This window comes from Coptis chinensis, chromosome 3 (assembly GCF_015680905.1).
Source record: "Coptis chinensis isolate HL-2020 chromosome 3, ASM1568090v1, whole genome shotgun sequence".
In the NCBI taxonomy this organism is placed as follows: Eukaryota; Viridiplantae; Streptophyta; class Magnoliopsida; order Ranunculales; family Ranunculaceae; genus Coptis; species Coptis chinensis.
The window spans coordinates 31,405,325-31,549,503 of record NC_141458.1 but is presented as its reverse complement, the minus strand read 5'-3'; the positions used below and the strand labels follow the sequence as shown (position 1 = coordinate 31,549,503).

General features: G+C 35.7%; 7 protein-coding genes, 4 long non-coding RNA genes and 1 pseudogene across 22 annotated transcripts; 6 read left to right on the top strand and 6 right to left on the bottom strand.

The window, feature by feature from the left end:
• Nucleotides 1–6,548: 6,548 nt before the first annotated feature.
• Nucleotides 6,549–12,760, bottom strand: LOC147509178 (uncharacterized). The gene is made up of 3 exons (XR_015218412.1): nt 12,701–12,760; nt 12,300–12,412; nt 6,549–10,202 (listed from the first exon to the last, which is right to left on the bottom strand). It is a non-coding gene; the product is annotated as an uncharacterized LOC147509178 (long non-coding RNA).
• A 1,521-nt stretch (nt 12,761–14,281) lies between these two features.
• LOC147509177 (uncharacterized) lies at nt 14,282–17,757 on the bottom strand. 2 transcript variants are annotated; one of them, XR_015216513.1, is made up of 4 exons: nt 17,056–17,757; nt 16,635–16,869; nt 14,759–15,187; nt 14,282–14,440 (listed from the first exon to the last, which is right to left on the bottom strand). It is a non-coding gene; the product is annotated as an uncharacterized LOC147509177 (long non-coding RNA). The 2 variants fall into 2 exon arrangements; XR_015216512.1 differs by having other exon boundaries at nt 14,282–15,187; nt 17,056–17,743.
• A 5,559-nt stretch (nt 17,758–23,316) lies between these two features.
• On the top strand, nt 23,317–26,576 carry LOC147509176 (uncharacterized; annotated as a pseudogene).
• A 2,604-nt stretch (nt 26,577–29,180) lies between these two features.
• On the top strand, nt 29,181–30,077 carry LOC147509175 (EIN3-binding F-box protein 2-like; the record flags this gene model as incomplete). The annotated part of the gene is made up of 1 exon (XM_086597729.1): nt 29,181–30,077. A coding segment is annotated over one exon (897 nt), but the record flags the coding sequence as incomplete, so codon positions are not given.
• A 25,459-nt stretch (nt 30,078–55,536) lies between these two features.
• Nucleotides 55,537–56,614, top strand: LOC147509174 (uncharacterized). The gene is made up of 2 exons (XR_015218410.1): nt 55,537–55,916; nt 56,375–56,614. It is a non-coding gene; the product is annotated as an uncharacterized LOC147509174 (long non-coding RNA).
• Nucleotides 56,615–57,151: 537 nt separating this feature from the next.
• Nucleotides 57,152–62,139, bottom strand: LOC147509173 (putative clathrin assembly protein At5g57200). Its single transcript, XM_086601481.1, has 15 exons — nt 61,869–62,139; nt 61,701–61,770; nt 61,335–61,432; nt 60,673–60,811; nt 60,432–60,559; nt 60,236–60,328; nt 60,030–60,080; nt 59,353–59,418; nt 59,205–59,270; nt 59,021–59,101; nt 58,847–58,927; nt 58,545–58,715; nt 58,394–58,469; nt 57,938–58,053; nt 57,152–57,747 (listed from the first exon to the last, which is right to left on the bottom strand). The coding sequence occupies exons 1-15, from the start codon at nt 61,956–61,958 to the stop codon at nt 57,352–57,354; spliced, it is 1,722 nt and encodes a 573-aa protein (XP_086457607.1). The 5' UTR covers nt 61,959–62,139; the 3' UTR covers nt 57,152–57,351.
• A 366-nt stretch (nt 62,140–62,505) lies between these two features.
• On the top strand, nt 62,506–67,343 carry LOC147509172 (ATP-dependent RNA helicase). Its single transcript, XM_086601482.1, has 2 exons — nt 62,506–62,819; nt 67,104–67,343. The coding sequence occupies exon 1, from the start codon at nt 62,549–62,551 to the stop codon at nt 62,810–62,812; it is 264 nt and encodes an 87-aa protein (XP_086457608.1). The 5' UTR covers nt 62,506–62,548; the 3' UTR covers nt 62,813–62,819; nt 67,104–67,343.
• A 305-nt stretch (nt 67,344–67,648) lies between these two features.
• LOC147509171 (uncharacterized) lies at nt 67,649–69,436 on the top strand. The gene is made up of 2 exons (XR_015218411.1): nt 67,649–67,862; nt 68,248–69,436. It is a non-coding gene; the product is annotated as an uncharacterized LOC147509171 (long non-coding RNA).
• Nucleotides 69,437–71,182: 1,746 nt separating this feature from the next.
• On the top strand, nt 71,183–79,538 carry PRHA (pathogenesis related homeodomain protein A). Of its 2 annotated transcripts, none has more exons than XM_086601479.1 (11): nt 71,183–71,323; nt 71,841–72,441; nt 73,197–73,362; nt 73,992–74,115; nt 74,267–74,361; nt 74,989–75,390; nt 76,509–76,742; nt 76,917–77,006; nt 77,594–77,644; nt 78,190–78,387; nt 79,039–79,538. In XM_086601479.1, exons 2-11 carry the CDS (start codon nt 71,927–71,929, stop codon nt 79,324–79,326), a joined length of 2,163 nt encoding a protein of 720 aa, XP_086457605.1. In that variant the 5' UTR covers nt 71,183–71,323; nt 71,841–71,926; the 3' UTR covers nt 79,327–79,538. The 2 variants fall into 2 exon arrangements, with proteins under 2 accessions (XP_086457605.1, XP_086457604.1); XM_086601478.1 differs by having other exon boundaries at nt 74,249–74,361.
• A 1,970-nt stretch (nt 79,539–81,508) lies between these two features.
• LOC147509169 (RING/FYVE/PHD zinc finger superfamily protein) lies at nt 81,509–93,226 on the bottom strand. Of its 5 annotated transcripts, none has more exons than XM_086601475.1 (8): nt 92,709–93,215; nt 89,839–91,253; nt 89,547–89,607; nt 89,334–89,455; nt 86,214–86,304; nt 84,820–84,867; nt 82,622–82,653; nt 81,509–81,953 (listed from the first exon to the last, which is right to left on the bottom strand). In XM_086601475.1, exons 2-8 carry the CDS (start codon nt 91,113–91,115, stop codon nt 81,938–81,940), a joined length of 1,647 nt encoding a protein of 548 aa, XP_086457601.1. In that variant the 5' UTR covers nt 91,116–91,253; nt 92,709–93,215; the 3' UTR covers nt 81,509–81,937. The 5 variants fall into 5 exon arrangements, with proteins under 5 accessions (XP_086457601.1, XP_086457599.1, XP_086457602.1 ...); XM_086601473.1 differs by lacking the exon at nt 82,622–82,653 and adding an exon at nt 91,633–91,661 and having other exon boundaries at nt 92,709–93,209; XM_086601476.1 differs by lacking the exon at nt 82,622–82,653 and having other exon boundaries at nt 84,820–84,880.
• Nucleotides 93,227–94,400: 1,174 nt separating this feature from the next.
• On the bottom strand, nt 94,401–113,356 carry EMB1997 (para-aminobenzoate (PABA) synthase family protein). Of its 5 annotated transcripts, XR_015218409.1 has the most exons (16): nt 113,009–113,356; nt 111,373–111,754; nt 110,247–110,378; nt 109,266–109,333; nt 107,093–107,157; nt 106,745–106,811; nt 104,235–104,465; nt 104,030–104,150; nt 102,835–103,106; nt 101,328–101,407; nt 100,849–100,951; nt 99,637–99,719; nt 96,087–96,737; nt 95,745–95,807; nt 95,349–95,638; nt 95,119–95,258 (listed from the first exon to the last, which is right to left on the bottom strand). XR_015218409.1 is itself a non-coding variant. In XM_086601470.1 (15 exons), the coding sequence occupies exons 3-15, from the start codon at nt 111,695–111,697 to the stop codon at nt 94,766–94,768; spliced, it is 2,691 nt and encodes an 896-aa protein (XP_086457596.1). In that variant the 5' UTR covers nt 111,698–111,754; nt 111,863–111,999; nt 112,100–112,993; the 3' UTR covers nt 94,401–94,765. The 5 variants fall into 5 exon arrangements, 3 of the variants coding, with proteins under 3 accessions (XP_086457596.1, XP_086457597.1, XP_086457595.1); XM_086601470.1 differs by lacking the exons at nt 95,349–95,638; nt 95,745–95,807; nt 113,009–113,356 and adding exons at nt 111,863–111,999; nt 112,100–112,993 and having other exon boundaries at nt 94,401–95,258; XR_015218408.1 differs by having other exon boundaries at nt 95,349–95,807.
• Nucleotides 113,357–138,978: 25,622 nt separating this feature from the next.
• Nucleotides 138,979–142,159, bottom strand: LOC147509167 (protein CHLOROPLAST IMPORT APPARATUS 2-like). 2 transcript variants are annotated; one of them, XM_086601468.1, is made up of 3 exons: nt 140,564–142,159; nt 139,855–140,017; nt 138,979–139,283 (listed from the first exon to the last, which is right to left on the bottom strand). In XM_086601468.1, exons 1-3 carry the CDS (start codon nt 141,554–141,556, stop codon nt 139,243–139,245), a joined length of 1,197 nt encoding a protein of 398 aa, XP_086457594.1. In that variant the 5' UTR covers nt 141,557–142,159; the 3' UTR covers nt 138,979–139,242. The 2 variants fall into 2 exon arrangements, with proteins under 2 accessions (XP_086457594.1, XP_086457593.1); XM_086601467.1 differs by having other exon boundaries at nt 139,859–140,017.
• Between the last annotated feature and the right edge of the window lie 2,020 nt (nt 142,160–144,179).

The following is a 144,179-nucleotide window of genomic DNA, read 5'->3' as shown; positions in this document are numbered from 1 at the left end:
ATAGAATCAACGTAGCATTCCCTTAGTTGTCCTAATAGTTGACTAGTGCATCTTGTGGGTAGTTGCATCGTAGTCTAGTTGCCTTTTCAATCGTAAATCTCTCATTAGACCTTAAGTAGAGTAATTACACGTGATAACAAGCGTGCAGAAGGACTAGGAGTGGAACGAATCACTCTACTCCACTATACCTCATAGGATTGAGAGTAGAAATCTTTGATAAATTAGACACATAAGATTAGTTTTAGTTTACTTACGTTTTGAGTTTCATCGTTCATTTCGTAGGTAAGCTATTCAATTTTATCTTTTATCAACTACGTTTTATGTTATAAATTGTATGGATAAAACAAATGCTAAAATGGTGCGGAAGTTTGTATAAATTTGGTTGTCATTATCTAAGAAAGATTTGACGTTGATATTGTGTATTTTTGACACGTGACGAGATAGAAATTTTAGGAGACCTAATATTTCTAAAACGATATAAAAATGTTATGCTATACGTTCGGATAAATGGGGACATTATGTGGTATGTGGAAATTGTTTTTATATTAAATGATATCATATGATAGGATATCTATTAAATGCAATACCTTTGAGAAATTGATATAAACGCTCCATTATTATATATGTGAGATACTACTATAAGGTAGTATAGTATTTGTGGATATTTCCCACGAGATTGTGGCTTAGTGCAATAATATATTGGCACGTGAAAGAATGAAAGTTGTTATGAGATGTATTGAGATATTTTTAAATATGGTGGCTTAATGCAATAATTAATTGGCATGCACGTGATAGAGTGAAATGGTTATGAGACATGAATGTATGACACCTGAATAAATTACGTAACGAAAATTCTAAAACCTAGCTACCACAACTCATGTGATTTGACCCTTATGATTGGCGTATGTGATATGATTGGCCCTTCTGGCGTTTCAGTGAATCTAAATGGCCCTTCGGGCGTAAGCAATTTGATTGGCCCTTCTGGCGTTTCAGTGAATCTGAATGGCCCTTCTGGCGTAGTTGAATAGTGGCTTGATTATTCCGTTCGCAAAATTAGAACGAGACGCGTGATATTTTATGCCGAATAGTGGTAGTACTTACATAATGGCTTTCGTGTGAGGGTTACCTGGTGTACAGCATCCCGCTCAGGGTAGCTACGTACGGAGTGGTTCATTATGTGAGGGGAGGCATGTGGATGTACATATTCGGCGTTGGGCAGCGATTGTGGTAGCCAGGAAAACTAGGTAAGACATAGATACGACGTGATTTTAGGGACACACAAAGAAAGCCTTAAATAATATAATTATGGTAATATATTGGTTAATGATATATCTTTAAATATATTATTGTATATGGTGTTGCAGAAGGGTGGGTCAAACTAATGACTTGTGCAGAGACGACCCACTCTGTAATTGAGCATGAAATGCGGTAAGTATAGAATATGCTTGGCTAGTTAGTAGTTTAGTTAGAACCTAAGGCGCCTCGGTGGAGGAACTAAATGCCTTTGTATTATTGTTGGGAAGCTAAGGCGCCTCAGTAGAGGAACTACCTGCCTTAATTATTGTACTTAAAGATGTTGTATTATTCGTTGGATGTTAAGGCACCTCGGTGGAGGAACTAACTGCCTTATTTAGTGTGTAAATATATGTATAAGTATATATTGTATTTTATAGCTACTCACACTAGTATTTTTATAATGCTGACCCGATTTGTATGTTTGCTTATCGGGTGTGTTCATTAAATGAACATAGTTGATAAGTCTTGACAGGTTTAGTGTTGAAGAAGGTTGGTTGCTGCTTGTGGTTTGCGTTAGCGTCACATTTCAAAATAGGTTTTGTTTTCCCTTAAGGTGATATAGATTTTCAGTTGAGACAATGTTATTGGTATTTTCATTTGTATTTTTAAATAAAGAGTTATTAAAAAGAGATTTGTAACCTAATCTTATTTGTGAATTTTTGTAATGAAGAGGACTTTCGTTTAAGTTAAAAAATTTATTGGTTTTTAATTATCCGCATATTTAAACTGTTTATGGGTTTTTGGAAGTTGAGAGTGCATCACACCTCGAAAATCGAAGAGTCGGGAACAAATATTATTTTTCTAAATTCTGTCGAAATTCGGGATGTGACAAGACTACTCCACCATACTCTCCTGAGTCAAATGGAGTAGCCGAACGGAAAAATAGAACACTAAAAAGATGATGAATGTTATGCTTGTAAGTTCTGGAGCTTCCTTGAACTTGTGGGGGGAAGCAATCCTATCTGCTTGCCATATACAGAATAGGATACCCAACAAGAAAACAGGGAATAAGACACCATATGAATTATGGAAAGGTCATGTACCTAACCTGAAATACTTCAAAATGTGGGGGTGTCTTGCTAAGGTTCTTGTGAACGAACCTAAAAAGAGAAAATTGGGACCTAGAACTGTTGATTGTATGTTCATTGGTTATGCTCATAATAGTGCTGCATATAGATTTTTAGTAGTAAAATCTGATAATAACCTTGTCGATGCTAACACTATTATAGAGAGTAAAAATGTTGATTTCTTTGAGAATTTGTTTCCTTTGAAAATTGGCATTGAGAGGTTGGTTGCTCCTAGTGAACAACAATCAACAGATCCTGAAATTTCTGAACAAGAAATTCAGAAGAGTAAAAGAGACAGAAAATCCACCAATTTTGATAATGACTTTTACACATTTCCTCTTGATGATGATCCTGTGACGAATAATGAGGCAATCAGTTCTCGAGATGCACCTTTCTGGAAAGATGCTATAAACTCAAAACTAGATTCAATTATAGCTAATCACACATGGGAGATAGTTGATCTACCTCCTGAGGCGAAACCTATACATTACAAGTGGATCTTTAAAAGGAAACTGAAGCTAGATGGTTCCATTGAGAAATACAAGGCTAGACTAGTAGTCAAGGGATTCTCCCAAAAAAAAAAGGTACTGACTATTTTGATACTTATGCTCCTGTAACTAGGATTTCTTCTATAAGAGTTCTAATGGCTCTAGCTGCTATTCATAATTTATTTATTCATCAAATGGATGTAAAACCTGCATTTTTGAATGGTGATTTTGATGAAGAAATATATATGATCTCGACCTGGTGGTGCTATAGTACCAGGGAATGAGCAAAAAGTATGCAAATTGGTTAAGTCTTTATATGGGTTGAAACAAGCGCCAAAACAATGGTATGAAAAGTTTGACAGTGTCATAATGTCTAATGGATATTACATAAATGATGCTGATAAATGTATTTACTTTAAATCTTTTGATGTGAATACATATGTGATTATCTGTCTATATGTGGATGACATGTTAATCATGAATCCTAGCCTTGATGTTGTGAGAAACACTAAGATGTTCTTATCCTCCCAATTTCAAATGAAGGATTTGGGAGAAGCTGATGTGATTCTTGGAATCAAAATTATCAGAAATAGTGATGGCTATACGCTTTCACAAGAGCATTATGTTGAGAAGTTTTTGAAGAAGTTTAATTTTTATGATAGTAAGCCTGTGTCGACACCTTATGAGGCAACTAGTGAACTTCAGAAAAATGATCAACATAGTGTCCTCCAGTCTAGATATGCCCAAATTATTGGTAGTCTCATGTACTTGATGAATTGCACTAGACCTGACATTGCTTATGCAGTTAGCAGGTTGAGCAGATACACTCATTGTCCTAGCAAAGAACATTGGAGTGCATTAGAGAGACTAGCCAAGTACTTGAGAGGAACAATGAATTACGGCATACGTTTTAGATGAACTCGACTTGTGATAGAGGGTTATTGTGATGCAAAATGGATATCTGATTCTCATGATATCAAGTCCACCAGTGGTTATATTTTCACTCTTGGTGGAGGTGCAGTCGCTTGGAAATCTTCTAAGCAGACCTTGATAGCTCGTTCAACCATGGAGTCTGAGCTTATTGCTTTAGATAAAGCAAGTGCTGAGGCTGAGTGGCTTAGAAACCTCTTGGTAGATTTTCCTATTGGTACAAAACCGCCTCCAGCTGTACCTATGCATTGTGACTGTGAGGCTGCAATAGCAAAGGCAAAGAGCAAATTGTATAATGGGAAAAGCAGGAATATCTGTCTGAGACTACAATCTATAAAGCAGCTGCTGGAATCTGGAGTTGTGGCTCTAGATTATGTGAGGTCAGAGTTAAATTTGGTCAATCCTTTGACAAAACCGCTTAACAGGAGACAAGTGGTTGAAACGTCGAGGGGGATGGGACTTTTGCCTTAGATAGAGGGCGACACTGACGGCAACCCCACCTATGTGATTGGAGATCCCATGAAGTAGGTTCAAAAGAAAAAACAAGTCACCTCGTCACTCTGGTATGCTATTGTCTTTCTTTGAGACGTCCCACCCTATGACTAAATAGCATTTTTTGTATACTTTGTATAACTTGAATTGCAATGAGAAAAGGATGAGTTATTTTACTCTTATTGGAATCCATAGTCCATTTTTTTATGAGATAGTGTATTTTAACTGCAATGTACACTTGATGGATATCCACCTACGTGAATGTAGAACTGGGTCGGTTCTTATGAGTATTCGGGCAAGTACTCTAGAGCATTCATGGAACACAGCGTATGAGGGCCAAAAAGCCGCCTTAGCCTTGAGCAATCGCATATAATGAAAGAGCAATGTGGGTGCATGTGATCTATTTTACTACAAGGGAATGTTGGTTCAAAGATTTTTTAATCCACCACTTTCACGTAGTATAAGACATGTTACCCTATGACTGGTTCAAGCCCACAAAGCACCAGTATCTTATGCATTGTTTTTTTTATTCTCTCTGGCATTTCGTTAACCCATTTCTTTTGTAATATCCTATTCCAAAATAGTGGGGGACTATTAGTATTTTGAAATAGTGGGGGATTGTTGGAATCTCTAAGAGTATTTCGAAATACTTGTGAGTGTGTGCAAAGTGGAGGAGATGAACTATGTGTGTTCTCTCCACTTTAGTGCATTGTGTTTAGTCCCACATTGGTTAACCACCACTAGCAAGTGAGGTATATGAGGACGCCCTTATGGTACAAATGCTTTTGTGTTAGGAGGGAGGACTCACCCAAAGCCACACGCGCCCGTACCGAGCCGAGTCGGGTTCGGGCTTAGGCTTAGGCTTAGTGGATAGTGGCTAACTAAAAGCCTAAATTTGTGCTGTTAACCATTAAATCCTGTGAGGAAGACGCGCCTTGGTTATTACTTTTTATTCTGTCCTTATCTCTTTAATTGTTTTCTTTATCCGGATACAACAAATAAGACATAATCAGAAGATACATATAGACCAATGCATACCGTATAAGATAGTTGGTGAAAGCTGCTCGTTTAGGTTGCAAAATGTAGATAAAATTAGAGATTCCAATATAAGAGGAAAATCCAGTAAGGGACTACGTCAATGATAACAAGTTTTTCGTCCACATCATTGGTGTTTCGTACTTGGCTCTGAAGGGTAAAAAAATTACAATTCCAATGAGGGTTTAACAAGATACCTGGCAACCGATGAGGTGATATAGCAGTTGTTGTAGTGCTCCAGCAATTCTTCCCAACCCATAACCCTTGTCCTACTATGACCCTGTAGCATCAGGAAAAGTTAAAGGAAGTCGAAATTATTAAACCATGATACATAGACCACTCTGGTCACGCTTCTTCGAAGCATAGCACACTTAAGACACACCTTGGCCTGTCGATTTGAAGGTTTGGTCCACCTACACTAATTTGCATCATGCCTAGTGCCTTTCAAGCCAATGGAAACTTTTGGAAAAATTGACAGATGATTTTTTCGTGCCAGAGCCACACTAGTTGTGTGCGGCTTTAATTTATGTTTTTTTTGCAAAGAAGGGATATAATTGCAAGAGAACGGTGTGCCTAATGCAACTTTATCTAAAGAGTTGATGTACGGATATCCTAATGCAGCTTCATTCAAAGTGTTGATGAACGTATATCCTAATGAATTTACATTCAATGTGCTGATGGACTCATATTGTTTTCAAGCCTTCAAGGTCGAGTGGAAGAAGCAAAGAGAGTTTTTTTTTTTTTTTTGTTTTAATCAAATGTTTGTCTGGCACTTCTAGCTATGAAATTTTAATTCATGGCTACAACAGGGCTGGGAGGACCTCATCCAACTCTTTAAGGAGATACGCTCCAAGGGATTGACAATTTGACACCCGACACTTCTACAAAGTCGTGAATAGATCTACCTAGACCGATTCAAATCAATCGCTTTAGTTTTTTCGTTTGCTAGCTAGTTTTCCACTTGAATATTTTAAATAGGCTATTGTAATGAAACCAAAGCTATTTAAAAGTTGTGGCTTCAGTTATTCTCTAAAGTCAAGTGTGTCACATTTCAATTCCCATAGTGGCTGGACTTAAAAGATCGGACAAGTCTCCGATCCTGAAGTCTAGTACACGTTTGAACTTTGAACTCATGCGTCTCAAGAGGGTATGCATCGAAGTCCTCCGTATCCTCCAAAGTCTGACTTAAGTCCCTAGATATTCTGCTATTAATAGTTGTTGAGGAACTGAGTGGTGAGAAGAGAACTGAGGAGTGCTTAGATTTTTCAATTACGAATATCAAATATTTCGCCATGAAGATTCCTTCACATGTGACAGATTTTCGACAGGGTTTCTTCAATCGATCTTTCTGCAGATTGTTTTGTGTCTTCTTACTTTTTATACTCTTGAGCTCAATACTAGCAGATGCTGCTGTCGATAGACCAGGTGGACCAATTTGTAATGCCCTTTATTTCCATCCTCTTACCTCGTAAATTTATTTATATGTCAATTTATATTTCGAGATTGATTAATTGCACATAAGTAATCAGACATATGTATTTTCAGCGGAGACAATAACTTCGTTAGATTGAAACATATGTAACATGCCTTTCAGTAACTATCGTACACATTACTAATCAAGAAAAACTATATGTAATACTTGCCTCGAAAGGGTCAGAAAAGTGGATAGGTTTTTGTCCAGCAGATGATATAGAAATCCATATGCTTTCATAAGAAGCTCGGGCTTATACTTGGCAATGATGAGCCAGAGATGTCCATGTCATGCCCAATTTTGCCCACAATTCGTTGCATTATATACGTACAGATTACAACTGGCTGTGTGAGCATTCACTTGTACAAGCACATCAAAATTGTACCTTACTTCGTATATAATTTGCAGGGTGTCGATTTTGGCCTCCTAGATGTCGCTGAGCAGTAGAGACTTCAAGTCGACTTTGATGTTGGAGTTTTCTTTTGCAGTGCCAAAGTAGATTGTCTTGTGTTATTTAGCAATTCAGCTTTTGCTTTAGTTTTATGGACTCATATGTTTTACTTTGAAATAATGGAAGTACAATTCTTCCTTCTGTTTGTTATCCTGTCAGTTCTGATGGTCTTATAACTAAATTATTTCTACGTGGATGTATGGAAAAAGCAAATGATAAGGAGAGATCATTCTCTCTAAATTTTGGAGAGATCAAGGCAAATAGCCGTTGGATGGAGAAATTTCTTCTCGAGATCGAGGTTGTTGCATGGCCCACAACTGGCAAACCACACCAAACTGTATGATCATGTCATCCAACGGCCGATATGAAGTGCGCACTATATTTAGAGAGAATGATCTCTCCTTATCGGATCTCTTCCATATATGCTTTCTGCCCACAATCTCTAGGTGATTAGACTATCAGAGTGACAGTTGATGCATAGGGATTCTGGGACATTATCGACCCTGTTCATGTGATTAATCCACTAATAAATTGGCAAGATATATAATTAAGACTTGGATAGCATAACAATCACCATCTTGAAATTATGATCTGAAAAGCTTGCCATTCTCACTCCATGCATGCTTATTTAGTACACTAGCCATTTGGCCCGGCCTATGGCTAGTGTACTAAATAAGCATGGAGTGAGAATGGCCGGACTTGCTACATATATAGCTTAATGACTCAAAAACCTAAAGTCCACTTGAATAAATAATATAAGTATATTGATAGATAATAATTCATTGCTTATAATATATATATACTTTGATTGATGGGTTTATGTTTTTCTAATTTTTTTTTTAAGTATTATTGTCCTAAATAACAATTCTTATCATCCTCACCTAGGCTTTTATTGTCCTAAATAACAATTCACTATCAAAATATAATGCAATGTCAATACCTATTAGGCGAGTTTTGTTTTCAACTTGACTTGAAATAGTGTCGAAGTGAAAGAAGGTGAATTTGTGTCTTGCAATGTCAATACCTTCTTCATTCATTGGCGTGACTAATGTGCCAGTTTTGAAAAAGATCTTGTGATCATTCTCAATTGGCCGGCCTATAACTTTTCGCAAACCACACGTTGAATTTATCTAATGTGTAGATATTGCCTTCATTTAACACATTTCCTTTAAGTATATCTCCAAAATCCTTAAAGTTCAATAATACATGAGCCTTTGTTAACCATTAATTCAATTGTTTGCCATTAATTTATATAAAATGGGTATTGACCATTGATATAATTTTTTTAATTATTGGTAATGTTTGATAATAAAAGTTTATGAATTAGTATGTATCAAAAATCTTACTTCCAAAATATATTGAAACTCAGTAGCAACGCCAATAATTGATGAGGCTAAAAGGCTCTATTTTTGTATTAATGGGCCTTAGAGTGTATTATTATTAAGAAGTCCAATTTTTTATGGGTTTCATGATAAAGGTTGGCTTAATTTTTAAGCCCATTAGTATACTTAACACGTGGGTGCCACATTCACCATTTGTATCTCTAATTTCCACACGTGTATTCTTACTCTGATATTTTTTTAAGAAAGCAAATGGTTAACCTCTCTAGTCTCTTGAGTATCTATTTTCAATTTACTTTAGCAAAAAAGTAATTTCAGGCGCTCTCAAAGGTATTTCTCTTTTTCGCATAATCCCTTGAACTCGCTATCGTTATTTATAGTTTTGTAATTTGCTATATTCATTCTTATTGGAATTGAGTCAGAGTGCTTCTGGTTCCATCTCTTAAACGTTTAATTATCAGATTTGTTGAATTGCAACACTTTGAGAAACAATTAAAACATTTTTATGGAACCTACATTTAAATCATATCATATTGTTAGTGTATTAGAGATATCTTTACATTTGAAGAATGGTTTGTTTGATGGTCTTGTTGTCAAATTCCAGTAAAGTTTTTTTTCGTGACTTGTGAGATACATTGCCCTTAATCCGTTATAAAGACCTACAAAGAAACACGATAAAACCTCACTGAAGTTGGCAAAATACACAAAAGAAAGATTTAGATAGGCTGCATTCATTTCTTGTGTATATGTGCATGGGTATCGTGGTGAACAAATATTACAAATTCAAAAGGAAGCGGCACTTGGCACTTGGAGAGGGTCTGAATCTGAGTATCCTGACAATTTCCACTGAAAAGCTTTCAAAATTTCTCTGAAACAAAGACAGGAAAAACAAAGAAAACTTTAAAGCCCACCACTATTGCATATCAGCCTTTTAGTTTAGTTTTATTCTTTTTCTGATCATCATCATTTGTCATACAAACAACATTTGTCATACAAACTCATGGGTGTATGATGCATATACAGTACTTCCTTATCTCTGCATTTCTTGACTTCTCTCTCTTTCTTATCTATAGAGATCTAACAGACCCAAAAGGAGAAAATTTCTTAAGAACAAAAAGAAGATTGGGAGAGAAGAAATGGGTACATCATACTTCTCTCTATCTATCGTTCTAGTGTTAGTGATTACAGTTTCAGAACTGTTCATAAAAGGAGATTCAAGAACTCATTGGGGAGATATAGAAGTCTTAAAACAGCTGAAAAAGAGATTTGATCCTTCTTCAATGACTCCTAGATCTTGTGTGAGCTCATGGGACTTCAAACTGGATCCATGTGACCACATCTATAGTGAACAATTCACTTGTGGATTCAGATGTGACATTGTTGTGTCTGAGAAAAGCCGAGTCACATAAATCATTCTAGACCGAGCTGGCTATACACTGGTTCACTCTCTTCAGTATTTTGGAACTTACCTTACCTTGAAACTATTGATCTTTCTGAGAACGAAAAAAAGAGAATAGATTTGGTGAAAACATACCGATAAATTTCATCAGATCAAGTAATCCCAAGAAGAGGAGCACACGATGCAATGAGCTTCATTAGCCAATGCGAACATTCCAGATAGTCAATATCCATCTGCACCAATACAAAATATTTGAGAAATTTGTTAATTAACACCAACAAAACAATGGGTTAAACTGTTAAAGGAGGTAGTAAAATCATCACTTGTCATCGACTTGGTTTGAAAGCAAATAACATATTACTAAAAAAATAGAGAAGCAATTATACCCTAAAATTAGAATTGAACTTTCCTAACAACCACTCAATGCAAGGTAAATAAATTATTTTTTGTCGAGTCCAACGCCCCAAAACTCGAACAATTATATATCTAAAGTACGTGACTTTTCTAAAAAAATTCGACAGAGTCTTCTCTGTATTTTCGACATTTCATAAATATAAAACCTGTCATAACCTGAAAATTTAAAACAATATACTTCTCATTGATTAACCCAACTACTTAACCGTCTCGATGAATGCCAGAGCAGTTAAATAACTGGTTAAAAAAATGAGAGCACTGCAACATTAGGACTTTTTACAGCAAAGAACTTGAATGTCTCGATTGATAATAACCTCAGTACTGCATAAGCAGTAATTACGCATCGCCATCCTTGTTCAAACCACCATATTGAATTGGTACTTGCTTAGGAGAAATATATCTATCTATAAACACCCAAATAGATGGATATCAATCAAAATATTCATATAGATGGCCGGGTTCTGAACCAGCTCCCTAAGTTCAGTCATAACCATCATTGGGTAATTGATTCAAGATTCTCACAATAATACATGATTTTAAAATTCTTGAGTGAATCATGGAGCATCTTGATATTAGGCATGCTCTTGCACCTCAAGCAACTCTTTTCCATTCAAATTTCAAAATAGCCAATTAGAATTAGTAAGATGTACAACTAACCAAGTTACACTATGACCAATCAAATAAATCCACTTATAAAAAAAGGCGAGCTATTTAAATTAATCATGCACCTTAGAGTTCGAAGTAAAGGAGATTGAAGTCTTACATAGTTCAAAAATAATTTACAGGTAAAGGAGATTGAAGTTCAATAAGGCTGCTTTGGAGAACACCAATGCTAACTGATAGAAATACTAATTCTCCGTCTTAACTGTGAATCTATTTCCTAAACATTGAACTTCCTTAACAACTTGCATATAGTAATACTACCCATTTTATATTTAAGCACAAATAATGGGTCATAAACTTAGAAAAGAATTACATGTAAAGGAGATTGAAATTCAATGAGGTTAATAATTTTTTAGGTGGTGAAATGTTGTATTATTCAAACTACCCATTTTTTTTTGTGGCAGTCCTAACTAATAGTTTCGTTGCATTACCTATTGCAAGTTTACACTCAAGCTCCACCATTCAACCAAACTCCATTTGAAATTTTCTTTAAGGCATATCATTGACCCACACCAAGTAATGAAGAACAAAAGCATTCATAAGCAAGACAACTCAATTGAGATTTAACATTCGAAAAAATCATTACATTTATTCGTTTGTTATGGAATCACTATAGCCATTAACAGTAATAAAGAATGGACTGAAATTTTTCAATTTTGAATTTTACCTTGGTGCCAAGTATCACCTTGCAGGCTTAAAGTGGGAGAAGAGGAGATATAAAAGCAAATAATAAGTAACTTGTTATTTGCTTTAGAAGGTCCTAATAAGATTAACCGATAAAGATGATCCAAAATTGGAAGGAGTGTAGCCTTCACTTGATGACAATAAATTTTGACTTAGCTTGATGTTTTATAAATGTTCAGAAAATCAATATATTAAGTGGTGTATATTCACGAATAGAAATAAGGCAAATCAACAATAGAATTGTTGTTTCATAGTAGAATACAGTGACCAATCCAATGAATATTATCGATTTTTTTTTTTTTTTTTTTTATGCAGCTTGAAACAAAAAAGAAAATAAATCCTCATTCAAAAACAATTCCAAATAATATAAAATATTCAAAAACAAAATGAAATGATATACTTGAATGAGTTTAAGACTACCGTCTTTGATGATAACAATGACGGAAGTTGAAGAAGCATCTAGACCATTCTTGATGAATTCTTTGAATCGCTTGTAAAGAATACAATGCTTTTTAGACATCAATAAAAGTTTATACAGTGATACTAATTAATGAAAAAGAAAAACTAACCCAACAGAGCCACCACCATATCCAACTAAGAACTGGTGCTTGTAGTGAAAACGGTTGAGATCATTAAGCATCGACTTCATTACTTGTGTTGTCAGTCCACCTGGGTATTCTTGCTGACAAAATCAAAATTTAATGAGAAATTAAAAATTCGAATTTCCTTTGTCGACAAGCATAAAGAAAAAGTTACATTTGTTGACAAAAAAATGGTGATAGAAAAAGCAGCACTATAGGATGTATGAAATCTAACATTTTAAAACATTCAAATTTCTAATTATGTAGTGAAATGGCTACCAAAAGCTAATGCAAGACTGTCAGTTGCATTCGCTTTCTTCTAATAAAAGAATTTCTTCACTTCATCATGATGTTAGAAAAGTAAGTGGGAATCCAATAAATATACACACCAGTTCCAATAGCAGATACACCCCAGCCAACACCTTTCACTGTTTTCGTTTTACTCATTAAGCCCTTCATTACATTACCTGCACACTGTATAGCATAAAATTGCTTTGCTGGCATTCCGAAAATACAAAAGGCATATACTCAATGAGTTAAACCCAGCTTATTCAACCAAAGAAGGAAGCGCTTTTATAAGCATTTTGCAACTTACCTGTAACGTAGCAGTATCCTCGTATTTTGGGAGCTTCCTATGATTGAAAATGACGTCAGGACCTTCTCATATTTATAGTTGTGTCTATGTTAAATATGTGTGTGTGCATGTGGGTTTGTGTGTATTTAAGTATATATCATTTTATTCAGGCGTCTTAATAGCTCATATCCACTGAAAATCAAGATAATATTATTGTCTGAATTTTCAGTGAAATGAAGCATCTACTCTTGAAGTAATATGATGGATGTACATGTCTAATGTACCATAGAAAATTTGAGATGTAATGGTGTTCCTAGCATGGACATTCCACTCCATATTCTTATGTTAGTGAAGTGCCACCAACCCACCTCTCAACATGCCCCCTACCAAATCCTTTTTATTAATTATTGGAAATACACCGTAATTCTGTCACACACTATGCTAGCCCAATGAAGCTCTACATCCAATTGGTGCCTCTTACATGATATTATTGAACTAATAACCTTTTGAACTACATATCTTAATAATACCAGTGAGTAAATGAATGATAGATTAATATCTTGTTTACTCAAATTAAAGGAAAACCCGCTATACAACCCTCTCGATTGTCATTAAGGTGTATATCGATATGTCTTAACCAAATTATCAATCTAAGTGACTGAATTCACATAGTGCATTTTTGGAAGCACCTAATTAACAAATATATAAAATAGATTGGGAACTGTGAATGAAGAAAGGGCTATTGTACGTTATGGCATTGTTTCAATTGAAGAAATCGGTAATGGATAGCAATTGAAGAACTCAACTATTGATTATAAGTCAATAGCAAACAATGACTTGACACAGAGTCCTTGGAGTAGGATCAAGCTTATATTGGACAAATTTAAGTTCATCAAGCAGGTCATCCTTTTAGAAGAATGTCATAGTTCCAAAACATTTGGTTTGTGTGAAAGAGTGATATATAAAACGGGTACATATTAAAGACTAAGAAGGCGACAATCAAATTAAGAATTTAAATATTTCAAAGACTTTTTCTATGAAAAACATTAGTGGCGTAACCCCATTGCATGAAATTTATCTCTTAAAATTAGCAGAGAATCAAGCCGATAACCAAGATATGGCCGAAAATTTAGGAGGGGGGCAAGAGGTAGGGCTTAAAACGTGTTGGATTATTCATGAACAATCATATTTTTTTTTATGGATAAAACCATTGAGCTAGAGCAACACCAAAGTAAAAATAGCTTAGGTAGCCATTGATCACAGACATGCATAGTCTGAATAGAGATCAATGTCGATACTTGGTAACTAAAAATATAAACAAATATAAAAACAAACTGATGATCTAATATTGATAATTAAAAACCAAAATACAGTTGTTAAACATTGTGTACCTGAACAGTAGTTGATTGAAAGTGAAACACAGCTGATTTCAAGCTTGGGAGATCAATGTCGATACTCAGTAATCAGTACTATGATGGAAAGGCGACAATCTACCGTTTCGTTTTGTTAGAAACCAATTTAAGAATTAAAAGAGAGAATTGGGTTTTAACACCTACTGCACAGGAAAAAAAATATTAGTAAACTAAGAAGTTAGTGAGAATAGTGAGAAAAAATTGGCAATGCAAGAGTAACTCATTGGTGGTTGCGTTGGAAAGTTTAAAATCCTTGCAAAGCATCCTTGACTAAAAGTACGACTAATAAAATCACTATCCCATTGACTAAAATAGTGGGATACTTTTGGTCCTTCCAACTTGGGTTCAGGAGTTGCCACAACATTTGACGTTCAAACGGCATGAATTATGACATCAATATATGACTCCAAAAACAATGAGCCCAAATAAGAAAAATTAGAAACCAGGCCCTCGAAGCTCACCTCATTCGATTGGGCTTTTCACCACAGTTGAATGGTTCATCTTCGACTACAGATCTTACAGAGTCCAATGTTACCAACATCATCATTACTTCATGGTTCCTATAAAGTTTTAGAAGGCTAATCTGTTTGCACTGCTTGCAACTTGGTTTATAAGTTTCGATAAAACGATAACCAAAACAAAACAAAACCAAAAACATAAAAATTAAATAAGCAATTAGAGCCTACATGCAGGCGACCTCTATTGCTTTTGGAGATCTTAAACAAAATGGTTTGCCCATAGTGTTGTTGTAAGCAGTTAAATGCAAATCCAAACTATATTCTCAATGCACAACCAACAGGAGTTCTTCATACCGGAGTTGTCATTGTATCCAAACTCCAATTGCTAGCTAACTCTCGTTCTTACTTAAATTTCCAGCTTATATATTGAACCTAAAAAACCACATCCAGATTTCATTTAGGAGACGTACAATGCAAATCTCTATTGTCTATATATTAAGCAACTATATGTAAACAATAAATTTGATTATATGCAAAAAGTTCAATTATATGTATGCTAAAAAAAACAAACTTGATTACATGCAAGTATACATGTAAAAAAAGATCAATGTACCTTTGTTCGAAACAATTTCAAATCAACATATGCTCAAATTCTAGAGGAGAAAGAACGTTTGTATCTTAAGAACGTTTGTATCTTTCTCTTGATCGATATGACCAATATGCTTTGATCGGGAACTTGGGCCAATCCTTTGTAGGCTGTAGCTGGACACACTGGATGCTTGTTACATTATTTCACAAATCAAGTGATGTGAGGAAGGTAGGCCTATATTTCCACTAATGTGACACACCACAAAGTTAGCTTTCTCTTTAGGTGGGGGAAAGTTAATTAGTATGGAACGAAAAAGTAATCACTAACTACTTTAGAACCATGAACCATGAAACACATAATAAAACAATTGCATAGAATCAAAGGAAATAAAGATTATAGATAAACTAAATGAAACCCGATAACTAAAAGAACTACCATGTGAATTGCATTTTTCTGAGAAAAACACAAATGAAAAATCAATGAAGGGTGAGAATCCAATATCAGACAAAGACGCAGAAAGAAGACATAGTTGAACTATGCGTGCAATCTATCAAGCTGAACTTTATAATAAAAATATAAAGCATAGTATGTACAACATATCGATGATTCATTGTACTCATATAAATGCGCCGACAACAAATTGATGATGGTATGCATCAATGAAGAAAGAATGAGCTATTTTGTAATGAAGATAAATAAGACTAATATACTCATCTCTCAACAAACCTCAAGAAGCTTCATGTGTACCCTAGAAATCTCTAGACGCTCCATTCATTATTATTATTGAATTCTCCTAGAATACAAAAGCATATTGAAGTAAAACACGTGTACATTCAAGCACTTCTTAGTGATAATGTGTACCCGTATACACATTTGTGAGGCCTCTATTAAGACTTTGTAGCCAAGGATTGGAGGAGCAGAAATGTATCCATTTGCCTCAGAGTCTCATACTACTAAGGACTTGAGACTTAGAAAGCATTCATAAACCACATAAGGCAACGGCAAAAGCCATGGTGATACAACACAGAGTGAAGGCACAGTTTTTATTGTTTGGCCAGAGGTCAAAATTTTAAGATAAGTTCTACCAATTTAAAAAATTGCCAAAAAAAACAAAAGGGATTAAAAAACAAACTGTCCTGTCAAAACATATTAATGGAGTTATAGAGCCTATCAAAGGTGTTAACATATATTAGTTGGTCAGAATTGCAGATAATAAATAGGGGAAAATTAATTCACAATTGAGACAAAAATAAGAGATTAGGAAAAAAACAATAAAAACCAAAAAGGTACCTTTTTTCTTGGACCCGCAGAGGAGTTCGGTTCAGCAGATGGATTGATTGGACTGTGATTTGCATGAAATTCCACCAAAGCAATCCACCTTGAACTCCAAATAAATGATGCACAAAGATGGTCATTTCCAACAAACACCCTACACATATAGGAAGTCTGGAATCATCTGTTGCAAGCTTATAACACTATCAATCAAATCCTTCAACTCCTCCAATCATATTTCAATTTTGTCAAACTGCAATACATAGACTAAGCAAAGTACTAAAATCTATTCAAAAATATATATAAGTTAAACAGTTGTTCTTTTAAGTTAAGATAAACATAATAAATTCTTTAGCTACCCATCAATTACAATATACCAACCAAGGATTAAATACCAATCAATTCTTATAAGAACCATATTACCAAATTAAACACTTACCCTTACACTAATAGAATCAGCATCATCCCAACCATTTATCCGCTACCCACGGACCTGAGCTCCTCTAATGCTAGCTTAATCTGATCTTGAACCAATTCCACCTGCTTTGAATAAACCTCCAACTCTAAAATCTGCTGCTTCCTCCATTTCTCATCCATCACCTCCTCTCCACCACTCAAAAAACTCAACATCGATGAAGAATCACCCCCGCCACCAAAATTCATCCCAAACGGATTCAACCCCATTCCTCCAAACCCCCTAAAATTCCCAGGTCCATTAATAGCAGAAGCCATCAACTCCTTAAACAAAGGCAACAAACAACTCCTCACTGTTTGTTTTTCTTTTTAGTGAGAAGAAAAAGACCATTCGTCTGAAGACGTTTTCTACCATTAACACCGGCAAAGTCTAATGTTCTATTTTTCTTTGTAGTAGAAAATCTTATCCGATATTCTATGTAAGTGTGGAGTTAGCCTCCCCTTCAAACCTTGTAAGAAATTGTTGCTGAATGCCACTAACGCATTAGCATACCAAATTCGAAACTCAAACCAGTGTTTTAAGAAAATATGTATGTATGCCCTGGTTGGTCGCATTTGGTGGAGTAGTGGGGGCAGGCTTGCACACATTAATATATCTTGAAATGAGTAATAACCAATGCCGTGTACTCTCAAAAAATTGACGTCTCTACTTTATATTCTCTCCATAGATAGAGTAAGTCCTTGGTGGGTCTTTGTCCATCAACTTTCCCCAAGGCACTCCCTCACTACTCTCTCTGGCTTCCATTTTGTCTGTTCATGGTTGGCTTGACAATAATAAGACAACCACTAAAGTCTCTATCTTTCCTTCTCTTGGGTTTAGCTTCTCTTTATTAATGCTGGGTATCTTTCTCTTCCATTTGAAACTTCTTCTCTTCTGTTTGTTCCCTTTCTAGTAAGTTTGGTTGCATTGCATTAGTGCGTTGAGGGCCCCCTTTTCTACAAATGGTCTAATTGGTATTTCTAACTCTCTCTCTCTATCTTAAGTGTTTGCTTTAATTGCATTTTGTTTTTTTTAACCTTTTTGCTTTATTTGCGTGGTGGATATTGTTAAAATTCTACAACGTTTCTTCTCGAACTAAAGTAACAATTACATAATATAATACTAAATTAATGTTGAAGGTCCTAAACCATGTCTTTCCTATACCTAATACCTCAATATGCATTCAACACTTCAGATACTTCTCCCTTACAAATCTCCTCAAGAAGTTTGTTCTCAGTCATTTTCAGAACTTTGTCTAAGCGATGAACTCTCTCGTTTAGACCATTCGAGAATAAAACATGGATTATCGAACACCTTAGGATAATCCTTTCTGCATGCTAAACTTTAAGATAACTTGTTGCAACAACTAATCATCTATAAATAAAAAAAGACCTAATAATGGATCAAAACCAAAATTGCTTACAAAAAAGTCCATCTTCAACATCATGCCATCATGTTTTTTCACTACTACATAAATGCTCATTAGCCACGGTAGGTCAAAGCGTATATACCACTGTTTCCCTAATAACAGTGGCTAATAGTCATATGCCATGGTAAGAATACTTTTTCTAATTTCGGTAAAAGCAAATGCCACTAATCTCGTAAAACAGTGGTATATAGTATCTCATATACCACGGAACAAACCAATATCGCCTAATTTGTATTTTGATGTTCATATACCCCACCGTATCAACTAAAAAGTGGCTAATGTTGTGCAAAAATATAACCATACCGTGGACAAAGTCGGTCTACCAAAAACCCCACGCCCAAAGAAAAATTAATATTTAGAAAGTAGGGTCAAAAACCTTATGGCGCTAAAACTTACTCTTTTCAACTTCCCAGACTCTCAAAACTTCTAACTTCCGAAACTCTCTCTAAAATTCTATCGGTCTCTTTTTTTTTTCTTAACTTCCATCATCCACTAGGGTTCTTCTTCAACTTCTATCGGTCTCTCATCGCCACCAGTAAAGCAGCAGAATAGTAGTGATTTTATTCTACAGCTCTCACCAATTTCGGCTATCAGGTAATTGTTTTTTGCTCTATTTAATTTCAATTTTGGTTGTAAAGCAATTGTTTTTGCTTTATATCATTGGTAGCTGTTGATAGGGTTCACAAAAAAAATTCTTTCCAATTTTTCTTTGCAAAATTTGGACTCTAAAATTTGGGGATTTTAGTGTAAAAATTGCAGACTTGTTATGGGACTTGAAAAAAATCGGAGAGTAGATAGATTATGTTTTGTTGTGGTTTAGATTTAACTTTGCTTAATCTTCTCTTTTGATGTTTTAAAAAAAAGATTTCCCTCGCTATTGTTCTTCACCTATTTAGTTGATGTTTATTTTATATTTTTAATTTTCTTTATGTTGCAAAGAAGGAGTATGATCGTAGGGGGAGAGGGGTATGTTCGATCGTGTCTCAGAATCCTAGTACTGTTAAAAAAAACACAACAAACAAAAACAAAATCATGTCCATAAGAACCTATACATACTTTTTGACATTCATTTCTTATATGGTTACGTGTATATCGAATCATTTAACCTTTAACGTTTCTGTGTGACGGGTGTTTAAAGTTCCTAGTTATATTTTTTGCACAGGTATTTCTAGCGTCCAACAAATGCATGTTGATATCAAACAAGGGTTGTAGGGGGTGATTTAGTCTAGATGGAGTCGTGGAGATCATAATACCGCATTGTTTTTTTGCGATCTGCATATATGGACTTGTCTTGGACACCTTTGTCAAGAGATAGCCATTGTTGTCGGAGTGTTGTACAGGATTTCCCAAGATGGAATGTCTATGTGGCAATACCTTTTCCCAGTTGTTTAGTGTTTTCTAGGCTTCACAAAATCAAAACAAAAAATTCAAAGGACAATGCTTTTATTATAGGAAATTTTAATTCTTCTTGCGGATAACAATTACAAAACCCGAGAAAAAATTAAGTGACCAAACCCAAGACTTCTCCAGTGAATGGTCTTAATGGTTCCAATATATGTGCTTTTCTGACAATATTTGACCCTTCTATTGGAGGCCAAGAATCCTACATACAAAGAAAAGGATTTTTGTGGTAGTCCTAGCTTTTTTGATGCTTTGAATAGCTGATCCCTAGAGGGCTTGTGCGGATCACTCTGCCATGGCACCATCCCCTTCACATGGGTTACGAGGGATTGGCTTTCTAGAGGTGCTGAATTCCACTTAGTACTTACCCAGTACTCACAGTCTCACAGAGTCGACTAGGTCCATAGTTTAGTGCTCAGCCCATATCCATACAAGTAACCTAAATATTTACAGCATTCGGATTTCACTGAAAACCAATGTGTAGCCCAAACTGAAATAACAAGCCACCATTAAATTAGTTTGGTCTTGATGTAAATCTGATGTGCTTGGTCAGTACAGTGTTTGTTACTTGAATCATATATTTCTTTAAATATGTTAGGAAGCTCAAGAAGATTTGGTGGAGAAACTAATTGCATAAAGAAAAATTACATAAACAAAAAGTAATCGAGTAAAATGGTCAATGTTAAAAGTCATATATGTGCTGGTATCATTTGCTTTTACCCAATACTCTAATAGTAACACTGATGTTCTATTCGTATTATTTAAGAAGATTCTTTGAAGATTTGAAACATGTGGAACCATTATATGATTATTGAACCGTCTAGCGCCTCTTAAATTGCCATCGATGTGTTCTAATCTCTGTCAGTTATCATCATTCTTCTTCTATTGGTAATAGGTACTCATGGTTATACTACCTATTGTTATTTGATGTTACCTACCTTTCTGTATTTATGAATGGTTGCTATGATCTGCAGGGACCAAGAAAGAAGATTCTCCTTTCTGTTGCAGGACGTTCCAAACGGTAACATTGATGAATGTTGACTATTGATAGTTATCGTGTACGGGCTCCTTCCAGTAGTTGTACACCCTCATTTGTAAGTGTCACTATTTTATTTAACTAACAATTGGTTATCTGATCCTGTAATTTAATGGTGGCGTTCATATGCCAGATTATTCGGTATTTCTTTTTTATTTTTTGCTTAACTACTTACTTGGATCTAACTAAGTAGATGTGTAATGTATCGTCTCTATACGTACTGAAAAGTGAAACATAAACCCAGTGGTTTTGAGGTTATATGCAGGATGCAGTATGCTACACCAATTTTCTAGTTGAAAAGATGAAGGCTTCAAAGCATTTGTAGAATGTAGGTAACTTGGTATGCAAAGAAGATGATAAACTGACGATTCTTTTGATAGTCAATGACAATGTACAGTAACAACCACCTATACTCACCAAATTACTACAGACAGCTCACAGGTGTGCCTACCAACATCAGTAGGTCAAGTACTCAATATACAATCAAAGACCTAAGTACGGAAGGAGTAACTTGGCTTGAAATGGACATATAGTCTTGTGAATATAATGTAGATGAACTGATGGCCTAGTCCATTTTTTCTGTCTATTTTCCACCTTTGTGCTCATTTGGTTCTACCAAAATCATTATCGGTCTACAATGCATCAGCCCATGTACTGTCTTGAGCAAATAGATGAAAGCGGACATTGTTTTCCTTCTTACCAGAGCCTGATAAAACTTGTACAATTAGGGGATCTTGCTAACCAAAAAATCCTTTGGTTGATACTAAACTTATAAAAGAGGTGGGGTGGGGGGAATGTAAATATACTCAGCTATTACAATCACTAAGTTATTCCTAGTAGGCTAGTACTTTCAATTGAATCACCTTAAGAAAATCGTTACTGTTTGTCAGAACTCCAGAAGGATTTGAAGCCGAATCATTCGAATAGATTTTGTATCACACTGCCTGCCGTGTGTTTAGTACTTTTCTTCCCCCAATATAGTAGGTGCATTGATCAGGTGTTTGCATTCCTCAAATTATAATTCACTGAACTGCTTGGGGATATTTTTCATTGAATTTCATGTGAGGTCCCAAAATTATATGAAATCCCATAGCACTGTCTCGATGCGTCAAAATGTGGTCCAATGAAAGGTTTAGCAAGGTTTTAGCTCTCACCAAATACTTGCCTTTTAGTAGCCTAGTAAAACTTGTAATGGCCTGGTGATGGCATGTAGTTGCCTATATAGTGGCCTAGCAGTTACAATTTTTCTTAGTGGCTTAAGGTGTTTGACTAAAAGAATAAGATATGGAGACTGTTCTCGTACATAAACTGGTTTTAGAAACTTATGCCTGTTGTTTTATTTTTAGTTTGCAAGTTTGCTTATTGTTAATTGATATATTGGCCTAGTGATGGCATGTAGTTGCTTGTATAGTGGCTTGGCAGTTCATGTTTACGGTTTTTGTTAGTGGCTTAAGGTGTTTGACTGAATGAGTAAGAGATGGAGACTGTTCTCGTACATAAACTGATTTTAGAAGCTTTTATGCCTGTTGTTTTACTATTAGTTTGCAAGTTTGCTTATTGTTGATTGATATATTGGGCAGGAACGCTTGGCTGATCGTGATTTGAGCTAACAAATAGATAAACACGTACTCAACGGTAAAAAAATTACTAGCTTTCAATTTGTTGATTGTGTGTGTGTGTTTCTTTTGCAAAGTTAGGGTACTGAATATTATGATTCCTAGGAATTTCTAGTATCAAGACCCTAATCTTAATGCGACACTTAACTATTTCATTTTAGTCTACCAAGTATCTAGGTGGCTGGCCGGGCACATGTAAGGAAAGTAGGAATTTCCCCATTCATATGCCTAAATCCATTCCCACGCTACACTTTTGGCACCTTAGGTTGATTAGTACAAGGTTATATTGTATGTTTGTATTTGCTTCAACCACCAGATTGAGCCAAAATCTATGAATTGCATGATTTTATCTTGCTTAATCACCTTTTTTTTTCATGTGTATGTAGTACTTGTGTATTGAATTTCTGACATTGTGTATGGATAAGCCTTGGATGACTATGGATAGACTTTCTGATGAATACGAGGAAGGGGTCAAGTATTTTATAAAATGTGCTGGAGAGCATGCAGGCCCAAACAATCTTAATTTCATAAGATGCCCATGCCTTAATTGTGGGAACCACCTGCATCAGAGTTTGGACGATATCAGGGATCATCTGTTTCATGTTGGTTTTGAAAAAAGTTACAGAACATGGATATGGCATAGGGAAAAGCCTCACAGTGGAAAGTCCCGAAGTGTCGACATGCATGAACCTCCATGTCAAGACTTTGATGTGGAAACCCCATGTGATTTTGGGGACACGGTTAGAATGGTTAATGATGCATATGAGAGTTTCACGGGGAATCCTGAAAAGCTTTGTAAATTGCTTGAAGATGCTGAGAAACCTTTGTACAAAGGCTGCAAAAGCTATACAAAGTTATCATCCCTTGTGGAATTGTTCAACTTGAAAGCCAGTAGTGGGTGGTCAGACACGAGTTTTACCAAGCTATTGAAGGTGTTGGGAAAAATGTTGTCGGATAATAATGAAGTGCCACAATCCATGACCAAAGCTAGAAATATTTTGTCTACGTTTGGAATGGAAGTTCAAAAAATACATGCATGTCCCAATGATTACATACTTTACAGAGGAGATGAGTACAAGGATTTAACTAGTTGTCCAACTTGTGGAACGTCGAGATATCAGGAAAAGAAAGGTAAAGCGCCTATGAAAGTTTTGTGGTACTTTCCGCCTCTCCCAAGGTTTGCAAAGATGTTTCAATCCGCTCAGACATCAAATGATTTGGTATGGCATGCAGATAGAAGAGTAGAAGTTGATGGTCAAATGCGTCATCTAGCAGATTCTCCAGCATGGAAAGAGGTTGATAAAAGGTGGCTAGAGTTCGCTGAAGATCCAAGAAATTTGTGACTTGCTCTTTCGACAGATGGGATCAATCCACATAGTAATCTCAGCTCTAGGCATAGTTGCTGGCCGGTTATGTTGATCACTTACAATCTTCCGCCATGGTTATGTATGAAGAGAAAATTTCTGATGCTGACAATGTTGATATCAGGTCCCCGGCAACCTGGTAATGATATTGATGTTTACCTTAGACCTTTAATTGAAGATTTACAGGATCTTTGGAATCTTGGTGTGGAGGTTTATGATGCCTACAAGCAAGAATCTTTTACATTAAAGGCTGTTCTACTGTGGACGATCAATGATTTTCCTGCTCTTGGAAATTTAGCTAGGTGTAGTGTCAAGGGATATCTTGCTTGTCCAATATGTGGTGAGAAAACTGATTCTACAAGATTGAAACACTCGAATAAAAACATATATCAGTCCCATAGAAAGTTCCTTCCAAAAAATCATCGTTATTGAAGGCAAAGGAAGGCATTTAATGGTCAGCAAGAGTTAAGATCACATCCAGACCCATTAACTGGAGAGGTGATTTCAGAGAAGCTCAAAGGGATGAAAGTTAGATGGGGGAAACCAAAGCTGGTGATTCCAAAGCCAAAAACATCAAGAAAGAAGTCAAAGGCATCCAATGAAGAGTCACAAACACGAGAGAAGCAGCCTAGCACTTCTGATGAGAATGAAAGTGGTAAATATTAGAAGAAGAGATCCATATTTTTTGAGCTTGAATATTGGGAATTCTTGCTTGTGCGACACAACTTGGATGTCATGCATATTGAGAAAAATATTTGTGATAGCATCATCGGCACACTACTTAACATTAAGTACAAGACAAAAGATGACCTCAAAAGTCGCCTAGACCTCTTAGAAATGGACATGAGGAAGGAACTACCACCAGAGAAAAGGGGAAATAGAACTTATCTTCCACCAGCATGTCATACGTTATCTAGAGCTGAGAAAGTAACAGTTTGCAACACTTTGCGTGAACTCAAAATGCCAGATGGATATTCTTCACATTTTAGACACCGCGCGTCGATGCAAGATCTAAAAGTGTATGGTCTCAAGTCTCATGACTGTCACATATTGATGCAGCAACTTCTTCCTGTGGCAATACGATCAGTGTTGCCAAAGCACGTGAGGTATACTATCACTCGGTTGTGTTTCTTTTTCAACTCTCTTTGCACCAAAGTAGTGGATGTGTCCAAATTAAAGGAAATTCAAGACAATTTGGTCCTCACTTTATGTCTACTGGAAATGTACTTTCCACCATCGTTCTTTGACGTCATGGTACATCTATCTGTTCATCTTATAAGGGAGGTTGAGCTTTGTGGGCCGTATTCTTTTCGTTGGATGTATCCATTTGAGAGGCAAGTACACCGCGAAAATTGAATTAACTACTTTCAATAATTCAGTAAAAGCTTTCATCAATTTGATTGATTGTTTGTTTGTTTGTTTGTATTTTCTCTTTTTTTGTTACTTTTTGAATATTAAGTTCATGAAAATACTAAAGGGCTACGTCTTGAATCGAAATCGTCCGGAATGATGCATTGCTGAAAATTATATCCTTGAAGAAGTCATTGAGTTTCTTAGCGAGTACTTATCTGAGAATGAATGCGGGGGAGTCCCATCGGTTAGAAACATGGATACTAATGATAATGGAGAAAGAAAATACAATTTCTAAAGGAAAGCCTCTTGGTGGTATGAATGTTGTTGAAGTCGACGAGAAGACTTGGGAGCAAGCTCATCAATGTGTTTTGGCAAACACTAATGACGCTTCAACCTTATATCGAAAGTAATGCGTTAGTATAGGATTTTTTTTCCTTATTTCACCTAGACAGATAATGGTGACCAAGCTTTTTTCTTAACTTGATAGGAAGCATATGGAACACCTAAAGCTTACATATCCTTGTAAGTCAGCCAAATAGTATCAAGATGAGCACACTCGCACATTTATTTATTGGATTCGTCAAAGGGTAAGATTATCTGAAATTATTTTACATCTAATACAACTTTGTTAAATTCGACTAAGATTCTTGGATAACTTGGATAATCAGGTTAAGGAGGAGGCAGCAGTTACCAGTAACAAACTTTCAAACACCCTGAAAGTTATAGCTCAAGGACCTCGTCGAGACGTTCTAAAGTGTTCAGGCTATGTTATTGGTGGATACCGTTTTCATACGAAGGATCATGAAGCTTCACTAGTAAACCAAAATAGTGGTGTGGGTTTAATAGAGACAACAGTGCAAATTTCTAGTGCCAAGGATAAGAACCCCGTTGTTTCAAAAATGGGTTACTATGGTGTTATAACTGAGATATGGTTGCTCAACTATCTGGTACTCAAAGTCCCAGTATTTAAGTGTGACTGGGTTGACAACAGAAATGGCATCAAAGTAGACGATTTGGGTTTCACTTCTGTTGACCTTGGTATAATTGGACATAAGGAAGACCCTTTTGTGATGGCCTCTCAGGCCAAGCAAGTCTTTTATGTACCTGACCAACTCGATCCAAAATGGTCAATAGCTTTGAGGACTCCTGAAAGAGACTACCTTGAGGAAGGGAATGAGGATGAGCTAGATCATACAAGTAGTAAAGTCTTTCCAAATGTCGACTTCCTTAGTTCAGGTGCATCAGTATCATCTTATGCGCGTGTAGATTGTGAGGGGACTTATGTCGACCCTACCCCTAACGATTAAGTTAGAGCATGTTATGATTTTTTTCTTTCTATGGGGATGTTTGAACAAGTTTGTTCATTTATTATTTGACTATTGAATATTGTTATTAAATGTGAATTCATACCTACTTTGATATTTATATTTGCCTTAATACTTTAATTCATGTTATGGATGATCATTTGTCTTATTATTGTTTAATTAATATTGTCCAAGTTATTGATACCTAGCTTATTTCATATGTTGTTATTGGTTAAACTTTTCATGTCTATACTTGGTATATAGGAAATCAGCATGGATCCAGGAGAGAATTCTGATTCTGATTCAGATATGGGAGTTGACGAGACTTCCGATACACCAATAGAAGTTAACAATACACAAGATTCAAGTGTAGAAAGGACAAGAAGAGGAGCAGTTCAATGCAAAAGGATAACAAAAATGAGAGAGGGTGAACTATTGAATGTTCAATACAATGAAGATGGTCAACGTATAGGGGAAGGCGGAAAGGATTTGGCAAGCTACTCAGGTTTGTTAGCGGAGTCCCGAATCTTTATTGTTGATTATGAAAATTGGCATGCTGTCGGAGATGAAGTGAGAGACTTGTTATGGGATACTATAAAGGTAAATAGCTCCAGTTGTACTATTAATTGTCTAATTAGTCTTAGGTTATTGTAACTTTATAGCTTATTCTTTTTTTATAGGCCAAATTCAACTTGACAGAAGACAAAAAGAAGGGTGTTGTCTCAGATATTGGTGAGAAATGGAAAGAATTCAAGAGTCGGTTGACTAGGTACTATATCACTCCCTACAAAGACCAACCTGAAAAGCTTTTGAAGCCGCCCTAAAAACACGAAAAAATATTAGACAGAAGATTGGGAAAGATTTGTGAAGTCAAGACTGACACCAAAATTTCAGGTTTGGATAACTTATTTTTGTTAGTTTGATTGGTTTTGGATAACTGTATTCATTTATGGTTAACAAGCATTCTATCTTCTGATACTTCCTACTGCCTTATTCTCTAAAACCTCAGCCCATGTGCTCTTACTTTCTGCTCGATTTTCTACCGGGTGCGGGTGTGGGTAGTAATTTGGTAGTCTCTTTAGTCATAGTCTGGGGGCGAGTCTCACGAGTCTAGACGCTTGCTAGATATTCATAGTAATTTGGTAGTCTCTTTAGTCATAGTAATTTGGTAGTCTCTTTAGTAATTTGGTATTCATTTTTGCTTTTTTCATTCTCATTTTCATACTAATGATTAGTAGTTTTTATATTTTGTCTCTTCGTTCCAAATATAATAGATTCCGTATCCAACCTACTATTTCGGAGTCGCTAAAGAAAGAATACGGGGCAAAATATTCCGGAAATCAAAAGCTAGTGGTAGGAAGAAGAAATAGTTCAGTTGGATTCTTAAGTTGTATCGGAGCAATGGATTCTAATTGCTACCATACTCTGGTATAAGTCAAGCGGTCTTTCTTGTGACTTTCATTAAATGTTTTTTTCTTTTAAGTCCACCAATAGGAGTTTTCGAAGTTGGACTGATTGATTTGTAGAAGTCGTTGATGTTTGATATTTTCATTGTATACGGCAATGACATTGACGTTTGTACTCCTGAACAGGTTAACATGAGAAGCTCTTTGTGAAGAACTTCCCATTCAAGTCGAGTCTGCCAAAGCGTAGTGGTACTTTTAGTATCAGTTCACATACACCATTTAGCAGAGGCTCAGATGCTTGTCTATGCTAATTAACCTAATAGTACTGGGTTTACTTGAAAAACTCATCCAGATAGTGTCAATGCTCTTGGCGCTGCTGGTATGTGTAACTTGTGATGGCTGTGAACATCACCCAATAATTTTCTATCTAAAAAGGAAAATAAAAATGTAGTGGAACCTCTACTCTATTTTTTTCTTAGTCTTCCTTTTCTTGAGGTTGAGTTCTTAACCTACAATTGGAAAAAGTGAGAATAATATACTCCCGTTAGGGCTATGTTTACCTTTTTGGTATACTACATATTTGGAATATTTTCTGGTACTAGAACAGGGGTAGTTGAGGGACTTGGTAGGTGGTTCTACAACAGAAATTCCTATTGAAGATGCAAATAAACTTAGCTTTTCAAGTTTTAGAATGGCTGTTGTACGAATGTGGACGTCATGAATGAAGGATAAACTCCAATTCTTCTACTATGACATCAGCTAAAAGTTGGATTGATTACAACTTCTTGGGTCAGGGTCTAGAGCTACTTATCGTTCGAAGAACAATTAAGCCTCGTGGTCGGGGCTGATGATGTTAGCCTTCAGGACAAGCGGGCGTTGATCCCTTCGGAGCTGTTCGTAATGGCCTTCACTCTTTCAGGCCAGATGGACCAAAGAGAAAGAGAGTCTTTGTAAAGGTAGTAGAGGCTCTTGTTGATGTGGAAGGGATGGTACTACTTAAGTGACAATGATTTGCCCATAATTTTAGTAAAGGTAGTAGAGGCTCTTGTTGATGTGGGGCAAAGTTATAGAAAAGCTGAGTAAATAACTTCCAGTCCTGTATGTTCCTAGTTGCTTGCATCTATCTAGCTCTTAGTGTCCATGGAATGGCATTCCCATTAAAAGCTTTGACTGATGCATGTGAATCCGCCTCTATTATTATTCTTCTCTTCTTTCTCTATCTTATTTTTGTAAACATCTTACTTCTCTTACAATCTCTTGTTCTTTACCTCTTTCTTTCTCTTGGCTTATTTCTTTCCCTTCTCTTAAAATACTCTGTTTTACTAAGTTTCAAAACAGAGTTGAAATAGGGGAATTTGACTTTGATGGAGAAGAGGAATCTGGATTGGAATTTGATGAAGAATATGAAGTGGGGGTGTCTAGTGTTTCACATAAATCATCGGAGTTGCCTTTAGAGTGTCTTAGTGTATCAGGACTTGGGGTCGGGGATTGCGGTTTGGGCTGGTTGTGGAGAAGTTGCACTAAGCTCAAAAGGTTGGAATTGAGAAGTTGTGAAGGTATTGGAGATGGTAATTCATTTACATCCTTTATAAAGTGTTTAAAAGCTCTACAAGAATTGGAAATTAGAACTTGTAGGACTATTGTTGATAGAATTTTATTACTATTAGCTGAACATTGCAATTCTCTTAATTCACTATTACTCTATGATGGTGGTAGTAGAGAGGGTCCTCATCAGTTTATTAGTCGAAGTAGATCGAATATTCAAAAACTCGACCTTCGATTGCCTTTAGACCTTGAAAACAATCACCTATTAGCTGTTGCAGAGAATATCAGGGGACTTATAAGTCTTAGGCTACAAAGTTGTCTAGTAACAAGTGAAGGCCTTAAGACAATTGGTTCCACAGTGAGTGTTGCACTAGAAGAATTGGCATTAATAAACTGTGATGTCGTTAAGAGAGAACCCGGATTGTTAACCACTTTGGGGCAGAACCTGAAGGGACTCAAGAAGTTGGACTTGTCTTATAATGAAACGTTGGTTGATATGGAATTTGTTTCAATGGTAGTTTCTTGTAAGAATTTGACTGATATTACCCAATGAAGTCTTCTTAGTATCAAGTCTGTTATGAACATCAAGTCTTCTTAGTATCCTTAAGTCTGTTCTGAACATCAAGTCTTCTTAGTCTGCCCTTATGTTCTGAACATCAAGTCTTCTTAGTATCCTTAAGTCTGTCGTGGCGGTGTGCATCCTACCCTTGGATAGCCAACTGGAAACTTTATTGCCCTTTAAGACCTCTCTTTTCATGTCTTGCTGAATTCAAGATTTCATGGTCCTGTCTGGGCCAAATTATCTCAGCTCTAGGTGCAGATATGCCTAGCTATTAAGGGCTCTGTCAGTTAACTGTTAAATTACATGGGTAAGTATTTCCCTTTCATAGAGAACATTTTAGGTTTAATTTGGTCTACGACCACTTTTCAGTAAATTATTTTCCCTGAAAACCGCTCTTCCATCCTGAAATCAGTCATGAATTACTCGTGTTGCTAACTGTTGTTAAATATAAGTTGTACAAAATATTTTCCAGAAAATTAGAACTTTAGTAGGTCTCATCTGTTTACAGCTGCTTCCAGTAATGTTTTTCCCTGAAGTCGCTCTTCCATTATATTCTAAGCTTTAATTAATTAGCTACATGGCCCCAAGCGTAAGCTCACTAAAATTTTGTTTACAACAGAGAACGAAACGAAACTATTATGATGAGTGAGAGTTGGAGCTAGGCAGAGGAGAGTTAGGAGCTATAGTTGCGTCAGTGAAGAGTGAGGAGCTATGGCTTATAGGGAACGGTAGTGACGTTATCGCGGAAAGCTTTGGCTTACCTTTGATTCTCCTTCCGATTCGGATGAAATCCGGGATTGCCGGTTTTGAGGAAAGGACTTCACCTGCCTCCCCTCTGATTTAGAACTTGTAGTCGACTTTCAAGAAATGTTGAACAAGGATAACAGAGCTAAAGTCGAGGTCTTGTCAACTTGAGTGACGAGCTAGAGTTGGAGGTATGGATAGTGACCGCTATCTTTATATATGCATTCCTTGTAGGGTAGCTACTACTGCGTAAATAGAACCTTCGCTGCTAGTGCTAAGTAGTGACTTCCTGCCAACATTAAGTCATGAAAATCATTATGACGAGTGAGAGTTGGAGCTAGGCAGAGGAGAGTTAGGAGCTAAGTAGTGACTTCCTGCCAACATTAAGTCATGAAAATGCATATGCCACCAACATTAAGTCATGAAAATCATGTGACTAAGCCTCAAAATGTCTCATTCACTCTTTTGTTCTCCAGTCAACACAATGAATGTTGTCAATATAGGCCCTAACAACATGGCAATCACTGTACGCACAAACCCACCACAGTAAGCACCTTTAAATAGTTGGTCCTCTAAAAATTCTTTACTTGTCTGTTAATAGGAATGTGATATAACACCCCAGCTTTTATTTGTTTTTCCTAATAATAATAAAAATAATAATAATAATAATAATGTAATAGATAAAATAGATATAGGATATCCAGTAGTTACGGATAAAAGCCCGTAAATAACTAGATAAGAGTTATCCTTTTTTTTTAGAAGTTTTAAAAAACTAGAAAATAGAGTTTCTCACGTAGAGTTTTTTTTTGGGAAAAACAAAACGAGAGTTTTAGAAAAAAAAAATGAGAGTTTTACTGAGAGAAAAAAAAAAGGGGGTTTGAACAAGAAAGATCGTCCAGTTTCGCGCAACAGTCGATTTCAAGGGTTTTCTGCTTAAGGAAAGTTGTTCGGTTTATAACAGTGAGTAGTCAGAATATGTTATATTATTTCTTTTATTAGTTTCGATTAAGCATATCAGAAATGACGTTTTCTCTACCTGCGATATTGTCAACTCTGTTAAAGGGTTAGATACTTTGAACCACTGCAGTAGATAAATTAGGACGACTTCTAGCATTTAGCTGTTGAAGTCTGGACACCGGTGGCTAATGGCGTCGCCATCAGCAGCACCAAACCGTTCTTTGTTTTTTTTAAAGTATGGTTTTTATTTGATTTGTGGAATTGTTGAATTGTAAACTTTGAATGTTTATTGATGATGTTTGGTTGTGGTAGTGAAGAGTTGGGTTTGAACTGGTGTTTGGGATGATTGGGTGAGGGGAAGCCTTGAAACAGCCATTAATGGCGTTCGACCAAGACCCCCAAACCGTCCTGATTTGAAATGGGTTGTTGAATGTTTTGTTGTTTGGTTGTTGTGGGGTTTAGTTGAGGATGGAAACCGAGTGGTTTCGGTGTGGTTGGCTGTTGTTTGAATGATGGTGAAGCTGTCACCGGAGCTTTAATGGCGTCGTTCGAATTTTCGTCAGTATAACAGAATCATGATTTGATGGTATAGGTAGGTGGGGGTTTTTGTGAGGATCAAAACCTCTGGGTTTTTTTTCTGTCATGGATGGCCGGTGGTGGCCGTTGTGGTGGTCGGTGGTGGCTGGAGAATGAAGGAATGAAGGAGATGAACAGTAGCAAAAACGATTTTGGGGCTTGGGCCAAAATCGTGGGCTAATATCTTTTTAGTTTTTGATTTTAAAAATTTGACTTTTAAGATTAGACTATGGGCCTTAGGATTTGGGCTTTTGGGTTTTTTGGAGTTTAGGCGGGTTGACCAATGTTGACCAATGTTGACCGAGTTGATTGACTTTGACTTTGACTTTGACTTTGACCAAAAATTTGACTTTTTCCAAAAATTATGATTCGGTCTATTAGGATAAGTCTAGGACTATTAGCATGTTTGACTTAGGCTAGGACATTTATAAATATACTTGTTATGCGTGTATTTACTTGCTTTGTGATTTTTCGCTTTTTATGATATACACAACGCTATGACACTTATACATTCATGAAATTAATAACGCGTAAACCAAAAAATAATTGAATCAAGATATTCCTACGTTCTCTGAAATAATCTATGCAATAAAGTACAATAATGCGTAAACAAAACTTACCGCACCCTTTTAGAACTCTCCACGCCTCAAGTTTTGGAATTGAATTTATGACTGATAAAGTCATATGTTAGGTGGGCATTTATTGAATGTGCCATAAATGGCCCGTTAGTATTATATAAGGGTATTCATTGAATGTGCTATGATTGACCCGGGTATTCATTGAATGTGCTATGAATGACCAGATTGCAGTGGACTGCCCTAAAGAGGAACTAAGGTATTCGCCTTGCGGGTTAGTTGTATTCCTTCAGTGTACGGGAATGTAAGATTGAGTATTCCTTGAATATGGCAGGAATGACCTAGGGCATTCATTGAATGTGCCATGAATGGCCCGTTAGTGATATGATAGGTATTCCTTGAATGTGGCGGGAATGACCTAAGGTATTCATTGAATGTGCCATGAATGACCTGAGTTTTTGTGCCCAAAGAGGCTGTGAAATATGTGTATGAAAGCCCAGAGATGGCTATGATGTTGTGGTATTCGGTGGGAGAGAGGCACACAGGAATGTGTGATTTGGCAAATGTGTGGAGTGCAAATCGTGGAGTAGGTACTAAAGGGTGGGTGTATAAGAAAAGTAATTGAGTAATTGATAAGAGAAATTGATTTGTTTATACGAGTGTGCTTGGGTTTACCTTTGAATACATATAGAATATCTACATATGTTATATATACAAGTTCTAACTTTCTTTTGCAGGAGGGTAGGACTTAATAATATTTTGTGCAGGGACGCGGTCCTACCCTTATACAGCGGCGGACATCGGTAAGTGTAATTCAATTATTTAGATATTAAAAGGAGTTATTAGAATGAGTTAATAAAATGGAAGTTTTGCTTGGGAAGAAACTATGCCGGTTGAGATGACGGAACTACCTGTCTTCCAAGCTGAGAATGATTAGGTTATGATAGATTTAAAGTGTTAGTTGGCTAAGTAAAGTTTGAAATGTTTATATGTATTTAGTCTACTCATACCAGCAAATTCAATTTGCTGACCCATGTTTGCTTTGTTTTGGCAACGTGGGTGTGTTCTTGGGAACATAGGTGGAAGGCAGTGGAACCGCGGCGTGTGATTGGGATTCGTGCCTGGAGCAGTCCGTTAGTTTTCGTTTAGGTCTGATTCTTTATTGGGAGAATGTAATAACATAATTTACCTTTTGCATGGCATGAGAACATGGTAGTGAGGAATTTTATTTATGAGAGTTTGGTTGATTATTTTATTTGGACGGATGATATCTTAATAAAAGCAATGGCAGATAATTATTGGGATTATTTTAATTTAAAGTTGTTTCTTTTATGACATGGCTATTAGGGTTTTGTATATGTAATATCCTCCGTCATAGCCTGGGTTTTTAAACAAGTGAACCTAGTGATGTTTGAGATATTTATATTTCAAATATTCACTTTGTTATTGTTTAGAAATTCGGGCTGTGACATGTGACCTCCCCAAATTGCTGCTGTCATTGGATGTCATCTACAAGCGGTATTTTTGCACATCTGAACTCAGGTAGCCCCTTTGATAGTCTAGGATTGTGTGCCAACCTAGGTTGTTAATAGGAATGTGACCTCCCCAAATTGCCTTTGACGTGTGTTGTGATAATTAATTCCTTGACTATTAAAGACATCCAATCACATTAAACCCATATATTGTTTTTTATTCCTAAAGATGACTAATTCCATGTTTTCCAGGAAATTAGCAAACTTAATTCAAAGCGGCGAGTAGCAAAAGTATATAACCACAGGACGGGCAAGACGGGATTTGCTGATATTGGAGAACAATTGGTGAGTACATTGTCTGTCTCAACATTTATACATGTAGGCACTTGTTAATTTGTTTGGGTATGATAAACCTTCAACCAAGAGTTTCGAAGACATGCATCGTTATTAACCACGGCTGCTTATTTAGCGATTATTTTGTAACCATAGAAAAAAGAGTTGGGACCATCCTTTAATGGAAAAAATCGGAGGCCTTCAATATGGAAAAGAGCTTACTCAAAAAAAGGAAAATATATTGAAGTAGCTATGAAAAGAGTGGCTGAAAAGATTGTAAGTTTTCTAATCATTTATTATTATGTTTTAATGTTAGACATGAATGCTTGTTGTGATTTGGATTTGCTAAATCCTTGTTTACTTTAAAACTTAATTGAAGGATGTGCTGACTAAGGAAGTAGAGGAGGGAAAGGTAGTTATTGAAGGAAGTAAAGACATCTTAACTCTAGCATTGGCACACCCGAGCATCCTGGTCGCACTCGAGCAGTTGGAAAGGGGATCACCCCCACCACATATTTCCATGTTAACAAACGTGGCTCAAAAGAACATGTTACAAAGTTGGAATCAACAATTCAAGAGCAACGAGACCAAAACTACCGTCTTCAGGAAGACGTTAGGTTGTTGTTGGATAGAGTCAGAAGGTTGGAGGACAAAGATAACTCCTTACCATTTGGAAAAAATCTCTTCAAACAGCAATACGAGTGTCAATATTGATCAGACGATACACTCATCTGGAAAACATCAATCTGGTAAACTAGTAAAAAATGCTCAGCAAGTAAGTTACTACTGTGAATGTTTCTTTTATTTTTTTTTATTGGTAACCTGCCATCTATTTGTGCATCATTCATCGTTGCATCTAGTGTTTGTGCAACAACAGTTTGACCCAACCATTTTATGCATTCCGACCTTCTAACTACAAATTTTATTTTTCTGACTAATAGCTAAAAAAAAAATGGGAAGGTAGCCTAACCTCCATCAAAGCCCAAAGCAGATCATGGTAACAAAGCAAATAAGAAAACACAAGAAGGTCAAACACCATTTTCGAGGCCAACATCTGGTCTAGGATAGGCAAGTAGCATTTTACACGTGATATATATAATTTTACTAATGTTGCGTGGTTCTAAGATTTATACTTCAATTGTAGGGCCTAGAGTGTAATTTGGCTCAATCTGATCGTGTGAACAAGGTAAATAAGAATAAAACACGGGGTCAAACATCATTTCAGGGTCCAACATCTGGTCCAGGAGAGGTAAGTAGTGTTTTACACGTTATATATATAATTTTAAAATGGTTCTAAGATTTATACTTCAATTGTAGGGCCTAGAGTGTAATTTGGCTCAATTTGATCATGTGAACAAGGCAAATAAGAAAACACGGGGTCAAACATTTGGTCTAGGGGAGGTAAATTGTAGTTTACACGTAATATGTTATTAAAATATAATGTTGTGTGCTTATTATGATACTTAGACATTTATATAGGAAAAAGAATGTTATTTGGTTGCGGTTGGCTGAACAAATATTGTTGCTGAAGGCTTGGTATACGAGGGAAATAAACGAAAAGAAATTCACGGTTACCCTTTGGGACTCAATAATGTTCATGTTGCGGTTGTATCGCTTGTTTCTGAAGAAGCTGGCCGTCTTGCTCTTCCTATACAAGTGAATGAGGAGCTTAGGTATGTCGCAGATGCTCTTGGCACACAATTTCCTTGACCAAAGGACCATGTCTATTATAAAGACGACATTGAGGTAAATAACAAGATTCTTTAATATGAAGTTATATGATCGATTTCTGAATTAGGCTTCTCTTTTAATAATTGGTTGTTCTGAATTTTTAATTTAGGGAAATAAAAATCAAACTAGTGATAGTCATAATCAAGGTGCAATAGATTCGTTTGTGGGATTCCTCAATATGGCGCTTCCAAGGGGACCAAGGTTCGATACATTTTCCAGTAGGAGGAGAATTGTTTGGAGATAATATGGGTAATTTCATTATGGAGAAAAGCGATATAATGGATGTATGTAACATGGGTTGGTTAGATGCTGCTATTTTGGTGGTATACATGAGGTTAGAATATCTGCAAAATTTCATTGTTGGTGCTATCGTAAATCTTAGATATTCATATTTAGTTTTAGTAATTATGATTGTTTTATTTTTCTTTTTCTAGGATTCTTTATGACGAATTTGTGAGTTGTCGTGATGTCGTCGGATTTGTAAACCCTTTATCTTTCACAAGAGCTAATGGGAATGAGAAAACTCAAATTATTGTGGAGAGCTTGCAGAATACAAGTGGAAAAAGAGTTGTTCTTATCCCTTATAATCCAGGGTAAGGATATTGTCATATATTTTTAATACTATCCATGTTTTATCATTTTCATTGAAATATATATTATAGTTTTAATGTCTAATTTTTCTTTTTTAACCACACATGCCTCTGATCTTTTTGTAGTGGGCATTGGGTTTTGATTGCTATTAATTTATCGCGGATGACTTTTAATTGGTTGGATTCGATGCATAATCTACCATCTAATGATATGGATATCTATTTTAACAGGTTTGTCATGATTGTGTATGTATATGAAATAATTAGATCATTACGTGCTTATCTTTTACTTGCTAATTAGGTTTTACATTGATCTTATTTTGAAGTGCGGTCATGAAAATAGAAAGACTTGAAGGGAAATTAAAGGAAGTAAAGGTCCAGTGAAGTGGGAGAAGATTATGGTAATAAACAAATTCTTATGCATACATACTGTGTGTTTGGAAAAATATATGCTTATGAATATTTTCCATGTTTGTACTTAGGGTCCGTACCAACCTAGTAGTAAAGAGTGTGGGTATTACGTAATGAAGTTTATGAGAGAAATAATGGAAGCTTGTTTAGATAATTCTTTTGAAAATAAGGTATAATTCGTCATACACTAGCATTCTCTATTTTGTGTTACTCTTCATTATTTAGTTATTATATACTTTTTTATCTTTGATCGTGCAGATGACAAATCTATCCCTCAAAGATACATACACACAAGAGGAACTTGATGTTGTTCAACTTGAAATTCTTAGATTCAGCGTTCGAGCCAAGTGTCAAGTCTTAGCTAGGTTTTGACCCTTTCCAATTAAGGTGTGGTGCTTGGTCTCACCATTTTTTTTTTTTTTTTGATATTTTAGATAGAACAAATAGATTGTTTTTCTTATTGATGCAACAAGTTAGGTCATTATTATTTTGATATGACAAGTAAATTTGGATGTTTCTTTCATTATTGATGACTCAAAAAAGTTCAAAATTCTTTTAGCAATTCATTGTCTTTGTGTTGGATGTGTAAATTTATTTCTTTTGTTTGTGTTGCACTATGAATTGTTTATTTGAGCAATGTGTTTTTAAATCCAGTGTGGATATATATGGTGAAAATGGGCAGGTTGCAGGTTGAATGAATATGATTAGAATCAAATAATTAGGGGTTTTTATTAAAAAAAAAAAAACTATAAACCACTGTTTGATAAGAACCGAGGTATAAGAAATTTATATAATCCACGGTTTGTAATGACTATACACCACGGTTTGATAAGAACCGAGGTATAATCAATTTATATAACCTACAGTTTGTATCCAACCGTCGTATATATCATCACTATTTCCCACGGTTTGTAAATATAAGACCAAACTATTCGGACTATTAACCACGGTTTGTAAATCCTAATACCACTGTTTTACTCAAAACCGTGGTATATAAGAGGTACTTTTCCCCACGGTTTTGTTAAAAGTATTTGTCACGGTGCTTGTTACCACGGTATGAAAACAGTTGCTAAAGGCTTTTTACCACTGTAAATAACAGTGGTATATGAGCTTTTCTGTAGTAGTGTTTGTCTCAGGTAACGTCATAACCATAGGCTTTTTTCTGAATGCACTGCAAATCTCTTTCTCAGACCAACCCCACATCCTTAAAACCCCCAAACTTAGCTTCTCTAGTTGTATTATTCATACATGCCAAGGCATGAATCGCTGCACAAACAAAAATGTTAAAAGGGTCAAACTCCTTGTTCTTAAACTCCTTGAACCGATCAATACTTATATAGAACCGTCATTGGTCACTATACACAAATGAAGATTACTTTACACAGTTCTAGAGGGGGTGTAAACTAATCAGATCCTTCTTTAACAAAGACTTGTTAAGCCAAATCCACACTATCTACTATTGCACTTAGCTGAAAACATACAAGTCTTCATTGCAAGAGTTTAATCCTCATACAAAAAACCATAAGCAAACAGTAGAAAAGAACACCCACAATTTATCCTCTGCTTGATCATCCTGACGTTGGTATCACCATATAGTCCAGTTATGCACCAAGCATGTCCAGTCGAAAAAGAAGAAACTAAAATCACACCAGTAAAGAGGATATTACCTGGTGACTTATCACGATCGATGTAAATCTCATTGCAGAATATAGTCCTCGAAGGGGTAAACGCCGGATACCGATTGGCATCCGAGGTCTGATCACCGGCGGCGGCGTGCGATTTCATCAACCAACATCGCCATTGCTTGAAACTTGTTGGGATATTTTGGGGTAGAGCCTGATAAAAAATAAATAATTAAAAAAATAGTGGAATTTTAGTTTTGAACATACGACTTTCAAGTGTGTTTGTGGAAATAGGGAGACCTAAAGAGAAATCGATTGATTCTTTAATGAACTCGTCGTTTTGAAGAAAGTTTTTTATTCCGAACCTGAAACTACAACTTTAGCAATTGAACTATTACTCGGAAACTTACACCCACCCATCTCACGTCACCACAGCATCTTGTTCACCACCACCACCTTGTTGTTGTTCCATGTTCAGATTCAATAAGAAGCTAACACCCAGTTTAGTTTATAAAATAACAACTCTGCCTTGTTTAAGAAGTGATGCGATTTGGGCTTCTTTTTTGTGGTGCCCGAATTAGACAGTTTGGTAGTGAAATCAAAATTTTAGTTGCGCTTTGCGATCGTCTTGAGAGATTTGAGAGATGTTGGCAGAATGGCAGCCATCATTTTTTTGGGAGAGAGAGAGAGAGTTTGGGGAGGATAGGCTTTCTTTTTCTTTCTTGAATTTTCTGTTTGTTTCGTTTTTTATGCGTACAAAAGGGCGTATATTTTATTTTTTTCCTCCCGAATTATTGTCAAAGTTGAGGTGTCCTCTTGAGAGAGAAAAAAGGAGTGACGTGTTTCACTGGGAGCATTCTCAACTACTCAGTATTAATGGTCTTTGATACAGAAGAGATAATAAACAAAAAATACAAGAAACTTTATTTGTTGTTTCAAAAAATACAACTTATTTTTTTTTATTACAAAAATACAACCAACTTTCAATTGGTTTCAATTGATACATTCCGTTAAATAAATTGGACGACATGCTTACGTGTATTGTAAGAGACCTCGTGGCATTTCCTTAAATAATAATGAGGAAGACTCAAAAATTACTCAAACCATATGGATCAAATCTCATCCATTTCATTAACGGGGATAACCCAGGGTTTGGCCTCGAAAGAGCTTTGCATAGTGCGTTACTAGTCAACCTGTATACCACCAACCTTTTTACTCTCGCAGCTTATCAATTGATGGAAACTGATGGACTGAAGGCTGATACTGAAACTCACTACAGCGTTTTGGTCGACATGTCCCAAGTTGGACAGCTAAATGACAAGGTTGAACTCTTTTACTTCCTCCCTGAGAATGATTTGCCTACTATACACTTATACAGACACTAGGATAATGTAAAACCTAAATGGTTGGTAGATTTTGTAAAGAGGGGACTTAGAAGAAGTTGTGGATCTGCTTAAAGATATGGAAATGAAGGATGTAGCTCCAAATGACCTCACATACAAATTGATTTTGGAGAATGCATAGTCACTCAGAAAAATGGTCAATAAGATATCTAGGCTGTGTTTGATAGCCTTATTTACCATGGCAAATGCAAATAAATGTCACTGTTCATTTGTTTCCCACTGTTTGATATGTTTTTTGACCCATTGCAAATCATTTTTGGATTTGCAACAAGTGATTTGCCATGATTTTGATGGCAAAATTTACTCTTGGGGGAGGTATGTAAATTTTGCCCCAACAAATTAACACACAAATTTGCCATAGATTTGTCACCAACCCATAATAAAAAAAACAAAAACTCGAAAACATCTCTCTCTACCCTTCGTGAAAACACTTTCTTTTTGGGTTGGTGAAGAACGTCATTACAGTCGCCTCCAACCAGGTTTGCGGTCTCTATCTCTCCTTCTCTTCTTCTCTCAGGTACGTTCATCTCTCTCTCTCTCTCTCTATCTTTCCACATGATGTGAGTGCCAATCTCTGATGATTTTTTTTACAAACTTCAGGCTTTGAATGAAGATTTCAGTTCCCATCATGTTTTGGTAATTTTCTTCAACCCAAATTTTCAATTTTTTCATTTGCTATATGTAATTATTCTTTCTTCTTTAGTGTTTAATTTAGTTGAAAGTTAGGAAGTAATTTAAGTATTGAGTTAACTAGTGTTGTTGGGTTTCTTCTTGGTGGGATTGTAATTGAATTTTGCATTTGATGGTGTAGGTATGGTCTAATGGTAGTTGCCTTGCTTCTAATATTCATAGTGAACACCATGTTATACTAGAAACTATTGGATGAAGGAACCTATCAATATGTGAAAGTTAGCTTGCGACTATACTTCACAAAGTTGCTGGCGAGGTGGCGGAAATTAGGGAGAGTAGTACTTCAAGAGTTCGAAGTGCTGACGCATGAAACCAATGAACAAGGAAGACACATGGGTTATATTTGTGGAGTGGTAAACTGGTAATTGGGGAATTAATACTTTGTTATTTTAGTGTGTCTTGATGTTTATTTTGATTGGGAGAACTTTGAATAAATTAGCTACTAGAGCTTAATGGTTGAATTTTGGTTGATGGTTTGCAATCTGAATTGGGTGTTGAGGATTGTTATGATTGCTGAACTTTGAATGCTTATTAGCTTTGGGATATGATTTTTGGTTGAATAAGCTAGGGACATATTTATTCCCTTCTGTGAATGAGAGTCTTTGGGTGGGAGTAGGGATAATCAACTAAAGATATATTTGGCGATTTTTAGTCTGAGCTTAGGAAGATGAGAGCTTGAAGAGGTGGGGAGAGCATTTTATTGGACAAGTTGATATCAATTATGTTGGAGGTATTGCCCATTTTCCATTCATAATATAATGTGCATTAAGATTTGGTGATGTTTGTTGCATTGTAGCTTTTATAGTTGAATTTGTTAAGAAATTATGTATATTAATTACCAAAGATAGTTTGTGCATTTTGGTAAGTTTGTGCATTTTATTCTTCTCGCTATATTTTTTTTTCTACTGCCTCCAAATTAATTGATTATGTTTTTATTGTATAACTTAGTAGCAATGGACATGATAGTTAAGTAATACAATTGATTTAGTTGCTTCCTAATTTTTACATTGTGCAAGAACGTCAACTCTGAGGCTTGAAACATATTGAATCAAAGTTCTGGAACTTTTATAGTTTTAGTTAGTTTGCGAATTAGTCCTAGCTCTTGCACAGTGCTCATTATGGAATATGTTTAATGATAAATTGATGGTACATTGATGTTGATGCTGCTGCTACTGGATGGCAAGTGTTGCTGTGTTGCTGCTGTGTTGTTGCTGCACTGCTGCTGAGTTGCTGCTGCTTGATGGTAAGTGCTGCTATGTTGCTGCTGCTGGTGAGTAGTGCTACGGTGTTGCAGGTGCTAGTGGGTGGTGATAGGTGTTGCAGGTAGTGAGTGAGCGGTACTAGTGCAGTCTGCAATTCGTTATGGTACAACTAGTGGTACTAAATATTGGTTGGTGAAGAACTCTTGGGGAACTACATGGGGTGAGAATGGATACATAAGAATGCAACGGGATATTGGCACTACATAGGGTATCTGCGGTATTGCGATGATGGCATCCTACCCAACTGCATAATAAGAAATCCTTGAGAATATGGATCAAATTCCGTGGTCTGTGATTTGTGCTTTATGTTTACATTGTAACTACAGTATTTTAAGTAATTAAGGTGTGTCCGTGTAAAGTAATATTTATGTATGTAAATGCCTCTATTATTACGCAATGTACATTGTACTAGTTCTTTTTTTACCGAAATGGAGATGCACGTTTATTCTAATATACACTTCGTAATGTATTTTGAACTTTTGAAGAAGATTTTGTTTTGGTCAATCTATATAAGTTCGTTTTGGCTCTCGACTGAAAGTTGTGCAGGATTATTGTTGGTAATATACATCTTGGAGGGACCAAATCATCAAATGTAGGCTTCAAAGTAATTGAGATTTTGGTACATTTTATGTTTTTGTGGCAAGTCTTTATACTCTTTACAAATAAGAATAGCTATCATTTTTAAATCTTAAATATTTTAAAAGCACAAAAAATGAAAAAATGAAATATTTGCCGCGGCAAATTTAGACAATCAAACAGCATCAAATTGTTGCAAATCAGAACAAATGATATTTACGACAGTATCATCAAACAGTGGCAAATTAAATTTGCCACAAGTTATTTGCAATTGTCACATAGCAAATTGTCAATGGCAAATGGTGACAAAATTTGCATTTGCGATAGCTCCTATCAAACATAGCCCTAATTTGCAATGCAACATCCTCACTAGCTTACTGTCCACAATTCATATTTTGCACTGGATTTTTCCAAGGGGCCAGTGCAGTATGGGAAAAACAGAGCCCCCACGGCGAATGAGGTCGGCACAAGTGCTTGGACGTGATATGTTGCGTGATTTTGTTTGTGATCTAAAGAGTAACTTTGAGTCTCTGATAGAAAGCAAAGTGTAGCTATGATTGCTATGTATAAGGCTGAAACTTGCTCTTGAAGATATACAATACGTTTATTAATTGATTTTTGGCCAGATTGAAATGTTAGCTGGAGCAACGATTTAATATATGAGAGATATATTACTGGACAAAGGTAGAACTAGTACACTTGTTAAAGATAAATCAGAGGACATCTAAAAGTCTCAGACTTGATGATCAATGTCTAACATATAAAAAGGGGAAAAAAGATCAACACTCACAAATTCGTTACTATAAAGAATAACTCATCAACTTTACAAGAACGAAAGAATAATGGCCTTCTAGATCAAGTTATGATTACCATGTCCGTGTGGCATTGAAATCTATGTGAGACCTGAAAATGGATCACCAAAGGGGTTGGTGGATCTAAGGCTGAAAGTTTCGGGATTTTAAGTATTTCCGACCCTCCCAAAACCGATATATATTGGAAAAGTTGAAAAATCATTTCGATATATCGTTTTTGCCTATTTTGGTGATAATATTTAAAAAAATCGAAAAATCAGGATATATCAAAAATATCGCCGATATATAACGATATATATCGGGATATATCGGTCAATAATCAACAAAATCGGTCAAAAGTCAAACTGTCCAACCAAGTCAAACGATATATATTGAATATATCAGAATATGTCAGAATATATCGCAGATATATATCTTTATATCGGTTTTACTGATATATATCGGTTTAAAATTAATTTAATTTTTGGAGCCGATATTTCGAATGTTTCGAAGTCGGTAGGCTGAAAAAACGATAAATATCGACGAAAAATCAATTTTTTGACTGATATTTTCGGCCCTGGGTGGATCCCATATACGCGACTGAGGATATTGGTTTAGATACTGCTGTTATTGAGGCTATTGTGGTAGGTATTGTTGAGGTCCCATCATCATTTGTTGTTGTTGTTGTTGTTGTTGTTGAGACATTAAAGCCATATGCAAGCTAGGGGGAGGAGCTATGTTGTTTGACATGGAAAATGGATCATGTGGATCAAAGGGATTTTGATTACTCATCCTACTCCATATCCCAAATTCTGTTGTTGTTGCCTCCTGGATACTTCGTCTTCGTATAAGCTATTGTTGGAGAATATATGAGATATTCTCTTTGATTTCATTGGTTGTTCTTTCCGTATTTATAACATATGACATTCTAGTATTTAGGAAACTTTGTAATCTTCTGCATGGTATAAAAATTTTATCAGCCTTTAATTCAACTGCTAAGATGAGATATGGCTTTGTATATATATATATATATAGGGGTAGGTTCTGTATGCAATACTTTTTGTATAACGTTTTATATAGTACCCCCACCGGACCTTTCAAGATGTTTTAAGGGCTAATTTTTTGTGGATAAGATGTTATCACCATGGATATGACCTCTACAAAAAAAATCAGGTCCTTTGATTCTATGTTTTCCCAAAAAGAGTTATAAAATCGAAATTTCTATACCGTTAAAAAAAATTCGTAGGTTGAGAGCAATTTTTCTCATGGTTAGGATTTTCAAATAAACTAAATTTTTGTGGAGATGATCTCCATGGTGTGAAGATCATATCTACAATGAATCAAAGCTTAATTCATATTTTCAAGGGGTATTATATAAAATGTTGTATAAAAAGTGTTGTAAACGGAACCTTTTTTTTTTTAAGAAGCTAGAGGTTAGGCAAACCCCAACCTGTATTAATTATAATCTCAAGTACATTTTACATTGTGTATCCTCCATTACAATATTAGATAGAGTACAGTTTAAAGGAGGAAGAAAATAGAAAACAAAATCCTTATGGGACTTACATAACTTAGAGAGTAATAAACTACCCTATGTTAGCTTCTCTATACACATGCTTAAAGTCAACCAGCTCAAAATGTTGTTTCAAGAGATCAATAGAAGCAACTATGTTGAGGCAATATCAGGGAGGTTCCTCTAAACCAGTAATTGCTCTTACAACACACTTAGAGTCAGAACATATAGTGATACGTTTAGCTCCAATACTGATAGCACCCTTCATACCCGCTTCAACGGCCAATAATTCTTGTGTCATGACCGATCTCTTAGTTGTAAACGAAACCTATATATATATATATGGAGGGATAGAGCCACATTCGCACATTATAGCCAATTGTAAATGAATCCAAGCAAAATCATAGACTTAAAAGTTGAATTAAGTGTTGATTTTTTGTAGATATGATCTCCCCACCATGGAGAACACACTCACAAAAATTCAGCTCATTCAAAGAAGTCTAACATTAGAACATGCTCACAAAAATTTTAGACCGTTAGATGAAAAGTTCAAAAATAAACACAAATGAACACTAATTTTTACATGGTTAGACATATCCAAATATTATGATTTTTTGTGAGAATGATCTTCATGGTAGGGAGATCATCTCCACAAAAAACTACGCCTTAATTCATTTGTATGTCGAAAATGTGGCTATAATGTGCGCATCTCTCTATATATATATATATATAATGTTTATGATATCCACAAAAAATTGGGTTCTCTCTCTCTATATAATGTATGATATCCACAAAAAATTGGGTTTCAATTCATTTTCTAGGTAAAATTTTACTTACGTACTTATTTTAACTTATTTTAATTTAAAATAAGTATTAAAATAAATATGTACTTTTAAGATCTGGACTGTATATATATATGCAAGATCGAATGTCGAAATCAATCACCACTTGGTAGTGCCCCATTGTGGTACTCTGTTTTTGGTAGCGGAGATATTGAGTTGTGGTACTTTGATTTTTTGTGGATGGATCGGAGTGTTCTTCCACGTGGTATTTTGTTGACTTGCAAAATCTATAACGGATACAAGACAAAATCATCAATGTTAGTTGATTAGTAGTGCTCTCAATGTCGCATGTTCGTCTGGTCAATGCCTCTATGTTGGAGAAGACTAACTAGAGATTGATTTTTGTTTCGTCTCTGACGACTGGGTGCTTTCTTATGGGCTTCTACGGCTCTGTTTGAGATCTATTTGTTGCAGTATAAGACTGTACTTAACATGTCCTTATTTCTTGGCCTATCGTGGTGATCTGTAAACATTATTGGTCTAGTCTTTTTTGAAGATTCTACAAAAAAATTTTGAAGCTGCATTTTTTGGCTACCCGTGTTAATCAGGTAGCAGTATTAGTGGTTGTAGTTTTTTCAACCAATCTTTCTCGTAGCGAAGCTTTTTTTTTTTTTTTTTTTTTTTTTTTTTTTTGGTCCTATTTGAAACCTGTCTACAGATTTTGAAGCTGTTTGGAGTTAATTTATTTTTGGTGTTTGTTTGGTGCTGTTGTTCTAATCAGCCAAGTTTTTTCAGAAATTTTTGGGCTACCGTGGTGATCGGGTAGCATTATTGGTGTCTTATTTTAGACTCTCTGTATACATTGGGATTGACTCCATTTTTTGGTGGGTGTTAGCTTGCTTGTGTTTTTTCAGTGAGATCTACTTGAGTTTGCTATTGCTACGAGATGACTAGCTAATCCATATGCTCCCAAAGACGTTATTTGTCATCAGCTCAATTCTCGGCTTGATCAGCTTATCTCTCTTGTTCAGAGTTCGTACTTGTAAAATTTTGGTACACCTGTTGCTATGTTTGCCTCACATACGTATATTGATACACCTACTTGGGTCATTGATATAGGGGCCAATGATCATATGACGGGTGAGTCAAATTTATTTACATCAACTGTATCCATATATTCATGATCATCGATATGTACATCTTGCTGATGGATCCTCTATTCTTAGTAAAGGAGAGATTCCCCTTTCATAATCTATTACATTGTAGTCTGTCTTACATGTGCCTGATCTTGCTCTAAATTTATTATCGGTTAGTCGATTAGTAAAAAAAATTAATTGTGCAGTAATTTTTCTTTCTAATCGTTGTCTTATAAAAGATTGTAGTACGGGGATGATTCTTGGCAAGGGATTTGAGTGTGATAGACGGTACTATTTTGGGGATCCACCACCTACCCCACCTACACCTTTTACTATCTTGCAAGCATGTGTATGTATTGCCTGAACAAGGTTCTCATGTTTTCTCTTTACAAAATGTGAGTTTGTGGCATGCATGTGTAGCTAGGACACATTAACTTTCAGTATTTGCGTTTGATGTTTCCTGATCTGATGAAAGCTTGCAAATCTCATAATTTTCACTGTCATAAATGTGCATTGTCTAAGCATACTCGTTCCAATTATATTTTCCGCATGCATCGCTCACCATGTGCATTTGATCTTATCTATTCTGATGTGTGGAGACTGTCTCCAGTGAACTCTTGGTCAGGGCATCGATATTATGTTACTTTTATTGATGATCATAGTAGATGTGATTGGGTTTATCTACTCAAGAATAAATCTGAGGTGCTTACCTCTTTCACCCAATTTCTTCAGAGGATTAAGACTCAGTACAATGTTGTGGTTAGAGGTGTCACACCCCAAATTTTTAGAAAATTTAAAATAGGGAATTATCCAAGATATAATTATCTCAATCATCACCCTATTCAATTATTTGAAAACCCAGGATGAAATGAAACCCTAAAAACCCATTCTCTTACACAACAATAAAAATCTGAGATCAAATTTAAAACCAAAAGGAACAATCCTTCAATCACATTATTAAACTAAAAAGAAACTAACCAACTCTATTACATCTGTCTCAAAACAAAATCGTGCACTTCAGAAAAACTTAAACCAGAAGACTCCAAGAGCGAATCCAAATCAAGTGTCGTTATCCACTGCATTATACCATCTATGTTTCCAAGAACACACCCACGTTGCAAAACAAAGCAAACATGGGTCAGCAAATTGAATTTGCTGGTATGAGTAAGAATAAATATAAAATAGCAATACGTTCATATCTTTCGAATAAAGAAAATATACTATTTCAATCATTTTAACTTGAAAGACAAGTTAGTCCTGTTTTCTCAAAACGGCATGTAGTTTCTTTCCAAGTAAGATTTAAATCTCAATATACAATTCCAAGAATCTCATATAACAATACTCATCATTCCCATTTTCTCACAACATAAATACCACTTACATTCCACTTATTAAATGCACATATGATAACCTAATTAAATATGAGTTTGATACACCTTACCTTTAAGCCAACACGTCGTCTTTGGGTAAGATATTTACTTCCCTACATAAAAGATTAATAGATCCTACCCTCCTGCAGAACAGAGTTAGACATTACAATAAAATGATTTATCTCAGCCAATCAAATTTCCATTCATAATCAAATCTCATTTAAGACATTTAAGTCTAATTGATACAACTTGGTTCGTCCAGCATATTCGGGGAATACCACTTATCATAATACATATATCAATGGTAGTCATAAATTTCAAGCATTCACATGACATCATTACGTCATAAATTTTCTACGTGCATAACCATAGATCTCAGACTATCACAAGTCATTAATATTTTCGTAATAACATATCAAGTTATAGTCATTTTGCAATCACATAAAAGATCACAAGCATTCACTAATATTATTCACGGTCACACTTCACATCCATAACATCACACAAATTCACATACTTTTAGTTCATTCAATTCCACAGTGTATCTTGTTTATTAATCACTTATTTACTAACCTCACATTTAGTTCCTACTCCACGATTTGCATTTCACACATTTGTCAAATCACACATACCCGTATGCCTCTCTCACACCGAGTACCACTACAAGACATATGTCCCAAGCAGGGATATCATCACCTCCAGGAACATATTTACATCTTGCAAACTTGTAACTTGTGAGTCACAGCCATCTCTGGGCTTTCCATGCATGCGCATAATCACAATCTCTTATGGGCATTCAATATCTCAGGTCATTCATGACACATTCAATGAATATATTGGGTCATTTCTGCCACATTTAAAGAATACCCATCATACACTAACAGGTCATTCATGTCAACATTCAATGAATATCTTAGGTCATTCCCGCCACATTCAAGAAATACCCATCATAACATTAACAGGTCATTCATGACACATTCAATGAATACCTTGGGTCATTCCCGCCACATTCAAGGAATACCCATCATAACACTAACATGTCATTCATGGCACATTCAATGAATATCTTCCTATCACATGACATCTCAAGTTATAATATATCATTACCAAATCCTGAGGCGTGGAAAGTTCTAAAGGTGTGGTCGACTCGTTGAAAATATTATTCTCAGCTTACTTATTATTATATTAGCATTAATCATGCACAACTATTGATTACACGTGCAAAAAGTTATTTTCACACATTTAAATATCATTGAACGTAATACGAATGGTCATCAATCAAATACAATTCAAACAACCACAATCACGTACACAATTAATTACTAACATTATACACATATAGTTATCACAAAAACTAAATTATAATATATATAATATAGTGGCTACACCTGCACATAAGACTGCCTACGTATCCAATCTTTCAAGATTGGAATCAAGCCTTATGTAGCTCTTAACCAATAAATATCAACATCATTATATTGTATCTTTAAGGAAAACAACAATTTAGACTATATAGAATCACATACAATAAGTTTCAAATACTCCCACAATCATATACGTAAAGTTTCATACCCAGAGATACACTATGAACCTTTAAATCCAAAAACTCACAAATGGATATTTCTTTACTTTTGATTCTAAAAAAAACGATCTTATAAACCATGTCGGTTCCAAATAAAATCACAATCTAAAAGTAGGCTACAAACACTATATAAAACACCCAAGAAAAGTTTAAGAGACTCTTAGTTCATTACTAGACATATTTCCCAAAATAGGTTAATGCACATAAAGGATATGATAACACGATAGGTTTTCTAGCCAACTTGTCAATGCTATAGTTTTTCCTACATTCATCCAAATGACATGTAACTTAATTATTTAGAAACTAGGGTATGTAGACCTACCTTTTCATGTAGAACTCGAAGTCCCAACCTTAGCCCATCTAGAAGAAAACTTAGGTCGAAAACAGTAAAAATCCTAATTTCAGCAAACTAGATTTCTGACGGACTATTTTCCGAATAGTACTACTCTTTCCATAGGTATCCAAATGCATCGAGGCTTTTTGAGTTGAAAAGATAACACACAAAAATTAATTTATTATGTTTTACAAAAATACTCAATCTCATTCTAAATATGAGAAAACTAGGTTCGAACACAGTACGCAGAAACTGAATTCTGACGCACTATTTTCTGCCAGTCAAACTTTCAGACGTCATAATTAATTCCACGGCCGTTGGAATGGAATGAGGCCAATTGGAATAGAAATCAGACTTCCAGATCTTACTTTCTTATGTTTTCATAAAAATCTAGTTCAAACTCTAACTAAATTAAAACTGGACTTGAACACAGTGCACAGAAACTGATTTCTGACACACTGTTTTCTATCAACCAAACTTCCAGACATCATATTTAACTCCACAGACCTCGGAATGTGACAAGGCCAGTTGGTTTGGAAATAAGACTCAGAAAACTCATGTTTTCATGTTTTGGAAAGAGTTTGAATATGATCCTAACTATATGAAAACTCGATTCCAAAACAGACACAGATCCTGGTTTCTGCAGTCAGAAAATTCTGACGTGCTAACTTCCGAAGAGTGTAACTCTTTCTACATAAACTGAAATGCTATGAGGCTTTTTGAGTTTGAAAGAGGACAGCTGAAACTTACTTAAAATGATTTAATCAAAACATATATCAATTTCTAAAGACACTGAAAATCGTCTCCAAATCAGACAAAATTCCTAACTTAAAATAAGAACAAAACAACACCAATATTGGAACAAAGTGTATGCCCATTTGAGTACTTATCAAATTTAATAGAAGGGTTCGTGTTCATGTAGTATCCTTATACACCAAGAATATAGTTCAAAACTAATAGATAGGCTATGCTCACACGGCACATTAAAGTCAAACTTATAACCTTGCAAAATTATTATTTGGGGATAAATACAAAGGGTGTTGTACCTCCTGTTATTCAAAACCCATTTCTGCCATGCATGGAAATAATATATCATGACTTATTTTAATATAATAACCAAATCCACACATTCCTGTTTAATTGAAGTTAACAATTCTTAGCTGCAAATTAGATATATAACAAAAAGGAAGTTAGAAAATCCACCACCATAAACTAGAATGTGAAATTTGCTAACAGGAAACTAACATGGAAAATACCCATCAAAACATGTATATCAACAAGGGAATCTTGGCGTCTGTACTTATCTCATGCATCAAAATCAAACAATACCCTTTAGTTAAAATAGTAATCTATAAGGTTTTTAACGTAGCTTTAGATAACCTTTTAAACAATCCAAAGGTTCTAATAAACCATTCAAAGCAATCAACATCTTGCAGACTACCAAAGACCACTTAACAATCCGTGAAAAATCTTTATTAAGCAACTGTGAACCTTGAGACAGAAGGACAGTATGTCAATTTGTTAACCTTGCTAAGTAACATATAATATACAATATATGAATTCGATAAAATTAATTAATACATTTTTAAATCTCCAAATCCATTAAATAAAATGCATAACTACTACAAATTATGTGATAATCAAACAATAAAATTTCAAAAGAAATAAGCAAGTTTAGACTATTCACCGGAATTAATCGAAAAGCGAAAACATTTGTTTACGTAACAAACTCGAAATCAGGCGAACTCGAAAACTGGCGTTAAGATAGCCTTTCTCCTTCGAAACTTTCTCTTTACCACTCTCAAGGCAGTAACACTCTATCTCTCTCTTTTCACTCTTTACATCTCTCTTTTTTTTTTTTTTTTGAAACCCCTGAAAATATCCAAGAAGGAGCAAAAGATGGTTCGGTTGTAACTAAACCCCTTTTCTCTCTCTTCTTTTATCTTTATCTTCTTTTCTTATTATTATTACTTAACTTAATATATATTGAATTAAAAAGGGGAATAAAAAAATAGGGGTGTTATAAGAGGCATTCGTTCTGACAATGCTAAGGAATATTTATCAGATACTTTTGTGTCTCAACTGAATCACCTGGGCATTATTCAATAACTTTCTAATACTTACACACCTTAGCAGAATGGAGTTGCTGAACAAAAAAAATAGAGCCTCATGGCCATTGTTTGTTGCCTTTTTTCTGGTATGATGAATGTCCCCAAATCTTATTGGCATATGGTTGTTCTCATTGTTGCATAACTTCTCAACCGCACTCAAAGTCATGTCTTACATGATAAATCCCCTCTCCATGTTCTTCATCCTAATAGAGTTTTATTCTCTGTTATACCCAGAGTATTTGGATGTGTGTGTTATGTGCAAAAATGGAGCCTACTCGTACAAAGTTAGATGATAAAACTATTAAATGTATATTTCTGGGGTATGTTAATTTTTCAAAAGGTTATCGGTGTTATGATCCTTTAGCACGTAAGTTATATCTGTTAGGAATGTACAACTTAAATGTACTTACTTTTACCAATCACCAAACAGTACAAACCTTTTGTCTTGTAAGTGTCTTGTACTTATTTGTTAAATCCAAGCCTAGTGTAGAAACACTATGTCTTTCAGACAGATTTTCCCCCTCACGGTGCTTGAAGGTTGATGGAAAACTGTCTCCCAAGATAGAATGGATTTCCTTATGTAGAAAACTAGCACTTCAATTCTACAGAATCAGCGAACACAACATAATATTTGACTAAGAACAGAGAGAGAAGAGAAAGATCAGAAAATGTGTGATTTGGTGTGTCTTTCTCTCCAAATTCGTCCATTATTTATAGGTGAGTAGTGCCTTTTCGAAACAGCACGGTGACTCTTTGAAAAAGTTAGGCATCTCTTTGAAAAGTCACATGTTTCGAAATGACACACCATTTTGGCATAAAAGCACTGTTTCAAACCAGCGCCTATTTCAAAAGGTTGCAACCTTTTCAGCATAATGCACTGTTTCAAACCAGCGCACCCTTTCAAAAATGTTTTTCTCTCTTTACATATTGTTTCAAGTGAAACCTACTTCATCTCAAGTGGGGTAACTTGGGAGACAAATTACTCATTCATATCTCAATGGATTTGTGCAAATCCATTTTTCTAATAATATCATACTACGGATGTTACATTTCTAGAGGATACACCTTTCTTAGGACGTAATCCCTTTTTTTCAGGGACCGCTTATACCGACTCCTTTACCTGGAAAGGACAACTAACTCTGCCTCCGTTCAGCCTTTACTTGTGTTTGATACTGGTCCTCATCCATTTGAAGAGCATCTATAGGCTCCACCACCACCGTTTATGCCAAACATGGTCTTCTGCTATGGGTTTATCTCCTTTGCATAATTCCGATATTGCTATTGAGCCGACTTCTACATATGATTCACCTATTGCATCACTGGTACCACCACCACCACCTCGTCAGTCTTCATTCATGGGACAAACATCCACCTAATCGTCTCATTACTATACTACTGGTTGTACTCACCATCCTATTAGCAAGTTTTTGTGTCTTATCAGGGACTTTCTGATTCTTATCGAGCTTTCTTGGCTGCAACATCCTCTATTCCTATTCCTAGATCTATTTTTGAAGCTTTGCGTGATCCCCAGTGGGTTGCTGCAATACAATGTGAAATGGAAGCACTGGAACGAAATCACACATGGGATATGGCCGTGGTTTCCCTACCACTTGGTGAGAAAACAGTTCAATGTAAATAGGTATTTTCTATTAAGTATTTTAATTTGCAGATGGTACTGTGGATCGTTACAAGGCACGGTTGGTTGCAAAAGGCCCGGGGTTTACTCATATTCCTGGTAAGGATTTCGGTGATACATTTGCTCCAGTGGTTAAACTTTCCTTTGTGCAACTTTCGATCTCTTTGGCATCATCTCATTCTTGGCATCCGTATTAGTTGGATGTCAAGAATGTTTTTCTCTATGGTAATCTTATTGAGACTATTTATATGGATCCTCACCCGGTTTTCACGGTGAAGGGGAATATGTTGGGAAAGTGTGTTGCCTTTGGAAATCTCTATATGGGTTGAAACAGTCTCCACGTGTTTGGTTTTCCCGTTTCAGCCAGGTGGTATTGTCCCTTGGGTTCAGACGCTGCAAATCTGATCATACTTGTTTTGTTCGAAAGAACAAGTTTGGACCACCGTGTCCTACTTCTTGTACGTGTATGTTGATGACATTATTGTTACACGCGACGACATTCCTGGTATTAAATATTGAGGTAAAAGCTGTATAAGATAGTTGGTAAAAGCTGCTCGTTCAGGCTGCAACATGTAGATAAAATTAGAGATTCCAATATAAGAGGAAAATCCAGTAAGGGACTACGTCAATGATATCAAGTTTTTGGTCCACGCCATTGGTGTTTCGTACTTGGCTCTGAAGGGGGGAAAAATTACAATGAGGGTATATGATTGATCTAGCGCAGGGAATAGAGGGTTTGATAATTGCAAGAGAACGGTGTGCCTAGCTAACGCAACTCTATCTAAAGAGTTGATGTACGGATATCCTAATGCAGCTTCATTCAAAGTGTTGATGAACGTATATCCTAATGAATTTACATCCAATGTGCTTATGGACTCATATTGTTTTCAAGCCTTCAAGGTCGAGTGGAAGAGGCAAAGAGAGTTTTATTTTTTAATTTTTTTCAAATGCTTGTTTGGGATCACCAAATGCCTGGCACTTCTAGCTATGAAATTTTTAATTCACGGCTACAGCAGGGCTGGGAGGACCGATGAGGGTGTCCAACTCTTAAGTAGATACGCTCCAAGGGATTGACCACCCGACACTTCTACAAAGTCGTGAATGGATTCCGTGTGAAAAGATTAAAAGCATGCATGATTGCATGTACGGATGTATTTTTTTTCGTTTGCTAGTTAGTTTCCACTTGAATATTTTAAATAGGCTGTTGTAATGAATCCAAAGCTATTTAAAAGTTATGGCTTCAGTTATTCTCTAAAGTCAAGTGTGCCACATTTCCCGTAGTGGCTGGACTTAAAACAGATCGGACAAATCCTGAAGTCTGGTACACGTTTGAACTCATGCGTCTCAAGATCGAAGTCCTCCGCATCCTCCAAAGTCTGACTTAAGTCCCTAGAAATTCTGCTATTAATAGTTGTTGAGGAACTGAGTGGTGAGAAGAAAACTGAGGAGTGCTTAGACTTTTCAATTACGAATATCAAATATTTCGCCATGAAGTTTCCTTCACATGTGACAGATTTTCGACAGGGTTTCTTCAACCGATCTTTCTGCAGGTTGTTTTGTGTCTTCTTACTTTTTATACTCTTGAGCTCAATACTAGCAGATGCTGCTTTCGATAGGCCAGGTGGACCAATTTGTAATGCCCTTTTATTTCCATCCTCTTACCTCTTAAATTTATTTTAATTGTCAATTTATATTTCGAGATTGATTGCACATAAGTAATCAGATATGTCTTTTCAGCGGAGACAATAACTTTGTTAGATTGAAACATATGTAACATGTCTTTCAGTAATTATCATACACGCATTACTAATCAAGAAAAACTATATGTGATACCTGCCTCGAAAGGGTCAGAAAAGTGGTTAGTTTTTGTACAGCAGATATAGAAATCCATATGCTTTCATTAGAAGCTCGGGCTTATACTTGGCAATGATGAGCCAGAGATGTCAATGTCCAATCTTGCCCACAATTCTTTGCATTATATATTGTTTATTTCCTAGTACTATACGTACAGATTACTACAACTGGCTGTGTCTGAGCATTCACTTGTACAAGCACATCAAAATTGTACCTTACTTTGTATATAATTTGCAGGGTGTCGATTTCGTCCGCCTAGATGTCGCTGAACAGTAGAGAGTAGAGACTTCAAGTCGACCTTGATGTTGGAGTTTTCTTTTGCAGTGCCAAAGTAGACTGCCTTGTGTTATTTAACAATCCAGCTTTTGCTTCAGTTTTGTGGACTCATATGTTTTACTTTGAAATAATGGAAGTACAATTCTTCCTTCTGTTTGTAATCCTGTCAGTTCTGATGGTCTTATAACTGAATTATTTCTACGTGGATGTATGTTTCCATATATGCTTTCTGCCCACAATCTCTGGGTGATTAAACTGACAGAGTGACAGCTGATGTATAGGGATTCTGGGGCATTATCAACCTTGTTCATGTGATGAATTCATTAATAAGATTGGCAAGGAATAAGAGTAAGACCTTGATAGCATAACAGTCACCATCTTGAAATTATGATCTGGAAAGCTTGGCATTCTCACTCCAGGCTTATTTAGTATATTCAGAAGAGGTAATTTTCAAAGAGAGAAATGTGTCCTATACGCTATACGGCTATACCTGAGTAAATTAGGCAGGGGAACATCTACCAAAATTTCCGTAAATAAATGTTTTCTCATCGTTCTGTTTGCTTGGACGTGATATGTTGCTTGATTTTGTTTGTGATCTAAATAGTAACTCTGAGTCTCTGATAGAAAGCAAAATGTAGCTAAGATCGCTATGTATAAGGCTGAAACTTGCTCTTGAAGCTATACGGTACCTTTATTAATTGATTTTTGGCCAGACTGAAATGTTAGTTGGAGCAACGGTTTAATATATGAGAGATATATTACTGGACAAAGGTAGAACTAGTACACTTGTTAAAGATAACTCAGAGGACATCTACAAGTCCTCAGACTTAATGATCAATGTCTGACATATAAAAAGGGTAAAAAAGAACTACACTCACAAATTCGTTACAATAAAGATAACTCATCAGCCTTTACAAGAACGAAAGAATAGTGGCCTTCTAGATCAAATTATGATTACCATGTCCCTGTGGCATTGAGCTCTGTGTGAGACCTGAAAATGGATCACCAAAGGGGTTGGCGGATCCCGTCTGCGGCTGAGGATATTGGTTTAGATACTGCTGTTGTTGAGGATATTGTGGTGGGTATTGTTGAGGTCCCATCATCATCTGTTGTTGTTGTTGCAGTAACATTTGTTGTTGATGTTGTTGAGCCATTAAAGCCATCTGCACGTTAGGGGGAGGAGCTATGTTGTTTGACATGGAAAATGGATCATGTGGATCAAAGGGATTTTGATTACTCATCCCAACTCCATATCCCAAATTCTGTTGTTGTTGCCTCCTGGATACATCGTCTTCATATAAGCTATCAAGCAAGAGTCTGTCAAATCCACCAGCCTGTAACAGAGAAAAGAGAATGAAGTGGTCAGACACTGCAGTAACCCATATTGCAATAACACGTTAATGTGGACACGAGAGTTTTGCAAGGATTAAGATATATGCATTAGAAAAAAGTTGTCGTTTTTAAGCAACCTATCTACAAAGGGCTAATGAAAATGAAAGCTAAGATGAAAGTGGGGTTATAGACCAGTTTGCTTTCAGTAACGTGAGTGGTGTTGCTACTCGGATGGGTAACCAGAGCAAGCTCCCATCCGGAGGAATTAGTATCGCCAAAGTTTGGTAGTCCATGATTCACACCATCTCCTGCAAATATTTTGAGATAAAACGTTTAGACATCAAGTAAGAAACAACTTCTAAATAGAACACATGACAACAGACAACCAGACACATCTTTCATGTGGAAAACGTTGAGGAGTTAAACTGGGACAATGTGTTTTATGTGGAAAGAAATGTGCATAGGATAGACCATGACGACTTTGAAAACTGCAAGGTACACATTCTCAGCATAGCAAGATACTTATTTATATGGAGTTTTATATTATTTCTAAGCCCCAAATTAGCCTTGTTGCCAGATCTTATCTATTCAAAAAAAGAAAGATTATGTTCCTCATTAAGGAACCAAAGTTCGAACGCCATAACCTACCTGGTGGAACTATCGCAAGAGCCAGTGCATTACTTTCCTCAAGTTCAGCAGCTGCAGGATTTATTTCATTCAGACCCTGCAGAAGATGTACACAATTGTCACATTTAATAGGAGTTTCCACAACCTACTATTGCAAACAAATAGAACTTACTAGCAAATCTCCTGTGTCTTCAGTAGGTGCAGGATGGGATTCCTCCTCAACCTTAGGTGGAGGTTCTTCTGTGTCTAGCATTGGAGGTATTTCCTCTTCTACAGGTTTCTCACTTTCTAGAGGTGAAGGATGTTCTTGATTTTGTTGGACTTCTTCTCTCTCCCTATATTCCTGGTTAGAAATATTGATATCAATAAAAAGTTAGCAACATCGTTGCAAATTTACTTCTCTCATACTCCCTAAAATGCGATACTCTGGATCAAACTAACAGAACAGAAAACAGAATAGTTGAATTTACTTACAAGTCTCTTATTAGATACAGAACCTACACGGGGTGCTTCTCTTATATATTCTTCCATCGTTGCAAGACATGATGGAGGCGGCTGTAGAGAAGGAACACTTGTGTGGGAGATATATATAAAACAACAAAAGATTGATTATGAGCATCAGCCAATATATGTTCAAGTAAAACTAACCTGTCTTAGAGTTGGAAATTGGAAGTTCCTAGCAAGCTCCAAACCTTTGGAAAACTCATAGAATTCCGCAAGATTTTCAGCCTGTTAAAGAAAAATGATTTCTCAGAAAAGTTCTCAATAAACCTGATCTTGCGTGCCATTATCAGAATTATAAGTGGTACAAGTTTAAACCAAGGGTCAAAACCTGCTGGCCAGCTCTTTTATAAATGTTGAGCGCTTTAATTGCATCATGTCTTGTCATTTCAAAGTACTGAAACAAACAAAGATTCTAGTAATTATTGGTTATCTCGAACTATAAATAAGAATTTGAGCATGTTAAAGTATGAGCTTACCATGTCCATGAGATTTATGATTCCATCATTGATAGCACAATATATTTTAAAGCTTTCTTTCAATACCTGCAACCAATTTGTGAAGCTTCTTAGGTTACATGTTTATAATTAGATATGACAGCATGTGTTATCTTAAGTTTGGCACCAGAGTTACCAAACAACACCATGAACAGTTCCTTCTGTAGTCACTCTTAAAGATCAGACAAAAAACTTCGAAGAGCAAAAGAAGATTTATCTCCATAATGCTTTATCAATGGAAATCCTTCTGAAATAAGACCTAACTCTTTTGTACTTCTTATGACTCTTGGATACGGCTAAACACAAGCATATTTAAGAGAGATCAGAGTGGTATATGACCAATCAACACAAAGAAACTAAACTGGACCCTTTTATCTGAGAACCTCTCTCAAGTGACATTGCTGGTAAACAAACTATGGGTTTAGAAAAGTAAACTTAATTTGACGCCTGAATAAATCAATTTTCCTGCCTCTGACAATTTGACATTTGAAATTACAGTACACTGAACACAGAAAATATGTAAAAAGAAACAGAAAATGGAAGAGTTCGTTTATACTAAAATTTCCTAATCAAAACTATATTTTTTTGATAGAAAAGAGATAATTCTTCTTTCAGCATCAAATATAATGGTGAATAAGACATAATCAGAAGGTACATACTAGGGCCAATGCATACTGTATAAGATAGTTGGTGAAAGCTGCTCCCTCGGGCTGCAAAAATGTAGACAAAATTAGAGATCCCAATATAAGAGGAAAATTCAGTAAGGGACTACGTCAATGATATCCAGTTTTTTCGTCCAAGTCATTGATGTTTAGTTCTTGGCTCTTAAGGGGAAAAAATTTACAATGAGCGTTTAGCAAGATACCTGGCAACCGATGAGGCGATATAGTAATTGTTGTAGTGCAGGCAAGTGCTCCAACAATTCTTCCCTACCCAACACCCTTGTCCTACTGTGACCCTGCAGCATAATGAAAAGTTAAAAGGAAGTAGAAATTGTAGAACCATGATACATAGACCACTCTGGTCATGCTTCTTTGAAGCATAGCACACTGCAGACACACCTTGGCCTGTCGATTTGAAGGTTTGGTCCACTTCTCTGCCTCTATATCATAGTGTAATATTCTAAAACACTCGAGACGTTCCTCTAGAAAGAGAGCATATGTCCGGACCCATGCAGAGCAATCCCAAGCTTCATGGATACAAATGCAATCCATCAAATAGTAAGCATAAACATTTCTAAAAGGCCCAGCAGCTCAGCGCCAAACTTTAGTTTGCCATGTAATTTGACAAGGATGAACTTACAAAGAGGGCTTGAATCATCCTTAAAATTGGAGATTTGGAGAATATGACCTCTCTGCGAGTAGTTCAGCAACTCTTCTCTAAAGGTTGGATCCCCCTCTCTCAGTGCCCTATGAATAACTATCAAAGTCTTCAATGCCACCTATAGAAATGTTACCCATAATCAAAATCGGGCATATGATTGGATGTCCCATTTTTTTTATGAGAGTCAAAACTCAAGAATGAAAATAATCAAAAACACTGAAGGAACAATATAATGGCTTCCCAGCCAACCCCATGCCGGCCATTAGCATAGTAGATGCTATGACAACAGTAAACATCAGGACTAACAGTATAATACAATTTTCAGACTGTTGATTCTCACACATCAACGAGACAACGAGTTCATTTCCTATCAAATCATGGACACCTCTACAGGAATTTGCATGACTCTTCAATTCCTTGTATTTTAACCGACTCCGGTGTCTTTAAGCTAAACTCCTTAGCCATTCTAGGATATGGACCTATATGGAATTACTTGACATGAGGTACTATTGTCCATGATTTAACTTGTACAAACCGGCAAAACACAGTATCATAATTTGGTTTGTCAGAATGACTTGTGGACAACAAAAAATAAATAAAGATAAGAACACATAGAAGAATATGGAGGTAAGAGATATTACAATCCAGTTCCGCGTCTTGGTCAATCTTCTTGCAAGTGCATGGATGCAATAAGCCACATCTGCACGTGGGCGCATTGCAGAGGTTGCAGCGAAGATTTCTGGAAGTGCAACAATTGAATCAGAATTGTAACAATCCAACAATGTACTACAAACAAGTAGCAATGTATATGAGAATCAAATGAAAACTCCATTTAGAAATGCAGATTCAGTCCTTTCTAAAATGTATCCACCATATGATCACCATCACGTATTACTAGAGGTTTCAAAATGTGAAAATAAATGCTGACACTTAAATTCGACGAAAATTCAACAAACACCTTATAAAATCCAGTACCAGGAAAAAAGAAACATGGTATTGTAGCTTACTTCTAACATGTCTTTCCTTTGGCGGGCACTCGACATGATTTGTGGCCTTGACTATTGCTATATCCAAATCCTTCAACCAAGAACGGATTCATAAGGTCCAACAAAGAACATAAAAATGCGTTATAACTCAATGGTGTTAAGAATTTGCATGTGAACATAAATCATTACCTTGAACTCACTATTGACCTTAGCAAGGCCAACCATGGTGGAATCCTTGAGAGCTCCATAAGCTTTTCTTAAGCTTTGAAGAGTTCCCATTAATGGATTCCACAAAGATATAATTAATAATGGTACAACAAAATTATAAGAATTCAAAGAAAAGGATGTTCTTGTTGTTTATAGCAAACCGTTCACTTTTTTTTTTTTTTTTTTTTTTTTTTTAAGAAAAAAAGTTACTTAATCAAACAACAACCTCTCTCTTTTCTCTCTCTCAATTCTCTCCAAAATGTTCGCAAAGAAGAACAGACCCCATCCCCACGAGGGCATTTTGGTCGTTTAGTCATTGTCAGGTAGTTAGTTAGTTAACTAATCATTCGAGAATAGAAAAAGTTGTTTCTGTTGGTGACTCAAGTACTATAATGTCCTTGTGATTGCGTTGGTATTTTTGGAAGGGCATTTCAAGTCATGATAACGATTCATGAACTGTAACTGTTATGTCTCTGCCGAATTTATTATCAATACAAAAACTGATGAATCATCTTGGAAGCGGGACATGTAAAAACAAAAACAGCTAGCGCGCACGTGTAGCAAATATATATCGAAACATATCGTCGGCATAACACATATATATCGATAAAAAAAAACAGCAGTTGTAAAACTAGGGTTTCGAATTTCTCTGTCAAAAAAAAATGGCGATGAGAAAGTTGTACAGTGAAATCAAAGGACTGAAAGTGAGGGAATTACCTTCATATCTGAAACCGAGATTAACAATTGAGAAAGTGAAAGAAGCAATTAACAAAGGGATGGATAATTATCATAAGAAATATATTCTGACCAGTTCACCTGATCCTATTTACCATGTTTGTTTTGGTGGGATGATTTTCTCTTACTTGGTTGCTCTTCCTGAAGAACGTCGTCATCTTGCTCATGCCCAAGAACATGCTGCTCATTAATTGTCAGGTATATCATATCATCCTTTTAATTATGATTAGATTCATTGATTTGCTTTAATTGAATTTATTGGTTAATATTTGGGTATTTTTGTTTGTTAATTGAATGTGGGTAGTTTTTGGATCTGAATATAGAGGAAGTATGTTGAATAATGAATATAAAATGAGTATTTTACAATGCTTGATTATTCCTTCTTTAGCATGTTAAAGAACACGCCGGTCATTATATCAGGTAGCGTTAAATTAGATTGATTGATTTGACTGGTTGATTTTGGGTTTTTATGTCCAATCTTAATGCTTATGGGATATGTAGTTATTTTGGAATGTTGGTTTACTATGAGCATTTTTTATTTGATCAGGAAAAGTTATATTTCATTCCCTAATTCCTTTTTACAATCACACGGAATCACCAGTGTTAGTATGATGCTAATAGTTACGCTCCATATAAACCAACAAACGAAAAATGCAAAGATTTCGAGACTATATTATCCCCATTCACAATAAAATCTTGAAATCTCAACTCCCTAAAGTGAACATCGCTCCTCGACCAATTATACGAAGTCTCTTTAACTTCAATTAAGATCTTTCACAATTCTTTCTCCTTGCTTTTAAAATTTCCGATTTCGCTCCAACCAAAGAACCCACACTATTGTGTTTGGAAGATGCTCTGCAATCCACTTATCTTTTGGGTGTAAGAAACTCTATGACTCCCTATGAGTTTATAATGCTATTACTGAATTTGGATTGTTTTGGATTTGAAGGTAGATAAAGTAGAATGATTGAAATGGGGTAGTTAAAGAGGGGTTTAGTTAATGTAACTATGTAAGTGTCAGTATAGTTTTGATACAGGGTGAGGGATCTAGAATGTGTGTGATGAGACTAAAAACAGGATATGAAATTGATAAATTGAATTGTGGTGTTTGGGAATAACTTAAAATTTGTGTTTTAGGCATTGAAAATGGGTTATAAGGTTAGATTTTGATGTCATATTAGCCTATTTATAGCTATGTTATATGGACACACCATATTTTGAAAATAATTTGTGTCTGGTGCGTATCCACGTGTCCGTGTTAGACACATTGTATATCTTGTGTATGTGGAGGGTAGAATATATGTCTAGGCTTGAGGACTGAGGAGAGACTTGGTACATGGGGAGGGATCTAGAATGTTTTGATGAAACTGCCGATGGGAAAGAAAAAGGGGATATGAATTTGAGAACTTGGAATTTAGGTCTTTGAGATTAACTTGAGTGAAGTTACTTCAGTGGTGGATCTCAGTTGATTATGCTTAGTTTTAAACTGGTGTTCGGACTTAGGACTTAGTTGGGTCATGTGAGGGGTAAATGTTAGAATGTTCTTGAATTTGAGATTATAAGTTAAAGAAGAAGTTTCAGTGTTTGGACTTGGGACTTAGTTGGGTCATGTTGTGTATGTGAAGGGTATATTGCTTTTGATGCTTATAGGATGTCTAATTTTTATTTTATCCCTTTGGATAGTGGGTTTTCTTTGTGCATTTTGTTATTGTTAATTTACTGAGTGATTGAAGGCTGATGTACTGTTTTGGACTCCGTGTTAATACATCAACTATATTTGCTAAATTCAGGATTCTTTTGGGTCTGAGTTTAGAGAAAGTACTTGGAATGAAACTGAGTATTTCTAAAGAGGGTTTACTTCATGTACTTGTGATGAAACTAAAAATGGGGGTATGGAATTGAGCACTTGAATTATGGTGTTTGGAAATAATTTGACTCAACTAATTTATATGGTTAGTTTGTCCCAAGCAAGTTTGTCTTTAGTTTAACTTCAAGCCTGATTGTTGGGCCTCAACTTTGGGCTATAATATTTCTTGAAGTCCTCTTGGCCTATTTTTATCCTGATTTTCAGACTGCGGACTTAGGTTGGGCCTGGTTGTCTCCAAAATACTGAACTTATATATGAATTTTAAATTAAAGATTGAAGAAGAGGATATAAGGCACTATTAGTCCAGAAAATGACAAAAGGTTACCTTTGAAGTGAGTTTTAATAGCTTGATTTAATTGATTCAGTTTGTCCAGCGTATATATTGGTTATCTTAAAGTACAAAGAAACGGGCCTGGGTTGGATTCCGTGTTTGCTATCCCGCAATAAGGTTATCATAGATGACTTTGTACACCTGTGGAAATCAGATTTGGATTTTCAGTTGTTTCACTATGTTTGCAAAAAAATTTAAAAGCATTGTCATTCTCGACCTTTCAGTAAGGTTGAGTCAAAATCCAAGACTTATCAGATTAATGAACAATATAAAGAAGAAGTTCCAATTGTGGATAACTTTAGAGCTCCAAACATTTGAGGAATGCTGTAAGATTCAAGTTACTGTCTGTCATTGGTGTTGGATAAACTTTGGTGGCTTCTACCCCTGTGCATTTTTGTTGTTCTTGTAGAGTGGATTGAATGAAAACTAAAATGTCGTTTTCGTTATTAAAGCTATTGTATTTTCTCTGAATTTTGGTTATTTTTGTTGACTGGTCTTTGTTCTGGGTATAGGAGTACTTAGCCCTATTGGTCAACCCATATTAATACGTTAGTACTATGGGTAAAATGGTTAGTTATTATCACTTTCTTAGTGTTGAAAAGATGATCCAATCAGACCAAGAGAACCCTCATCTAAATTCAGAAAGAGAGCTTATATCATCTTCCGTACTACCACAGTACCTTCTAGTTACAAATTTCTTTTAACTCATCCCACACTTTCGACCAAATGAATATGAATTCCTTGGTTGATATGTCGTTGCTCCCAAGGACAAAGCTGTACTGATACTCTGATAGTTACACTCTAATGCTTATAGTATTTGTTGATTGTCAACTTTTAATCACAAGCATATTGTCATGTGGATCCCGTGTGAAGTTGTCGTTTCGTTATGTGCGTCCTGTTTATCTTTGTACAACATTTTTGGAAACTGAAATGTTATTTCTATGCCTTTGAAAGAACAGTATGCTCATGCTTCTACCGCCACTATGTTCTGATGCTGGCATATAATATTCATTTAGATAGAACTTGTTTTCTCTTTCTTGAAGTGAAAGGGTTTTAGAAATGGGCATCTTGCTTGTATAATTATAGATAAAAAGAATGTTACTTACTATGTTGTTTTAAAGAGTATTTTAACATTGAAGTGCAGATGGTGGCTAGTTCAGAAAAAGTCACAAAAAGGTAGTCCAAAACATTTCGCAGACCTAATTTGGTATGCACAAATGAATATGAAAAACGAACAGATACATGCTAATATCATTGGATGATTAACAAGACGGCTCAGGAAGATAAAGTGAAAATATGAGGGAATAGCCCCACAAAATAAAACAGAGAGATTAACAAAAGTAGGGAGGAAATACTTAGCTAATTTTGTTGTTATCAGTGCGAAGAATATGCTTTGGGATTTGATTTTTGGTTTGTTCTCCTTATGGTTGGATGGAGTATCATTATTGTAGTATGCCTTTTGTAATTGGGAGTTTAGAGTGACTTTCTCTGTCAGTCTAGATCTATAATTAATAAAATTATTGCTTTACTGGTACAATATAATTTCACGGACGTGCTGAAATGATTTGGAACAGATGCATTTTTAAATGATTGAGGAATAAATAAAATATAACTTACAGGTTTATACTTTTGGTGGTTATGTTTAGGTTTTGGTTATTTTCTTGATTTTTCTTTGCTTAGCTGTTGGAGTAATTGGTTCTTATGTCCTACTGGTCAACTGATTTGGATAAGGTTGTAGTGTAGTACTTCTGATAGATTATTTTTTTAATTCGGTAACTATGAAATATATTGATATCTAACCAAAACAGTTTATGATATGCTAGTAGCGACACTTGATATAGAGTACCTACAGAAACAAATCAGGTGTATCCTGAATATGAGATAAAATAGGATTTAGTTATTTCAGATGCTTAGCTGATTAAAGAAGAAGTTCTTTAGCATTGAGCAGTCGTTAGATTTCAAAGGCTCTTGAAAGGGCACATAAACTGAAAATAGTCAGGATAGTGTTTTAGGTAAGATATAAATGTGATTCGAGATAAGATTTGAATTACGAAAGAAGATCCTAGTTGATCTCTATGAGGGTTTGTAAGGCATGATGGATAAAACAGGTGATTGTTTGATTGACCCCTAGTGTTTATTCTTCAGTTTTTCCATGATAATAGATGCTGCAAGTAATCTATATTTGGTATCAACATACTTTTTAGATCTTTTCTGTTGAATTATATTTGTTCTTTTTTAGGTCTGTTTTTTAAATAAATTCTACTCCTTTTGTTGCGTAATGCAGGACCGGTGGTTGTCTCCATTGGCGATTTAGTCAAGAAAGACCGTATGCCTGTGATTTCCTTTTCTTGTTCCCCGGATCTTGTAACAAACAAGATACTTTTTTCAGTTCTGATGTGGGAAAATTTCATGTAATAATTCATTCGCTATGAAACTGTCACCCATCTATGCTTTTGGAACCCCAGTAAAGATTGAATGCTTGTGATGTTATAATAAAGTACTCCATTGCTGTCGGATTGTCAAATTTCACAAGTTTTTGGTTGAAAACTTGAAATAATCCTAAAGCAAAAAGTATTTTGATAACGAGGATTTGTTTTTTCCTTTATTATTTAAGTTTTTTAGTGTTCCGCCCCCATCAACTTTTCCAATTAGAATTCCGTCCCCAGTTTCACAGCATGATAAGTCAGCGTGCTCATTGACTAACCTAAAATGACCAAACTATACTCTCATGTTCCCACCCTATTGCCACGTGTCATCACCTTGTCAAGCCACGACTCACCAAATCAACGGTCTAGAACATTTCATGCGGAACGCGTCTCATCAGTAAGAGCACATTTGCTTGACTGTAAAATATCACGCAAAGATCACCACATTTTTAGCTATCCTCTTCACTGTCAACTCAAACATGGTTTTATCTCACAAATCCAACTTTTTTTGGTTTAGAAAAAAAGGGAAGAAGATACCTTGGAGCTAAAATAGCTTGCTAGAATGTTGTTTACTTACGCGAGATCCAACTTATATGAGATCCAACTTTGAGTTCAAGGTAAGTCACTTAAATTTCAAACCTTTAATAAGTTTTAATATGTTTTTAGGTGGTTTCAACTTTCAAGTAGGTTAATTAAGTAACAAATATAAAACATTTATAAAAATGTTATGTTTTCGTCTGAAGAAATATTACATAAACTTCTTTAAGTAGCAACAATTTGGAAATCGCAAAAAATCAAGTGGGTTTCATTTTGTATCTTCAAATTCTCTTGTCTGAGTACATTACATAGTTGACTCTACATACTTAGTTACATTTTAAGTTTTGGTGATTGTAAACATGATTCATAATTGTATTGTAGGCTAAATATAGAGCAGTATTCCTAAATATGTTGCATTTTGTTTGTTTTGTTTTTACTCATAATAATCGTATGTATCAAATACAGATGGAAAATGACTATTTGGCTAAGAGAAATTTGATGCTGCATTATCATGGGGCATTTGAAGAGACACATGATGGTTCACAATATGCCAATGATAATTATAGGAGTGGTGGTATGGAGAAGATGAAGAATGTGGACGGGGATAGGATAAATTATGTGGACTTAGTATATGATCTAAAAGAGAACTATTTGTTTGATATTAGTGGAGTGTTTGAAGTATTGTATCTTTTTAATGGTGAGAAGGTGTATGTTAAGAATGACAATAATTTGATGCAAATGTAGGCTAACATGGATAAAGATATAAGTGGGTGGAGTCATGTATTTGTTGAATTCGAAGGAGAACTTATTAAGTTGGTGGAAACTATAGTTGTACCAACCAACTCCACAGGTTACAACTCCAAAGCTTAAGAAGAATGTGAAGAAGAAGACTACAAGGAGAAGAAGTATCAAGTATAATAATTCAATCGTCAAAGATACTGATGATTTTTATACAAAAAAATGTCTTGGTACATTAGTTGATTCTGAGGAAAAGGAAGACTGGAATGATGATTTACCACCAATAACACCTATCAATTCAGCACTAGCTGATATTTCAAATCCACCACCAATAATAGCACCTATCACTTCAACAACCAATGCATCTCCTTTACACATTTCAGCTTCCACATAACCAAACCATGAGTCCTCCACCAACACATTTTTCACCTCCACCGCCACCACTAAGACCTATAGATGAGATTGAGGATGATGAGGGGTATATAATTGTAGAAAGAGTGGACTTTGTTGACTTTATTGCAATGACATACAATATATATGGAAGGTGGAGATGATGTAAGTGAGCAGTTTGTAAACAAACCTACAGTTTGGGAGGTAGGAATGGAGTGGCCAAACATTGATGTTTTGATAGAAAATATAATTGATTTCTGTATAGCAAATAGGTTTTCTGGTGACTTGATCGATCAAGAATGACCTGAGAAGAATTAGGGTCAAATGTTTGGGGGAAGACAAAAAGAAAGTACAATGTCCATGGGTAACTTATTTCAGGAGACAAGATGATGGATTCACAATGAGACTGAATACACTAAATGCAGTACATACTTGTCAGGTTGATTGTAATATGTTCATTAGAATGGCCAATGCAAATTGGGTTGTTAGAAAAATTCAAAATCAAATGAAGGTTAGTTTATTATAAGTGTTTGGAGTTCATTTTAATTAGTACTAATATAGTAATTTTTCTATTGTTTTGTCCAAGTTTCATTTCAAAACCATGAGTCATGTTTTCATAAAGGGAGAAGTCGTGAGGGTTTTTCATGTCAACATAAGTTATTGGACAGTTTGGAATGCAAGATTCAAGTGTTTGCAGCAGATTTATAGGGATTATAAGGAAAACTACAACATGGTACTAGTGCTATGTGACATGGTAATACTTTTTATAACTGTTTTAATAATTTACATATCTTTTTGTGAGATTTTAATTGTCAAATTAATTGCATGTTTGTTGTTTGGTTGTAGATTCATGAGAGTAATGGTCTTTCTACCATTGCAAAGTTCTCAAGAGATGTTGACACACTTCAATTTGAAGAAGTGTACGTGTATTGCATTTTATGCTTGTATTGAAGGTTTTACAATTGGGTTGGATGGTTGTTTCCTTAAAGGGAAATATGGAGGTCAGGTGCTTAGCATAGTTGTTTTAGATGGAAATAATGGTATATTTTCATTAGCTATATACATTTGTAGATCTGAGTGTAAGCAGTTTTGGAGTGAATTTTTGAGTATCATGGCTGAAAAGCTAGAACTACACCCTTGCCCTATTACCTTTATTTTAGACAGGCAAAATGGTTTAATTCAAGCTGTTAAGGATGTATTCTCTAGAGCACAACATAGGTTGTGTTTCAGGCACATGTATAAGAACTTTAAAAAGCTGAAAACTTTGAGAGATGTAAGTGGTTGCAAAAGGAGGAATATGAAACATGAGCTAAGTCTCACTTTCCTAAGGAACTCAAAGCTGAACATGTATGCAGTAATTTCTTAGAGTCTTTCAATAGTTGGATTTTAGATCTCTTCCACCTTCCTATGGGTTAGGGGTATTTGAAGGCCTAAAAAGCAGAGAATTAGGGTTGTAAAAAAAAGGAAAATGACTTGCAGCAAATGTAAAGGAGAAGGGCATAATACAAAGTCATGTAAGGGTCTTTCTGCATCACAAGTAGCAAACAATGCAACCAATGCAAACAAAACAGCACCAAGATTGAAACCTAAACCTTGGACAAGATCTCAAGCTGTCACAGGAGAGTCCATTTGCATGGACAGGACAAAGTAAGTCATGTTTGTTGCAAACATGTTTATACTAAGTTATTTTTGTTTGGTTTTGTTGTAAATTTGGCAAAAAAATTGTGAAGAAGACAGATTGGCATTATAAATACAAAAAAAAAGGTGGTTTAAGTAGTGCAAGTGATGATCTTACAAGTGAGGCCATAGCAGAAGCACCAAACAATGCACCAAATGATGATCCTCCAAGTGAGACCATAACACGTGGACAATTTTTAAACGGGCGACGTGGAGTGACATGAGCCATTTGGGCCACAGAAATAGCGGTCTTCAATACCATATTAAAGATGAGTCCTATGGACTCCATATTGTGTTGGGCAGACTCTAAAAAAAAACAATTATTACAAATGTGTCATTGGTCTCAAAAAATTGAATTTGAAAACCTCAAACTTAAACCACCCGGCTAGGTAATTCATTGTGCAAACCTAACGATATGCCACACCGTTTGGACTGAGTCTCTAACGATATGGCCACATTGTTTGGACTAACCAACAGGAAACAAGGAGAGACTGGAGAGTGGAGTATTATCTTGAAATTGCAACAGAGATACATAAAGGTTTTTTACGTATTTACAAATTACAATCAACACATTGGGCACTAATTAAATAAAAACGCACCCGTGTGGTCACTGGTCAGACAAAGAGCCAAAAAGCAAAGTGACTGAGAACAAATCTGACACATTCACACACGCCTTTAAATTGATTACAACTTTCTTCTCATCATTGTTACCACGCACGCACGCACTCTCTTTCAGGTGAGTCACTCTTGGTTTCTTGTTTACTTAATTAACAACCATTTATGTAACCTGAACTCATTCATTTTGTGCCCAATCTTTAAACTGCTTAATTTTAGTATTTGAGTATATGTTGAAATGTGAGGTGAAAATTTGGTTTCTTTGTGGAGAGATTATCATATGTGGCTACTTGTAAAATTGCATTCCCAAAGAATGTTTCTTTATCTTGGAATTGAGTTATTTGATCGTGTTTAATTGCAATCTTGTAACTTGTAGGAAGATAAGTAAATGAGCCAATGGGGGAGATATGTGTTAAGGTTTAATAGAAAAGAGAAGAAAATTTGTGTTGAATCAAAAATTTAATTCATTATGTAATTGCCTTTTCCGGCCATAAATGTGCATTATTGCCAAATCATTTGGATTTTTTGTTTTAATGCTTGTGTCACTGATGATTTAGAAGACCAAATACCATGTAATGAAATGTAAGGCTCGTGTGAAGAATTTTATGTCTATTAAATTTTTCGTTTTATTCTTGCAGATTGAAATCATTCTTCAGGGAGTTGTATTATCTACTTTACTATTTACAACGTCTGAAAAGGTGTCGGCATTAAAGCCAACATTGATATGCAGGAAGCTGGGAACATCAGCTGTTCCAAGACGCGAATTGGTTCCAAAAGAAATATCTCGTTTCAGGACAAGAATAGTTGCACAGTTCTTCATACCAAGAAACGGAAACCAAAACCTAGATCTCATGTAAAGACAATTGGTTCGGTCTTCTCAAAGAGAAAAGCAGTGGATCTCTCAAGCAGTGGGGCCAGGCCCAAGTCTCTGAATCGGAAACCTGTTAGGACAAAAACTCAATCTAAAGACACTGATACCAATTCTTCTGAGAAGCCACTTTCTTCCTGGCTCCAAGGTGTTAAATCTTCTACCGATAAATGGCGTGGACTCGAAGAGGCTACTGATAAATATTTTGAGAGTCAAAAGATACAAAGACGGAGAAAGCGCAAGAAGAGAAAGAATGGGGAGCTAGATGAAGCGTCTCGCTTGCAAAGAAGAACAAGGTACCTCGTGATCAAAATGAAACTGGAGCAGAACCTCATTGAGGCATACTCTGGGGAGGGTTGGAATGGCCAGAGGTATGAGATTGCTTCACTATTAAAAACTTGTTTGATTTAAGATCATCTTTAAAAAATTCGTATGTTAAAGACTTTCAGAAGCCTAGCTAGTGGTGGAAGAAAGCATTCTATAAACTTAATAGGATTGATGGTGTGCTATAGAACTTTACTCCGCTCAGTAATGCAAGCGTTAATTCCTTATTGGAGGAAAGATGGAAATATTGATTTTGTCAGTGTGCTCTTAAGGGGCATGTTTCTGAAGCAATCCATATGTAGAAGGGGCATGTTTCTGAGACATGGAAGAAACTGATTGGTGCAGCTACATCTTCCTTATTTGTTTAGAAATTAGATTACTTGAATGAGAATTGTTGAAGAGGAAGACTGTAAGAGATGGAAATTTAGTAGTTATTGGTACACTTTAAAAGTATGTTCGATGTGTTTATACTTTATAGGGTCCGTCCACATGTTTTTTCCATGTCACTGCACTCAATGCATTCTTGTTTATGAGCACATTCAGTGCATTGACTTAGCTTCTAAACTATCATTCTCCATCATTTTATGTGGCTCACGTTAGTTTTGGAGTCTAATACTACTTATCAATATAGAATGCTCGCACTGCACCCAATTCAGTATCTGTAGAGCACACAAGTAGGTGATGCTCTCCTGTTAGAAGATTTTGTTGAACCCATCAATGGATGGCCACTCTCTGACCCTGATCTTATCTATATTGTTTCAACAAATATTGAGCTCTCTGTTCTCAAATATTGTCTTTGCAGTCGAGAAAAGATTAAGCCGGAAAAGGAACTTCAAAGAGCCAAGAAACAGATATTGAAATGTAAACTTGGAATACGCGATGCAATTCGCCAGTTGGAAACTCTTAGCTTTGACGGACACATTGAAGATTCTGTGATTAGTGCAGATGGATCTGTTCTCCATGAACATGTATGCATATGTAGCTATCATCTTGTTTTAACATTCTTACAATGTGTATTTATATCCTTAAAGTAGTCTAATTTTGTGGATATTATATAAATTGGTTTCTTTCAGAACTTCATTCATTGTTGTCATAAGGTTCCTCTAGTGTAGGAAACTATGTTGTCTATCATATGGGTGTTGGGTTATTTTCTCTTGTGAGTGAGTTTCTTAACTACTGCTATGGAATTTGTCTGGTAATGTAAGGATGGATGCTCCCCCCACCCCCCCAACCACCCTCCCACACAGGCAGAGATCCTGCCAAACTTTCAACCTATACTTGGGTGAGTAAAGAAAATATAATAAAGTCGCAATGATTCTGTCCTATAAATAACTTTTTACTAGAAGTATCCTATTACATTATTTGGACTTGTCTATTTAAATGGGACACCGTGAGAAGAATTGGCATGTCGTCGTTGATGGAAATACACAATTGCAAATACAATTTATTTATGAGATTAGCTGCTATGGGTTTTGGTGGAACTGCAGAATATGTGTCCACCATCTGCGTTTGAACTTTATGTTGCTCCGAGTATGGACTTCTATTCCATTCTCTTTCTTAAAGAATTGCGTATTTACAACTCAGTTTTCTTGTATAGATCTTCTGCTCGAAGTGCAAGCTGCAGGATGCATTTCCCGATAATGACATTATACTTTGTGATGGGTCTTGCAATTGTGCTTTCCACCAAAAATGTCTGGAGCCTCCGTTAGCCACTGAGAATAGTAAGCATTACTTCCCTAATATTTTCTCTTTAAAGAGTGGAATGCTCTAACCCTCTTTTTCTCTGCTACATGAATCTCTGTTTTTCGTCTTTCTTAATGAAAGTTGAATTTTTTTAAATTGATGATAATCCAGTTCCTCCTGATGATCAAGGGTGGTTCTGCAAATTTTGTGAGTGTAAGATGGAAATACTTGAAGCAATTAATGCACATCTTGGGACCCGATTTTCCGGAAACAGCAAATGGCAAGTGAGTTTTAGTATTTATCTCTGTGAAACTTTTGATATTATTGCCGGGATGCCGGCTGACCTCATAAGAGTGCTTTAACCTTTTAATAATTAAGAGTGCTGTAAAAAAAACTAGTTGGGTTGGCAAATGGTTGACCTTGAGTTGGTTACAGATTAGAAGAAGTCTTCTGTTGAAGTATTCCTTATATATTTGATTGAATCCCTTTTGTCATATACGGAGTACTCAACTTCCATGAAAATGCTCACTAGTACCACGCTTGGGCTTTCATGGGGCATGCTGTTTTATTCAAATTATTCCATCCTGGCATGCTTCTAGGTGGTGCGTCTCTAATTTCGTTTCACATTCTCTCTCTCTCTCTTAAGAAAAGAAAAATCTGATTTGTTACCTGTCTCATCAACGACTCTTCTTAATATATTCTGCTAGATCTTTTTTTTTTATAAGTTTTCCTCAACAGGTTTTCCTACTACTTTATCAGAGTTCCAATAGCATAGCACTTCAGAATATGTCGCTACTAAGCAATAAACTCTAACTACGGTCTTCAACTTTCAGTTTTGGCATATAGTAGAAATTATATGAACTGATTGCTTTAGAGTTTTACCATGTTTTTCTCTTTGCTGGTCATGTCAGGATATTTTCTTGGAAGCATCTACTACAACTGATAATGAGGATGCCTCTCTTTATCCTGAAGGTGACTGGCCATCTGATGATTCTGAAGATGATGATTATGATCCAGAAAGAAATGAAATGAGTTGCAGCTTTAGCAGAATGGGTTCAGAGGAAAACGTGTCTGATGATGCAAGTAGTTCTGGTAGCTTATATTGGACTTCTGATGCAGAAGATGGTTTGCATTCAGAAAGATTAGATGGTAGCATAGAGGGACAATTTCATGGGGACAAGAGTCAAATCATGGATTCCAATGATATTTACGGTGTTGAGACCTTCATAAGCACAGATTCCAATGGCTCTACTGATCAAATTGCATACCGACGTAGGCAACGGAGAGATGTTGATTATAAGAAATTGCACGATGTGAGTATTAACTCGAATTCAAGAACTCTTTTTGCTAAACAGTTGTGTCATGCATGGAAGGTGATTGCTAACATGGGGTGATAGACAATGATGAGATGATTCTGTTATTGTTGTTTCAAGCATGAAAGTTGGAAGATATTTGCAATTATGTGGTGAATGGACGATGGGAAGATGATTCTGTCTTTACATTCGGAAATTGACCCTCAATGCTCTGGACTTTATTGTATGCGTAGTGTGGAAAAATAGGTTATCTCCATTCTTTGGAGTCATACACATTGACATATATTACATTTGGGCATCCAACTCAAAACCAATTGGCTATGAGTGGAGCGACCCCAGGACTTACATATTTGATTCGCGAGGCTTTAGACACCTTGATATAAGATAACAATTCTCAAGTCACACCAATTAACTACTTGGACCTTGATTCTGTGTATGTAATGAGGATCCATGCAACGTTTAAGGACTCTGCTACCTGAAAAGTTGGTTATGCATGGAAGGTTATTGCTAACATGTTCTGATAGACAATGAGGAGATGATCCTGTTATTTAAGTGTGGAGCATTAGAGTTGGAAGATAATTGCATTCATGTGGTGATGGACAGTGAGGAGATAATTATGTATTTACCTGTGGAAATTAACCCTCTTTGCTCTGGACTTGACTGTATATGTAGTGCGGACAAATAGGTAGTCCGTTTTTTAAGTCGGACACATTGACATTAACTACTTCGATCACGATTTTTTTTAGTACATAGGGAAGGAAACAGTTTCTATCTATATACATGTTTACTAAAATAATGGGCCACCAGGCACCTCTTGTTGCTAATCTCACCCTCCAGTCAAGGATTCTGACCCGAAAACCTCTGGTATTCTTTGGCGTAACTGAAATCTTTGGAAGAGCCAACATATATTGTGTATGTCCTAGAACCTTGGAGAGAGATCAAATTGTTATGTGAATTGGCTATAAATAATTGCCTATTTGACCAGGCCATATGATAGTTGTATTCTGTTTTTACAAGTGTATTTAATTTTTTTTCACAAACTCACAACCTTCTGTTACAAGTTTGTATCAGGGTTCCTTCCATATACATAAAGTATATCATTTTGGTCAATTTGGCAGGAAATGTTTGGTAAATATATGGTTGAAAGTGAAGAGATTAGTGCAGATGAAGATTGGGGGCCTGGTAGAAGAAAGCGCAGAAGAAATGTGTCTGATGCAGCCGGTAATCGAGTGGCTTTGTGTGATTCCGATAATGATTTTTCAAATGTAACCCGTAGGAAAAATGTGAAGAAATCTTCTTATAATTCAGAAGGGAGAAGAAAACTCTTCAGAATTCCCCCAGATGCAGTTAAGGTAATTGGACTCCTCATCTCCAGTATAGAAGCAAAAGGCTGTCACAAGGCAATTTTAACAATCAAGCTCCTGGTGCATTTGACTTTCTAAATTTGTTTTATGATTTCAAAACTCATATTCTTAAAATCATCAAATTCTTACTGAAATGAATGCTCTTTTTTTTCGCTGCGACAGAAACTTCGTGAAGTGTTTGCTGAAGACGAACTTCCATCGAGAGTGGTCAGGGAGAATCTTTCTAAGCAGTTTGGAATTGCATTGGAGAAGGTAAGCTAGAATTCCGTGACTGCTGGACTTGATCCACACTAAAACCAGAGTAGGTTGTAACTTAGAAATGGCTTTTCTGAACTTAGTGTATAAGTGCTAGGACAACCATGTATAATAAATTTCCAATAATTAGATGAAGACTGTTCCATCTTCTAAAACCAGAGTAAGTTGTAACTTAGAAATGACTTTTCTGAACTTAGGGTATAAGTGCTAAGACAACCATGTATAATAAATTTCCAATAATTAGATGAAGACTGTTCCATCTTCTAAGCCCTATCTACAAAAATTTCCTTTTAATTCTTCACAAAGAAGGAAGAAAGTAGTACTTAAAGATTGGGAAAACTGATTGGCGATTTGTAATGAAGGCAATAAATTGGAAGTCGGGAGTCATGAAACCCCATGTTGAAGGGTAAGGTGTGTCATATATAATTCGTTGTTCTTGAACATCGCTAGTGACAGTAGTGAGCATCTCATTGCATATCCCTTAGGTCTTTCATGGCCTCTTTCCTCTTTCTCATAGTTTTTTAGTTATTTATCTTTTCTCGTTTTGCCAGACCCTCAGTTTGCAACTAATTTTTTATTTTCAGATCAATAAGTGGTTCAAGAATGCTCGGTATACGGCTTTAAAAATAAGAAAGGTTAGTTGGCCTTAAACTTTTATTAATTGCATCATTTGCATGTCTTTAAGACCTTGAGATGAAGCTGTATGTTCCTTTATGTTGGTTTTCTGTTACACATCCTCATTTAAGAATGAGTGGAACTGTGGTCCAAGAGCCAAGATCCCGTGAGCTATTTATGGGATATAATATTCGTTTAGTCCCCTCCAACCAAAACTAGTTCATCTCTTTATCATCGGGGAAAAAAGACAATCCCATATCCAATGAATAGACATATAGAACAAAGGTCTGCAGTCCGCTACTACCTTAATAAAAAGAATTATCTGGTGGACAACCATTTGCTCCGAAGACCAAGTTGATATAGGAGGCTCAACAATGCATAAGAAGTCCGCAGAGGTGCAGACCTTTGTTCTATACGTGTCAGAAAAAAAATAAATTATAATTTATATAAAATATTGTTATTGAAACTAAGAACAATATCAGTAAATATAACACGCACTACCTCATACAACTCACAAATCTGGCAAAAACTTTTCTATACTTACTCTGATGGCATAACCAAACAGTCAAGCATTGGAGCTGGCAAGATTCAAGGTGCAGATGCAGTGGCATCAGAGGATGATCCATCTTTAGTTTCATTAGCAACTAGAGTCCAAAGATTGAGAAAACTCCGTAGAAGAAAGAACTCGAAATTGGTGACTATTCCCTCGAGAAAAAAAGGGGAGAAAAGTTCTACTGTTCTTCCAACCAAGAATTCAGATGAGGTATTGAATAGCTTACTCCTTGCTTGTTTCATATGCTTAAATACATACATGCAGACACATGATACTCATGGCTTAGTAAATGGCTTGTTGGACCATCTGTGTGAATCTTCTGTTGTAAATCTAAATGCTGAGATGTTGGGTAGTGGCTTCTGTGATCTGCCGTAGGCGTTCGTGCTGGGCAGGTGATGATGAAGATAGAACTTTGCATGGGCTCACGTTGATTTTATTCTCCAAAATTTACTCGAGCTTAAGCCCAATGTGTAATTTACCTAAAAGTATTGAACTCACAAGATTTTAACTTGTTAAAAATTTATACTGGACTTAAGCCAGAGCCTACCCTCCTAGCACGAGCCTTGGGTTTGATGGAGGTGTTTGTCTTTGTCCTTTTTTTTTCATATTTTTTATTTATTTTTATTGTTTTCTATTGTCTTGTTTATTGCGTTCATAGCACAATTTTGAGATCTTTTACCTTGTTGTTGAGACTTCCTCATTTCGGTTCAAGATTGTACAAGCACATGCACTTTAGTGTCATTTTCCTTCAGTTTTATTGTTTTTGGGTGGAACATTTGTGTCTGTTTCCTGCAGCAGAAACCTTCTGTATCTCATTCTAATAGCCAGTCCCTACTATGTTGTTGAAATGATGTGTTACAGGTTACTCCATGGTTAAGCAAAACAGTGAGCTCGAAGAAGCAGATACGCAGTTTAAAAAGAAAAGTGGCCCTGCAAAAGAAAAAGGTCAATCAAACATGTTCGGATAACAAGGAGCTGCCATACATTGTTGAGATCGAGAGGATTTGCCGTCTCAAGGAGAAAATTGAAAAGATGAAGACAGTGTTGTTGACTATAGATAACGAGAATAATGATGTAACAGATAAACCTGGTCTGAACAAACGACCTGTAGTATATGTTCCAGTTGCAGAGCTAAGGGAAAAAATATGAAATCCCTTTCTGCCAAATACGTCGGAGGAAGATGAAAGCATTTTTGCATCTCTTTCGAAAATCTATATTAGATCAAGAATTCAATCAGAAATAGTTTCATGTATTTCAGAAAAGCAATCATAGTCATAAATCTACATAAAGTATGACTATCAACTTTGTAGGTTGATTTAATAGTTAGAAGATTCTTTAAAATTCTGCGAAGAGCGGCTTAATGTTGGGTTCTGTATCATTGGCTGAAGATGCATATAGGATCCATATAAGATGTAATGTGCCTTCACATTGTGTAAAACCCAGGCAGAAGGAGTTGTAAAGGATGGCAGTATACTTGGTGTCTTGGTTGTGATACTTTTCTCTAATAGAAGTTGTGTTTATATCAAGTTGTTCTCATCTTCTTACGGCAACCAAAAGTACTTCCTGAAGCAAGTTGGGGGGCCTCGTTGAGTTTCAGATTGCTAAAAGAGGCAATGTGACTAAATTGATGAGTAATCTAGTGTCTTTTCCGACGAGACAAAAGAAACTGTGGTGCTGAACTGAATTGCTTTCTGCTGATACGTTGGACAGACTGTTTGGTAAAACTAAAACTGATGTAGCCAAATGTAAAAATTTGAAAATTTGCTCCCAAGAATGTAACAACTCTCAAGCAAGGTAAGAGTTAAAACATTTCTGAAACTTGACGTAATAACTCTAACTTAACATCCTTAGGGCAAACAAGGTCCCTATACTGGACCACCTATTACCATTTTCCTCTTCAAAAAATGCATAGTCGAAAACATTATGCATTAATCTGCACACCGAAAGTACAAGAAAACAACACTAAACATCAAAAGGCGTAAGAAGAACCATCCACAATTCAATTCCTACTAATGATTTAATGAGGTCTATGTTACTAAAACATACATCTCTACTAATGCTATTGGTTTGCGTAGTATTTTTAAATGTGCAAACTTACTAAGCAAATTGATTGATTCGCATAGTAAAAGTTGCTATATCAATTACTTGCAATTTGCAAAACAAATGAAAAAGCACGCGGTCACATGGTGCATCCAGTTTCAATGTTGTGCAGAACCTTGCATATCCCAATGTTTCAACTGATAATTGGATATAGTGATTACAAACATACAAAGTTCACCAAAAGAAAGACACCAACTGATATTGATTATTATTACACACACACGAAGCTTACCAAAACCATTACTAAATAAATAGTTCTTGTCATGCCCATGACAGAAGAACACAGCAGACACACCAGAAAACACATGGATGGATAGATAGATAGATAGATAGGATACAACTATACAAGAGGTGCACAATCAGCAGGAGAAGAAAGAAACAGTAATGACGAGGATGATGATGATGAATAAGAAGAGAGGATTCCACCACCCCTTCGAACCTGAGCTGCACATCTGATGGGTTTCGTTCGTTAGGGTTTTAGGGTCCCAAGAAGCTTATGAAACTTGCAAAAGTCATGCCTTCATGCATGTATCACTATCATTAGTTTGTAAGCAAATTTTTGACAACGTGATATTGGTATTCTGAAATCTATAATTCGTCTAAAATGTGTATTCACAAAAAGGCCAAGCCCTACATTGAACACCTTCCTCTTGTAAGGGATCTCAAGATTTATTTTAGTTTACCAACTAAGCTGCATGACACTTGCAACTGCAAGCTCAGAAAAAGTTCAAATAGTGAGTTCCTCAGTTGATTATTGAGGAGCAACTCACTGACTTAAATAGAAGTGAGTTCCAAATCTGGTTTCCTAACTCTCTGCATGTCAATTTAAAGTTAACAAACTAATGTTAAACTCTTCGAATGCTTCAGTGTAGAGAGTTTGATCGAATATTGCACAATATAGTGTAATCAACCAGGAATCCAGGATGCAAAAAAAATGGATTCTGAAAAGGTTAGTTTAAGGAGCCTTGCTTGGGTTACTCTGGAAGGTTCGATGACATGGAACAATTTTGATCGGCTACTTTATACTAATAGGGTCTTTCTTCATGCAAAGTGAAAAAGTGATGGGGAGATCCTTTACATAATCAGACCACCTCAACGACTCTGTCCTGAAATCTTTCCTGTGAGAGAGTGAGTTGTAGGATATCAGAAAGGCTTTCAGAGAAACTAAGTATAGAGATATTATAGTCAAGCAAATACACCAATGATATCCACAGAGAATGATATCGAAAAGTTGAATAAACATCCAGTAGTCAGATAATAAATTTTCATTGACTCATTGTTCTTGACTTCTTGTACATAGAGGTTAACAATCATGTTCAGTATTTAAATCCTGGGAATTCAGGTAAAAGGATGCCATAATGTAGAAAATTACAATAGCTAGCTATATTAAACTAGTCTCTTATCTACAAGTTCAAATTGTTCGAAGGTGACAAAACTGTGGAATTTTACATCCATTATATTTGTACACTACAGGTAAAAAGAACTTTGACTGGTCAGTATCCAACTCCTTTAAATCATCAGACTGATGAAGTACAACATACATCAGGTGAAGCATGGTCTATGCACACTGTCAAATTTCAAGTATCACCATCTTTTAATGCTACAGTTTTAACATCCTTTGTGTTGTTTTGGGAGCAATCAAACTTTGGCTTTTTACCACCTAACCGGGGCCGCAGCTGCACAGATTAAAATGAAGTATCAGGAGAAAAGAGCAAGGATATATGGTGAAAAATAAAGCACAATCCATCTTTTAACTTTGACTAACTACATTATGCTTTAAATTTTAATACGCAGGCGGCAGAAGGAACTTGACAACTATCAATAATCCCTCTTAATGCACCATCCTGTTTTGCCCTTAACTAGGAAAGGAAAAAACCCAAATTAGAAAAGTGCCCATCTATATCTGAAAGTTAATCTTCTCGAGCCAAGGTGGGAGAAGTTAAATCGGACTCCAGCCCTCCCTCATCTCTCTAAATATTTGTTCTCCACACAATTAAGAAATAACAGCAATTGGTGTTGTTGGGTTCATTAAGCTAATAAGATCTAGTGGAGGAAAACTGCTAAATTAAGCACTGGGGAGAGGTTTAGGCAGTAATCAGGTCAGGCTTTATGCTTTGGAAGACACGACAAAGCAATGGAACTTGAATAGCATTGGCAAATGAGTCAATCTCCTCACAAATCCACAATAGATAAAGTAAAGGATTTAAAAATGATTCAAAATTCGGTTTTCATTTAATATCTAAAGTGACTTTACATTCTCCTCAACCACCCGCCCCTTTTAATCCTATAGAAGTTTCTTACACACTATTATTAGAAAAGGTAAACAACCAACATGTATACTTACACAGTGAGTACAATTTCGGATGAGCTATACACCTACAGGCAAAAAATATAGACAAAAAATTCCAAATCATTCCTCTCAGACTATCATCCTAACATCGGAAAAGAAGTTGAACCCAAGTTCAAACTGACAAGCATCCAATCAAATCTCTCTCTAATTCCATTCTGACATATTCACAAACAAAAGCTAACTTTGTTTCTCAATATTATGTTGGCTAGAGTGACCCACAGGTGTGTCCCTTATCTGTTTTACTTTCCCTCAGTTCCCACCTTTGGTTGGGAATGGGGAGATACGTCTCACGTTCTTATTTATTTATTTCTCTATTACTGTCAAGGCAAACACAGGAACGTAAAAATATACTACCTTCGCACTGCTACTCATAAATTGCTCACCACTTGTCTCGTACATAGGTGTCCTAGGAGCACTAGGAGCAAAATGACTGGGATAGAATAATTTTATTTTGAGAAAGCACAATAGGACGAGAATGCAAAGCAGCAATGATGATTGATGAGACCAGTGAACAATAAAAAATGCATAAGTATATATACATACATGTAAACAAGAAAAAGAGTTGCTAATGTCCTCAAAAGGGTAACTTCCTTGTCCCCTTCTGCTGCAATCTCTTTTTGAGTTTTGTCCTTTTTTCTTCACTTTTCTCTAAGAATCCAAACTAACATAACACCTCCGCACCCTTCCGTTTGAAAGAAACAGGAAAGGATGACCCTGCTAGAATAACTGCATATAAAACAAAATAAAAAATCTTCTTCTTCTTCTTCTCACTATACACGCCTCCCGCCCTACATTCCACCAACTAACCTCCACTGATCACCTTCTCCGTCTTCTTTCTACATTAAGATAACGAAAGCAGACAGTTCGTTCTGTCACACAAAATGATGTGCATAAGGAGTCACTTGGAAGAAGCCAACATGGCCTGTTAGTTCCTTCCAGTCGTAAACTTGTAAATGTCGGTAATCCCCCTATTCTCTTTTATTATTTATCAGTTGAAATTAACAGACAAGTGCATTCAACGACACCTTATACATAGTGTCCATTTCACTTATGTTTCCGATTAAGAAAAACAAAGAAGAAGAGTGGTGGATGATGAGTGATTTCGTGGAGGTAAGAAGGTAAAGATAAAAGAAGGAGAAGCATGCCTCGTCAATTTAAGGTGGGTGAATGGGACAACTGGGAACTCCAATTCTACTAGACTATCTTTAAGCTTCTGCAATCTATAGTATCCTCCACCGCATGGAAAGGGCACATTACGCTACTGGCTATACTGTAAGGAATTTATGAACCAACCTTACTGGTGATGTTTAAGGATGTAAATCTTTGTTAACTCTCTACTGAATTGTTGTTTATTATTATGTAATATAATCTTGTGCATCTCGATCGCTTGTCAAAGTGCCATTGGGATGGCTAACTTTTGAAAGAGGTGGGATGGTCCAATGTGTTAGTCCAATGTAATTGCCTAGCTACACTCTCTCCTAATTCTCTCTCTATTGTGTTATGCTTAGTTCAACAATGGAATTTTATGAAATAAGATCTCGGGAATATATCATAAAAGGATAAGAAATTCAAATTCAATTTTATTTATTTATTTTTTTTTTGGCGAACCTGTTTTAAATGAGATCAGTAACTCTTTGATGTTGGCGGGGTTCGAGCCCCAGACCTTTGGTATCATCACCCAAAGGTTTTACTGACTTTGCTAAAATGTGTGGGCAAGCCTGTTTTTAAAGAGATCAATAACTCAATAATATGTAGCGGGGTTCGAACCCCAGACCTCTGGTATCATCACCCAAAAATTTTACCAACTAAACTAGAAGGCACTTACAAAAAATGTGTGGGCAAGCCTGTTTTTAAAGAGATCAGTAACTCAATAATATGTAGCGGGGTTCGAACCCCAGGCCTCCGGTATCATCACTGCCACAGACTTAGAAAGGCCACCTCTTCAGATGATGTTGTAAGAAAATGTCTTATATATTAGATCAATCACATCAAAAATTCCCCTAAAACATGGTAAGTGTCGATTGTTGAAGACAGTTGTGTACATACACTATTCAACGGAAAGAACTATTATATCTTCTAATTGTAATGTTAAAATTCAGGTGTAAGTTTTACTAACAAACAAGGATATATGCAATGGATTCACATACACAATGGATAAAACATAAAACTAATAAAAAGGATGCTTAACATACCAGCTCAATATATTTTAAATGCCTGAGAACTTGATCCGTCTCCAGCTCCTATACGCAATTGCTTAAAATTCATAAATATGAAAAAATTGAAATTTGAAGAATAATACATTAAAATGCTACCATTGTTACGTAAGACTAGTGTAAACTTAAAAACTTTCATACTTCACATTGCATTCTCTTTCCATACTTCCTTCCGAACCAATTAGCAATAAACACAATCTATAAGTTTTTACCATTGAGCAATGTCTTTAGTATCAATCAAATCCAACATGTCTTTCATTCTACAACTTATTTTGCACATGTACTCTAACAAATACAGGCAGCTTACCTTTATCTTTTCTAGTTTGTGAATGAGATATTTTGATGGATGGGTAGGTTGCCAAGTGTACTCCAAAGACTAACATCAAGCATGCTCATTGCCAAATATAGATAAATGACATATAGGAGAATCTTTGGTTTCGAGCACGATTTTGTTCAATGCTATTATTAATTTACATAGCTTCTCTTGTTTTCCCATTCTTTTCACACTTTGGTTTAAAGTGTGAAGTATACATGTATAAAAAAAAGTATACGTGTATAAAAAAAAAAAAAAAAATCTCTTTTCCTACAGTAAATACTATAGACAATATTGAGATTTGCAAGAGCCAAAAGGTTAACAGGTTCCAGGTGCCCAAGCAAGAATCACTAACACAACCCAAGGAGAATAATTATGGAGCCTGGGCACACATGTCACCTACATCACAATTAATAACTTTGACACTCCAAAATGAAGTCCTTTCATCATACCTTAAATAACTCTAAATTGTGTGGAAATCTTCTCGTGACACATTAAGTTATGGCATTGCCTCATACGGAACCACATTCATTAATTAGTTATTACTAGTTCACTGTCAACATTATTTCAATAACTAGTGTAGTCGATAGAATGACAAAGTGATAACTCACACCCTGAAAGTACAACTTGCCCTCAAGGAATACCCCAAATCGAAAAGTGAGACCACAACTGTTTCCCCAAGGATGTCAGGAAACCAAAGAGGAATGACTCAAACTGGGACTTCGTAACCCCTTGCAGTATAGTATTAAAGTTCCCACGCCTCTCCACTCATCACCATTGGGTTTTGAGTAGGATGCCCCAAAGTTTAAGATGTTATCAGAGCATACTACTGTGTTTGGCCCAAAAAGCCTGTTTATTCCACGACACCTAAGTATGTTGTCCACGTGTTAGACTCAAGTAATGCCACCCGAGAGGGGGCGTGTTGAAAAGTTAAGTATGGTCCCACATGGGATGTTCAAAGTCATAGAGTGAGAAAAAAAACGATGGCTACCTTCCATCATCCCAAACAAAAATGTTGAAGCGTCTTGGACAAAGGAATAAATGGGAATTTAGTAGTTACCTGAGGAACAGCACAATCAGCATGGATCGGGTCCCAAAGGACAGAACAGGAGCAATCCCAGTCATCAGTTTGAACTTCAAAAAGAGGAGCCCTGTAATGATACTCTAAATTAAAATCAAAAGTGATCTCCACTTTCAAAAGTTACATCTATATATAAACAAGTGAAGGAACAAAACTGCTTTAGGGGAAAAACAAGGAGTTTCTTGTTCACACATGAGAAAACAATATCAACTAATCCGCCCGTATGAACATGTGTACAAGAACTAAAGCAAATGACCAAAAGTATAACGACTCTATGAACCTCATCCTGAAACAAGTTTGGAACTAAGAGCCAATCTTACATGGACAGAGGCTATGTTGCATGGACACACACCATTTAAAAAATAGTCTGTGTCGGATACGCATCCACGTGTCCGTGTCAGACACATACAGACACATTGTATCTAATATACCTCAATTTCTTATATTTTGCCGTGGTCAGATGCTTTGTATTATACGGACACATGTATCCGTGCCAATGTAACTTAGGACAGAGGTATGGCTTTCAAGTTAACAAGATTACCGAGTGTTAATTTCCAAAACCTTAAGAGATAGATCCATGCACTCAACAATGTAGTTCAAAATATTTGAGACATCCCGATACAATAAGCCTGTAAAATATATAATACATCTATTAGTTTATTGATTATCATCCCAATTGCTATCTTGAGGGGGATATGGATTGTAAGGAGCCTTCAGATTTTTCGTTGTCAATCTATAGATATTAAACACACCGTGTTGTATATCAATGGTTTCGTAATCTTTTTAAATAGCACTGATGCGGTTGGACAGGGACTCTGTTCAATTCTTTTGAACTCTTTCAAGGTTTCTTCTTATTGTAAGGAATGCAGTTTTTCTGGCTGCTTTTTTGCTGTTTAGCTGCCATTTAATGATGTTCCTCTTGTAGGCCACCTAGACCTACTTTGTACTCATCTTTTGATCCGTCTCTGTATTGCTCATGAATTGACAAAAAAAATTGTGCGAGAAAAGCTACATAATTATATGCACAAATATATATTAACTACTTTCTAATGGGAGAATGATTTTTTTACAGTCGTTGCCCTTGCCTCTAGACTGCTTTATCCATGCCCAGTCTAAACTTTACTCTTTTGCCATTACTATAATTTAACACTTGCATGAAATGTAGTTATCAAAAATATCATTTTTGAAATTGAACATTTAATGCAAAATTAGAAACTAGAAAATAAAGTAAATTTCACATAATATTATTTGAATCCTATTTGCTCTATCTAAATCGTGCAACGCGCATACATGGCATTAGTATATATAATTGCTAGTGTGTATATATTTATACACTAAACATTTGTATGTCTACAGCACCCCACATCAAACTTAATTACTTAACCCACGTACTCAAATTTTAATGTATATCGGCGTGCCGCCAGATCTTTTCAACATGTCAGTTTTGGTTTTAAAAAGTACTCTCCAAGTCTCCAGTATTTACCTCTGTGATAGTTTTGAAGTGGCGAAAGAAATATAACGGCTGTGCTTGTTTACCTGTAAGCTTTTCCAGATAAAGATAAGAAGAAGTGGGGATTGTTTTGACCTACAAGAGGGATGTTGAATGTAATTGAGAGGTATTTCTTCTATAAAATTCCTCCCAAAAAGATGCAAAACTGCAAACAAGGGTAAAGACTTCACAGTTTTATAATGGCAGCAAAATTTGACCCAACAACATCACTTTTGTTAGGTCTGTACTCTATAGTGCTTAAACTATCCACCAACTACGCAAAACATCCTCCTTTCAAGTTTAAATTACATTGGAAACGTTTACATGTAAACAAGCACAGCCATCATGGGAATTTATTTTCTAAGTTTGATAACAGTAAAAGAGCAAAAATTAGCTTAATTGTGGCAAATGGGGGACAATCATTACAAAGGGTCTATTTTCTTGGCACTTCTTGAAAATGAAAAATTCACTTTGATGTAATTCAATTGTTCAATGTAAGCCCCACAATCAGGACTATGAACAGGATTGACTCTTAAAGTTAAACTTGTGGATATGCCTAATATTGCATTGCCCTACGTGGCAATTAGATAAACCAGCTGGACTATAGCTGAACAAATCAAGAGAGTGAACAAGCAAGTACTGGTCTGGAAGACCACAAAATGCCAGACAATATCCTTTCTTGTCAGCCACTAAACAAGGTGGGGCATAAACCTTGTCATACGAACATAGAGCCGAGTGGAGCTGCTATGTAAGGCGTTAAAAGGACTAAAGAGCCATGTTACAGGAATCCACGTGACAATTCTTTCCAATGGACTTTTGTCACATAACCATCCAAATGAGCTACTCGCAAGACACGCTCCTATGTATGATTCCCTTTTCTTCTTTGGTCTTAGTCCCTGTCCACTGACATTAGACCTTTCTTACTTCAGATTACTCTTCCTGGTCATCCTTTGTCTTTTATCCACCAAGTTAGTATCCACCTCCAAAACTACCGCAAAGACATTCATATCCATATGGTAATAAATGGAACTTATTCTAAATGGGAAAGTATGGAGTTGCATAAGTGCAAAAGATCGCTAATAAAAGTTCTATGCCTACACTGACACAGGTATGCATGTTGGTGTCCGACACGGCAACCTATATGAAGTAGGAACGGGGACATAACTAATTAGAAAGAAAACTATTACTATTCTCTAGTTACACAACTTATTCTTGGGCTCGAGAGTCAAGACCTCACAAAGAGCTTCCTTACAAAAATATTTTTAAGAAAGTGGCATATCATGGAGTTGTAACTTGTAACTATGTTAATAGATTAAGTTCTTAGTCTTTTGGGGTTTAAAAATGACCCTGATTTGAAATTGTAAATGCATAACGTGTCCATGTGTCCGACACGAATGTCAGTGCATCAAACACGGATTAATATAAGAATATGAAATGACCATTTTACATAGTAACAATTATAATGACCCAGTGACATGATATCCTCGTGTAAGAAGGCTTCCCATATAGCCGATTCTATAAATTCTGAACAGATCATGCTGCCCATTGCATGACAAAAATAAATGTATTTGACAGTAAACTGCAAAAAATGGTTCAAACGAATTATTTACCTGCGCCATTTTCCACAAATAGTTCCCTCGGCATTTTCTCCTAATAAACCGTCATCAAGGACCTCCCTGCATTGAAGCCAATTACCTACAGCAGTTGTGGAAAGTCTATTGGTATTCCGTTCCTACAAAATCAATACCAATTTCTTAGAACTCCACCACCAAAAAGAAAAATACCATGACTAAAATAATTTTCTATCTGTAAGTGAACCTTACATTTAAACTCCCACATTCTTGAGGGTCTATGTCCAATGGTTCACCAAAACAATCGTATTCCCTGGACTCAAACACATAAAGGGGCAAGAATAAATATATAAAATAGGTACAAATACAAACTAAAAGAATTGTTATTGCAACGGTTTGCTATTAGTTACCTATCCCTCTTTCCCTCCCAATCACCCACAAAAGATGAAAAGGAAATGCAGTTTACTAAGAATTTATGTAATTTGAACTAATCACAGATAAATAATATGCAGATATAAAATCAAGTACGGTTGACTTCACATACTCAGAAACTGGACCACACCACTCAGGAATGTCTGCCTGAAAGCCTTTACCAATCCGAACTTCAGTTTTATAAGCTTCTGTGTCTTTCAACATGAATTCTAAAAGACTTGGTTCGCTTTCAGATGCTTTATTGCGACACTTGGACCTTTCACACTTGATGTTAAATGACTTTTTGGTCAAAGACTCCATTGTAAACATATGCTTCTTTCTCAAACAAGGATGGCAATACCACTCCTGAATCGGAATCTTCTTAATTTTAGGGTTGCAGCAAGATACATGAAAAGCGCCTTCACAATTATCACAAATAAGCATATTCACCGGGTTTTCTGACTGACCACACGATTTGCACAATTGGGAGCAATGCTTATCGGCTTTAACACCCAGGCCATCTATCTGAGCACAAGATTTGATAGGTGAAACTCCTTCAAGCAACCCATGACTTCTAAGCAAAGAGATGCATCGTTCCTTTTCTGAGATACTTTCGTCAGACAACAAACCAGAGGAGGAGCATTCACCGGTATCGTCCATGTCAGTCTTCATGGAAGATGAACCAAGTTCCAACTTAGACTTTGATGATGAAACACTATCATTTCCATTGGAGGACTCCAAAGATGATTTACGATCTAGGGCTTCATCAAATTGGTGCTCTTTTCCACTTGAATGTCCATCAATTGAATCTGACTTTGAAACCGGCTTCACACCCTTCTTTTTAATTCTGGTATAATAATTAACATCCGGATTATGACGATGTATCTGACCAAAGGTGGATGTGCTTCCATTACATTTAAGATCACCATTGTGAACACCTGAGGAGAGAACAGGAGCCCCGGTGATCTCAGTTTTTTTCTTTGTTTGAGACTCAAAACTATCATCCTTTGAACTAATGTTGGAAGGACAACCACCACTTCCTTTCTTACTATTTGTTTCCTGAGCTGATAAAAGCGCAACAGAGTTCCTCTGCAGCTTTCTTCTCTTGTAAACAAGATTTGGTGTAGAACTTGCACACATATTGCTGATACTTGATAACTTGTAACAGGCTGGTGAGAGAACTAAAGAAGAAGAACCAGCAGCACAATCATTTGCCTCCTCAGTCGAAATGAGTTCCCTGCAGCTGTCCTTAGGAAGCTCATCACCTTTCTGACAATTCAGCCAAGTTTCATCTCTGGGTATCCAGTCACATAATAAGTCTGGCTTTCTGTCATCAGATAGAAAAGAAAGAGCCGCTTCAATTGAACCAGGAAGAGAACTCTGTATCAACATATCACTTCTCGTATTCATAGAAACTGTTACTTGTAGCACTCTCAGATGAAGCACCTAAATCATATGAACAACTCTCACATATGTTTCAGACTATAGTTTTTGTTGTGCACAAAAGAACCAACAACGTACTAACATCCACTAATCTTAAGAAGCATCCTGAACCATAACGAAAGAAAATGTTAAAGGAAGCCAATGTTGTGGGCAAAAACAAGCATGAACTCAATATAAGTTTCCCATTATTGCAGGTGCCGACTAGCTAAGTCGGTAACTAAAACCTTTGGGTGATGATACCAGAGGTCTGGGGCTCGAACCCCGCCAGCATCAAAGAGTTACTGATCTCATTTAAAACAGGCTTGCCAATCAAAAAAAAAAAGTTTCCCATTATTACATTTTAACTCGTGCAGAGTCCCAAGTATGAGCTAAGCTGAGCTGCTATAAAAAAATTCTTTACACATTTGAACATAAAACGTTTATTAGAGGTATTTGAGGCATTTCCCAAAGACCTAAATCAACTACAAGAATAATAATGTCTTACCAACTGGGGAATGGCAAGGTGCTCATCACCTGCAAAACGTATCATTATCATCAACTTCAGACTAATCCATATGTCTTGGTCTGCAGGATTATATATATGCAGACCAAATCTCTAAACTATTGCCAAAGTGTTATGCCACTTCCATACTACATGAATGCATTTGCCATAATCTTATTCAGATTGATTTACCTTTTTTAGTCTACTTGTTAGTAAGTGGTTACAGACTTACAATTTCAATCTTTTTCGCTCTTTTCTTCTCTTCTTTGCAATTGATTCCGAAATCCCAGATATCCTATAACTTGAACATATATGATATATCGTCATACAATTATTCCAACCTCATGGGTCCTCGAGATATTTCGCAAATTTAGATGAAATATTTCAGAGATATTGACTATGTAGTCAAAGGGGGAGTCTTGCGACAAATTTTGGTGAGAATAATTGCAAGTTGCTGTTGAAGGCAGTGCTAAGGCATGGCCTAGGCGGCCCAAGGTGCCACTTGGAAAGCCTTCCGCCTCACCTTGCCCCGCCCCTCCCCACTTGCAACATAGGATCTTGATACGACATGAACCATATCCCCGATCAAAATATACCGGAAAACAACCCATTATTGGCCTCAACATTCTAACAATATCCACCCTTTCCAAAAACCCAAGAACCTCTCTCACAAACCCACGACCCGAATCATAAATCACGATATCTACAAAACTCAAAACGAACCCAATTCTTGGGAAAAGAACATGTTATAGCTAAAAAATATAATGCAAGTTATAAGGTGATATTTATGTCAATCCTTAAACCACATTTCATCTCCTAAACACAACAAAACCCTAGAAAAATAACTTTACTAAACTTTTAGATCCAACCCAAATTAAACCAAAACCCAAAACAAATTCTTCTAACTACAACCAACTAACATGCCCAATCAAGAACCACACACAAAACAAACATGAAACAACCAAATAACAAGTAAATACATATATTTAACGAAATACAATAATCTAAGCAGTATAAAGCAACATAATTACAACAAATAATAGATTAAGACGAGGTGCATAGTTATTATTTTTTTTTACCTTTTAATGAGTGGGAACGAGAAACCCTAAACGTTTTTGGCAACAAGTGGAAAGAGAGATATTTGTGGTTTGTGTGGGTGTGGGAATATTTATTTGAAAATGGGTTTATATATTGGAGAGGCCTGAGACTTGGCCAAAAATTAGGAAAAATATGACACACCTTGGCCTTTAGGAAGGTTGTGTGTGAAGTTACTGTTATACCCTTTGGGGTGGATTCTTGGAATGTTCTATAATGTGTGCTTTATGGGGATGTTACCGTGTTGGCGGTCTCCGATTGTTAGGTTTTTCGAGGTTGAATAGGGCTAGTAACGGTTGCGTGCTTGCGGGACGAAGGTATTTTTGTGTGGCGTATGTCATCGAGCGTGTAAGGGTATTTTGGTAATTTATATTGTGGTGCTAGGAATGCTAATAGGCAACTCTTGGTAAGGTAGCATAGAGGTCACCCTAATAAAAAAAACAACTCCTTTTTGTTGTTCTTGCTTGAATCTCAAGCCATGAGTTTTGTCTTTTGTCGGGTGATCTCTATGCAACTATTCAAGGAGGTTCTTCTTAGCATTCTCGTTGTGACAAATTGTAACTTCACTAATAACTTGTATCTAGCATAAACCTTTGTTCTTATTTGTGAGGAATTAGAACGTTCTTGCATGACTGAAAAGGAGGAAAGCTAAGGAACTGTCCCTAATGAGGGAGCTACCCCTCATTGACATGGATTTTAGGGGCGATATTCGCCTTTTAGTTTTGGATAACCCAATAAAACCCTAGCCTTTTTATAGAGGCAGCTCTGTGCTGCCCATAAAAAGGGTAGCTCTTTTGGTGTTCCAAGGGTGTTTTAGTAAGTCTGATTCAGCAAACACATACTATACTATATATATGCCATTTGGCTCTCTGACTGGTGGTACTACTGTCAGACTGCAGCAGCTAAAGACTTGACTTTATGTCCCCCCTTGAATCTGGTTGCACACTTGCACTTGTGAATTTACCAAGTACTGAAATCTTTTTCTAATTTGCAAACAATAGTTCTTTTGACATGCTTACTCTTACACCCCCTTTGCATTTCCCCTGATACCTTCATTCCCATTCTTTCATTTTCTTTTCTGTGCACACCATTGAGTTGAATGTTGGAACATGTCTTTATGTGAGTATTGGTCAGTGACTTAAAAAAAATTCTGCTCTTAAGCCATTGTGTTAAAAATTGTTTATCAGACAGAATCATATATTTCTGATTCTACAGTGAGGCCAACAGGATCTGTCTTAAGAATCTTTGTCAGGATATTTGAGTCCATAAACAAGGTCGGCCCTACAGAAAACTTTACTAGTCAATTAGCTATTCATTCAGTTGTTCTCTTGATGTTAATACTTACTGTGTCTTTGACAATCTGGAGCAGTGAGCATGAATATGCACAAAGCATGCTGCTCTGACTTTAAGTTTCTAGTCTCCTGCTGCTACTTTCTTAGTTGTCATAGCCTTATTTCAGCGTTAGCTCCTTGTCAGGGTTCCTACTTCTCTTCGTTCAGTATCCATTCTTGAGCTTTGATTTGTAGTTATGTAGTGTGAGTATCACCAGCACAAAGCTATCATATCCACCTATACATATTGTTCAATGGTGCAAGTAGTGGTGTTGCAACTGCAATTAGTTAGATGACCTTTGACAATTTTTGAACTGCATGCCCCACGAAGATTGCAAAATAATATGCCTAGAACAAAATTTATCAACAATGACAACACATTACACATGACATTTATCATTTATCAACTAAGACAACACATGACATCTATCAATGAAATCCCCTTTAGAGGATATCAATATCCAGATGATTCCCATTGCTACAATAGAAATCCCCAGACAGGAAACAAATAATAAATGTAATATACAATTAACTGAAACTGATTTGCAGGTGCCGACTAGCAAAGTCGGTAAAACCTTTGGGTGATGACACCAGAGGTCTGGGGATCGAACCCCGCCAGCATCAAAGAGTTACTGATCTCATTTAAAACAGACTTGCCAATCAAAAAAAAAAAAAAAAAAAAACTGAAACTGATTTGTGACATTGAAGTTTCAACTTGAATAGCTCTGATACTCCATCACGGTCTTCACAGGCGCCTGTGTTTTTAAAATCATTTCCTCATACTCATCTTCTGGATTTGACAGAGCAACAATCGCGCCTCCAGCTCCAACTGAAGCTTCGTCCTCATGTATAACAACTGTTCTAATCACTATATTCATATCAAATGTCTGGTTATAGGAGAAGAAACCGATGCATCCTGAGTAGACACCCCTAGAGCAGCTCTCAAGAGAATCAAGAAGTTCCACTGATCTCAACTTCGGTGCACCAGTCATTGAACCTCCTGGAAATGCAGCTTTGAAACAATCCACTGGGCTCAAATTCGAGCACTTTGTCCCTCGGATTGTACTCACCAAAGTGTGCACAGTTGCATATGATTCCACCTCCATGAGACGAGGCACATGCACTGAGCCAGGTTCACAAATACGGCCAAGGTCATTCCTCAGAAGATCAACAATCATTAGATTTTCGGCTTGGTCCTTCTCGCTGTTAATGAAAAGAAAAGTTAAAGAAATTAGTTTCAAAAGGAAGGCAAAGATTTGAGTTCAAAACATTGATTTTTTCTCTCAAGATTACCATTAATTGCAAGTTACACCTTTCTATACTATCATGAATGCTGAACGATAAATTCTGGTATAGTTTCTGATAGGCAGCCTAAACTGAAGGGAGGTGTCGACGACCTCCCTTCATATTGTTGCTAGACGGTCCTCAAATGTGTACCCTAGGTAGTCAAGGCCTCGAACTGCAATCTAGACTTCCTGGTGCAGATGCTTCTCATATTCTTTTATATCCAAGTGCAATTGAACTTCCCAGAGTATTCTGTGCGTACTATATCGTCTTCAAGTTTGGGTAATCTGCTAACCAAACTTGAAACAGCTGAAGTGAATAGCCAACCTAAACAGGAAGAGAGGAATTTCTCTTTTCAGAATATCAGACCACTTGGCATTTTGGCCATCTAGGTCTGTAACTTACCAATAGCACAGTATGTCTCATGGATATGAATGGCAGACTATATCATATAAGCTTCCAGATTATCTGAAAACAAAAATATTTTCTAAACCACATGAAAACATTAATACCTAGCCAATATAAAATATAGCTAGTTGACGATTGATAAGCATATTCTAAAACTCGCAGCGAGATAATATTGCTGACGAAAAGGACTAGAAGCTTTTTCATTCTATTGGTTAAAGTCACAGACAAAAGATAAACTTTATCCTTTCTCTTATAGTCGGCAGTGGTAGAGGTTCATTTTTGTAGCAATTTCTGGTAAAATAGGCTATAAGTTGTCTATGCATTATTACTTTCTCATACCTCTGTTGCAATTGCAATTTTAACAGTTCATCCTCTTCCAGTGTTGAGCCACGAGCAATGGTGCCTTTTATAGGCTTTGCTTCTAGTGAATCATTTTTATCCAACCTTAGGAACCTCTCAGGCGAAGAGCAGCAAATGCATAGATTCTCCTTGGAAAAATTGAGCCACGCAGCATATGGTGCAGGATTTTTCTCCCTCAATGCAATGTAAAGTGTTATCTTATCTATGTCTTCTATCTTCTTTCTTATCTGAGTAGTAAGACACAACTCGTAGCTTTCTCCATCCTTTATGAACTTCAGACACTTTTTAACATCTTCCACGTACTGATCTCTTGTTTTATCAGCAAGGAAACCTCCTTCATTAGGGGCTAATGCTGCTGACCCTGACATCTGCTCCTTGAACTTCTTACTTTCTGAAGCTTTTAAACAAAGAAGCTTTTGCTCTGTATTGTCCAACCAGGAATTCTGGGTTGAGCTCTCACATGGCGTGCCAGTACTTTCTGTATGATGGCTATCATGTATAGAAAGTATATACACATCATCACTGAGGTGATCAATTACAACAAGATTATCAGCAAAGAAGAAACAAGCATCTGGTACCCTTGATGTGTGGTGATTGGATGTCATACCGCATTCAACTTTAAGGTCATACCTGCTTCATGACAAGTAATCAATGAATTAGTGGTCTAGAGGGCCGCAGAGTGCTAAGCCATGCCCTCCTGGCAGCCACAGGGAAAAAATATGCCACCCAACCAAGACACGTCGCACTAGGAGAGACTACACAAAGTGAACAATGTGGACTGGGATGCACATGATCAAGAGTCGGCTTGAGGCGTGCCACATGCCAGCTGACTCAGAAGTGGCTGTTAATCACATGACTGGTATCATGATGACTCCTATGAGTTGCTATAAGTAGTTCTTTTCAGGAGGTTATTTAGATCATGAGATCCTGGTTCATGTTCCCCTCCCCTTCCCAAGAAGGAGCACTATGGTTGGTCATCCCTGCTTTTTACCCTAAGACCTAATCCCCTCTATCTATGCAGGTAATAGGTATATACAGAGTGCTGGGTGCACGCCAATTAGTGGTGGGCAGTGCGCAGGATTTCAACCACACATTCTAAAGGGTAGAACCGGGTGAAGAAGTTTCGAAGGACTAAGCTACTATATATTTTCAGTACACCCAGTAAGCCACTAGATGTAGATTGTAGCATTCTCTCATTAAACCACTAGATGTAGCATATAACTCAGTATCCAACAACAAATGACATATTGTAGTCTACTACATTAAAAATGACATATTATGGTCTACTACATTAGTTTACACTAGAATATGGATGTTTTGTCATCAAGGTTAATAAAGATCAAGGTCTTGGAACTTTTTCAGGTAATATTGGCACAATAATTGAATCAGTATTGCGAGCTGGTTGTGATGGCAAACTGGTAGAGTTATATTGGAATAAGAGTCTTTGAGAGTTGAAATAAGCCTTACATCATAATGAAATATGTCCATGGTAATTTGAACGCCTAAACATAGTCGTAATTTGATTGTGAACACTTAAGTACCAAACATAGCCATAATTTCATTTAAACACAGCCGTAATTCAAACACCAAAATACAACATTTAGGTGTTAAAACACAAACTTAAACACTTAAGTGCAACACAAGAATCAAACACCAAACTAAATTACACCATGATCACTTAAACACATAAAGTAAACATAAAATAGAACATAGTCTTAATATACATAAGCACTGCAAAGAGAATATAGTCTTAACATATATAAGCACTGCAAATAGACAAAGCGACTGTATATGTGTTTTGCAGTGCAACCATACATTAGGCTACGTTCTATTTGTAGTGCTTATCTATGTTAAGGCCATGTTCTATTTGCAGTGCTTATGCATGTTTTGTCTAGTTTTTTTTGGAATGGAATGTATCTCTATTATTTGAATAGATTGATTGCATGTAGAGTACTGGTGCATGGTTGTCTCTTTATTGGTTGCAGGATTCCTTAGCAGGTATTAAAACCACAACCAAGTATTTGATTCCCAACGAATTGACTTCCATTTTAGCTATAAAAGCACTTGTCTACCCAAGAAAACTATGGCAAAAGGAAAAAGTGCACAAACCAGTAGTGAGATGGATTCGGAAAATAGATAGAGGTTGGAAAATAACAAATTATTAGATAAGAAGATGAAACAAATCAAAGAAAAAACTGGCCATGTTAGGCATTTGAGGAAGCGTAATGGATGTCAAGAAAAATTATATAAGTTGGAAACAAATGTGATGTACAAGGATGGGAAACGGGTATGCCAAACCAAAATAGGAACGGAGGCGGTTGCAGAAGGCTCACAAATCAATGTTTCCTCTTACCATGAAGAATTATCTGAATGTATGTGCTGGAATGTATGGACTGTCCTATTGATGATTCTGATGAAGATGATGATAGTGGTGGTGTTGATGGAGAAGCAGCTACAGAAGAAGAAAGAGATTGTGTTGTGTATGTCTGATGTGGAATCTGATGGAAGCAGTAGCTAGTGGTGTCTGGTGTTTGATTATAGTTCTATTTTTATGTTTACTTTATGTGTTTAAGTGATCATGGTGCAATTTAGTTTGGTGTTTGATTCTTGTGTTGCAATTAAGTGTTTAAGTTTGTGTTTTAACGGTTAAACATTGTAGTTTGGTGTTTGAGTTACGGCTATGTTTGGTACTTAAGTGTTCGCATTCAAATTACGGCTATGTTTAGACGTTCAAATTACCATACACATATTTCATTATGATGTAAGGTTTGTATAGCTCTCAAAGACTTATTCCAATATACCAGCTCGCAATACTAAATCAATTCCTTCCAATTCTTGTGCCAATATTACCTGAAAAAATTCTAAGAGCCAAATCTTTGTCAACCCTGATGACAAAACATTCATATTCTAGTGTAAATTAACGTAGTGAACCATAATATGTCATTTTTAATGTAGTAGACTATAATATGTCATTTGTTGTTGGATACTGAATTATATACTACATCCAGGTTTAATGGGAGTACTAAAAAAATATAGTAGCTTAGTCCAGTTCTACCCCTTTAGAATATCAGGTCGAAAATCCTGCGCACCGCAAATTGGCATGCACCCACACACCCTGCGTGCGCACCGTAGCTTTATCATTACTGCAATCACATAAACACAACTTTATTGTTGTTTGTGTCTAGCCTTCTCTAGATTTGGAAGGTTGGACCCAAGGTTTTGGGTTCACCAGGGAGAGGGATTAGCATGTAAAGTTCTAATATCAAACATAACAATTTATTATATCCTGATGAAGTGTAAAAGGTCAAGAATTTTTAGATCATTTCTAGGATAACAATTATAAATATACAAATGATGTTAACATTTACCCTTGCTAAATTTTGTTCTACAAATTTAAAATATTTTTATCTTAGCAACTATATCAGCATCATATCTTTGACTGCAATGTTATTTCAAGGTGAGAAACTCTAAACCACAATAGCTCTTAGTGACATATTATATTAAGAATGTGTAAACTTTAGCCACATACCCGATGAAACCAACGTATCCGCCACAAAAGTCAAACGGCAAACCTTCATAGTCTTCTTTCTTGTAACGAAATGAATGAAGTTCCTATTAAACATGTCAAATTGTAGTCCACATAAATTTACAAATTCCTATTTGAAATATACATTGTAGACGGACTAGGACATCCGGTCCTACAGAGGAATATCTGTGATGTGAGTTTTGTAAAGTGGCCATGATATGCAAACCAATCATTACATAAAATAAGGCTTCTTCGCCGTCAAATCGATGGACAATGTGAATGGACAAAGATAGAAGATGCATTAAAATACCGTGGGGACCTTTTTTTAATTTGGGTCCGTCTGGGGAGGTGTTATTTTCCACGGAAAAGGTATAACATTAATAAATACTACTGAAACTAGATAATTTAATACTGTCAAACTTAGACTGTTGCACAAATGTGTACAGGTACGAGTATAACACGTGGATTGTAAGAATCAAAACATCACAAAAATCAGAAGTCATAGATTTAGTACTAGATAAGAATATTGTAAAAGAATCAGAACCCACATTGGCTAATATGCAGCAACAATAACTGAAAATTTCTCAAGATGTTGATATGCACTTTGACACTGACTCTGCAGTATGATTGCACACAATATTTGCCTCATAAATTTGGCTGAAGAATGTAGACATTGTTATTTTTATCTTGCATTAAGCAAAAGAAAACGGAAACGTTGCAAGGGTCCGTGGAGAGGTAGAATTGCACAAATAAATGACAGACATACTGCACCTGTTTAAAAGACTTCATATAACACTAAGACATCACTGTCGAATGTCATGTTTCATCAGTTTGGTTAACATTTCCTCAAACAATGACAAGGACACTTGGTTGCTATATCCGTCAGACCATCACTACAGAGCTACAAATGTATAAGTCTTTTATGACAAAAGGGCACTCATACATTGAAAGAAATGCCTTGCAGATAAAATCAATATACCTATGCAATTCTTTTCTTTACAAGCATGAGTTTCTTAGGAGAAAATCATCGTAAAATTGTGTCGTTTTCAGGACAACAAATTTAATAATTTGGAAACTCCAATATTTGACAGTCTTAAACAATATAAGTTTGTTGAACACGACATAAAGAAAATTCACCAACCTAGTTTGCAAAGAAACAGAAAAAAGACATTGTTTAACAGAACATAACAGTAACAGGTTAGGGGTCCTAGATACCTTCTTCAGGAAATCAAGAAAACCATCCTCCAAATATTCTTTCTTCACAGAACCTTGGGCATCTTCAATTGATAACCAGCCTCCAATTTTTGCAATCATATCACTGAAATGGATCCAAAATTTATAAATATCACAGCGAGCAGTAACATCAGGAGAGAACATAAATTAAAAGCAACTAAGACATGTCATCAGTTGGGCACAACAGTAGAGCACATATTTCTTAGCTGTTGAAGTGCTAGCTGAAGTCTTAAAATGCAGATGAGATTGTATTATTTATAAAAATGTATGGCATCATTGTTCATTTCAGAGGTGGTCCATCAGCTGAACACTATAGATAGCCAAGTGAGCGGGAATTTGCAAAGCACATTAGCAAGGACATAATAGTCATGTTCCATAATCCATACAGATACTGGCTAGCCAATGAAATAAGAAAACAAACTTAAGCTTAGTACAAAAGTAGAAATGATAATTGTTTATACCTTTGATCTGATAGCCTAAACGTTACTTGCTTCCATAGGGGTCCACCTTTACCCCCCATAAAAGAAAAGCGTGCCCTTCTCTGGCAATTCCACAAGAAATGTTAAACAAAACTTTCAGTACTGTCAAAGAATATTGAAAAATTAAAAATTAAAGATTACAAATAAAAAATAATTAAAAGCTTCATTAAAAACCAGAAACTAATGCTAAATAATGGTAACCAAAGCAAAGCGTGCTTTATGGCTTTATCATATATTTCCATATGTGTGTTAGTGCATTACTCCAACAGTTGGATCGCGACATGCCAACATTATCCATATATTTAATCAAACTTCAGTCTAAGCTATTTGTAAAACTTTGTGCTACTAGCCCACTACAAAGTACCATTTTCTTATAATTATTATTATATTATTACTATTATTATTATTATTTTGACACATTGTCTATGGTAAAACGGTAGACATGCCAACACACATATACCCACCTATTTTGCAAGTTCACAATACCACACATTATGTGACCTCTACATGTTAGACAAATGACACGACTTATTTGATGTGTTTTATTTTTGTATGTGTTACTTGTAATTTGGATTCAAGATTACCTTAAGTTTACATAAAACTTTTCTGAAATACATAAAGTTGTGAATGAGTGAAGTAAATGTATGTACATGTCATACGATGTCTTGAAAATTCATGTTGGTATCAAAAACACATATTCATGTCTCTATTGAGTAGTCTGTCAGGGAAAAAAGTTAATAAGGCTCAATCTACAGCCAAATATTCCCAATGATTCGCTTATAATGGAAAAATGATGAACAAATAACCAGTACAATGGGTAAAGGGGTGATTTTGAAGAAGGAAAGAGACTACACCAACAAAAGCTGCCTACATACCATCAATAACTCCGACATCAAGTCTCAATGAAGTTTTGAGGAGAAATAATTCTGCCCCTAAATTAGAGTCTCTGCTGTTAGAGACTATCCTACAGGTCAATCAGTTCCCTGAATATCTCCTTGATTGGCTGATTGATTTATCTCCTATTCCTACTAAGGAAGGATATATCAAATCATCTTAATACAATTTCCAACATAGATATGCAGATTGGGGAGAAAATTCGATTGCAGATGCACACTCAATTTATGCAGAGCTTCCAAACTAGTCAATGAAAAAAGAATTACCAATACGCTGATGCTTTATATTAAACTGGAATACTTTTATTAAAGGTCACATGAGAGCTCAGAAGACTCACTTCTACATGCCATTGACTCATCTATATAGCGGACCACATTTACTCACGCACATTGGTTTGAACTACTAAACTCTCTAGACAGTCTAGGCAATCCTTTTCAATTTTGACTAACTAGTACTGCACATTCATCTTTAATTAATCAAATTAAAAATTACTTGTCTAAACGAGAAACATGAGTATGATACAGTGTAACTGTTAATAAATCATATGTTTCTGTTGAACCAGAACTACGAAAAAGAATTGAGGGATAAAAGTAACCTGTTCAACTGATGAACTGTCCAGCCAAAAGGTGTTATCTGCTTTCTGCTCTCCAAAAAGTTCACAGAAAATATGTTTAGCTCCTCCAGCTATACTAGCCAAGGAATCAAATTTCTTCCACTTCAACTTTAGAAATCGATCATCAATTTTTTCATATGAAGGTGTAACTCTCTTTCTCACACGTAAATGATTCCCGCCATTCCCCTCACTTACTAGCTTACTTTGTGGTAGATTTCTAAGTAGTTGACTGGCAAAGGGAACCTGCATCATTGCTAAGCGAAGTTTATGTCACAGAGTAGCAAAAATAACCTAATAACCATATAAAGATGAATTTCTAAGTAGTTGAGTGGCAAAGGATCTGCACCAATGCTAAGCAAAATTTATGTCACAGAGAAGTAGCGAAAATAGTAGAATAACCATATAAAGATGTAGGCTTTCTCTTAAACGGACATGTTCGTGGGGCTGCTTATATAGTGTCTTGAACAGCTTTTTAATTTACACTTATTAACTTGTTCGTGGACAGCTTATACGACACTATATAAGCTGTGCAAGACACTATATAAGCTGCTCAAGACACTATATAACATGTCCGTTTAAGAGAAAGCCTGTATAAAGATGCATCTGCGCTTTAAATTAGAAAAATAATGTTAAGGCACACTGTAGATGCAAAAATATTAGTACTTGGCAGGATTATTTCATCAAAAATTTGTCTCAGTGAAAGATTTGGTTTTTCATATGGGAGTAAGGATACCATGATAAACCAGCGTTCACTAAAATGAACATAGTAGATTCTTAGGCACAATTCTTTCGTTCATCAGACCTTCCTCCTGGACCAGTTGATATTATTTAAGACCAACAACATGCCATGTCACACTTTTCCTATTATTCTAATTTTGCTTGAATACCAGAAGTCACAACTAAAACAAGTTTAGGAAAAAAAAACCAAACGTCATGTGCACAATTGAACAGTATTATTCCTTTGATTATTCTTAATGATCTTTATTCTACAGAAGAGGTTAGAGGTCTCACTAAATGTCAAATACACGCACTGTGTCATTCCCTCATTCGTAATCCAGGTATATGTATGTAACTATGTACGCAGTTAGGTCATACCAAAATTTAAAGAAAGACAAAAACCCGATGCACATATAAAATAAATAACTATCAGCATTAGTAAGAAATAAGTCAAGTTTACCACTGTTGTGAACCTTTCTTTCATGAAGTCGTGGTGACCTTAACCAATAATCCAATGTAATTTTTCTGAAGTTCTCAAAAATTTGCCTTCCATGACGGGTTGCAACACTCTCGGGATGAAACTGAAGGTCAAAATAAAAGCATGTGTTATGTTGTTAATGTAAAAATTGAGCTACAGAGCAAATTAAAGATGCTACTTAATGTACCTGAACACCATAGTGAGGCATTCTTGAGTGCATAATGGCCATGATGACTTTTGCTTTCTTCGAATTATTAAAATGATTTTGCTCAGCTTGGCCCCCATAAGCATCGTTGAGAACATCAGATTTTTGGTAGTCAAGAAAAGGAAGTGTCTCCCCAGGATAGCTCCAAGCTATAGGAATTATTTCATCGGGAAGTGCATTGGGATCTATCACAAGGGAATGGTAGCGCACAACCTGCAGGAACAATATTCAGAAAGGGTCACAACCTACAAGAGTAGTTGCTCATATTGACACTAGTATGTCATGGTACCTGGCATGCATTCTACACATTATAGTAGCTAAATGGAGAGTTCAGGAGCCTTCCCACAGTTATCTCCAACCTTTCCAAAAACTTTACGCATTCTATGATTTTACAGATATCTCTGGTTTCTTGCTAAAAAATACAATTCGATTCTCTAAATTTCAGACAACTTCAAAAAACATGGCATTTTCATTGTGCAATTATGGGCACTATCTTTTTATCGATATTATTGCCTGCTCATCAACTGTTCATTCAGCAGAGCAGTTTCGAGATCTTATTGGAACATTTGAGCATTAACAGTGCTCTTTTCCTCTCACATGCACTGAAAGTTGGGATGAATACACTTTGTCAAGGTATCAGAGTTCCTTATGGCCCTGAGTCCCATTTGCGGCACCTTGGAGTATTTAGCAATCCCAAAAGAAAGATATATCTCAGTATAAACCAACTGAAGTCAATTCCAAGGTGATGAGTGTGAAAGCCACCATTTGGCAATGGATACCGTCGGAAACTGAAAGGAGGGATCAAAGACATCCACTTTTGATTGGAGGACTGTCGTAAAAGGCATGTTATAAGCCACGACACACTTCTTCTTTCTCTACCTTGTAGTCCTTTTACTATCCTTCTCTTTTATAGGGAAGACCATAGAACAAAATGTCACAAACTTTAGCAGTAACTCCTGGGATTTACAGAACTTTCAGAAAATTTCGGGAGTGATATTGCAGCCTCTCAATGTGTTGAAATTTTCTGAAACTATGTTTTTTTAAGGTCCAGAATGTTCCCCTATACAACAGTTTGTACTATGGTAAGTTTCTCCCCTGCCATCCTCTTTTTAGGCTGGTATATAATGTGATACTAGGGTTTGGCCCTCCTTTAATCTTTTTTCAGGGTTTGGCCCTCTAAAACACAGAACTGGCAAAGTGTTTTCATAATCACCAAAATTCGCTCACGTGCATTTCACGTCAAGGGCCAAAACCTGAAATACTAATTTACAGGAAGGACTAAAGACTAAGTTCAAAATGGCCTATATCTATTTCAAGGAAAAAAACATAATCCAAAACCAAATAACTCACATGCAACAGCATGAAATAGCTTTTCTTTCTTTCTTTTTTTTTTTCTTTTTTTCTTTTTGTGCAAGAACTAGCTTGTATAGGTACAATTTAAGGGATGTCCACATACCCAGCACAGCCCACTTTTGTTTGAACAAATATCTGTTTTATGTATTGTTGTGTGTATTTCTGTAAGCCGTTACTTATATATTGGCCTATGGGATAGGCGTATAACAATAAACAAATAGGTTCAGGGTAGTTACACGGACACGCCATATTCTAAAAAGAATCCATGTTGGATATGTATCCACATTCCGTGTCGGACATGGCACGGACACATATTGTAAGTGATATACCTAAATTTTTTATCGACGTGCCGGAAACAGTCATACAGACATGCATATCCGTGTCAATGTAACTTAGGTCCAAACAACGTTTTAAGCTCATATCATAAGCGTTGTGTAGTCTTTTGTCATATATTTCTGATAGTAATGACTATGATCATATTTTGGTGATCTTTCATATAGATAACTCTACAATACAATGAAAAATCAGTATGGATACTCCTCAAACTTTGTGAAGGCCAACACATTTGTCCTGATCTCAATTCTTTCGAAGTGAATCTACTTGCAACTGTACGGGGGAGCTTCAAGTCAAGGATCATTAACAAAAGGAAGATTGAAGACAATCTAATCTCAAGCACCAGTAAGGGAAAAGTATTTGAAGAATAAGACACTTAATTGTAAACACCACATGTAAATAGTTTTTAAAATACTTGAAATTGTCTCTTGATTTTTAAGTTTTTTTTATTTGCCTTTTATTAGTTTTGTTTCGTTTATTTGTCTTTAGTCCTTGTAAATTAGTATTTCAGGTGTTGGCCCTTCACATGGGATGCACTTGAGGGATTTTGGCAATTATGAAAATACTTGATCGGTTCTGGTTTTTAGAGGGGCCAAACTCTGACAACAATTAGAGGGACAAACCCTAATATTGCATCATATACAAGGAGCAAAACGTAAAAACAGATGTTGGTTGATCCAGTAAAAAAAAACATGCCCATATTGAGTTGAAGAAGATAGGTGGCTTAGATGTCACAACATACTAAACAAGTCACAGTATACGTTAAAATTCAGAATGTAAATCAGATACTCTGCATGCTAACGCACCTTGAACCCTGAGTTTCTGCCAGATGGAATATCACGGAACAGATGGCAGCCAGTGTGTTTGATTTCACTGAAGGAGACAAGGAATAAGTTAATACGCACCGTACTGGAACCAAGTTTAAATCTAACCTTCTGGGAAAACATAAAGTTCTAATTAGCTAACAACAGATGAAGCTAAAAATACGACATCAAATTTAAAATAAGACAATGGTTCAGAAAATGGCTAATTTCAAATCAATTTATACAAACAGATAAAACCTACTAAAAAAGAAGAACAGAAGAAGATTAATATTGAACAACTGGGGACCAAGGATACCTATCAACCAATCTTAAAGTAGGAATTTACGATACCTCAAACGTCCATGGACAGGTTCAGGCGCATGAATAATTCGAGCACCATGCACATATCCTAAGGCCTGTAGTGTTGAATTTATCATCAGGCATAACTGTATAGTATAGTATACACAAATAACAGAAACCAATGAAACACCACAGATTACGATTGCATTTAACATTCCTACTCGCTTGAGTTGCTGGAAATTTAGTGCACTACAAGGAAAAAGAATGCTGGTCCAACTAAATACCTCATTTTCATTCAAAGATGGTGCTCTGGCAATAACCAACTGTCAAATGCAGTAGGATTAGGTTTATATGGATCATCTGGATGACTATCCCTAACAGGTTTAGACAGTTCTTACACTTTAAAGTCTTCCACTGATATACTCATCGACAATATTTATTTAGCAGTTAGATAAAGTGGTAGCATTGCAGGTGGGGTGGCAATGAGTCCAATGCAGTGGGGGTGGTTCTTGTCACTAGTGTTGGAAGGTGTTTTAGTACTCCAGTGACTTGTGTGGCAAGTTTATAAACAAAATTCCATTTGGGCATTCATTTATATCTTGTGCTAAAAATTTCATCAGTCGTGTCTATAAATATTTCGGGCATGTTTACAGTTAGCCAAACATGACCGACACGGGGAGTGCATCTTCGCTGTTCGTCATCTTAGTTGTTCTCCCTAGTGAGTAATTCCTAATGCTTTTGTGTATCCTGTGACAAAAGTCCATGGTTTCTTCAAAAAAAAATCCACAAACAATAGACGATTACATGCATATTGGGTGAAGATGAGAAGGTTGCAAGAAGTTCAAAGATTACATGCCTTTTATTCTTTCTATCTATATAATTTGGTTTGCTCAGAGAATATACAACAAAAGAGCAGAAAGCTAAAAATGTGATGTTGGGAAAAATTTATAGCTTGCAGATTTTCACAACCTACACTAAAGCTTCCTATGAATACCAGGGAATAATGGCTTCAAAGTTTGTTGATTCACGCACAAGGAATACCAAAACAATGGAAAACAAGAGAAGAAACTATTAATAGTATTCATTCAATCAAAACTGAAACCCTACTACAGATGCCCAGCCTTTATAGGCAAAATTCCCAAACTAACACAAAACTCAAAATTTTCCAAAAATGGAAAGTTTTGATAATCACATATTAAGAAACTACTAATAAAAATAAAACTAACCCAACACGCCAAACCGAAAACGGACTCTCCTCGCAAAAGTTATAGCAAAAAGAACACTTTCCTAAAACGGCAAAAACTTGATTTTGAAGGCCTAAACTATGGATTTTGGGCCCGAGAGGGTGGTGTCCACTGCACAGTGGTGGGTTCTTCTTATTTGGCCGTCTCCAATCAAACATGGTGCGTCCATGTCTTTCTAACTTTGTTGTCCGCTTTTCCAATTCCTCAACATGTACTGCATCAAAATATGTGGTGAACCTAAACGTCCTTAGATAGTAATCATCCACTCAGAGTGCTTGGGAGACTTTCTACCCATGCACTTAACAGTGAATCTAGATGGATGCCAAATGGAGACAGGCAAGCTAAAAAAACGGATGCCTTTTACTTTTCGTGTTGTTTTTTTGGATAGATAAGACTTGCATATTAGTGTGCTAGCACGCCCAGAACCCAGATATATAGTAACAACTCCAACAAAATTTACCAGCTAAGCTATGTTGCAGCTGAGATAGTAATAACTCAGAACTGAAGTAAGAGCCTAATAACATCAAGAAAAACGCCTTATGTATAACCATTGAGGTTTGAACCCAACAAATGGAATATTAAGATATAAGACCTTCAGAATGTTCTGAGGGCATTGATAAATGCATGCTATACACAACACAGGATCACCCGAAGATATACAGGAAAAAGAGTATGACAACACTTAACAATATATATTCAACCGGTGATGTAGAATGGTTCTGTGTAAGTAGAGCAGCCAACGGACCATATATAATACATCCGACAGAACAAAACTCAACAGAATGGTCACTGAGACCCTTCTGTATTAAGTAAATTTTACAACCTAACAAAAACCAAGAACTAACTCTACATCTATAACAAACAGTAACAACTAACAACTAAACAGTTTGGGCATTTCTTTAATAACTGAACAGTTATCACTTAAAAATAATTGAGAACTGAGGAAAAAAGTAACATAGGATTGCACATAACAAAAATACCTGATGGCCAAGGCAAACACCCAAAATTGGAATATCTTTGCACTCCAACAGAATCCGCAAACAAATTCCTGTAAAAGTTAAATAGTAACTGCCCAATCTTAATAAAAACCAATAATTCGCCTGCATTTGATATGAAGAAATAAATTCAACTTAAGATCCTGGTGATATGATTTCGTCTAGAATTTTGCTAGTTATCTTGGGATGAATTCATCAGACAACTCCAGTGGCCCTGTCATGGGGGGAAAAATCTTTGTTTTCCTTCTTTAACTTTTCTTTGCTTGTTAAACAAAGAACAAATCAATCTAACAATAACGGAGCAAGTAAAACAGTATGGGACTAAGGTGCACTACTGTTCTGGGTGGCCTTCCAACTAGGTTAGCAATCCACCAAACCCGAGTTTACAGATCCCACCTAATTACGTGGTCAAATCAATAACAAACAGCATTTGGGTCATCCCATTTATACAATCATACGGGTTTCCCAATCATAAGTATCCTAAAAATCTTTCCCAATCACAAGTATCCTAAAGAAAGAAGTTTTATCGCAGCAAGGTCAGCTGTGAAGTTGGCATCCATCAAATTATGAGAGAGACAATGGGTACAAGATCTTCTGGCACCATCATCAAGAAGTCTTCTCTATTTTCAAAAATATCTCTATAGCTGAAATTACATTTTACCATCCCTTACATATTGCAGCAAAACTTCTTTCTTTTTCTCTTCTTTTGGAAGATAAAACGTGAAAGAACCAACCCACATATTCTACAACAGGCACCTGCTTTTAGGAAGAAAGTTTCAAAATGGATGGATTCTTGAAATGGTGAAATAAAAGGGTGCCCTTCGAGTATGCCACCTCAGTTGTTGACAGTGTAGTTCCAGAAACTCCATCTTGTGACGCATATTAACCAAGGATACAACAATAATACTCACAACATAGAACATTACCGGACTACAGGTGGAATTTAAGGATATATTAGTTCCTAACCTATGTCTCCTGGACATGTTGGAGAACCAGGCCCAGGTGATATGACGATGTTGTCAAAAGCCTTCTCTTCATATAAATAATAGCGGATGCGCTCCCATGTATGCTCATTATTTTGCACCACTACTGGAGGGACTGGAAAAAAAATACAAACGGGTAAAACCTGTCAATACATAATCAACTATTAGATTTCCAAGCACTAATTAAAAAAAGAATGACAGGATAAGTGACTATTGAAATCACGGTCAAGCACAAACAAAAAAGGAAAGAAAAAGATGCATCTGAAGAAACAAAAATATGTTATCATGTTAAATCATGAAAAAGAGGGACTCAACAGATCCTAACAATTGATGGATAACAGATGACAGTCAAAAAAGGTTTAAAGCTGAGAGATCATCTGCCCATAAAAGATTGGCAGTCAGTCCTTTGTGCTTCATAATATTGTTCCTCGCGCATATTCACTCTACAGTTTCCCATAACTTGTTTTCATCTTTTTCCACCCTCTTAAGGTAAAGTATGTTTTTCTTAAAATTGGATACTGTAACAGCAGAAAGCAGAATAAAGGCAAACAAAACCAACTATCCTCTTAAGGGACAACGTCGGGCTTTTAAAACAAAGATTGTTCACACAATCAGCATAGTAAAGATATCGGTGTTGAGAATGCTGTGAGATGGTTTGGCACTATACAAGAGAGGGCCAAGAGTTAAGTGCAAGCAGATTTATGGACTTGTACAAAACGAGGCCAGTGCTTCAAATAGAATATAAAGAATAGGACACGGCCAAAGACAACAATTGGGATAAGGATTTGATGATTCCATGCTTGTTCTTCTAAAGTCAATTAGTTTTAATATCAGCCGTGTTCATGTATATCTTTATAAGTATTTGTTTCACCATTTGAGGTACATCCATCAAACCAGGGTTCAGCTTGTGTCCTAATATATAAGGGCCGGAAAAATAAAATAAAAACAAACAAAGTTAAGGATTCAAAGGACAATATGCCTGAAGAACGTAGCATTACAAACTTGTTAATTGGTACCTAATAACCCAATGTAATATCTGATAAACATGAACAATAGTAATTAACTGGAGAAAGTTAACCAAAAAAAGGTGAGAGAGAGAGAGAGATTACCCCCATTAATGACACACAATTCTTGATAAATGTTGTATGTATAGCTATCATAATTGTCTATCAGCAGTGTCCTCACAAATTTGAATCTCAGACTTGCCTCATCCTGTTGTTGTTTCTGCCCATAATATGATTCTTGTACATGTCCAGGAACCAGAGGCTTATAAGCTGTCACCCTTCTCACAACACGATTCAACGTTTGGGAAAGGTCCTGCCCGCCAAACCTTATGAAAGATTTTGATGCATGTGATTTCTCATTTTTGAACTGTAAACTCTTGGAAGAAGAACACAGGATTTCAGATGATGAAGAGACCAGGCTATAGTTCATTCTTCACTTCAGAGGAATGAACAGATTATTATGTGAAGTTGCTAATACCTCTGAGTTCTGCAAATAGAATCACACTATGAGATAGACTATAAAAAACCAGCACAATACTACTGTAGATCTTTAGATAAAGAAACAAGGTTGAATCATCCAAAGAACAGGGTTTACCAGAAAAGAAAAGAAATCACAGACAACTATTGAAGGAAGAGTTCCTAGAGAGAGATCTCCAAAAGATCGTAACAGGAACACCATGCACATACGATCTTCAACAATCTTAATGCAAGACTGGAGTTTCCATGTGAGTCCTTACAAAGAAATTTTACAGAGGGCCATTTTTTAACTGAAACTGGTTACACATGACTTTATAATAACGATGACAATTAAATTTTTGAGCTTCAAACTTACTTTGCTAGTTCACACCCGAACTCAAAAGGCATACATCAAAAAACATTGGCGACAATCTCTTTCCATACAATTATATTCAGCGTTTCTAATTCATGGTAGGCACCACCGCACCACATTCAAACAATGTGTGGAATATTCCGGTGGACTGCAAAGGAGGAGAGGGGTGCGTAGTGTACATCAGAAACGATATAGTACATTCCACCATATGGGCAGAATTCCTACTGAACCAGCTGCAACTCGTGCTTCAAAAGCATCGGCACTATGGACTTGGGGCAAATTGACTAAGTGGACGAACAATATGACTGGCAACATGGGGTGGATCGTTACAGAAACTTCAACATTAAAACCTTAATGGTAAGTTGATGGAGGTGTTGAACTATTGCAATGATATTCCTATTATCTAACAATGAAAATTATCTCTAAAAAAAACAGAATCAGATTGCACACGAAAATCTTGAAGCATAAAGAAAACTACACTAGATGATTCAGAAGAACAAAATAAAATAAAAATCTGAATGCAGTACAGAGTCATGCATTGCCCGTTTACCCACAAACAATAAACCCTTGTTACTAATAATATAAAAGTGATTACCAAAAGTTCAAGTTACTAGTATGCAGTATGAGAAGCAAACAGTAAAAATATTAGTAAACTATAAAATCCAGTTTTCAGTGAAGATAAAATAATATTAAAAAATAAGCCAATGAAACCAAACCAAACATTTTTCCTTATATTCAACATAATGAAACTTAACCAGCAAGTGAACAACAAAAATATGCATAGGTTCAAATACTCGGGGTATAAAACAAATGATGATTAAGACTATGAAAACGAAAGCTGCTAGTTAGAGGAATCAATATTACATTACTGTTAAAAATAAAGAATCTAATGATGGAGAGAATCTATGTTACCTGAAGAGAGAGGAGGGAGAAAGAGTATATATATATATCGTACAGATCCGGTGCAATTTAAGGTTGTGTGTTTTTATAGCGAAAGAAGTAAAGTTGCACGTGTGGTCGTAAGTCAGTCAGTGTTGTCGGCTCATCTCAGTATCTCACCAAACAATACACCGAATCTAATCTGCGTTTTAAATCTAGCAGCCTACCACGTATTAGTTCGGCCGAAAATTGGTTACAAGAGAATTGTTGTATTTTGTTTTTGCATGGCCTTTAAATATTTCCTACTTGTGGGGTCTGGCATTTGATCATCGATGATTCGATGGAACTGATGCCACAATTCTATTCTTCTTCCATTGGTTTTATTGTTCCTTGTCTTTTGAGCGTTTGGTACTTGATTAAGCACTGTGTATAGTAGAAGCATCATAAAAAGCCCATTTTTTTTTTCTTTTTTTTTTTAAGGTAAGTTAGGGATTGGCAGGCTCTCATATGTTGTATTGCTTAAGAAACTCTTACATAATTTGTTCCTTGATTATCCTCCTCCACAATACTATAAAGGGGCTGATCAAGGGGGGGAACAAATAAAAAATAAATTACATTATGTGCATCTTGTGATGGACTAATAGTAGCCAAATAGTTTGCTGCCATGTTCGTCTCTCGTACTACATGACTGAAGAAGATGTAGTCAAAGTGGAGACTCAAACTTTAAATGGGAGTGACTAAATCCAGACAATACCAAGGGGGCTTCTCTAGCATGTTAATAGCTTTTACTGCCCTTAGCGAATCTGACGCAACTTCCACTTTCAAAAGCCCATCCTGACTAAGGTCATAAGGTTTGGAATATGTACTGGCTAGTTAGTACAGAGACGGATCCAAGATTGCCATTCAAGAGGAGCTGCTACAACTACCATATACTACAAATATATTTTTTTAAGGTGAATTATATACTATTATAATTATTATTATTTTGTTACTAACGTAAGATTTTGGTATGGGACAATTAGAGGTAATATATGGTAATATGCTATAGAGGCATGCATATAGCAAAAACAAACTCAAATATATGACAAAAGACGTTAGAATAACATCATCATATATATAGCAGTCCATATGTAGCTTGGTTGAATGTGACTATCTTTATTATTTAGAGAAACTTGGAGTTTCCGTTTGTTTATGGTTGATTTATACAAATTTTTGTCATTTTTAGAACCTGCAAATCAATAAATATATTTCTAAACTTGCAACAATTAAAAAGAATAGAATCAAGTTAGAGTCGAACTAATCTTGAAGTGGAGAATTTAGAAATATATAAGAAATTTAATTAACCAATTACTAACTATATTGATTTTAAAACAATTTTTGGATTTTAGCGAACTAATTTAAACTAAGAATGAAAATTTTAATTCTAAATATTTTAACTAACTAAACTAAAGTTGTCGGTTTTCAATAATTCACTTAATGAGAAGTCCTAATGGTGAATGATTTCACCCCTATTTTAAAGATAAGACTATTTCTATATTTCCAAATATTTATTTTTCTTTTTATTTATTTTATAAATTTTATTAAATAAACTCCAACGCTAATTGCTAGTTTAATAGATGATTTTCAATAAATGTATTTTATTGACGCTAGTCATATATTTTCAATAATAACTCCTCAAATTCTTCAAGCATTATAGGAATTGAAGCTATCTAAGCATGACAAATTAACTCAAATAAAGTAGCATAAGTCAACAGCGATATGCAACTAAAATGTTATTAAACAAGTTTTACTAAAATTATAACGGTGAAAAAAAAAAGTAATAATGAGAAATACCCCAATTTTTATGGTGATAGAACTCGATCGTGCACGTTTTGTTTCAACATTATTATTTCATAGGAAGGAAATTATTGGATACATTAAAGAAAAATAATAGAAATATATATACAAAAATAATAAATAAATAAATAAACTACATCTTCATAATAGGGGATTTATCTTCCACCATTAAGATGAGATTTTACCCCATCATAAGTCTAGAACACATAAAAAGATAAAAAAAAGATACCATCATTACACTTTAAACTTGAATTTCTTCTATTGGTTGTCGATCGAGAAATAAAAAAACTAATACACGGTCCAAACTCTCTCCCACTCTAAGAAAGAATGAACTTAAAATTTAGAGAACTACCTTGGCGGTGATTTTTTTTCTTCTCAAGACTTCAATGCTAATGCCTTGACCAAGCCTCCCTTTTATAGCCCTCGGTGGAGATATTTCCGTTTTATACATACTACCCAATATAGATGATCCAAAATGAATGCAATGAATGATAATGGTGTCTATAGAAATTGGCATATAGGTTGAGAAGTCTATAGAAATTGGCATATAGGTAGAGAAGTGGAAAGGAAGGAATCGACTATTTACCATGTGAGGAATATATTATGTGCTCATAGCAAAGAGATCATGTGAAAGAAAATGGTAAGTAATGATATGGGTTGCATATTCTTTTCATATAATGAAAGGACAAAGGAATATATGACTGAAAGGTAACATGTGAATGGGGTGAGGTGGCAAAATTTATTTGTTTCCATGGTGAGGTGATATCATGACAAAATGATGATATGTTGATATGGTGTAGGAGAATAATATGGTAAGTACAATAAAAAGTATATATGGTGATCTAATTAGTGGTAAAGAGTGTTTGGGTGTAACCCATGTCACTTCCATACTTAGGGCATCTCTAATGGAGGGTGTAAATTGTTTAAAGTGTAAAATTTACACTATAAATATCAAAAATATGTTTCCAATGGAGGGTGTAAATCACAGGTGATAAACTAATAATTAATAGAGGGGGGGGGGAATTTCTCATTCGGCTATTAATTAATAAACATCTCGAGTGTCACTTGAAATAACGTCCCAATTAAAAAGAAATTTGGACGTCACTTAAACTCACGTTTGTTTTATTTTTTTTAGAATTATAACGTTTGCGACGGGTAAAGACCGTCATTTATTGGTTGGGCCAGTTTTAATAAACTACGGACGTTACTCAAAGTGACGTGTGTTTTATTTAGTTTTTAGTTAAACCACTTGCGACGGACTTTGACCGTCGTTTTTTCTCAGTTTTATAATTTTAATTACAAACTCTTAAACTTTGTTACATTGGATACTATTTTGGATGTGGAAACTATTAATGTGTAAGAGGGTGATAAAATCCTAGTGGCACCTATGTGGCACTTATGTGGAGGTGTATATATACACTCTCTATTGGAGATGCCCTTAGGCTTAAGTAGATTCACGCGATGCTTCATTCCTTTGTTGACTTTTTATCCAACCATGCATATGTACATCACAATATTTTATATTATGGTAATTAATAAGGCCTTATTCATCCATTCTTTATACATTCTTTCCATTATTTTATTTCCAATCTAGCAAATACTTATACTCCATGCCAAAGATCAATATCACATAAATAGGTCTGGGCAAATCATCACATTTAATTGGGCATCGCCTTTTGGACTTTAGCATTTGAACCCAAATTTCTCAATCCAATAAATGGGTCCAATCCATATATTTGGGCTTGGACTTTTTCAAGTGTGCTACCCATGCAAGTTTCCTACAAGAAAATAGAACCACTTGAATACGAAATTTAAAGTGATATGCACATGTACTAAATATACTATTATTATAACCACAAAAACATGCCTAATACACTAAACCAAAGAAAATGCACGGTTTAACGTAAAAACACTCAATTAAGCCTAAATGATATTATAAAACGCCATATAATATACAATTTTAGGCATCTATTAATGGCACAAAGTATTGAAGATGGACGTCCAACTTAAAACCAATTGATAATAAGTGGAGCGGCTCCGGGATTTACATATCAATTGGCTGGGCTTAAAACCTTCAATATGGGATTAATAATCTCAACACAAACTTGTTGCTACTTAGCCTATGATTGAGATTCAAGAAGACATATACAAGTTTAGAAGGCTACAGATCTACACTCTGATCACGAGTAATTATTGATTAAGAAATGTGGCACTTCCATTCTTTTGGTACTGCCTTAAGTGCATTTTTGTCAACCACATTCCTTAGCCTTAATCTCTTTTGCTCCTAAATGTGGTCTCAAACTTTAGACCCTCAGAAGAATTTAAATATTCATTTATATTATTATTTTTTCTTAGCCAACTGCTTAATTAGATTGAAGGATTTTCCTTCATAGTGATGGAATGCCTTGAACATGTTTTCGCAATGGAAAAACAACTTATAACTGTCTATAGGCTGCATTTACTATGAGATACAAGAATATAATGATAATGATTTACTAAGATTTTTTTATTCATTAATGGTAGTTTACAATGTTCTTTCATTCCTCTATCGGGTTTATATCTGAGAAAATAGAAAAATAAAGTGTGCAAATTCATCCTCTTTTCTCTTTATGTATCTAGTCTTTTTATAGTTGCTCCACATGACTTCATCCAATAGCTTTGTGACGTGTCCATCCTTTTCTCTTCTCTTCTACCTACAACTTCAAATTAATATAGCGGCTTCCTTGCCGATATTGTATTTAGACAATGATTGAAACAATGACTAATATCATTAGTGTACGATATTTAGCTATTACATCACTCCCTCTTAAAATTTTCAAATTTTATAAGTGAAAATTTGAAAATTTCGAAAAAAAATTAGAAAATAAACTTAAAATTTGATTTGATTTGATTTGAGATATATATATATAGGTTGTTTTACTTTAGGTTTTAGGTAAGTCAAACCCCACTCTCTCTCTCTCTCTACGTAATATCTTGTCTCTCTCTAAAAAAAATATTCTAAAATAATAAATGCAACTAAAATTTAAGGAAACCAAATGTTTCTCTCTCTCCTGTTACCCTCTCGTTTCTACTCTCTCTTTCTCTATTTCATGTTACTTTCTTCTGCTACTCTATCTTTCTCCTATTTTGTTGTCTATGTAAAGTGTCGAATTCTTTGTTATGACATGGAAAACTATTTGTTGAATGAAGTTAATTTGGATCTGGTATCGAGTCGACTTGAATGGAGTGAGGAAAATGGAATAATTGTTCTATATCATTCCATCAATGATTTTACATCATACCAATGATTTTTCGGTTTACCCATTCTATCTTTACAATTAATTCAACAATTTTCAGCTCTCTTGATAAATTTATCTTGTAAGAGTACTAAACAAAAATTGCTGATTGAGAGAAAGAGGAGAGATAGTATGAAAAAAGAGAGATAGTGTAATAGAGAGAGAGAGAGAGAGAGAGAGAGAGAGAGAGATTATGTGTGAGAATAAATAGGGAGGAGATTACGTGAGTTGCCTTTTGTTTTCCAAAAAAATAGGAGAGAGATTACGTGAGAGTGAAAATAGATGAGATTACGAGAGTTACAATTTTTTCTCTTAAGTCCGTTTAAGGACATCCGTCTAAGAGCCTAGCTGTGTGTGTATATATATATATATATATATATATATATATATAAGATTGTTCATCGGTACTGCACATCCAATACTATTTATCAATACTGTACATCTGATACTATTCATCAACATCATTCACCCGATATTGTGCATTTGATACTATTCATCGACAATGTACATCCAATACTATTCATCCGAGATGGGATTTTTAGTAAGTGAGCTTTTGAAATCCGAGATGGAATATTTTGTAAGTAATTTTTTGAAATTCGAGATAACATTTTTTGCAAGTAATTTTTCAAAAATCGAGATAGCATTTTTGTAAGTAATTTTTCGAAATTCGAGATGGGATATTTTGTAAGTAATTTTTCGAAATTCAAGATGGCATTGTTTGCAAGTAATTTTTCAAAATTTGAGATGGAATATTTTGTAAGTAATTTTTTGAAATTCGAGATGATATTTTTTTTTCTTCGAGCTAGGATTTTGCCTTTGGCCATACATCATTCTTGAAGATATAAGAGACGACGCGTAGAAAGCACTCATAAAGATTCTCCACAACTCAAAAAAAATTTAAACTTTAGCTAGGATTTTGTCTTTTGCCATACATCGCTCTTTGACATCGGAGACGATGTATAGAGCACTCATAAGGATTCTCCACAACTAAAAAAAAATTGAAAATTTTGAATTTGAAGTATAATTTTGATATAAGGAATTTTTTAATCTGAAATAGGATTTTGGCACTTAAATTTTTTGAATTTGGAATAAAATTTGATAAATTAAAATTTTGAATTCAAAATAGGATTTGATTTTGATAAAAGGAATTTTTGAATCCAAAATTAGGATTTTGACAAATTAATTTTTTTAATTCAAAATAGGATTTGATAAATGAAAAAAATTATAAAAGAAAATTTTGAGCTCTTCATCCAATTTCAACTGATCCATCTATATTGCCATTAAAAAGTCGCCCCCAAACGATAATTTTATATCGGTATTTGATTTGTCGCCCCTAAATGATAACTTTAAATATCGGTTCTTTAAAATATCCTTCCTCACCTTAAATCATCAATGAAATATTGGCCCCGAGGTGATTAGCCTAGCTTATATCGACAATACAATTTTTGTCCCCAAATAATCTGTTTATATCGGTCACAAGTGGTATATTTATTTTGGCCCCAAGTGATTTTTCTATATCAACCCAATTTCAAGCAATTAAATGATATCCGAGTTCAGAAGAGGAATGGCCTCCATCGATTTAATCAAGTCATAATAAATGTCTAATACCGTCAGATCTAGTCTAAAATCTTTCTGTTGGGAGTGAATTAAGCCTTTCTTGGTTTGCGATATCGTGATAATTATGGTAATTTTGTGGGTCTCCAGGAGGATAAATATAATAACATGCAAATTGTTTAGATTGGGCAATTCGTTTGAGTTCTAGCTGCTACACCAATTTTACAAGTAAAACACTTACAAGTTGGTTATACTTGCAGAGATTTAATCATGTTTTGGATGCATGCGTATCGATTTTGGAGTTTTTTCATCTATAAAGAGAGAAGAATTAAGGAAATAACTCCACTATCAATTCATCTAGCCATTAAATCTTTATATCCCAGTATGGCTTCCTCTTCTAAAGGAAAGGGTGTGCAATCTGAAGCTACTATCCCTCCAATTGAAAAACTTTCTGCAGCGTTTGAAAAAAAGATTTCTTTACCTCCTAAACCTGTTCCAACGGTTACCTTAACTACACAGATGAAGGACAAGATCAAGGAATTCAACCAGCTGAGTTTGGTGGGTCGGGTGTTGCAATCAAGACTAAATTTCAAATCGGTAAAACAAGGGCTGGAGAGTTTGTGGCCGAAGCAAGCAATATCAAAAATTCGAATGATGAATAATGATGTTTTCCAGATTTGGGTAACAAGTCAAGATATGATGACTTTTCTTATAAAGGAGCAACCTTGGGTGATTTCTAATACTATCTTCCAAATTGTTCCATGGGAAGATTATAATTAGAATCCGGATACTATTTTTGATAAAGTTGTTATATGGATGCATATGCTAAGATACCCGGAGATATTCATGGTGCCTGGAATTATTGAAGTGAATCTGGAAGAGGCTGGCTTTGCTCAAGATAATATCAAGGTTATTGAGATGTATAAGGCTGTTGAGCAGGAGGAAGCCATTGCTAGAGCAAAGGTACTGTTGGATGTGACAGAACAAGTACCACCTGGGTTGATGTTACCCATGGAGGTGGATGGCACTCAATGGATTCAGTTCGGTTATGAGAATATACCAACTTTCTGCTTTAAATGTGGATTATATTTATTGGTCATTCTTATTCTTCTTGTTCTTTGTCTGATCCTGAAGGACCATCGGGGGACATGCGTGTTGATAAAACAGAAAAGTTGGAACTTTATAACCCAAGATGCAGACTTTTTAAAAAAGTCATGAACCATAAAGCTAATCATAAAATTAGCTTTGATCCTAATGAGAGGGTAGAGTCCTTCATTGCTCGGCAGATTATGCCGTTAGCTGAACATAATCAGTTTTTATCGTTATCAGCTAAGCATCATCCTACTCCACCTCACCTTTATACTAAACACTTCCTTGAACCCCATAATACACATTTTGTGCATGTTGGCACCAATGTAAGAGCTCCTTTGATTATAGAAGATGCTTCACCTGATCAACATGAAAAGATATGCCATAAATTATAAGGACTTGGAAAATTGATTTTCATGATCATAATACGCTCTCTTCTAATATGGTGTTAAATCAAGCTATTCAGGAAAAAAATAAATATCAAGGCCCAATGCACATGGAGCCACCTATGGGATCTAATGCCTTCTTACAGTTTGTGGAACCTGAATCTCAACTTTTCCATTTTGCACAGTGTAAAGATGATGGCGAGCATAAGATTTCTGAAGATGTTTGTGAGGTCAGCACTTTACCAAGGGACTTGCATGTAAATGTTGGAGTTGCAGCATTGGCGCCTGGAATGAGTTATTTCAAGAGATTGGAGGTTGAATGTGAGGATTTTTTGGCAGCTTAGAATTTAAGATTAATGGCTGCTGGAGAGGAGACTGATAAGGTTTTTCTAGCTGATCGTGCGGATAGGAGGAAGAGCCCAATACAATGTAATGTTTTGGAGAAGTCAACTGCTTCAAATGCCTCTTCACAATATCGTCCTCTCCTGACTAAGAAACGTGTTAAGAGGATGGAAAGGGTGGCTGGCCGTAAACAGCCACCAGGTGCACCATGAGTATTTTATGCTGGAACTGTCGAGGAGTTGGTCTCGACTTGACGCTTATGTGCTTGAAAGATCACATCAGAAATGAGAGACCTGGTTTTATTTTTTTGTGTGAAACTAAAGCTGGTTGGTTTAAATCTAATAAGATTATTAGGAAGTTAGGTGTATATAAGTCATTCATTGTACCAGCAAGGGGTTTATCAAGAGGTCTTTGGCTTTCATGGGATAGTGATATTGATGTCCAAGTCTTGTATTCGGATCAATGGATCATCCATGCAGTTATTAATGAAAGTAATGGTGTTGTATGGTATTTGTCTAGGATTTATGCAAGTACTAAAGCTCATTTTCGTCGAGTTCAGTGGGATATGTTAAAACAGTTGTAGCCTGTTAATTTAGAACCATGGATGTGTATGGGAGACTATAATGATATTAGTCATTATGAGGAGAAACGGGGTGGACGACCATGTACTGGTAGTAAAATGCAGCAGTTCAATCAGATGTTGCATGATTGTTCTTTCATGGACATGGGATTTAGTGGGCAAATGTTTACTTAGAGCAATAATCAAAAAGGTCTGAACAGGGTTTTGAAAAGGCTAGACAAGGCTATTTGTAACCCTAACTGGAGAATACTGTTTCCTAATGCTTGTGTTCACCATATTGCAAACAAGGAATTAGATCATAAGATATTATGTATCAAGCTGAACCCCCATATGAAACGGTTACGAAAACCTTTTCGATTCGAGCAGATGTGGTTAACTGATGTATCTTGTATGAAAGTTATTGAAGAAGGGATGGATGGGAGTTTTCAAGGTTCTGCTTCATTCTCTTTTTGCAGACATCTTGCTTTTTGTAGGAAGTTATTAAGGAGTTGGAATGTTAAGACCTTCCGCCACTTGGATCACAAATTAAAGTAGATTAAAAGTCAGATTCAGGAATTGGAAGATAAGCTTAATTCAATTGATCATACCACTGCCTTATGGGAGAATTTATTGGATGCCGAGATGAAACTTTTACAACATCATGACTTAATTCTGAGGCAGCAGCATTTGCATTGGGGACAGAAGGCAGGGTATGATTGGGATCATAAGGGTGACCTTGATACAAAATTCTTCCATGCAACAGTGTCAAGAAGAAGAATAAGATCCAATATCAAAAGTATTCATGATGGCTATGGTAAGATTCTCACTTCGTGGGATGACATTGGTGAACATTTACAAGGCTACTTCTCTGATTTGTTTGCCTCTGATGAACCAAGTTCTACTTCTGACTTTTTAGAAGCAATCCCTCTCAATTTGATTTCGAATGAAGATAATATTTCTCTGTTGAAGCCTGTTACACATGACAAGATTTTTCACACCTTAAAATCTATTGGATCTTTGAAGTCTCCAGGCCCTGATGGTTTTAATGCTTTGTTCTATAAGCATTTTTGGGACATTGTTGGTCCTAAGGTTGTAAGTGTTATTACCCAGTTTTTTAATCATGGTTCATTCGCTAGGGAAATTAATCATACGAATATTGTATTAATTCCTAAAAATGCTAATCCTATTGCTGCTAAGCATTTCAGGCCTATTAGTCTCACTAATGTGATCTATCGGATAATTACAAAGATTATGGTGAATAGAATGAGGCCTATTCTGCAATCTATCATCAGTCCATTTCAGAGTGCTTTCTTACCTGGTAGGTCTATCCAAGATAATGTGTTGATGGCACATGAAGCTTTCCACTTCATTGAAGGCAAAAGGAATCGTAAAAAGAACTTCTATGCTTTAAAGTTCGATATAAAGAAAGCATACGACAGGCTCGAATGGAAGTTTATAGAAAATGTCTTGATTAGATGTGGCTTTCACCAAACATGGGTGGATCGAATCTTGTTCTGCATTTCATCACCATCCTTTTCCATTATGCTTAATGGATCACCTTATGGTTTCTTCAGACTGTCAAGGGGCATTCGTCAAGGAGACCCTATCTCACCATATATCTTCATTTTGTGTGTTGAGGCTCTATCACGATAATTTCAATATGCACAGGCTAATGGGAATATTCAAGGGATTAGAGTGGCTAGATTTGCTCCAGTTCTATCGCATCTTATGTATGCAGATGATTTATTGGTTTTCTTAAAAGCCGATGTGGTGGTTGCTTCTCTAGAATAGTATGAACATGTTTCTGGTCAGAGTATTAATAGAGATAAATCCCAACTGATTCATAACAACCACTTGCAGACAAAACTGGTGACTATTCTTCGGGCAATTCATCAAGTTCAAACGACAACAACCTTTCCCACCTACTTAGGTGTTCCTGTTGTTATTGGAAGAGCTAATCAGGAGCATTTCAAACCTTTGATTAAAAGGTTCCAAGATCGACTTGTGGGCTGGAAATCCTCTATTATATTTCGAGGAGGTAGACTCACGTTGGTTAATTTCCGTCTTAAATCTGCGCTTCTAGTCTACATTATGTCATCTATTCGATTCCCTGTTTATATCATTAAAGATCTTGATCGGTATAGGAAAGCCTTTCTGTGGAATCATGAGAAAGGTCAAAACAAGCTTCATTATTTTTCGTGGGAACTTGCTTGAAAACCAAAAGATTCTGGTGGACTTGGGATTAAGGATTTAGAAATTCATAATATTTCTCTACTTGGAAAAAAAAGCTTGGGAGCTTATCTCGCCCACTTCTTTGTGGGCAAAATGCATGAAAGAAAAATACCTTTTCAAGGACTAATTTTATGAGAGCAAAATGTCCGAGGTCAGCATCTAAGATTTGGAAAACTATTATGAAGCTTAAACCTCTTCTTGAAATGGGTATCCGTTGGCATGTGGTCGATGGTCTTGCGATTCGGGCGTGGCTTGATTCATGGGTGCCTGACACACCTTCCCCTTTGCATTTGCAGCCGAGTAATTGCATCCTAAATCGTGTTAGTGATTTCATTGAACCGACTACCTGAACGTGGAAGGTGGAGGAGATTCGGAGTTATTGGTCTCCGGAATATGCTGCTTGTATTCTCTTAATACCTTTATCTATTCATCCTCATCCAGACTATAGAATATGGGCCCTTGATAAATATGGTCGTTACTCGGTTAAATCGGTGTATCTTAAAGTGCACCAATGGTTAGATAATGACAACGATCAAACTGATCCAATATTTAAGAAAATCTGGAGGGTTACAATTCCTTACAAAATTAGATTTTTCTTATGGCAATGTATACAGGAGCTGGTGCCAACTGCTGATTTTCTCACAACGAAAGGCATTAATGTAAACATGTCATGTTCTCTTTGTGAACATGGTAATGATTCTAAGAAACATATATTCATTGGATGTCCATTTGCTAGAGCTGTGTGGTTTGGTGTTGGTATTTTCCCACAACATATCGATAACAGTTTTGCTGCTAGGGTTAGGAGAATGATGGCAGTTGCGTTACAACACGGGGATGCGGATTGGTGCTTATCGATTATGGCTGCTGTTATCTGGAATATATGGCTAGCTTGAAATAAATCTAGATTTGAGGATGCCACGGTGTCACCTATTCATTATATGATGCAGGCCAAAAAGTTAGTGGAGAATATGTGGCGCGAGGACAACGGTGAGGTAATGTCAGTAGCTTCGTCAACGGAAAAATGTATGAGGTGGGTGTCCCTTAGATGGATACCACCACCAGTTGGTGTGTTAAAGTTAAACATTGATGGATCGTCTAGAGGAAATCCAGGTGCTGCAGGAGCTGGTTGTGTTCTCAAAGATTGGGAAGGAAGATTTATCTTTGGTTTGGCAGTGCCGATTTTACATGCATCCACTATTATGGCAGAAGCGAGAGCACTATACTTTGGCTTGAGGATTTTATCTTTTCTACATCTAAATGGGGTTCGTGTTCTAGTGGAAACGGATTCAAAGTTCATTAATTATTGCATTAAGCGGTCATCACTTGATATACCTTGGGAGGTGCTTCATGTTATTCAAGACTGCTCACATTTATTCAGTTCAATGGAATGTACTGAACTTATATGGAATTATAGAGAAACTAACTTTGTGCTGGCGCATTCGCCAATTTTGCATCTGATCGTGCCGAGGATGGTTCTTGGTTATCAAATCCAATGGGTATGAAAGTGAATGTTCCAACAAGATTATTAGAATTGCTTGACGATGTTTTTTTCTTTTGGTGGTTGAAACCGCCAAACTTTGTATGTAATCTACTGTTGTATGATCTTACTGCTTCTTGTACCAAACGGTTTATTCCGCAATAATAACTAGCAGTTACCAAAAAAAAAATGATATCGGGCTCAAAGTGTTGACCCCAGTGTTTGGTTGATATTGAGTACAAGTTAATTGATCCGTTTTGTCCTTAAATAGTTAAATGATCACCTCTAAGCCGGTAATGAAAAGTCAGCCTATATGATCTATTGTACCTCCAAATGAACAATTTCGTTACCAAGTATCGAAATATCCAGACCAGTATCGATATCGAGCGGTTTCATTCATTCATCTTCGTGTTCAGTTCTTACTTGCTGCAACTCTATGTCGGCAATCCAGACCAATATCGGTATCGAATTTCCGTCTTTCGAAACTCCAACTTAGTCAATATCAAGCTCCATAACCCATCATCTCAAGCTTTATCATTAAATACCCCAACATTTATATAACCAAGATTTATCATCAACACCTTGATTATTTATATCCTTCTGAAACCGTTGCCCATTTCTTAAATCTCATCTCACACCTTGATTATTTATATCCTTCATTTGATAGTCCAGGTGCCAATGCAAGGAGTAAGCTATTTCTTGCTTCGGCTTCACCTCGAAATTAAGCAAGTCCTCATCCTACAAGTTTCCTCCTGAACCGAAGTGGTTGTATGTATATCAGCTATCAGGGCATCATCAATGCAGACCTTTAAAACCCAGGGCCTCGTTAGCATTTTGGAGGGCCACGTCAGCGTTTTGGAGGGCAATAAGGGGAGCTAAAACTCTATATCCATTGGTGTTCCAATTCCAATAGAAGATGGCATGCTCCTTTGTAACATGTGAAACAAGACCGAAAAATAAAAAAGGTAAGTCAGGTGCTGACTTAAGTTAAGTCATGTGCAAAGTTTCAATTAGGTTTTGGGCTTAGGTCATTTATAAATATCCATAGAAATGAAGACATATATCTAGTATGGTAAAATTGGAGCCCATTTAGGGGCTGCATTGGAAGCAGTTTTTCACTAAGATAGTAAGGTCTGTTAAATTTGGAGATAGAGGCCCGTATCTAGGCCCCATTGGTGATGCCCTTAAATGTCAAATTAATCAAAACCTCGAGAATTCAAAATTGACCAAATCCTCCCCAATTCACAAAGTCATTATCCATATCGGTTTCACTAAATTTATTAATATAAAAAAGGCTGATGAAAACAACCGTAACCACAATACCAAAGTTCCTTATATTTGAGATTTTGGTCGAAGTCGAACTTCTTTTTAGCCACCGGACCATGATGGTGAGAAAAGAAAGAACCCTTTTATAGATATAAAAAATGAGAACATATGGGAGTTAGGTATCGAAGTTGGGCTGTTGGTATCGGATAACTGTGTTCTGTTGAGTTTGGTTGGTTGGTTTCTATTGTCGCACTCGACCTCGATATCGAAATTGGTCTTAATATCGGTTTTGAAATTGGTCTGTCATTATTTCTTATTTTCTTTTAGAACTCTTGGCCCGCATGACATCAAAGACTCCTCAAAATTTAATATCAATCAAATGACAACCATAAACATCATGCATCGAGCACCAATGACACATGGAATTTAGCTACTATAATCACAATAATCATATACCCCTCTTCACCACCAATAAGTATATAACCAATCCGATTTTTCAATACCACTCTTCTCAACCAAGAGTCATCACTATAACACCCCGTGTTTTTTTTTTTTTTTTTTCTATTACCATAATAATAATAATAATAATAATAATAATAATAGGTAAAACAAAATAGGATAGATATTAGTAAGGATAGGAAACCCAGTAGGGTTAAAAGATAAACCTTCCTTCCTTGTTTTTAGGGGGGGTTGAAAACAAAAATGAGTTCACACGGAGTTTTTAAAAAACACAGAGAGTTTTATACAGAGAAAAAAAAAGTTTTACTAAGAGAAGAAAAGGAAGATTTTTTCTGATAGCTAGTTGATAATCGGAGCGTACTACAGGTGAGTAGATATTTTAATGTTTTTTTTATAAAATTTTCGTTTCCTGTAAATTGCATGAGGCTGGAAAAATTATGATTTTTACTGTTCACATCATGTTTAAGATTCGGTTTTATACTAGTTAGTTAGTGTTAACTGCGTATACGTTTGATTATCGTTTGAAGAATCGTCTGTCTCCGTAAAACTTGTCCATATCTAGTGATAAAACACGAGTAATCAATCGATTATGGTTGCTGTAAAAAAATTTGTCGATCGATGTATTGGCTATGCGCTTTTGCGTTTTGGTTGGGTAGAGAATTGTTGGTTTATGAGGCTGTCGAAGCCTTGAAACAGGTTGTTAATGGCATCGCCACAAGAACCAAACCATCCTTGATTTGTTTTGTTTGGATGATTTGTTTTGATGTTATATTGTTGGGTTGATGTTGATTGTTGATGATTTATTGGGTGCTGGAGAGGGGGCGACTGAAGCTTGAAAAAGCATTAATGGCGGGTCGAGCGCGAGTTGTGAAGTGTGAGGGAATCGCGATTTTGTGGTATAGGTAGTTTGGGTTTTTGGTAGGAATGAAAACCAATGGGTTAAATAGTGGTGGTGAGTGGTGGTTGTGGGGGTTGCTTTGGTGGTGGAAGCACTGGTGAGGTGAGGAAGGAGAAGGTGATCAGTAAGTTTTGTTTCGGTTGGGCATGGGATTTAGATTTGATTTGTTTGGTTGGGCCAAAATCAATAAGTTGTGTTGGGCCGAAACCTATTAGTTTTGGGCCAGTTCTATTTTGGATGGGTGATGTCCATAGAACTTAAAATAAATCCAAGTGGGTCAGGTTATAAACTTATGGGCTTAAGTTTAGTTGGGCATGGGAAAGACTAAACACTTTAGACCTTAGTCTTTAAGTTTTTGGTTGGATGAGTTTAGGACTAGTTGAATGTTGTTGACCCTTGCCAGGTTGACTTTGACCAGTTGACCAAGTTTGACCTTTGACTCGGCAAATGATTAGGTATATTATGATAGGACTAGGGTTATATGTGTGCTTAGCGTTAGGCTAAGACTTTTTATATATATATATATGTGTGTGTGTGTGTGTGTGTGTGTGTGTGTGTGTGTGTGTGTGTGTGTACGTGTATTAACTATTATGTGATATATCAATCTTTTATGATATACAACGCTATGACACTTAGACATCAATATATTAATAATGCGTAAATAATAATACAAGAAACAAGATACTCCTCCGTTCTCTGAAATAATAGTATTCTCAACAAATTTACCACACCCTTTTTGAATCTCTCCACGCCTCAAGTTTTGGAAATGAGATTTTATGACTGAAGATGTCATGTGATAGGTGAACATTTATTGAATGTGTCATAAATGGCCCGTTAGCGTTATAACTGGGTATTCATTGATTGTGTCATGAATGACCCGGGTATTTATTGAATGTGGCGGGAATGACCTAAGGTACATAGGTACTAAAAGGTGGGTGTATAAGAAAAGTAATTAATTAATTAATAAGATAAATTGATTTGATGGTGTGGGTGTGCTTGGACTTGCATTTGAATACTTATAGGATATCTACATATGTTGTTTAGAATTTCTAACTTCCGTTTACAGGAGGGTACGACTTAATAATATTTTGTGCAGGGACGATGTCCTACCTTTATACAGAAGTGAATATCGGTAAGATTTAATTAAATTACTAAGTTATTAAGATGAGTTATTATAATGAGTTAATAGAATAGAAGTCTTACTTGGGAAGAAACTATGTCGGTTGAAATGACGGAACTACCTATCTTCCAAGCTGATAATGATTAAGTTATGGGTACATATAAAGTGTGGTTTGGATTATTAAAGTATGGAATTGTTTTTATGTTGTTAGTCTACTCATACCAGCAAATTCCATTTTGCTGACCCATGTTTGCTTTGTTTTGGCAACGTGGGTGTGTTCTTGGGAACATAGGTGAAATACAGTGGAATCACGTCATTTGATTTGGATTTGTTTCTGGAGCAGTCTGGGAGTTTATTTTATTAGGTCTGATCTTTTTGGAAGTATGTAATAACGTAGTTTCATATTCATATGACATGAGAATACGATGTTGAAGACTTATTATTCTTAGAGTTTTATATTGATGATTTTTGGATGGAAGATAGTCTTTTAAAAATGTGATGGTTGAGAAATTTTGGAGATATTTTGTTGTTAAGTTGATTCTTTTATGATGTGGGTTTTCGGTTTTGGTATGAGTTTGTAAAGACTCAAATTCTCGTTAAGGGTATTTTCGTAAATTTCATAGCAAATCTAGGGATATTTATGTAATTGGTCGGTCGGGGTTACATAACTTAATGAAACTTAACTCCGACTCATAAGCCACGTTAGGTAAGCAACTCACATACGAAAATTTGACAAAAATATCGGTTAGTGGCTTTCTGCGTTCGAAGCTGGCACGAGTTAACAGCTTATACGCATGAGTGGGTTATTGCTATAGCCTACGGTGGGATAGAATGTAGGAAATTAATTAAGCTGGTTGGGCAGGAAAAATAATTAAGACGTTAAGTCGAATGAGTGGGTGGTTAGAAGTTAATTAGGACCTTAAGCCTAATTTGGTCATATTGGGCTTGGGCCTAATTAGCTAAAAAAAAAAAAAAAAAAAAAAAAACAAAAACAAAACAAAACCAAATTGCACAAACCCAAATTTTTCCCCAATTTCGCAACCACTTAAACCCTAAGAGAGAGAGAGAGTCAATTCGCCCAAATTCAATCGATCCAAACCTAAAATTCAAACACCCAATCCCTAGAAACACTAAATTGAAGTGGGAGAATTCGAATTTCCTTGAAATTCCAAAGATATCGGAGGAAAGGTGAGTTAGTTTATTCTCAATTTGTTAGTTTAAACCCAATTTAGATAGCTTGTGATATATTAATGAAAATAATGGAATGGGGTGGTTTCTAATTTCGGCAGTAGCTATTTGGGGAGATATGGCTTAGCGAAATTGGTGGAGAAGACAGCTAAGAAGAGATTTTTATTGGCTTGGTAAGAAATTCTATGTATTCACTCTATTTGGAGAAGTTCATGTTGGTTCTATACTTTGTTTAAAAATCAGGTTGATTAGTGACTGAATGATAAGGAACCCACACTTGATTTTAATAGATTTAAAGTGAATTGAATAGTGGAATTTGTTTGTAGTTAGAGTTGGAAAAAATCGTAATCGTTAGTGGAATTGATAGATATGATTGGTCCTAGCATAAGGTCCTACAAAGGTAAAATGGACTACCGAGCCCAGTCAGAGTTACAGTGCTAGAAATGGCATGTAGCTCTGTTAACTGTAGTTAGAGGAAAAAGATACCTAAAACCAAATTCTTAGCGTCGAGATTCTTCTCGACTTACGTTAGATAAGAATTCTCGGTTGTTCGATAACTTCTAATAGTCGACGTGTATGTATATGATGTTATAGGGGTCAAATAAGAGTGGATTCGGTTAAGCGGGATCGATTCGGTTAAGTGGGCTTGAGGAGAATGGAGCTTGCTAAGGTAGGAACTTACGTACCATTATATAGCATGCTTATTTTCATGCATGATTTGATTATTTTAAATTGGGAAAAATAGTTGCGTATCAACCATGCATGTATATGTGATATCCATGTTTTGCATTGTATTTCCTCGATATAAACTATATATATGGATAAATTTCGTGTGAAATGGCTTTTTGTGAAATCGGGGTAGCGGGGATTTATTTTCTTTGTTAAAAGAGCAAAACTAGTTTTGGGAAGGGTTCTCGTCCTTGTCTCAGTAAGGAGACAGAGAGATGGATTTTGTAATGCGGGTAAGGATTACCCAGTTGTTTGTAACTAGGTGTGAGGTTATGGATTGTTCCCGGGATGGTTGTTGTTATTTACGATGATTCGCCGTTTGGGAATCATCGGTTGTTATTTACTATGACTAGCCCGTTTGGGAGTCATAGGTTGCTTTTACTCGATTGTGGGAAATCCAGGAACTTACACCTACATAATCAACAGTTTAAAAGGAAAACTAAATATGTAATTATAGTATTTTGAAATAACCGATAATACGAGTATATATATATTACTATGCTTATCACGAGGGGGATTTGGAAAAGAATTGGTGAATTCCTATAAAGAAGGAACTGTTGTCACATTTCCGGAGACGGCAGTTCACTCTAGGATTCCAACTGTGGTGTACACCTTTCGAGGTGGTGGGACACCTTTAAAGGGATGCATCACTGGATGTAGTCCGGGAATTCCTTTTCTACTTTTCTAGATAACCATGCTTGATGCGTGTCACCAGATGGTGCTTAGCTTGTGTGAGGTTACATGTTACCTCGATGAGGTTTAGATGCGAGGAGTGAGAGTTTAGTCCACTCCTGGATGTGTGTCAGGATCCTGAGCAATCTACAGTCATCGAACGGTTGACCACCGTAAGTTAGGTGATAGCCCGTATGGGGGTCGTGGTCACAGGGCCCACCTGAGCCCTAAAAGCTTTGGGGATTTTGTGTGTACGAACACGACAACGACATTTCAGCTCCCTACCAGGTAAAATCGGAAAACAACGGTGCATGGTTCACACCGGAAAGTAATTGAACCAAGATTTGCCCGCGGATCGGGCTGAAAATACCGCATCGTACCACCCATTCTAATAGGATGATGCGCGCCACAATAGTTGTATGATGATTGCGAAAAACTCTATTTTGTATATCAATGAAGCATGTCGAAATGATTTCTGCTAGTTAGTGATGTATATATATAGTCACGATATTTGAATACTTTTATGGAAACCTTGCATGTTTTAAATGTTTTTTATAAGTAAACTATTTATTGGTTATGTGCGTTTCTACTGGGCATAGTTGTTTTGCTCATCCTACATTAATATTTCAGCCGAGCCCATTGCAGAGGAGACATTTCCTACCACCGAGGATGATGGTTATGGGGATTTGGGTGGTTTCCCCCATGCTTGACGAGGGACAGAGTCAAGTTCATATTTTGGGTTATATAGAGATAGTCTAGGTTATTCTTTTGTTGTATATAGAGAGCATAGCTCTTTTCTTTTGGTTGTAGAGGAGAGCTTCGCTCATTTTGGATGTAATACTCGATGTATTGGAGTGTAGTTAATCTTAAACATTTTGGATATGTATATGGACATCACTGTTGTGTATAAAGTTAGGATTTATGTATATGGTTGTGGTTAAGGATGAATTATGCGATGTCCAGGGTTTATGACAGGTTTTGAGTATACGAAACGTTGATTAAACAAAGGAGACTCCGCCGAAATTTTGTTAGAATCGGGATAGCGACCGCCTCGAGATTCACTCCTCGTCCTCGGGATGTGTGTTGGGTCTTGGGGTGTGACAGAGTTGTATCCACCCCGTCATAGCCTGGGTTTTTAAACAATTGAACATAGTGATGTTTGAGATATTTATATTTCAAATATTCACTTTGTAATTGTTTAGAAATTCGGGCTGTGACAATCACAGTATTAGAAACAAAAAAATTCAATAACAAATTAAAGAATGAGTTCCATAAACTTATAACAGAATGAGTTCAAGAAACTTATAACATAACGACGTTCAAGAAACTTATCTCGATAGTTCGATCTCTTGGTTGTTCAACGCTTTCTTGACTTGTTCGGTTATTTGGAAGATTGAACACATCTTCATCACTTCTTCCACTGATTTCATTTCCTTCTTTGATCTTGATGTTTGAAGGTTTTTTATGAAGTTTTAAGAGTTTATTTGATTTTGGCCCCATTTTTAATAGGGTATTCAACGTTTGGCTCCGGTAAGTTGCTTAATTCATTTTTGGCTCCAATCAGTTGACTAAGTCAACTTTAACAGTACAGTATGTTTTGCTCTTCATAATTTCAAAATGGCCTAAATAAACATGTGCCACCGTGATTTTTTTTTTTTTTTTTTTTGAAACAAGACAAAATGACACGTATCGAAATCTTATGGTTGGCATCCAAGGGTCATTAGCTACTAGCCGTTGGAGTTTTGAATGTTGCTCCCATAGTCCTTTAATATAGGAGGGGCTAAAAACTTAAAAGTTTTGTTAAAAGAGGGGCCAAAAATAAAAATATATTTAAATGGATTTTTTTTTAAATATACTAAAATCCCACAATCCAATAGACTTCATCATAGTGTTCACTTTGCAAAATAAAACTCTAATTAGATAAAACCCCTAATTTGTTACGTGTAATTAGGGCCAATTTATGTTCAATAATATACACAATATAACTCTAATTTGACAAAATCCCCTATTTGTGTACATGTAATTGGGGCCAATTTATGTACAATATGCACAATAGAAGTCTAATTTGACAAAAGCCCCAATTTATATAGTATAATTTTGGCCAATTTATGTTCAATTTGACAAATAAATTATAATTGGAAAAAAAAAACCCCAAATTTTGTAAATAACCTTACACCCTAATTGTTAGGATAATTGTTAATTAGTCATTTTAGTACCCTAATTATAAACTAACTCATCCTTAACTTCTCATGATATGTAAAAACTAACATCCAAGCCATCGATTTTTTAATTTAGATAGTCATTTAAATCTAAATCAACGAAATGAAATTGTACATGAATTCAAAATCAAAATAAATTGAAAATGATATTTACAAATTCCATGTGCAAGTCACGTGAAGGGTAAAATTGTCATTCTAAAAATATGATACGGTACAGTTAAAGTTGACTAAGTCAACTAACAAAACTGGGGCCAAAAACGAATTAAGCAACTTACAGGATCCAAACGCTGAATACCCTATTAAAAGTGGGGCCAAAATCGAATAAACCCAAGTTTTAATGGTGGAAGTTAAGTAAGAAAAAACTCAATTGACAAATCATTCTAATCTTGATCAGATTCGCTCAAACAAGAAACTTGAATTTGTTTCTCGAAGAACGGACGACGCCAATATGAGATACAAGAATAGAATGATAAAGATCTACTCAGCTTTTCTTATTCATTAATGGTGGTTTACAATGTTTTCTCATTTTTCTCTCTGATTTACATATGAGAAAATAGAAAAATAAAGTATGCAAATCCATCCTCTTTTATCTTTCTGCATCTAGTCCTTTTATAGTTACTTCACATGGCTTCATCCAATAGTTTTGTGACATGTGTTCATTCATTTATCTTCTATTCTACCTGCAACTTCAAATGAATATATCGGCTCTCTTACCGATATTATATTTAGACAATGATTGAAATAATGACCGATATCGTTAGTGTACGATATTTGGCCACTACATTTACCATTACTAAATAAGTTTGTATCAACACTTTTCTTTGAATCGAGAAATGTGTGAATTAAGATTTAAGAAGAAGAAACAAACTTTAAGCTGTATATAATTCTCTTTTGAATTGTAAGTCATGTCCTAATAAATTCAAAAAGAAAAACCGCATACGATTCTTCAAAGACACTAAGGGACCATTTGTTTTTGCCTCTTATAAGACCTCAAGGTCTTATAACCTCTTATAAGATGTGGCCCAGTGATTTTGGACATTTTTTTGGTTTGTTTTTTGTCTCTTATAAGAGGCATTATACTAGAAATGTCTTATAAGAGGCTCCAATTCTATAAGTATCAAAATTGGATCTACTTCAATTCTATAAGTCTTATAACTTGAAAAATGACTCAAACACCCCCCGTCCATATACCCCTAGCATCATTTCTCTCTTTTTCCCTTTTCATTATCTTCTTCTCCAAATAACTTCATTGCCCTAGCCACCACTGGCTACCACCACCACCACTACCGCCACTACCACCACCATCATCACCTCCACCACCACTACCACTGTACTATTAAGACTATCACCACCACCACTGCCGCCACTACCACCACCATCATCACCTCCACCACCACTACCACCGTACTATTAAGACTATCACCACCACCACCACCACCACTTCCACTACCACCACCACTGCCGCCACTTGTATCAACGACCACCCCATCATCACCTCCACCACCACTACTACCATACTATTAAGACTATCATCACCACCACTTCCACTACCACCACCACCACCATCACTACCACCGTAGTATTAAGACCAATATCATCACCTCCACTACCACCACCACCACCACCACCACCACCACTACCACCGTACTATTAAGACTATCACCACCACTACCACCACCACTATGCTATTAAGACATCCACCACTTCTAAAACCACCACCGAAAAGACCAATATCATCACTTCCACTACCACCATTCTTCAAAGACACTAAAAAATTAAGGTAGTTTTCTAAAATCGATATTCTAATCATCAAAATTGATTTGAAACAAAATCAAACTATAACTTGTTTCAAATTAATCTATTCAAGTTAAATGTGATGTAAAGCAGGGTTATATTTGTTAAATAACCACCTATAAGATGTCATGTATTTGTTTTTTCTATTTTTACAAGTGCTTATAAGAGGAACTTAAAATGAAAAACAAACCACTTTATAAGACCATCTTATAAGACCCTCTTATAACTTAACCCAAAAAAACAAATAGCCCCTAAATATAGCCATATAGTTCAGTGACAAATCTTGCCTTGTTCGTCACAGTTTCTCTTAGAGTCTTGAAATACCTTGTTGAAAAAGGGGCTCAACAATCAGTTATTTGGGCTTCCTATGATGGCCTTATCAAATGGTCTGTAAGTCTAGTCATGAGTGAAGCCCTGATTTAAGAGGCACAGAGAAAAGCCGAAACCACATTTGGAATTCAAGAAATGAGGCTCACCTCTCTCATTCAAAACCCGTTACACTAAACAATCTTCAAATCGCCCATACCCACTAAACCCCCCTCTTTTCAAGCCGTTTATATATAACCTCCCTGTTTTTGTAAAAGTAACTAAATCCAGTCTAATTTTAATCTCCTTACCAAAACTGTTTCCTTTTCTACCCTTAAATATATGGGGGAATACGAAAATAGATATTTAAGATTGAAGAACACCGAGGATTACGAGAAAAAATAAAAATGAAGAGCACCGATTGAATAACAATGAAACAATATAATGATTTTCTTGTCTCGTCATTGAAGAAACAAGCTTCCACTTTCGATCTCTCTCTCAATCACCTTCAATTTTTATCTGTAATCAATTTCGATAGGTTTGGTTTGAAACTATATTTCATTTTTTTAGACAAGAGCTTGGTTTGTTTGAAAGATTTGATTTTGAATCTATTAACTAAATTTCTTCAACCGTTTTAGATCTTCTTCAATTTCATCTTATTATTGGGTCTCAATCTTCTTCAAATTAATCGAATAGACTTGATGATGTCATCTCAACTTGTGGGTTTGAACAAATAGTTCCATTTTTTCTCTTCTTCTATCATTTTTCCTTTCTTCGTTCAATTTTTCAGTATACAAATGTATATTCTACACATTGTCACCAAGTATGGTACGAGTTTAAAATGGTGTACTTGAAAAAAAGCTTAGTTTGTGTTTTAAACGGAACGTATCGGAAAAAAAAAAAAAAAAAAAAAAAAAAAAACTTAAAAGAACGTAGGGCATAAAAAACGGGTTTAAAACGTATAATACGTAAAAGAAAAGGTAAAAACCGATGATAAATAATATAATAGATAAGGAGTTTGATTTTTTATAAGAGTGGAAAAAAAAAAGGCACATAAAATAAATAAAAAAATAATAATACAAATAAAAGAAAATTCAAATATATGAAAGTATCAAATTATAATTACTCACCCAAATACTAGAAGTTTTAGATTCAGTACCAAAACACGACTCTAAATAAGATACTACTAATTACCAACCATAATGGCATAATCAAGTACTACAAATAAGTTAATAACTTTAAAATTTCCAATTATTAATAGTCCAAAGCAAAATAGAACTGTCTCAATAAGTCCATCGTTAGCCCACTCTTCAAAAGGTAAACTCTAAAACCCTTTTTTCTTCTCGCGTTTTCTTTTAGATTATTAAAAAAAAAAAAAAAAAGTTTAAATGGGAGATTTTCAAAATCTCGGGTTTTAAACGGTTTTTAAGTTTAAAATGAGTTTAAAATGAGTTTTTTTAAAAAAACTTCGGGTTTTAAACTAAAACCAGACGCCTTGCCAATATCTGGGGTTTTAAACACGTTTTTTTTTTCAAAAAAACGCCGAATTTGGTGACAATGATTCTACTTCTACATACTAGAAATTCTACTATGTAGATATATTTTTACATGTGAGTTTTCCTATGTAAATTTATTTTTTGCATACTCATTTTTCTATGCAAATATATCGTTGCGTACCAGTTTTTCTATGTAAATTTATTTTTGTATAGTAGTTTATATGCAAATTTAATTTTGCATACTCATTTTTCTATGCAAATATATTTTTGCATACCAATTTTTCTATGTAAATTTTTTTTTGCATAGTACTTTATATGCAAATTTAATTTTGCATACTCATTTTTCTATGCAAATATAGTTTTGCATATCAATTTTTCTATGTAAATTTAGTTTTGCATACTAGTTTTTATATGTAAATATATTTTTGCATAGTATTATTTTTTTTATGCAAATCTATTTTTGCATAGTAGTTTTATATAAAAAGTTGTTTTTGCATAAGATTCGTACACTACAAAATTGATTTTGCGTTACGAATTATACGTTGTGGCTTCTTAATTTATTCGTTGAGGGAAATGCATCTAACCCTTTTTTGTTAAGGGAAATAATCATCAATTTCTTAATCACAACCTTTTTAATTTTTTCTATATAAAAAGAAAAAAAAATATATTTTGAAAGAAAAAAAAAAAATGAAAGACCTTGTTTGTTTGTTTTAAGGTATAGTTTTTGAGAAGGTATGTTGTTTTTTATTTTTATTTTAAGATTTAATTTTAGTTTTTAACCAGAAGAGAATATGGGCGTAAAACGTAATGTGTTTTAATCAGGAGGTTTTATTTCGGGGGCAATTTCGTTGTTTCAGACAATTATAATTGGGATTTAAAAAAGAGGGGTGTTTCGTGAGTTGATCCGCTAGGGGTTGGGGTTTTAATGTACGCCGAACCAGTTGTACTATTCATTATCACACGCACAAACCCAATCCACATAATGCAATCAATATCTCCACTCTGCCATCATCAAATGGCAAGATAACTCTCTCACCAAACTAGGGAATCCACTTTTTGGATCAAAATAATATAATGCGAATTCCAAATGGTAAGAAACAAATACATTGAGGACAAAAATGTTGCTTCGTTTATAACTTTATTTATCTTCCTTTCATATATTTCAAAATTCAGATTCCTCTTTCAAGCCTCCCTCCCATTTTGTGACAACCTCCCCAAAAGGCCAAAACCCAACCCCTTTCTAAATAACTCTACAAAAAATGGCTTCTAAAATAACAAAATAAGCCAACGAAGAGGAATTAACTAGGACTAGGACTATGACAAAGAAGAGGAAGTTAGAACCCTCTTCACCAACCAAATTCTACTTTCTTTCATCTTTGAGTGCTGATGCTGGCCTTCTTACAAATCGACCCTGCAACCAACCAAAAAAGTTGTTAGCATATTTTGAGCTCCATACAAGAACACAAATTGCATGCAATTGTTAGCCAAAATTTGCATGACAGTCGAAGGATCGAGTGGGTTTCAAAATTCTTGGTATAGGGGGTTACAAACTATTGAACGTGCCCAACAGGATTCCAAAATCCCCTACCCAAGTATGAACCATGAATAGAAGTAAGATACCAGCCATCCACAGACACAGTGCAATAGTGCACCACTAAATTTCTATGGTCGGTCCCCTCAAAATGTGTTCTTAATTACTATGACCACTCTTAATGTGCAAAAAGTACAGGGTTCCACCATGTGAAACAAATTAAAATCTACATTAATTCTGATACCAATTCTTGGCATTGATTAACTACAAAAAAACATAAAAGGAATCTGAAAAAACCTCTTTCTATACTTCGGTGACAAAATTAAAAATTGTTATATATTAATTTTTATCAAATACAATAGTTTAGATACTCCCCTATGTTTTTTTGTTTTTTTTTACGATAGAATTGATACTTAAAGTTACTAGTTTTGTATCAAAAGAAAATTCTTACTTGCCTTCATTCTGGGTCGTCGATCAGCATTGACTTTTCTGACTTGGTACCTGATCTTCTTAGAGAAAAGGCGGCTCCTTCGTTTTTCCCTATAGCGGAGAACACTAGCTTCTCTCACTCCTCCATTCTCAGAAAATAGTAAGTCGATTTGTGCAAGCCTAGCCTGCCAAAAATAAATAAATAAAAATAAATATTAAAATATGAGTTATGACAATTAAGTTATTCTCCCTGACATTCCTTTTTTGGTTAGAAAATTGAATTTGATACGCTAAAGTTCTAACTCCGAAATCTAAAACCTATTTTCTCAATCAGGGTGGAATTGTCTGACTATAATGATTATTCCATATTATAATGATACCATCTACGAAAAATTACAACACTTTTAGATAATACAAATAAAAACAAACATGTGGTAGACCTAAAGAATCGGCTTATAGTTATAGTCTTCCACTTTTTTCCTAGCTTTCAAGTACATCAGTATCTCGATAACCATCACAAAATTCCACAACCACCAGGCTCTCCTAGCCGTAGGTGGTATATATCGTATTCATAATAATACGGTTCAAGATAGCTAAAGTGACAACAGCTATCTTAACAAAGCAAAATAAAAACACACATGACACACCCCTTGGTGTACTAGAATATTGAGATGGAAAAAAAATGTTCAAATCCTAAAAGTTTATATTCCGGCGGGAGATAAGAAACATACAATGGCATCAGATTCCGATGACTCAGTCCCCAATATATCATCAGAAAAGGGTGACCCACGATCCGACCATGCATTCAGAACCTTTTCATAATCCAATTTCAAGCCCAAATTATTGGAATCAGAATTGGGACTAGAACTAGAATTGGAATTGGAATTGGAATCGGTAACAATCTCTTTTGAGGACTCAGATATTTTCAACTCTTCAACTCTTTCAACCTTTTTTTTCTTCTTCTTTTTCTCACAAGAAACTTTGTTCAATTTAGGCGAAATTGCAAGAACATCGACAGTAGGAAATCTCCACCAATCTACATCATCTGTTTGCCTCCATGCACTCACACTTCCATTAATCCCATACCCGAAATCGAATTTTCCACCCATACTAAATCCTCCTCCCATTGCCATTGGATCCCAAAAATAAGGACTAAATTGAGAAGTATTGCAATCATTTTCAACGCTTAAATTCCCCATAATACTATCAATACCTTCTTCAACTTCCTCATCAAGGATAGAATCAGCGTCGAAGTCTTCTTCACAGGGACTAATAGGAGGACTAGTTTGACATAGTTTTTTCCTCGAGTTTGTACTAGTCTTCATTTCAATTCTCAAGGTGGGCTTTTCAAGATTTGGTTGATGGAGTAGAAACTCTACATTGTTGAAAGTAGGAGAAGGTGGAAGCAATTCTGCGAATTCACTGGAACATGAACTATAAGGCTTGGTATGCTTGTTTGGTTTTTTCAGATTCTTGGGTGAGAAAATGTTGGGATAAACTGTAGAAAGAAGTGCAGCAGCTTCATTATAAGTTTGATTAGGCCGCTTTCGAGGGGTTCGAGGCTTTCGTGTCGAGAGAGCAAGAGGGGAGTTTATAGATTCTGAGATTGTAGAAGAAGGAGAAGACGAATGTGAATGCGAAGTTCGACTCGAAGTTGAAGGGGATTTCACAATGTCTATATCAAATCCATACGCCCTTCCACCTCCACTTATACATGAAGACATTTTCAATAGATTGAATGTGGATTCAACTAGAAACCAAGATTGAAATTCTTAAACCCTTAAACCCCAACTCAAAAATCCATTTCAAGAACTAGACTAATTGAGCTCAAAAAACCTTAAACCCTGGAAGCTGGAAGCTGGAACAGGGGAAAAACACCGAGCCCCAACACCAGATGAAATGGGTATTGCAGAAATTTGACAAAGAAAACCTTGAAATCTCCAAAGTCAACTTGTAAATCCAAGAAATTAGTTTTTGACTTGTTCCACAAAGCTCAAAAACAACACAAGTTTGGTAAATATAAGGTCTTTGGGCTACAGAAACTAAAGGAGAGAAGGCTATATAGAGTGTGTCAGAATAAATGAGAGAAGAGACCATAAACCCTTGAACACTCAAACTATATAGCTCAACACTTACAGTAAAGTAGAAAAACAACAACAGAGTAAATATTCGAAACCCATCAAGATAACTGCACAAAATCCGAAAAGACAGGTTATCTAGAGATGGGTATTGTACTAAATGGTCTTGAAGTGGAAAATTTTATAAAAAAGAAGGATTGAAAATGAGAAATTGATAGTCTCTTTTTTTTTTCACTCTGCAAATTTAACAAGAATAGAACAGAGAGAAACAGAGTGTGTGAAAGAAAGAGGATATTTGTGGCTAAGTTAAGTCACGGGAAGTTGTGCGAGAAAACTCTGTGTTTCTATGAGGGTGATTATCGATTAGAGGGATTTGCAAAGAATAGAGTGAGAGTGTGGTACTTGTAATTTGGAAGGTGACAACAGAGAAAGAGACAAAACTCAGTTCCTGGTTAGAGGACCACTGTTTGCATTTTTGTTTTTGTGTTTTATTCTCTTCATTGCCCCTTGGTTTTAGCAAGTTCAATTATTTTGTGGTCAAGTTTAGTTTCCAATAAGATCTTGTTTATTATTTTACCATTCTCTTTTGATGACCTGGATATATTCTAGGCACAATTACACAATAGAAATGATGTTAATGAGAAAGGTATTTGGTATTTGGATTTTATTTTATTTGAAAGTAACCGAATTTATTTAGTTAATCGAAATTCTTTTTTGTTTTTCATTTCATTTTAGCATTCACTACTACTACTAATTTTCGAGTAGTAAACCATTAAGAATTTAGTAATATTTGCAATATTTAATATTTAATGCTTAATGCTTAAAATTAAATACCTACTTGAAACATTTGGCATTCAACAAAACAAGTAGCATGTATCTTGATTGGTTATGATAAGTTCATATAATTACATATATATTTGGAGTTTTGGACCCTATATATTTCATGTCAATCCTGTTATCCACACTCCAACTTTTCAACGGATTATAAATTTATGTATCCAAAAAAAAACGAAGATTAGTTTTATACTTTGACACTCAATGTTAGTTCTTGTTTGAAACCAATGCATTTTTCATTAGTATTTCCCGTTTTCAACTTTCCCATTGCAATATTTGAATGGTCAAATTCAAAACGGATGTGATTCTGATCTTTCTTAGGAGTGAATGACCCTATTCCTACTTCCTAGCATAATCTTGAATAAAAGAAATCGAAAAAATTACCTATAGGTGGAACTTTTGAATTCTATGATAAAAAAACTAGGTGGTCTAACTTAACTCAAGGAGCGTAAATTAATTATTTTTCAATTCTATTTTATTTATTTTTCGATAACAACTAACAAACTTACTCTTTTTCAAATCTAAGAATCTTGAAAAGTGATTCATTCAAATATTCTCACCTCTACCTTCATTCTCTTATTTCTCTCTTAGTTATTCATCTTATTCAATTAACCATTATTCTTTTCCCCTCTTCATCTTATCAAACCAAGAAGCACTATAATTAAAGATATTTTCTCTAATTAAAATGTTATTTTAAAATTTATACACAAACTCTATTTGTTCTTTTTTTATTTTGAAGTTGTTGAACATGTTATTTGCTTATATTAATTATTGATGTATAAATGAATATGCTTAATAGCGGTAAAGACATAAAAGAAAAAAGAGATAATCATGCACCGTTTTAAATTTTGAAAAAAACATATTTTTGAAAAAAAATAGTAATAAAACACTGCATTGCATTAATATATAATTGGAACCTTTAATTGGTTAGTTTGGTTTTTTGTAATAAAAATTATTAATTACTATTTGACTTGTCCTAAAAGTTATACTACCTTTTTTTTTTGTTATAGAAATTTGAAAGTTCAGGCTCATAAGTAATTTTCCAAAAAGAAATACAGATTGTTTAATTTTTACGTAGAAAAACGAACAAGAGTAAGGGGTTTGAGGTGTATTATGGTTATTTTGAAGGTAACAAATACAAACTCCACGAATGGCAATATTGTAAAAATAACGAAAATCATAACTATTTAGCTAGTCTGGCATTATCTAATCGCATCCGTTGGCCGGATCTTGGATTGGATTGTTACCCATACCCACCCCTGCAAATTGGTGAGGTTTCATGGGAAATTAACTTATCTGATGACGTGTCAATATAATACTGGTCAGAACTGATTCTCAATGCCCACGTGGCACGAACTTTTATTGGTTAACGGATTTTCCCGTGTATCTAGAAGCAAGGCCCAAAATATCGATATCGATGAATATATCGGTGTAC

What these genes read in the sequence shown, in the direction of transcription:
- LOC147509169 (XM_086601473.1), bottom strand. Translation starts at nt 91,115, where the DNA reads ATGAATACGAGAAGTGATATGTTGATACAGAGTTCTCTTCCTGGTTCA. An exon ending in AAGAATGTGGGAGTTTAAAT is followed by an intron (nt 89,456 to 89,546) that starts GTAAGGTTCACT and finishes TTGATTTTGTAG; the next exon opens with GAACGGAATACCAATAGACT. An exon ending in CTGATTGTGCTGTTCCTCAG is followed by an intron (nt 84,868 to 86,213) that starts GTAACTACTAAA and finishes AATTGCGTATAG; the next exon opens with GAGCTGGAGACGGATCAAGT.
- PRHA (XM_086601478.1), top strand. Translation starts at nt 71,927, where the DNA reads ATGCAGGAAGCTGGGAACATCAGCTGTTCCAAGACGCGAATTGGTTCC. An exon ending in GAGGGTTGGAATGGCCAGAG is followed by an intron (nt 72,442 to 73,196) that starts GTATGAGATTGC and finishes TTGTCTTTGCAG; the next exon opens with TCGAGAAAAGATTAAGCCGG. An exon ending in ATTATAAGAAATTGCACGAT is followed by an intron (nt 75,391 to 76,508) that starts GTGAGTATTAAC and finishes TCAATTTGGCAG; the next exon opens with GAAATGTTTGGTAAATATAT.
- LOC147509167 (XM_086601467.1), bottom strand. Translation starts at nt 141,556, where the DNA reads ATGTCTTCATGTATAAGTGGAGGTGGAAGGGCGTATGGATTTGATATA. An exon ending in CATCGGAATCTGATGCCATT is followed by an intron (nt 140,018 to 140,563) that starts GTATGTTTCTTA and finishes TATTTTTGGCAG; the next exon opens with GCTAGGCTTGCACAAATCGA. An exon ending in ATCGACGACCCAGAATGAAG is followed by an intron (nt 139,284 to 139,858) that starts GCAAGTAAGAAT and finishes GGTTGGTTGCAG; the next exon opens with GGTCGATTTGTAAGAAGGCC.
- LOC147509172 (XM_086601482.1), top strand. Translation starts at nt 62,549, where the DNA reads ATGGCGATGAGAAAGTTGTACAGTGAAATCAAAGGACTGAAAGTGAGG.
- LOC147509173 (XM_086601481.1), bottom strand. Translation starts at nt 61,958, where the DNA reads ATGGGAACTCTTCAAAGCTTAAGAAAAGCTTATGGAGCTCTCAAGGAT. An exon ending in TCATAAATCTCATGGACATG is followed by an intron (nt 59,271 to 59,352) that starts GTAAGCTCATAC and finishes TGTTTGTTTCAG; the next exon opens with TACTTTGAAATGACAAGACA. An exon ending in ATAAAAGAGCTGGCCAGCAG is followed by an intron (nt 59,102 to 59,204) that starts GTTTTGACCCTT and finishes TTTCTTTAACAG; the next exon opens with GCTGAAAATCTTGCGGAATT.
- EMB1997 (XM_086601469.1), bottom strand. Translation starts at nt 111,697, where the DNA reads ATGAACTATAGCCTGGTCTCTTCATCATCTGAAATCCTGTGTTCTTCT. An exon ending in AACATGTCCAGGAGACATAG is followed by an intron (nt 109,334 to 110,246) that starts GTTAGGAACTAA and finishes TAACTTTTACAG; the next exon opens with GAATTTGTTTGCGGATTCTG. An exon ending in TTTAGGCTATCAGATCAAAG is followed by an intron (nt 100,952 to 101,327) that starts GTATAAACAATT and finishes GATCCATTTCAG; the next exon opens with TGATATGATTGCAAAAATTG.